Below are 140,803 nucleotides of genomic sequence, written 5' to 3'. Positions count from 1 at the left end.
GCCTCCGCCCGGCGGCGCCTCCTGCGCCGGGCGGGAGCCGCTCGGGCTCTTCCCGCGTTGCTGCCGGCCGCGGGGAGCCCGGCCCGTGCTAGCACCGAGCCCGCCTCGGCGGGGCCAGAGGAGGCCGGCCGGCTCTTCCCTCCTTCCCTCCCTTCCCTCTCACCCCAAAGCGCGTTTCCCGGTTAACGGCCGGGCACCAACCCGGCCGGGATGTGTTTGTTGTTTCACACCTTGTACCGGGCGTTTCTGCGCTGCCTTCGCAAGTCCAACCTAGCCGGACTCCATCAGTTTAAGTAGATGTTGGATCAGGCCCATGGTTTTCAAAAGTGTTTCTTGGCAGTGTTTTATGCAGGAATGTAGCGTTTGGATAATGTAGGGAAGGGATGGCAGAGGACAAGATGAGGCCAAAGAAAGAGTTGTTATATTAAAAAGCAGTTTTGCTGTCATGAAAAGAAATTGCTTCTCTTAGTGTTTGTGATATTTTTATAGATTTTCCTTGATGAAAAAAACATTTAATATATTTGGATGCAAGAAAACGCTTTTTATTTTTTGGGAGAGGAAAGCTATGGCAGGCTTGTTTTTAGTTGTTGTTAATCAAAGCAATAATACAAATTACAGTAGTTTTGAATGTGTAGGTCAGAAATAGGTAACTGCTTTGTTGAAAAGGCCAGTGTCTTATGTCTTTCATTTATGAGGACAGAATTGGACAAAATCCATGTCTGAAATAAGAACACTAACATTTGGCTTTCTAGAAGGTTCTAAAGTCTAAAATGTCTTGCTGAGGCTTAGGAAGCTCTCCCTGCCCTTGCTGGGGATGGGAGCAGAGAGGACCTTTAACAGCAATTGACCAGATAAACTTTTTCATTTAGAGTAGCAGCAACAAAGGTTTGAACACCGTTCAAGTGCTTCTCAGAGCTCTAAATCTTATTAATTCCTGCATGAATGTATGCAAGGGGGAAGCAGAGCCTCTGTAAACCACCAAGTTCATGTGCATATGTTAATAAATAGAAATATGGCTTTGGGAAATTATGGATACGGCAGCGGAGAGCCGTCTGGGGGCCTGGCTGCCGCCCGTCCCGCTTCTGCAGCACCTCCTGGGCCGGCGCGTGCTGCTCCCGCCGGATCCTTGTGTCTCCATTGGGACTAACTGGAAAAATCCCAGTATTAACATTCCACACGCGTATCTCAGCATCTGCCATGCCTTTTAGCAGAGACTCTTTCTAAACAATTTGTTGTCATGTGGCCCTTATTTCTGAAATACATTTCCATCATTAATAATTGTTTAAAATATGGCTATTCCTGAAGACAACTCATCAACTTTGCTTCAATGGTTGCAATAATACAAATATAATAACTATCTGATTGCACTTCTGAAAATGCAGGTATAAGTTCATGTTCTTTGCTCAGTCACAGTTTTTTCAAAGTCTAGTAATTATTTTATCCTTTTTACTTCTTTAAAATGAAATGGCTGCCTTGTGTTTTTACAGATTGATTTGGATACTATTGATGTCAGCAATCTCAATAGGCAGTTTTTATTTCAAAAGAAACATGTTGGAAGATCAAAATCACAGGTGAGAAAAAAATTGAAGTCTTTCTTATTCAGTACTATTATTTCATGGTCAGTGTTAGAAATATGTTAAAACTGTGTTTGTATATGCTCCTGCTTACAATATTTTTGTCTTCTATTAGAAGAGTTGCTAAAGTAAATGTTGGGCTCATGGCTACCCGCTTCTTTCAAATGTATTGAAAGCTCTAATATGCTAATAAACTAGAGCTTTCTTAGCTTAAAAAAAGAAAGAATAAGCACATTTTTGTTCTTTTTTTTTTCTCATTTCTAGGTTGCCAAGGAAAGCGTCTTACAGTTTTATCCAGAAGCTAATATTATAGCTTATCATGATAGCATCATGAAGTATGTTTATTTTTAAGCTCTAATTATGTGTTTTGATTTGCAAATACTGGGTTATTTAAATACTACAATGTAAATGTAAGACTACCATACACCTGGGAGGGAATATGGACTTTGCATGAATTTTCTTATGCTTTGTTAGGGAGCTGAAGTTACTTGTTGTGTCAAATTTCCCCTTTATTAACAACAGTTTATATAGAAGTTTTTACAGTGTAAGGATGCCCAGATATTGGTTATTTAATCAATAATTAAATGAAAATAAAGGGGAATATTGAGTCCATGATCTGTGTTTCTGAGTATCTTTTATATAAATCCCAGACTGCTAAAGCCTAGTTAATGTCATACTAATCCATAGTAAGTTAGTAAAACAAAATCACACAGTTTCTCATTAGCTTTGATAATTTATTTTCTGCTTTTCCCCTTTTTAAGAAAGTCATACTCTTTTAGCACTAAGGCTCAAGGTCTGATGTTGCTGTTTTGCAACGTAAAATGCAACATAAAATGTGAAATTGTCGATATGCTAATATCCCGTGCCTTGTCTTGTAAGTATATAGAGACACAATCAAAATCAATTGAACTGTTGCAGCATAATGAGTTATGAGCAGTGTGATGAGCTGTGGTAATTACAGTGTGAACTTTTTAGCCTCAGCCAATGATTTTTATGATAAGTTATCGACGCTTGTTCAATAGGTTGACTAGGTCAAAACAGTATAATCAGTTTTTCTTTTTTGCCTTTTTTCTTGGTCAAATTAATACAAATTGAAGTAGCTCCTTTTCAGTAGCATAAAATCCATGCTTTTGCACAGCTTTAAAATGTTTAGAAGGCAAATGGAGTAAATGAAGTCTAGCAGGAAACCTACAATATGTGCAATGTATCACTTGAATGTCAATCCGCTTTTGAATGCAGGTAGTTTCAGTTGTGGCCTAATTAACAAATCTCATATGCTATTTTAAATACTGTTTTTCTTTTCTGTAGCCCTGACTATAATGTAGAGTTCTTCCGCCAGTTTACATTGGTTATGAATGCTCTGGATAACAGAGGTGAATTTTTCCCTATACTTTTATATTTGAAATTAAAATACTATTGCTACTTCTGAAATGTCAGTTAAGTGAGATATTAACCTATTAACCTCTAGATATTTTGACTAATACTTGTGTGCGTTGCTATAAACTTTAAAGTCTAGTCAGTGCTTTTACAAAATAAACATTAATTTTGATGTTATCCTTTTATAGGAAGTATTATAAGTACATATATACATTTTCAGTTGAACTTGCTGTATTTAATAGTGTCATTTTATTATGTATTAATTGCAAGATGGGCTAAGTTAAAACGACGTAGTTCTATATATAATGAAGTGAGGCAGATTCCAGATAAATACTTGCATGAGAAGCTAGTTTGAGTCATGTGAAGTCAAATATTTTTCTATTTATTTAAAATTTTCTATTTAATTAAAAAACTATTTTTTAAAAACACTTTCCTTTGCAGCTGCCCGTAACCATGTGAACAGGATGTGTCTGGCTGCTGATGTTCCCCTTATAGAGAGCGGAACCGCAGGCTACCTTGGACAAGTAACAGTTATTAAAAAGGTTAGGTTGTTTTTCACTCTGTCACTTTAAGTTTAAATCACTGGGTATTTTAGGCAGCCAGGTGCTGGGTATTTTGGGATACACTTCTACTTCATCTGATAATAACATATACTATGAGTAGCCTCCACAGTGTGGCAAATAAATATTTTACTTTTCCCCAGGGAGTGACAGAATGTTATGAATGTCATCCTAAACCAACTCAGAAGACCTTTCCAGGCTGCACAATCCGCAATACACCATCAGAGCCCATCCATTGCATTGTGTGGGCTAAGTATTTGTTCAAGTAAGTTGTTTTTTTTAAAGAAAATAGTTACTGTGATTTTTTTTTTTATTGGATGCCTATAGTCTGAGAAACAAAATGAACACTTTTTTTTTCAAATTAATGTGAATTATTGAGAAATCTTTTTGTTGTTTCATCCATGTGTTTGATATAAAGGTAACATGTCTGTTAGTACTGAGGGCTTGTTCTACTATCACAGAAAATGTGGCAGAAAAAATTGGTACAGCAGTCTGGGTTGCTAAGAACTTACTTTATCCTTCACTTATTTCCTGTAAAATTAACACATTTGTAAGTAAGTATTCTATCCACAATTATAAAATTTGCTAAGATTTTACTGAGGGGATATAGGCAATTCATTCAGTACTGCAATATAAATGCAAAGCTAAATGAACTGTTGAATAAGTTATATGAAACTTTTACCTAATTTTTATATGTTTTTTGTGTTGTCAGTATTAAATCTATATGTGGTGAATTTCAATGTGAAGTGGTGCTTTAATAAGAATTCTCAAGTGGATGCACATCAGTTATGGAATATTTTAGTGATTAATTAGATATGATGAAAACCAAGTGCTATGTTTCTATTTTTAATTATCATATAGCCAGCTCTTTGGAGAAGAAGATGCTGATCAAGAAGTCTCGCCTGACAGAGCTGATCCTGAAGCTGCCTGTGAGTGTGATATAAACTGGTAGCTTGCCTAAGTACTTCCGAATTACTAAAGGTTCTATTTCAGAAATAGTGACTTGTGTCCATTCCATTTCTTAAAGTCAAATTTGGACAGTTAAGCTCTCTTTTCTTCTAAGAGGATTCTTCAAGTGCCTGTGCGCTGTCTGAGTTTGGGATGTGTTAACAGTACTTTTCCTTACAGACCTTCTTGTTCAGGTAATTCAGTGCCTGCTTACTAGCACTTAAAATGTAAAACAAATCCAGTGTTTTTTGGATTCCTTGATATGTAGACTGTCAGAGATCTTTAATGTGTGGTTAGTGTGCAAAAATACTTTATAATGGCCACTGGTTTAGTTGTCTGTTTTCAGAACTGTGGTTGTGTGGGGAGCCTGAAAATTAATAAAATGATTTGTTCAGCTGTTGTGAAAACATTTTTACTACAGTGTAATGCAGGTCATTGGCATTTATTAGTTTTGTCAGAGGTAATCTGGGTAGAGCAGCTGTGAGGAACAGTTATATTACTACTAATTATAAAGTTTGGATTAACACATCCAAGTCTAAATTATTTGATTTAGATAAAGAGGCTTTCACTGTATATTCAGAGACTCCTGTTGCATGTAGAGCAACTTTCTTCACTGTGTGCAAAGAAACTTAAAGTGCAAAGGGAGCTGGAAGTGAAAATGAAATATATGGATCTGCATGGAGTGGAGATCCATTATACTTGGATGAGAGGGAGTGAGTGCTTCCTTCTATGCAGCTGGGAATCTTGTCCTTTGAACTGAGGACAGAGAACTAAGTGGTATTTGTAGCGCTCTTCCATTTTTAACTCCTAACTGAGGTATTGCAAGGAAATACAGGGATAATGTGTGAACTCTCTTGGACTGAAATACTTCCATGTTCAGGAAATATGCTAATTTTTAGTTGTGTTTTTGAAGCTGTCATATATCTTTTGTAATGTCAATAACTGTAGTTACTGCAAAAGTGAATAAGTATCTTCTGCTTCTCCTTCTGGATCTTTGATAGGTAAGTAAGTTTGAGAGAGGAAGGTTAGGGGATCCTCTGAGCAGCAGACATCCACCTACCAGTATTTCTGCAGGAAGTTCAGGGTGAAATAACTGAACCTTGCCAGAGTGGCACATAACAAAGTTATAACAATTGTTGCTGGAAGACTTTAAGACAGCAGATACTATGCTACTTTTTTTAAGGAGGTATTCCAGGGAAATCCCAGGAACTGAGCTGTAGGCTGATCTCTGTACTGAGCAGCAGCAGGTTGTAATGTGGGTTACATGCAGTGGGTAGCAGTGGCGTGTTAGGGAAGGGTCAACACAATATTGTGTTACAGCCTGTGAACAGATTCATTCTTATGTGGATGAAATACTTAAGTGGTAATGTAATGTTTGTTAATTCTAGGGCAAATATATGATTGTGGATTTGTGGTTTTGTTTGTTGTTTTTTTAATTAAAATACTTGGTTCACACTCTATTAATAGGGGAACCAGCAGAAGCAGAAGCCAGAGCACGAGCATCCAATGAAGATGGTGAGATTAAACGTGTTTCAACTAAGGAGTGGGCTAAATCAACTGGATATGATCCAGTTAAGCTTTTTACTAAGGTATCATTTTTCCCCCCAATAAATGTCTATATTCAAAGTGTGTGAACTGCTTTAAAGTTAACTCAAAACACATTTTATAAGTTTACTGCTAGCCATTGATTATGCAATTATGTCATTACTTCCACCAGTTTTGCTCGTGCTGATATTAACCACACTTGGCTGTTTTGCGATGTTCAATCTACCTCTGTGTTACTGCTGCAGCAGCTGGTTCCGTATTGTACACAGAAACATTCATTTGAATTATTTTTAATATAAAAAAAAATCAAACTGTGAATCCTGTAGGGTCTTCACTGTGCCTAATCACACCCCAGTCTGAGGTAGAAACAGCTGTCATCCACCTCCAGCATATAATCAGACCTTGGCATAAAGAAATACAAACTGGTTTAGGAGTTTTTCTTCTGAAAAGCTGCCAGAAGGGGGTGAACAGGAAACGAGTATGAGAGTATGAGTATGTATTGATTGGCAGTAATCATTTTCTTTGGAATTGGATTTGTTCATTAACATACAGAGAAGAATAACCCAGGGAGAATATTAAAATAGTTGCAGTGGTGGCTTCAGCAGGCAGATATACCTACTGCTCGGGTTATTGTCCCTTGACATACTTCACTTTTAAAGCAAAAAATCAACAGAGCTGTCTCCCTCGTGTGAAGCAATAACTGTTAGAGGATGGGAAATAAGAACTTTTTTGTAACTTTTCTTCTATGTAGTCTGGTTTATTTATGTGGCTGAAGATAAGAAGCAAAAACTTCAAAGTCTTATTTTCTTTCTTCCCTCTTTTTTTTTTTTTTTTTTTTTTTTTGATATTTCCCAGCTTTTCAAAGATGACATTAGATATCTGCTGACAATGGATAAGCTGTGGAGGAAGAGAAAGCCTCCAGTGCCTCTGGACTGGACTGAGGTCCAAAATCAAGGTAATTGTTCCCCTCACCTTGTATATCTGTAAGTCATACCTCTTGATAGTTAATGCACCTCTATGATAATGAATATTTTTTCACTGTCAAAGTTTGAGGACTGACAATAAATGTATTTACTTGATTGTGATTCCAGCATTTTTTTTTTCATTGGGAGATGCTTTTCCATACACACAAATGTATATACCAAGTTTGACTGAAAATTCACACTTGCTATAAATAGTGCATGTTCAAGCAACTGATGTGAGGATAGCTTTAAACTGCAATTTAAATGTAGATCTGCTGTAAAATATTGGGGCTACTGTTGTTCTAGGGCATTGTTTTTTGGTTTAGTAAACATTTAATTTTACTGAAACAGGAAAGTTTAGCACTTTAATACAACTTTTATCGGATTTCTAAATATTTCTGATCTCAATCTTTTTTTTTTTTTTCCCAAAGAGAAAAGTGTATCTGACCAACAAAATGAGTCCTCAGCAGTCTTGAAAGATCAGCAGGTTCTGGATGTAAAGAGCTATGCACACTTATTTTCCAAGAGTGTTGAAACCCTGAGACTTCACCTAGCTGAGAAGGGTGATGGAGCAGAACTTATATGGGATAAGGTTAGTTCCCCAAATACATAGGAATCACTTATATGCTACATATTTAGAATAAATATTATTTGGCTTGTAAGTTTCATTCCAAAATAGTACTACTTTGAAGAAAAATGGCATCTCATTGAAAACACTTTTTGTGTGTTTTGTATTTTGGTTTATACTAACCAGTATATAAAGTATACTAGTTTATACTTTGTACACTTTGTTTTATTACTCGTTTAATCTAAGGATTAAGTATTGAGGTGTAAGGTAATAACTTAATTCAAAAACTTGTAAAAGCCCAACTTCAGAAATAATCATCAACACAACACTGAAACTGCTTGAAAATATCATTTGATAGAGGCGGTGAATTAACATTGAACTGGATTTAAACATCTCTAAAGAGAGATGTATAAATAATACAGAGATGTGTAATAAGAGATGTATCTCTTTTTAAGATAATTTTAGAAACCATCTGTTGCATTTTTTTTTCCAATATGTAATTGATTTTAAATACTCTCGCATTAACTTCTTGTCAGGATGATCCATCTGCAATGGATTTTGTCACTTCTGCTGCAAATCTCAGGATGCATGTTTTCAGTATGAATATGAAGAGCAGATTTGACATCAAATGTAAGAATAAAATATACCATCACTTTAAATAGAAAGTTATCTAATTTTTCTAGTCTTCATTTACTGTTAAAAATTTGCATACTCTTGCTTATTTTGCAGCAATGGCAGGAAATATTATCCCAGCTATAGCTACTACTAATGCAGTAATAGCTGGTCTGATAGTGCTGGAGGGTTTGAAGATTTTATCAGGAAAAATAGATCAGTGTAGAACGGTAAGTGGGAATAAGATATTTTTATTTTGTTGTTATTCATTGTGTATTTAACAGTCATGCTTAACCTGCTTTGACTAGTGTGCAGTTCTATTCTCTGTCAGTTGTTGTTACCCCAGTAGATCCTGAATGTGCTGGGAAGTTTCAGTTGCAGTGGGAAGAGAAATGGAAATCCCAAGGATCCTGAAGTTCCTTCTCATCTCATGAAAATTGGCTGCTGGGTGGGAGGGAGAGAACCAGACTCTGACCCTGCTTGAAACACGACTGTTCCATGTTACGTGTCTGTTTGGCAATAGCTGCTCAGTGAGCACAGGTGTCATTGTGGGCTGGCCATAACGTGCACTTTCTCCTGCTCAACAGACATGTCAAAGAGGATTAGGGATGAGAACATCCTGTGAGACTAAGAATAAATCTCTAGGAAACCAAGTTTTGTTAGTGTTGTTGCTTAACGAATAACTTGTTTTCTTCTTCCTTCAAGATTTTTCTGAACAAGCAGCCAAATCCCAGAAAGAAGCTGTTGGTCCCTTGTGCTTTGGATCCACCAAATCCTAACTGTTATGTTTGTGCAAGTAAACCAGAAGTGACTGTGAAGCTTAATGTACACAAAGTTACTGTGTTAACGCTCCAAGATAAGGTAAATCTTATTAACTACAGCTTTTATTTTGATTGGAATGTACATGAATAAAGTTGTTTTGTTACATATATTATTCTCTGTACTTTGTTTATTTTTGTTCTGCAATTTTCATTTCTCTTAGCGAAAATAAAGCTAGATTAGTCAGTGCCCTTCTGACTCCTGTGTAAGAATGCTTGTATTTTGTAGTTCTTTGATATTTTAAAGCCTACTCGCATCTAACGACAAAAAGAAAAAGTATTTCAATTTAAAATTGCCACATTATAGGGTTGTAGTAAAAACTGAATTGTAATTTTATACTTTTTTTGGAAGTATCTCTTTTTTCAGTAAATGGTTGAACCTCTAAAAGAGAAATCACAGGGTTTTAAGATGGTTTCTGTGGTAGCTGGAACTGTGACTTCAAATTGCAAAAAGATAATTATTTTGTTTATGAGAATAAAAAAAAAGGTAATTTTATAGATTTTAGTAGATGCTTTAATGAATATGGGTCAGGATAGGGAAACCACCACTATTTAAGTTTTTTTCCTTCATAAGTAGTTTCAAGCAAGATAGTAACAATCATGTTCATCTTCTCAGATAGTGAAAGAAAAATTTGCTATGGTAGCACCAGATGTACAAATAGATGATGGAAAAGGAACTATCCTTATCTCTTCAGAAGAAGGAGAAACAGAAGGTATGCATATTAATGCTTTTAAATAAGAATAAATATAAATTAGAAATAGTATCTAAGTAATGCAGAATGTAATTATAGCATATTTTTAAGTGTACATTCTGTGGAGTAATACTTGAAGAGAACTGGACCTGCATGTATGTAATTGGCTGGAGAATAACTGGTAGTATTGTCTACATGCCTAGAAGTAGTGTAGAGCTTTCCTGTATAAGGGGCTTTCACCTTGAGCATCAGAATTCCTTCGAGAGACAATACTCAGCTTTAGAAGTGCTCCCATTAGCTCCTCCTGTTTGTAAGCCCATTCCTTTTCTTGCTCTTAGATTCTTAAATTGGTTATTTTTAAAATGGACAATGACTGATGCTTGTAGACCCCATTGTAATACAAATATCTTCTCCAGAAAACATTCCTGAATGTAATAATGATGCTAAACATTACTAAATGTAAGGATGCACAAGAAGCAAATAAATCAAACATATAGATTTAAGTCTATGTAGGACTTAAATGTCACTTTTACCTTTAAATATGGGTAGTAAACAGTAATCTTTCTTCACATAAATTTCCGGAGTACTCATTTCATCAAATTTACTTTGGTGTAAAGGATAGTTTTGAATTTTAAAACTAAGTAAAATCTTAATATATAAACCCATTTGTACACAATATTCCACTTTTTTTTTTTTTTTTTTAGCAAATAATCATAGGAAATTATCAGACTTTGGAATTAGAAATGGCACTCGACTACAAGCAGATGATTTCCTCCAGGACTATACACTGTTAATCAATGTGCTTCATAGGTAAGGTTTCTGAAATAATTATGTGTATATTTTAAGTAGTTCTATCTGGAGTTTCCAAAACAGTGTATTAAATTCATGATATAAGTCAAAGATTAAGCTGTTGAAAGTAAATGTTGTATGCAGTGTTTAAGTGCCTTTTACTAGAATAGTAGTTGGAAAGAGTATATTTTATTTTGTTTAGTATGGTGATTGCACAAGGTAAAAATGCAATACAAAACTAAATTTTTGAGGCTGCCAACAAGTGAGAAACTGCAAAAGATTTAAACCAAACAAAGTCCAAAGAACCTTACTAAATAATAGATCACCTGTCTGACTACCTGTGACTAGATGCAACAATGTAAATAGAAATTACTTTAAAATAATTTCCCAGTGTTTTTAGTGATGGATAAGAGGTATACATATTATGTATAATAATTTTAACCCACAATGTTTCCAGGGAGAATAGGAATGTGAAACTGAGGAAGAAAAATAAGCTCACAAAATGATATATTTTATTTTTTTTTATTCCTTCTCCTAAGCATTTTAAGGCATGGCAGTGGGTGAAACTGTTTACAAATAGTCAAAGAATAATTTATGAAGGAGGACTGCGCAGATTGTCCTCATTTTTTTTTCTTTTTTTTTTTTTTTTTTTGTCAGAGTTGTAGGTTGCTTTAATAGTTGGGTGAAATATATTTTTCTGGAAAAAAAAATAGAGTATTTTAAAAATATGATTTTTTCCACAGTGAAGACCTAGAAAAAGATGTAGAATTTGAAGTTGTTGGTGATGCCCCTGAAAAAGTTGGCCCTAAACCTCCAGAACCAACACCCAGGAGCATAACCAATGGTAGCGATGATGGAGCACAACCGTCAACATCAACAGGTAAGTGATAGAAATGAATGAAAACAAATGAAATGCATCTTTCAGTAGTGTAGTCCAATTAAAATGTAAGTTGTCTTTAGTATTAGGACATAATTCTTTGTGCCAATATGAAGTGAAGAAGATCTAAATTATCTCTGTGTGTATATATGTACATGTATATGTATGCATATGTGTGCACACATGTATCATATTGGTATACAAATGTATGTATACACATATGTATTTTAACTACATAAAGGATAGTAAAATATAAATTTAAGATCGTTATAAAAGTTTACAGTAATAAGATTGTTATGAAGGTTTACAGTAATACAACTTGAAATGTTATTATTTATAAGTATCAGTGTTTGCTATTCATGAAAAATACTATCACCTTTCTAATACTGAATTTTTCTTTAAATCTATTTGGAATAGAACATTGATCCAATTTATTAAAATTAGATAAAAACTAATACTAGGAAACAGTATAAAATTAGTTTTTACACTGCATTTTATGTAAAAAGGAATAGAATTGATGAGATTTCTTGCAAGAGCCTATTTGACTATATTTTTCCCTCTTCTATACTCCCCATGCATATCCTTTAGCTCTTTTTATAAATCTGCTTCCCCTTCCACTGATATGCTTCTTCATGTGTGTGTGAGGAAATTTGGCTTCTGGTGCATATGTTAGTAGAAGGGAGTCTGCACTATGATTCTGTGTGTATAAAGGTTCTTTCCTCAGGGACTTCTGCAAGTAGGACACAATTCTTCTGTTTTAGCTGTGCAAAAAACATCTTGATAACTAATGCATTTTCACTTTCACTTCAGTTTAAGAGAGAGAAACATGTGAAAAGCCTATTTTATATACATTTCAGGGAAATTGAAAAGTATTATTGTATTTGAATGACAAAGGATGTGTATAATGAATGCTTCAAGATGTATTTGTTGTATTAGAGAAATCCTTATTTTTGTTTTGTGATATGAAATTTGAGTTGAGGATAAACTATCCCCACAGTATCCATTGGAATTAAAAATATGTATTTTGCAGCTGCAGATCAAGATGATCTATTGATTGTTGATTCTGATGATGAAGGTCCTTCAAGCAACATTGATGAGGATATGGAAAATAAAAGCCGCAAGAGAAAGCTAGAAGATAAAGAATGCGTCAGTACTAAGAGAGTGCGTACAGAGCAGACAGAAGAGCAAGATGAAATTATAGCATTAGACTGAACATGCAAGTGCCCCTTGACAAAATGATTCAGATAATGTCATACAGTAATAGCATGCTACGTTGGGGGTGTGAAAAATGTCAAGAACTAGACTAATTTTAAGACCTTTTTTCCAAGACAATATCAAGCCACTGACTTCAATAATTGGTGTTTGTTCCTGCTTTCATCTTGATAGACTCTTTTAGAAGTTTTTCCATATGGTATATTAAATGTAGTAGAAATATAGTCTATGAAAATTTACACATAAGTATTTGCATAAAAGGTCATGAGGAGAAAAAAAAGCATGTTATTTTTGTGTAAATACCTTTTAGGTATAATTTAATAGGACAAATAAAACTACCCTGGTTTAGTAAAGGGTTAACATCTGATATCCAAATGTATAAGTAACTTTTTTTTTGCTTGAGGAAAAGTATTTTAGTCTAGTCCTAACTGTCTTTCACACCCTGAACTCTAGTAAAAGACAAAATTCACAAAGCAAATTAGTGCCATGTTTGAACAGTGTTCTTAAACTTCAGTTGGCACTATGTACATTACTGTAAAACTGTTAATTTACTCAAGTTTTTCAGCTCGTACTGCCTGGTATGTCAGTGTAAGAAGCAAATTTTTGTGTATTGTTACAGTTTCAGGTTATTTATATTTGATGTTTTGTAAACTCAGATACTACTACTATACTGTACATCTGACGGACCAAATAAATGACATCTGAAATACTTGCTATATTTGCTTGCACAGTCCAAGTTCATGATGATCTATGGGATTTTACAATGTATAGCCTTCAAAAATTACTGTACTATCTCCATTTTTTAAAGCGTAACCTAGCAGTACAGAACTTAAGCTTCACTTGTTTAAGGTGAAAGGGGATTTTTTTAATAAAACTTTTGTGAATGTGTTTTTTTCCTGGACAATCAATTATTGGCCTCTTCAGCTGGAGCACTAACACCACGATGTGGAAAGGTTGTCAACACTTCATGCTTTTAGAGAGAGAAAGCACTTTTTATGTCTTTTATGTACTACACTAAGTGCCTAGAGCATAAGCGTTTATTTTTAGGAACAATATCTTTGCTGCATTTTTGTAAATATGTTGGAAGCTGTTGAAATTGTCAGTGTCAAATCCTAGAATATTCATCCTAACTATTGACACCATGCTAAAATGACTTGCCAACTATGGTGTATCCATGAACCAGACCTTCTATTTAACATGTAAGCAGATACTGAGCAGATGAGATTTATTCTACATCAGTTTACAAAATGCCTGAGTTTTAAACAAAACATTAATAATGGAGAAAGGATTTTTTAGAAAATTCTTTAAATTATATTTCTGCATCTGGTTCTGTCTCAAAGGGCACTTTTTAATTAGTATTAATTTATCCACAAGGTGCAGAATCGTAGGATTCTATAATGCAATTAATGTTCTGTCTCTTCTTTTAGGTCATAATAGTCACATGCAGTGGCTTGTCTGCAGACATAAACCTCCCTCCTGTGAAACTGTAGAGCCTTTTGGGTTAGTTGCTTCTTGGAAACAGTCAGTGAAGACAGGTAAAGATGTAAATGAGAGGAATAAAAATATTTTTGACATTATAGGGAGTTGTTATACTTTTCTCCCTAACCAACTAAAGAACTAGAATTTTATACATCTCGGATAGCACTAAAGTGACAGGTTGAGATAACTGGCGTTTTCTTTTAAGCATTATTAGAAATCAAGCTTTATTGGTTTATAAAGCCAGTTGTCAAATGGCTTGTTAGCTGTGTGATGAAGTTTGTCAGGCCACAGTGAGGAGCAGGTGCCAGGTGCACTGTGTCTAAAATTCCATCTCACTTAGTACCTGACAAAATTTCCTACTTGCACAGGGCTCTTGAATGGAGTCTAGTTCAAGTAAAAGCTTTAATTCTGGTAACTTTATCAAATCAATTTAACTGATGTTGAGAATTGAAGACTTAGAAGCTGAATGGGATATAAGCTGCTTTCAAACAGTTATTCTCATAGTCAAACAGTTATTCTCAATTGTTTCAAACAGGTATTCTACAATAACATGCAGCACCAACAAATTTAGCTGAGAAAAAGATGAGAGTAAGAAGGGAAATTTTTATTCAGTCTTGTTGAATTCTACTTAAATTATCTAGTATTTAGACTATGTCAGTGCAAGATTACAGTTTCTCTGAGAATCTGGTAATACTCTGTAGGGACCATAGACAACCTCACTCTGTAAAACAGAGTCTTTTACAGAGTCTTGACTCTGTGTACAAAGAAAAAAAGAAAAAAAAAAAAAAAATGATGGATTGCAGGACTGCTGAGTAGTAACCAAGCATTGTATCTTGAATGTGAGGGGCCACTGCAGGGCACTGATTAGTTAGATTAGATTTGAGCAGCATAGAATTTAAACTATGTGTCATCTGGTTTGTAGCATGAAAGGTAGCCCAGAATTTAATTACATAAGGCAGTACCTGTTGATGTACTTAGGAAATATAATTGTGCTGCCTTTGTTTCTTTAGGAAATACTTAGATTGATAGAAGTGCTCCAGATCCTTTCTGTAAAAAGTTTTGGAGTGAGACAGTTTTTAATACATCTTCTTTAAATAGGCTTCTTCTATGGAACATACGACGGGGGCTCATTTAAAGTCAGCTCTTTAGTTAAATTCTTACAAAGTTTGGCAATATTGAGTGAATCAGCAAAACGCTAACTACCCCTGTTAAATGAAAAGCTGCTTCTCAAAACTGATGGAAGTATCAGGATCCCTAAGTGCCTACTAGTCACCAATCAATTTACGCTTTCTCTTGTCCTTGAGAGCAGATTATAAATGGAAGCACTTAATAAGCTTTCAAGTAATGAAAATGTATTATCTGTCTTTGTATGCTATTAGTTCGGTATGCCTTTTCTGCACTGAGGCATGGACCACAGCACAGCAGTTAGCTAGAGACAGTGAAGAAATTTGTGAGGACTTTCAAACAAACTTACAGTAAGTAAAAAAAAACTTTCCACAAAAAAACACAACCTATCTGATTCTCAAAACAGACAATCATCTGAGTACAGTACTTGTTCCTTCAAGATGTACTTAAAAACTATTGCAGTCGGGGAAAAGCTGCTGGGGCCATCACATGGCAGCTTTGTATCAGCCTGTTTCTCAAAAAAAAACTGTAACCTGTAGCTAGTTGTGGTACTTGTAGTAGTGCTTTGTGCCGTTTTAATTTTGCCTTATGAAGCCATTTCAGCGCTGAACCGCACGGAGATGTGCATGTTTTCCTAGGCTGTTGGCTCTGACAGCTGGCAAGCAGCTTGATGTGCTGTTTCAAGTCGTGACCTTTACACAAAGACCTCTTGCTAAGCATTTATTAGATCGCAGAAGGTAAAGTAAGGTTGTGTCCAGTTGGTATTTACCATTGATAGTGTCTGTTTTGAGCCTTATCTCTACTACTCCAAAGTTGTAAATCTGGATTAAAACACTGATCACAGCAGTGAACAGCTTGGGCGTACATTGTCTGTCTAACGTTTACAAAGTGGCTGTCATAACAGGAATTTTACAGGGTCTGTCTCTGGCTATATTCGTGCAGCATGATAAATAGCTGCATTTGCAATGAGCTATTATGGGAATAAGAAGAATGTTAAAAATGTTAAATAGTGGTTTATTGCAGATTTAGCATGAGAAATGATCTACTAGCTTATAGAGCACTTTGTCAAAAATATTTTAAATAGTTTTGCCTAGTAGTCAAAAGGTAGCCATTTGAATACAATGTGTTCTTTCTACCAGAAGGTGGTGCCCTAAAACACATTCAGTATTCCAATTTTTTAAAGCTGTGATATCTGAAAATGAATATTTAAAAAGATATATTGGAACAAGGTGAAAGTCTCCAAAATTAAGTAGTGAAGTCTCTGTGATGCTTGAACTCTCATTTGTAGTCCAAAATAATAGGATATAAGAAATACAATTTTTTTTCTTGGTTCAAAACAGACAAAGGAAAAGGAATAACCATTACAAGAAACATTACCAAGAAACTGATCAAATTAAAAATATGAAAACTAGGGCAGTAAAAACATAAATAATCTGAACTCTAGCATATAATTTAATTGTTTTCTCAGTGCTAGAGAGGAAAAGGAGGGAAGATGGAAAAAAAAGTATCCAATTTGATAAGCGAATTGTGAAGTAGCTTCATGATGTTCTAGTCATAACATTGATAACAAAACTGCTGTTAATTGTGCCAGTAAAAACAGGTATAATTTAAAATGCACTACAAGAAGCCAGAAGGATTTTTGTCGTTGCTTTCCACGGGACCAAAGTTGCGCTAGTGAATTATTGTATTTTCAGATTCTCTGCTTTGCTGTTAATGAACTATTTGCAGCTCAGGGAGACAAAATCCCCAGGCAGCCTGTCAATTCTCCCTACAAGCTGGCACGACCAGAGTTTCCTTGAAGGCTCTGGCAATTAGAAGAAACAGGAGTCCGCTGACTGTGAGGCCCAGCCGGCTGATATTCACAGATCAATAACTCCACCTGGCTTTTTTGCTCCCTTTAAGTCTTAGACAAAGGAGTTTATTTAACAGAAGCAGCTGCCTTTCCTTAATATCTGATTTACTGATATAACTTCAAATCAGGCACAAGGATTAACACACCAAATTACAAAATGAATTTCAGCTTTTATAATACTGTCAGGTGGCTCTATGACAGCTATTGAAGAGGAGTTTCCTTTGTGTAAGAAGGAGTTTTTACAATACACGTGCTTTGCTGCTGGTTGTTTAAATGAACTAAATATATTTTAAATACCGTTGAAAGGAAAATATGCAGTATTGTCAAACTGCAATTGGTACTTTTATATATATATATATGTATATGTACATATATATATCAGGAAGGAGAATGATGAGGGTACTTAGAGCAGCAACAGCAGTTTTAACTCTAAACTTCATGTTTGCATAGCCTGGTACATATGGTCCTCTGTGAAAAATGCAGCAGTGCTCAAGTGTGTTACGTACTACCGCAAACATATTTATATTACCCACGTGGGCTACATCTGGGGCTGCAGTGTGGATCAATGTTATGTTCATTATGTGCATGACAAAGTACGATTTACTGGTGAAGAGCTGGTTTGTAGTGTTGCTCTGATGTAGGGCTTAGACAGGAACATTGTGCAGGAACATACGGGCCCTGGGCTGCAGTGGGTTTGTCTGTGCCTTGCTTTGAGGATTTACTTACTGAGCATAAGCTGTCAACAGTAACAGTAAGTGATTCTTAATCATTTGATCCATGTTGCTTACTAAAACGGGCTGTTTCTTCAGATTCCCCAGATTCTCTTGGTCGCCAGCATGTTTTTTTTTTTCCATGAGTTCATCCTAAAGAAAGCAGATGCTTTAACTACTTACGTACCAAGAGGCTTAATGTACAAACTTGCTGCCTAGGCCTGACTGGCAGCTCAGGAGCGTGCTTGGCGGCCGTGCACTTGCATGGGGCTGTGTGGCAGTAACTAGTGCTTGGTGCTGTCTGGGTGAGCATTGCAACACGTTTGCTGGGATGCCTTTGCCGCTGACGCCCACGGCCTGCATCGTGCTGGTCACTCACGAGGAGTACCAGGGCAAGAGGCACTTCCAATGCTTGCAAGCTCAAGATGGAACCTAATCTGTGGAGTGGTAACCTCCACCCCCACAAAGCAACAGCGGGCTTAGGAGACTAGCAAAACTTGAAAGGAGTGTATTAGAAATGTAAAAACAGAGCAGAGCTTGACTTCAGGAGCTGCATTTGCAAACACAGCTCCTTAGCAAAGCACCTCACAGGGGTGAGGTGCCTGTGCGCTGTCTCACCAGTGTGCTTTGCAGGTCTTGTGGGTGTATTCCCAGGTTTGCTTTTTTTTTCTTAGTCTGCTTCCCTGCCCCGCACACAAATAGATTGCCAGTTGATTGCCCTCCACAGCTGGGGACATTCTTAAATACAGAGTTGCTTTTAATGTTTAATTAGGTATGATAAAACGTTCTTGGCAGCGCGGCTGGCACTCCTCCCCTGGCGGGCTGCTGCGCGGCCTCGCTCAGGTAGCTGTGGCCAAGGCTACATCAGCGCAGGTGGCAGCGCGGGCCACCGAGGGGACCCGCGGCCGAGCTGGGACGGCCGCTGAACGTCTCGTCTCGGCGACTGCCTTGGAGGTGTTTTCTGACATTATATACACATCGAAAGGGCGAGCAGCGCTGCGCTTGCCTCAGGACCGCCCGACGGAGCCTTGGGAAGGCAGCACAAACAGCAGCCGCATCTCCCCACTCCCCTTGACCCCGGTGTGGCTCTGGGCACGTTGGCCCCATCAGCGCCGCTCTCTAACGGCCCCCTGGCCGCGGCGGAGCGTGGTCGGGACCCCGCAGCTCAGGCCAGCAGGTGCCGCCCCCCCCCCCGCCCTTCGGCGCCGCGCGCGCCGTTGAGCGGCGGCCGCTCAGGTGAGGCGACCGTTTAACGGTCGCGGGCGGGGCGCCCCCCGCCCCCCCGAGGAAAGTTCCAGCAGGCGGTGGGGGGGAGGGTCCCGACCAGGGTCCCGCGGCGGCCGCTCCCCGCGCTCGCCTCCCCCCTCTCCACGGCGGCCCCGAGAGAAGCCGCGCGGCCGCCGCCGCTCCGCGGATGCTCGCGCTGTCTGCGGGCTCCGCCGCGCCGCCCGCGGGAGGCCGGTCCCCGCCGGAGGCGGCCCGGCCCCGGGAGGCGGGGGCGCGGCGGCGGGGGGCGGCCCGCTGGCGAGCAGCGCCTCGGCCGCCCGCTCCCGGCCTGACTCGGTGAGAATCATTGTTTGGCTCCAGCATTAGCTACATTCCAGCGGGACGCAGCGCCCCGTCTCCTTCCTCGCATTCCTGCCCCACACAAAGGAGTCCCCGCCGCGCCGCTCGTCCGGCCGCCGCGCCCGCCCCGCCGCCGCCCGCCGCCTTCGCCCCCCGCCCGCGGGCGCCGGCCTGGCCGCAGCCCCGGCCCCAGCTCCGGCCCCGGCCTCGGCGCGGGGCGGCGGGCCAGGGGCGGCGGGGGCAGGGAGCCGCCGAGCGCAAATTCCTCCGCGCAGCGCGCCATTGACTGGACCCAGCAACTTATTTAAGGCTGGAAAGTGACACGGGGGCTCCTCGTCTGCGCCCGCCTCGCTGCCGCGATGCCGCCGAGGTGACTGCGCGCTGCGCCGCCGGGGCCGCGAGAGAGCGAGCGAGGGACGGCGCCGTCCCGCCGGGGCCGCGCGGGGAGCGCTGCTTTTTTTGCCCCCTCCCCCCTTTTTTTTTCCCCCTCTTTCCTTTCTCGTTTTACTTTTTCCTGCGGCGGCCGAGCATGGAGCAGTACGAGGAGGACGTGGCCCTGCGCGCCGGGCGGCTGCTGGAGGACCTGTCCCTGTACGAGGCGTGCGCCGAGGGCGCGTTCGGCCGCGCCGCCCGCCGCGAGCCGCCGCCCGCCGAGCCCGAGGAGCCGCCGCGGGCCCGCAGGAGCAACGGCGCTGCGCCGCCCGCCGACGGCAGAGCCTTCGCGGGGCCGCCCTGCTGCGACGAGGGGCTCTGCACGCGCTCCGAGGTGGCGCTGCCCTGCTACAGCGGCTTCGCTGACAAGGGCAAGCGCTACTCGGCCGAGGGCTACCGCTGCAGCGGCGCCTACGAGCCCGGCTACGTGGCCAAGGGCGGCGGGCGGGCGCCCGATGGCAAGTACGGCGCGGCCAGCCCGCGGGGCAGCCTGGCGGCCGCCGCGCCCGCCGCCGAGCACGGCAAGTTCCCCAGCCCGCGCTGCAGCCTGGGCGCCGCCGCGCCGCCCTACGACAAGTTCGGCAGCCCCCGCGGCAGCCTCGCCGTGCCCGGCCAGGACAAGTTCGGCAGCCCTCGCGGCAGCCTAGCGCAGTACGACGGCGCCGCGCTGAGCCCGCGCTCCAGCTACGCCAGCACGGCCAGCGACACGAGCAAGCACTCCAGCCCGCGCGCCAGCCTCACGAGCTACGACGGCGGCAGCAAGCCCAGCAGCAACCGCACGAGCGGCATCAGCATGGGCTACGATCAGCGGCACGCCAGCCCGCGCTCCAGCACGGCCAGCCAGTACTCGGGCACCGCCAGCCCGCGCTCTAGCTACTCGGACTGCAGGTACGGCCCGCCGGGCAGCGCGGACCCGGACGGGGCGGGCGCCGCCGGGCTGCGCCTGGCCAGCCCGCGCTCCAGCGTGTGCGGCGCCGCCGTGGCCAGCCCGCGCTCCAGCATCTCCAGCCAGAGCTCGCGCAGCTCGCGGGGCTCCATGAGCGCCTACCCCGAGCTGCAGCTGCCCTCGCCACGCGCCTCCCTGCTCGCGCCCGGCCTGCAGGACGACGGCGCCGTGCCGGAGCCGGCCGACCTCTACCACGGCACCCGCGGGCAGTCCCCGCCGCGGCCGCAGCAGCACCCGGCGGCGCCGGGCCCCGACGCGGCGCCCCCCTACTCATACAGCCCGACCAAAGGCTCCGCTTCGGCTCCAAAATTCAAGCTTCCCTGCCAGGTGACGCCGTGCCGGGACAGCGGCCCCAGCCAGGCGGAGCGGCGGCTGGAAGCGCTGACGCTGGAGCTGGAGAAGGAGCTGGAGATGCACATGAAGAAGGAGTATTTCGGTGAGTGGCGCTTGCGGGGCACTCAGGGCCGAGCCTGCGCAGGCGCTGAGCGGCCGCGGGAGGCTCCGGCCGTCGGTGGAGCAGCCGCATCGCTGCGGGCCCGACTCCTCGCGGCCTCTGTCAGAGGCCTTTGCGCTGAGAGTCTTCCCCGGTATTTCTCTCTCCTGCCTCGTGCTTGCAGTTCACTAGGACTTGTAGTGGTTAGTCCCCATCCACATGCAATAAGAAACTCGTCTGCAGCAGAGCAGAAGCCATTTGTGTGGGTAGTCAGGTAGTGCTTGCGAACTATAACCTGTCAGAGCCTCTTCAATACCCTCTGGCATTCTCAAGGCTGCAGTGTTTTCCATTGTGTTCTCTGGGTAGCTACAATATTCTAACTTCTGTAGACAAGGTGAACAGGTAAAACAAATTTCAGTGCCTAGTTCAATACAATCTTTGACCTCACTCAGAGTGCTTGTGGGAGCCTTTAACATTTTCTGGCCTGTGGGCCTTGCAGAGTTTCTTGTTTGAGGGAGAGGACACCTCTGCCTGGTCCTTGTGAAGCTGAGCCGGCCTGTTGGGGGAGTCTCCTTAACTTCTTTATTGCTTCTTTGTCAAACAAAAACAAGAGCTTGAAACAAGCAAGCATGTTTTCTAGCCACACTGTTTAGATTAAACTCTCCCCTTTTTATTTTTTTTTTAATTTTATTTTCTTCCCTCCTCTAGTAGATGGCTAAGGACAAGATGCCTGTCTTAGAATCCCTAAGTGTCCAAATGCCATCCTGTTCCTCGTAGGTACTGCAACCTTAAGGGTACATCTGTAGAGAGCTAGGGCAGCAGGAGCGTGGTGGCCTTCAGAAGTGGCTTGTGTCTGCTTATGCTGGGATGTGGATTCTGAGGGCACTTCATAGCAGGAGAGTAAGATGGAAGGAATGGAAGGACAAGGAGACGCAGGGATATGTCAGTCTCCTGCTTGTCCCTACTGTGACTCAGTGGAACAAAATGTGGCCTAGGAGGGGGGGGACAGTTAGGACTCCCAGCCTGTGTGTGCTGGCTGGGTGCTGAGAGGATAGAGGCCTCGCTGGTGGGCTGTGATCTTTGGCTGACACAGGTGTTGCTGAGGATGGAGATGCATGTGAACTTAGTTTATTAAAGGATTGCAGGTCATTTTCAGTTCAGTATTAGTGTTTCCTCTGTGGAAGGGAGGAATTGCAAGGTCCCTCTCTAAACATCGTCCGAGGCAGTTGAGTAAGTACTCTGTAGTACCAGGTAAACGTTTGTTTTTAACTGCATAGATTGTTTTTATAAGCCCTTGTGCCCAAAGGAAGCTGAATCCAATGCCTGCTTAATGCCTGATTCTTATCTACCTTTTGGTTAGTGTGAGCCTGGACAAGAAAGCTGATTGGCACCAGCTGTATCTTCTGCAATGCCTAGCACCTGTTTTGAGGCTGTAGGGAGCTGCAGGAACATAATCAGCTGAAGATGATAACAAATAACCCCTAAGTGTCTGCAGAAGCTGCTTGGGGGTGTTAATTATCGGGTACCAAAGACATGTGTGACTCCTAAATGCCAGGGGGGGTGCAATGAAAGGTGGAGAATCAAGATATATTTAGAGCAAGAAGAGTGAGTTATAACTGCCCTGGGCCCCTGGGAGGGTGCATTGAGGAGGCCTGGGTGTGACTGGGAGCTCCAGGAGGAGCCTTGCAAGGGTGTGTTGTGCATGGCAGTCTTCTGACTCCACTGTTTTATTTTTTAAGGATTTGCCTGTTGTAAGTGTCACTGCCTGCAAGTATATTCTGTGATGACTTGTTGCAACATGCCCTAAGCCTGAGCAGATGTGGTGTGTGTGTCAGATGAGCAGCAGTAGGTGCCTAGAGAGCCAGCGCAGCTGCCCTGGAGGAATTTGTTACTTAGTGGCACAAAGAAGTGCTTCTGTGACTTCCCTGTAGCACTCACAGCCTAGAAAGCTGGGGGGCTGTAGGACAAGAATGATTTCTGCAAATTGCTCATGTTTTAATGAGTCTTGATGAGCTTGGTCCTGAGGTTCTGATTCAAGTCAGCTGCTGAGCTTTGATTATATAAGCCCAGTTTGACTGCAGACAGAAGGGTTAAAGACAAGGAGAATGAGAAGAGAAGGGAGAGAAGTCTGCTTATGAAGCAAATTATTTAGACTGACTTTTCTGAGAGGGTTTTAGCACAGCCTTAATAAAGGAAAGCAAGTCCCAGCCATATGGCCTCGTCCCAACCAAACTGGGATTGTTCATATGGTGTCACTGCTTGGCTGTTGCCTCCCTTGGCACTTACCTGGCATGCTTAGAAGGCAGTTGCGTAGTGTCAGGTTGGAGCTGAGATACTTGCAGTTCCCCTGGAAAACAAAAACGTCGAGCCTAAGAGTCTAACAAAGTGGCATGAGCAGAGCAGATGGTTTAATGCTCCTTAATTAGATGAGAAGAATTGTTTAGTGAGTAAATGCTCATATTGTGACACTGCTAATTTTACCATGCCCACCCCCCACCCCAAACAATCCTGGCTTTGTCTGCTCGGAGGGAGGGCTACTCTACATGGGGCTGTTCCATTATGCTGTCCACAGGCCACTCTATTTTGTCGTATGTCCAAATGCAACTTTGAAAAATTGAACAGTGATTTATTTTGATTTTGAGGTCAAGTGACTAATCAGTCCTCTTTGGAAGAGGAATAACTCTCCTTTGCTTTCATTTTGTTTGCGGGTCTGTGTGTCTGGGTGTTCCCCTAACCACAGTAGTGCTGGCAATCCCTGGCTGCTTTCCCATACTTTGCTATTCCACTTCAGAAGAATTCTCTAATCTGTGGAGAAAAAAAAAGAAAAAAGCCCATGTTGCTGCTGCTGTTGCTGCAATTCTTGCCTTTCCCCTTTGCTTGTGTGGGTTCTCTGAGGAGATGTCCACAGCCTTCTTGGGAGTGAGGGGGGTTGGGCTTTCTGCATGCCACTTCCACTTGGGGAAGTCACCAAAATGCAGGTGACCACAAGCCATTAGAGTGAAGAAGAGGGGAGAAAAGGCATCCTGGATATGGCTTCTGCACTAAGTGAAAACACGAGAGTCCTGCTGCGAGTGCCTGCAGAGAAGGGGCGAGAGCTGCTCCTTCTGCAGTGCTTGCCAAGGAGTGGGAAGCAGGCTGTGTTCTTGCCCTTGGGGGCTGCCCCTAGGTGGGCAGCCTTCCAGAAGGTACCTAGGATCTTTGCTGCCACTCAGGGCCTCATGGCCCTCAGATAGATGGGATAGGTGCAGTAGTCCTCAGTACGTGACCTCAGAGGGGTCTCTGAGGGAGCCAGGGAGTGACAGATGCTGAGAAGCAATTGATTATTAAAAATTGATTATTAAAATATAATTTCATTCACTTTCATGTGTGTTCTCAGCTGGGCCTGCATGTGTGGTGGACTAAGCTGTCCATGTTGAATTTCATGGATGTTTTCAATTGGATGTACATCTTAGAGTGTCAACAAGATGTTTGTGGGTGTCAGAAACTCATCAGCTGAGGCTTTACTCACTTAAATTCTGTGGGCTTTGTGGAGCTCTTCAGTGTGATTTCCAGGTGCTGAAAAAGTCTGAGGCAGAAATGGATTGTTGGTATGCCCATTCAAATCCAAGCAGTGCTTTTGAGACAGCCTATAAACCTCCTGCTTGTTATTTACTTACCAGAGAATGCTGGAGAATGTCATGCTAATGTGGTGGTTGTTGTAGTCCAAGATCTATGTCCTATGGCTCCCCAGCAGCACTGTCAAAATTGAAGGAGTTGAGAAGGGGATGTATGCAGCAGTTACCTGCTTCTGTGCAGCCCCTGGGTGTATTGCCCTTGCCCCTGCCCATGCAGCCCTCATCCAAAGGCGGTTCTTTTCTGCTTCCAGTCAGGGTGCAGGGATACAGTGCAAGAAGTGATTAACTGTCTCACCAGCTTGACCTAAAGAGGAAATGAAAAAGGCATTGTGAAAGCGAGGAGGTGCAAGAGAGGAAATTGTTCTTGTGCAAAGTCTGAAAGGAGAGAAGCAGAGTTTGTGATTTTTCAGACATTAATACATTTGATGACATTAATGTAATGTGCAGTGTTCCTTTTAGTAAGAGTTTTTTCCTCAGCTCTTTTGGGCATCTAGTTTTGCCTTTTGCTGCATACTGCCTTGTCCTTGGTATCTCTCACTTTTTATCTCTGTGTAGAATATGAGTAGTACTTAACCTGGTCTTGTCACAATAATCTGTCAACCTTCTTTGTCTTCCAAAGGTACTTTCATGTGAGACTCTGCCATCCTGAGGAAGACGGGTCCTTTCTCAGTAGCCAGTAAGAGGTCTCAGTAAGCAAAGTAGAGGGTCATTTGATGTCTCAGGATGAGATACAAAGTCAAAATTCTGTTAATTGTAATAAACCGACTAGTAAACATGATTTTTCACTCAAGCAAGTAGCCTTGGGTTTCTAGATATCCTGGATCTTTCCAGAAGGCCACCCACTAGTACAAGCAAATGTTTTTGGAGCACCACCAGGAAACACTGCCAGTAACATCCTGTTGAAAAGTCCTTGGCCTGGTGGGTAGGTGAAGGGAGGAAGTAGACACCTAGACCCATCCAAACTCCTTTGTGTGCTTTATGTACGTAGTCATTCATGCAAATCTGTGTCTTTTGTATTGAGAAATTTTGCTGGCATGACAAGCCTGACTTTTGAGCCCTGGAATGTGCCTGCAAGATCAGTGCTGTATGTTCACGTCTGTCTTGTGAGATCTTGCTCTTGTAGGCGATAGGCGGGGGGCAGGTCACTGGATGTGGGTGCGTGTGTGAGTGCATCAGTGCTATGTGCATGATTGTAGAGCACAGCCCAACAGTGAGCAAAGGGCTACAATAGTGGCAAAAAGTGTGGTGCATGAGAAAGCTTGGAACGTGAAGATAGGAAGGAATAGGAGGGTGTGGGGTGAGAGAGGCAGTGATGCTGATGGAAAAGTGCTGCAAGTCAGCAGAGTGCTGTGGCTGTTGGAACTGAAGTCTTACTGCTGTCACATGGAAATGTGGGAGCGGCCCTGGGTGGTTTCTTCAAATTCCTGCTAGCCATAGGTACATTCCTGACTCTAAATGAAGCTGGAAAGAGCCAGACTGTGCAGTAGAGCAGGGAGAGAGATGCAGGATGTAATAAATATTTTAATTTCAATGTGTGTACTAGTTCTGTAACATGCATTCAAATAAAATGTATTAAATATAAAGTTCAGTGACTATAACAGTCCCAAAAGCCCTTATTATGAGCAGACGCACTTTCCTTCTTTCAGCTGCAGGAAACTTGGCTGTGAATAGAGTAATTATTTGATGGTTTAGCTTTTTTGTTTGTTTGTTTTGTTTTTGTTTTTTTGGTGTCTGTCTTCTCCCACCCTCCATTTCCTGAAAGTAGTATATGTTGTATAATGTTATGATTTTTACCTTTTGTTCTAATTGTGATAAAATTCTGGATGTAAAGCATGATTTGGATGGACTGTGGAGCTGGTATGAGTGTATGTGCTGTCATAATATAGCAAGTTTTATTTTAAGTGTTAGCCTTTTCTGTCACAATATGGTTTGGTACCTGTGCGTGTCTCTGTCTAAACATTACAGTGTCCCTGTCCGCCTTTATTTTATTTTTGCCATGGGCTGATGTAGCCCATGTGTCAAGGGGGAGGAGAGGGACAAACCACACAGTTCCTCAGATCGGAAATAAAGACTGTTTACATTCAAAATGTATGTGGATAAGGAATTTACTTCAGCCTCTTTCAAAGAGTCTGTATCCTTGTGAAAAGGCTGTTGGTTTGTGAGGGTTGAATGCTGCCCATGCCTTAGTTTGCTTTGGTTTGGAGTGTGCTGTGCAACTGGTAATTCCAAAGCCACAGGGCTTCTGTATAAAACACTAAGCAATTCATTAGATCTGTTCATTTTTTAGGATGTAGTCATAAGTTCCAAGGCAGATTTATATTGCATTCCTAAAGTAAGAGCTAGTCTAATTTCCAGCAGTAATACCAGGCTTTTATCTGCCCCCTACCCCCCTCTAAGTCACCCCAGCCAGTTACGCTGTCTGAAGGGTCCAGGAAACATCCTAAGCAATATTCAAAGTGAAAAGCTGTTTATCTGAGTTTAGATTCTATTAGCAGCTGATTGTTTAGCTGCTGTGCTTGTTCCTCCATCAAGATTTATATATGTGAATATCCCATTTTGATGTTAAGTCACACACTAAAAATTCATAGGTGCTAGTGTGTGAAGTAGGAGCGAATCATTTAATGGATTCGATGACGCTCTGTTTGGAAGAGTAGAAGACTGGGTTTTGAAGGCTCACACAATCATCGAATTAGGTCTAGTTACAATGTGATCAAAGTTAACACTTTTTAGTGGAAAGTTTCCCTCAAATTATGTAGCTTATACATTTGAAAGAGTAGTCCTAGTGCCTTTCAGTTGGGATTTCTGTTATGCTCATGTGCTCCTTCTGCTGGTTTTGTGGCAGAAGCAGATACCAATGTACAAGATACCAATGTACAAATGTCTCTTACAGCCATGTGGATATGAATGTTTAGCAAGCCTTCAAAGCAAGAGATTTTGCCAAATACTGAAGTCATTAAAAAAAAAAAAAGACTACCTATGTGCCCTGGGCCGAAAGCTGTGTCAGGAGAGCGCGCGGCAGCCCCGGGGTGCGTGCACAGAGCGGCCCCGCTGGCTGCCCTGCGTGGCAGGCTGGGCACAGAGCTCAGTCCCGCGCGGGGCTTTCACGGCTGGGTAGGGTGGCTGGATTGGCATTCCCCCCGGGGACAGGGCTCCCAGGCTCTGTCCCCCCGGGTCCCCTTGCAAGAGAAGGCTGGGGACTTGCTGGTGAAGGCCAAGTGAAGTTGCTGTTGGAGCCTTTCAAAGTCCGTGTTCTGTCGCAGCGCTTAGTGGGGGGCAGCTCTGCTGCTGGAATTAGTTGTATCCAGAAGTGTTGCTTAATTTGTGGCTGAAGGAACTGAATGTCCCTTAGTGTGATGCGGTGTGTGATTTATACCAAACCTGGACAAAGTGACTCCTGACAGCATGGGGAATATATGATGTAAAGCAAGACTGAAGCAACCAAAGAAAAACAGGAATGTGCATGTTTGATGTCTGCAAGCTTTATTACTAGCTTAGAAATGTTCTTGCTGTTTAATCATTTCAGAGCACTGCATTCAACTGCTTGCGGTGTTCAAGTTCTGACAGGAAATAGGTATCTGCAGCCTGTGTGATGTGGCATCCCTTGGAGAGGCTCCAAGGGTGTGGTCTGCTCCTGCTGAAGCTGGTAGCAGAATTCCTGTTAACTGAGCTGGGAGCAGAACCACTCTACAACTCTTAACCAAATTAGGAGATGTGCTAATTGTTGACCAGTAAATGTCAGTGCTTGGCTGAATTTTTATATGATTTTTTTTAAACACATCTATGTGGATGCTTTTTTTTCCCCCCTACCTTACAAGAGATATTTTTCTGGTGGTATGGGCTTTCTCTTTCTATTAACTTTATTATATTGCTTTAACTATCAGCATGGCCTTGTTTGTTACATGCACTGTGGGACAGAGGAACACAAGAAAATAGCTAAGCAAGATGTATCTCTTCCAGCTGGAGTACTTCACATTGTCTGAAAGTTCATTCCTTGTTTTTGGAACAGTTTTCCTAAATCTCTACTGTCACATTTATGTATTCCAGCAAGCTTTTAAGAAAAAGCCTCTGACTCATTAAGTAAAAAGAAAAAGCTCAGTGCATCAGAGCACAAACATTCATGTAGTGCTCAGCTGAGAACTACTGTTCATATAAAACATGTAGGGACTTACCCAAGCAGACGTGGATGAGGGTTAAAGATTTATTGCTAGGGATACCTACTTCCAAATTTGAGATCCTGGAAAAGCAGGTTTTGGGTGCCTTAGAACCTGTAGGCACTTGGGTTTAAACCTTTTTGTTGCCTATACTCAAGTTAAATTGTGCCCACGTGCAGCTCACCCATTTTGTCTCACATGGCTTAGCTATTTTTCTGTTCCTGGAAAAAAGAGGGCAATGAATTAGTGAAGAAGGGGCTTTCCCTGTGTGATAGTTGTTCACACAGGATAGTTGTCCTGCAGAATATGAGATGTACTTAAGTTACCAAGCTGAAATTCATCTTACAAGCCTTGGAGGACTCTACTGTTAAGCACCTAAATGATCCATATCCAGCAGTGACAAAGCTACTTGAGGTCCTCCAAGGAACCTCTTGCTTCATACAGGTTGAGGAAGACTTTCCTCCATAGCCGAGGAGGGACAGCTCTGTGCTTGAGCTTGGTTCCTCATGCTACCGAGACGATTGGCCCCACTGTCTGGTGCTGCTGCTCCCTGTGTGTGCCTGGGGCAGTTGTGCTCCAGGTATCCCCTAGGATTAGTTTTGGGGAGCTTAGTTCCCTAGCAGAGATACTGTGAAAATCCTCTGGTGCCAAAACATCTATACATCAAAGCTACCTGGATACATTATCCAGGGTCCTGTCTTTATAAGAAAAGTAATATAGAAATGTAAAGGGCTTCTGCTGCTGACTTCCTATGGAAAAGGGTAGTAAAGAGAAGTCAAATAATTTTGAGCAGGGATATGGTCTGGTTGGAATAATAACACAAATAAGATTAGTTGTGTGAGAGAATAAATTCTAATGTCTGACTGCAGGCAGCAGCATTGGAATTAGTTATTTTTTTGTGAGGATTCATTCATGTTTTTGTGAATACTTCGAGAGCTACAGGGAAGGCAGTGTGCAAAGGTAAAGAGTTTTAATACCATATATTACATAAAATGAGTGGATTGAATGAACAATGAAGAATCATTTAGGTTATGCAGGGTCAAGTTTGGATCCATATCATTGTTCTTTTAAATGTTTGGCTGAACAAGATGCCCTTCAGGTCAGAACATACAGTTTTAGAGGATCTGCTGGGGATTCAATCATGTTTTCATGTCCACTGCAACATTTGTTTAATTAGTTAACATTTTTAGTTAAGGCATCACAGAGCTTCTGGAAAGTGAAAACAAGATGTTTTTTCCCTTTTAATGTGTCTGGCTTTAAGCAAAAATAGATTTTTTTAAAGCAAGAGAAAAAAGAATGCAGTTTGACAGTCATGTGGACTTAGATGCTTTTGCATTTGCCTCAGCTCCCTTGGATCATATTTCCTGTGATCCCTGGAGACCCTGTGGCCTATCTCAGGCATGGGAAATATCCTTTAGTTTTGGAGGTCATTGCAAAAATCTCTCTCCTGTGCTGCAAACTCATCCCAAAGCGTACACAGTGGGGAGAATCGGGATCCCATGAGTAAAGCTTACGGGCCAGAAGTTCAGCAGTTCTGTTGGACCCTTAATGTCCTTGGATATTATTCTGCGATGAAAATCCCAGCCTGCAGGGCTTCAGGGAGTCTTGGACGAGGTTAGAGCCTGATGGATCTGCAGGTCAAGTTAATTTACCTGGCTAGGTGACTGGTTTTGAATATCCTAGATTAACCTGCTAGTAGTTGGAGGTCCATTTGTGAGTGGTGGGGCCATGTATGCCTGGGATGTGTGTGTGCAAACCTGTAGCATGCAGGCAAGTTAAAAGCACATCCATGACTTTTAAGGTATTGGGAAAAGGAAAGGAATCATTTTTGTGGAAGGAACACATGCTGCTCTTAGCATGGTGGTGTTTGGTAAGGTAAGTTTTACTATTGTATTATTTCTTTTAAAAAGATCTTTTCACTCGCCTTGCAGTGTAATCAGCATTTGATAAAGAGAAGAAGCAGTAGGTCACATCTCACTTTCATTGTATTCCTGTGACAGCAATACGGTTGCCATCATGTAACAGAGAAAGGCTTGGGCAGACTGAAGTGACCAGATTGGAGCTTTATGTAATGGATGAGGAAGTTTTGCTGAAAAGAGATTTTGGTGGAGAGAAGTTTGTTTTTTACTGTAATACATTAGGTGCTGACCTGACTGAATGGAGGCAACTCTGATGCTAGGACTTGATCTTGTTTCCCTGAAACTGTGGAATGTGCCATTGCCTTCCCCAGCAGTAGAGTGAGATTTTTGCTTTTGTGTTCTGTCTTTGCTTCTGGTTTGAAATTCCTATGAAAGTCCATTTGTTTGGGCCAGGTGTTGAATGTGAGTGAGTGGCTGGAAAAGAATCACTGAGGAGACTGGCTCTGAGTAGTGGGGTAGCAAATGGGCTTCATTCCTCACCTTAGATTCCTCTGCTTGAAAGAACTGTGCTTATTGACCTGGCTATTTGTTATTGGCAGCTTCCTTGCTAGTTTGTCATTGCTATGAATTACAGTGGGATTAGGCCCATGATCTCCATTGACTCTCACCTCTCATTCTTCTTTCCATCTCTGCAAGACTAGATGAGCTCAAAGAGAACATCGGTGTTTCGGAATGAAGAAGCAGAGAGAGCCCTGCAAAATCAGCTGAGGCTCCTCTCCTCACAGAGCTGCTGATGGGACCAGGCAGTGGGAAAGGGCTGTAGTTGGTAAAAATGTTGGTGTGCCTGTGTCTTTAGTGTTTATCTGCATGGTGGCGGTTGCTGAGCTGTTAACCTTTAGTAGCCCAATCCTCAGATGTCGACAGGGGAAATAGGTAATTCCTCAGGGGCGAGGGAAAAATTGTAATGAATGGCTAATACTACTGCAACTTGTCTTTTGCCAAGCAGTTATGTGAAAATTCTCTGTAATTGGTGGATTGCCCATTTTTAATCAAAGCCATGTTTTCCAGATCTAAACAGATGATATAAAACAGAGCTGTACAACAATCAAGTGCATTGGAGTCCAGATTTTGAGCTAGGTTGAGAAATGAACGTGTAATTTTCTGAAGCATAGGTCAGTAGCTGGTATTTTTAGAAAGTATGTTGGCTTGTTCTACCTGTTCTTGGCTTGAGCAGGGCTGACCCTCTGTGCTACAACCCTGTAAATCACTTGCTGTGGAACCGCTCCTGATGTCTTTGCAGTGGAGGAAAAGCCCGCTGGGTCAGGTGGAGGCCTTAATGGCCTGACACAGGGGGAAGGTGGGAAGCAGGAGGTTGTGGGGTGAGAGGGGGGCTCCCATGAAGGGAGTCCTGCCCTCAGTGGGCAGAGTGAGCAGCTGCGAGGGAGCCTTGTAGGCAGCCGGGAGCTCGGGGAGGAACGTGCCCTGCTTTCCTCTGCACCTTCAGAGTTCCTTTCTTCAGTAACTGTAATTACTCAGAGGGCAGTAGCTTCACCCCACTGGCCAGGACAACATCAACTTTCTCTGGCAGGACATCACAAATTGCATTTTCATGTGTGTACATTTTTATTATGCCCAGTCATCAACAGATTTTTTTTAATCCTTGCACCAGCTCTGTATTTTGGCAGATGATATGTGAACTCTGGAGGTTTTTGCAATGGCACTTGAGGGAATTGTAGTTTTTCTCTGAACATTTTGAAGTGTAGGATTCAAACTTCTTGTAAGTAGTGCTAAATGTAAAGTCTCAGATCACATTAAAATGTTGTAAAGGTGAAAAACTAACAATTACATTTTAACAAAGAAAAAGATGGTCACATTAGTCCCACTTAACAAGGATTTTGCTTGGAATTTCACTTAAGTAAATTTCTCTCTCAAAATAAAAATATATACCAGATAGTAACTGATTAAATTTTTATTTGGAAAATGTAGCTCTTATCTGATAAAATCAGACTACCCTCTTTTTTATTATTATTTTGCTGCCTTTTTAGCAGCAAAATAATATTTTTTTCCTAAGACTTTGGAGTTTATCCGATGTGGATTTAAACACTGTTTATAAACAACTAGTGAAAGGCTCTTCATTTCTGCCTGGATTATGAACAGACTTTCTCAGTGTGATTTTTATATTCAGGTATTAAGAGATGGATGCTGCGGCACAGGGTCAGGGAATGCAGCTGTGCTGTGAGGAGTTGTTCAGGCCCAAAGAATTGAGCAGGGCTGCCTGGCAGCAGCATGAGCACCACCTGCAAAATGGATTGATGCTCAATTTGGGAGGAGAAAAAATGAGATCCATGGCACTCGTCAGCTTTGCGTGATCACTGCATGGGGCAGGAGGAAACTAAGACTTGTCCCTTGCTGTAGTTTCTGGCATGAAGATAGGGTGCCCCACTAGCTGAGGCCTGTATATCCCTTGGAGCTTCACAGAGCTCTGCCTTTCCCTAATGTCTTTACTTGCCTCTTTGCAGGAACTTGGCTTCTTGAGATTGCTGGCAGGAAGGGTGCAGCAGCTCGGAGCTGTCTATTTGCAGAGGTGGCTTCAGCAGAGGCTGAACACCCCTGCCTAGTCTGTGGCTATCTCATTAGTTTCTGCAGCCCATGGAAGGAAAAAACATTTTTAAACTCCCAAGTTTAAGGCCTGTCTTTGACTGCTTTGTGAGTACAGCTTCCTTTTAAAAATAATGGGTGTTTTGCTTGATTAAAGACTTGCAGAATTGGGTAACACAGTGATATGTTATTGCAGGGTCAGAGAAAGGTTGTGTCATAACATTTAAGAGGAGTTTATTTTGGTTTTCTGATGGGGTTCTTCATGAAAAAGATGTATTTTGCTTAGAACCTTTCCATTTGCAAACAGCTCAGTCACTAGAGGTGCCTGTACAGAGATTTTTTTAACCCTGGTTTTGTAGGAAAGCTGACAAGCTGCAGAATTGCAGAGGCCGCTCTGCTTGTATCAGCACAGTGCATGGAACTGCCTGATCTGACCTCACCTTTCTTAACTATATTCTGGACCTTCATGTCTAGGGACTCTAAACAAATGGCTATATCCCATCCTTGGAACTTGGAATTCCGTCAGCAGGCACATGACATGTGTAGGCTCTGGGCTATAGCTGAGAGCACAGAACTAAACATAAAGCTTGGTGGGACACAAAAGTCTGTTCATTTATAATATATTCATTTTCAAGTGGATTAGAACTGCAACCAGACTGCAGTGAAATTGGTAGGAGTGTTTCCTTCAGTTTCAGGAAATTTAGACCTGCCTACTGCAATAGTGAGAACCGGGAATCCTGGTGTTACTGTGTGCACTTATTACTGAGATTAGAGCTGTGTGTGTGTTTTGTTTTGTTTTCCCTTTCTTTCTCAAAGAAGGGTAATTACACAGCCAAGTAATAAGCCTTAGTATGTCAAAATGGCCCCCTAAAGGTGAATGTTGCACTTTTGGTGAATTACCAGTTTTTCAGGCCTCATCAAGAATGAGGGGTCAAGTACATGGGAAACCTGGGAAACCTTACCTTAACTATCAACAGTGACATCAGGTAGGATCTCTTCATGCTATTGTGGCTGACTTGGTTCTCAGCACACCTCACTACATCCTGCAGCACTACTGTTTTGAGAGAGAGAGAGGGGAAAAAATTAATTACCAGCTATAAAAGTACTCATTAAGCCCACAAACAAATTGTTTACTGAGTATTTCAGAACACACAGCCTGCAGTTTCTCGCCAGGCAGTTGACTTAAGCAAACAGAGTATAAATTAGAATAAGACTGACTCCACGGTCAATTGTGATTATTTCATAACAAACAGTCTGCTGTTTGCTCTGATGCTGCAGCTCAGGGCCAGGGCACTGACTTTCTGCTGAGCAGAAGACTTGAAGTCAGGCTTCTCTTTTGTGCCGGCTAGAGCGTAGGTGTGAACAGTGCATTGCACTTAACCTTAGAATATTTTATTTCTCTTTAGGATTATTGAAGAGAAACTCCAGGACCAGATCACTGAAAAAAATAATAAGAAATGATGTATTGATTAATATTGTATGGAAGGAAAAGGGAATTTTTGAGAAAGAACCTATGAAATAAACTATTAGTTAGGGGATTTAGTGTTTCCCTTTTGAGGTGAAGATCTTTCTCCTGTCATTAGACACCTGGATCTTAATTATGTCTCTTTCAGTAAAGATAGTTATCTATCAGGTTTTAAACCTACTACTGTGAAAGGAAGCAGGGTTTTCTGTTTAGTTTCAAGACAAGGTGTACATTTTGAAGGCATGAAAGCTAGAGCAAGGAAGCATATTCAGCCTGCATTCATTCTGCTAGAAACCCACATGAGCTATTCCTCTCAGCCTGAGTCTTTCAGATCAGTGAAAGATAAAAAGCTAAGGCTTTCATCAGTGAAAACCAGTCGGAAGCAACCACCTGAACCCATCACTTAGTTTTGCTTGCTTTGCTTTGCTTGCACTTTTTTTTTTCCGCTGTTTTTTTTCCTTCTCTCCCCTCCTATCTCCTGGCTGTATAAGACAGTGAGAGAAGATGTAAAGGTAAATGAAACAGTTGCATTTTGCTTCTGCTGCGGTGATTTAGAGAGTAAGAACTAAAATCCCAGTTGAGTGATTTGCACATTGATCCTGAATGTTCTGATTGAAGGTTAGACTTACAAATGTATTTATGATTGTTGGGAATCTGAAGAGAAATCTCTGTCAAGTTTAAATCTCTAAAAAGGAGTTAGATGAGTATCTGTGTAGTTCTGGCCTTACCTTTTATTTTGGGGTTGATTTAGCATTAGGTAAAACTTCGCTTGAAGACTGAAACTCTCTCCTTAGCAGTACATACACTAGGGCCTGTGGACTGTGTTGCATCCAATCTCAGCACCTTCCTTTATAACAAAGGAGTTATAAAGCAACTAGGAAAGAGCAGAGGGGGCACAGGAGAGGTGTTTTTTTTTTTTTTTTTTTTTTTTTCCAAGGATCGCCTCCTTTGGGCTCAAGACTGGTCCATGTTGGACCATGCAAGAAGTCAAGCAAGAGTAGCAGGAGGCCCATGTGTGTGAATGGGGATTTTCTAATTAAGCTTAGTGGTAAAAAGGAAATGTGCAAGAGATGGAAGTGGAGGCAGGTGACCTTGGGGGAATATAAAAGCACTATCTGAGCATGCAAGGTTGCAGGTAGGAAAGACAAAGCCCACCTGGTGTGGAATCTTTTGAGGGATATGAAGAGGAACAAGAATAACTTGCACAGTTGCTTGAGCAGCAAAGAGAAGAGTAGAAAAAATGCAAGTCCATGGCTGAATGGTGCTGAGGAGCACAAGAAGGGCCAAGGTATAAGTGCTATTTCCACCTTATTTTTTACTGGTAAGGTTTATCTTCAGGAATCTCGGAGCCTTGAAAGCAATAGGGAAAGTCTAGAGCAAGGAAGGTGCTCTCAGTAGAGGAAGATCAAGTTGGGGAACAGTTCTGACAAGCACAAGTGAGTGGATCTGCTGAGATGCCTTTATGAGTGCTGAGGGAGCTGGCAGTTCAAGAAAGGGAAGTGCAGAGTCCTACACATGGGGAGGAGCAGCCCCTGCCTGGGGCAGCCTGCCGCCCAGCCGCCTGGGAGCAGCTTTGCCCGTGGGCAGGTTGCACGTGAGGCGGCGACGGGCGCTTGCAGCGAGGCAGCCCGACGGCCTCTGCGCTGCGGTAGGAAGCGTGTGGCCAGCAGGTCAAAGGAGGTGATTTTCCTTACTGCTAGCACGTGCTTTCAGCACCGGTGACCCCACATCTGGCATGTGGTATCAGTATGTGGTGTTTCTGGAGTCCAGCAAAGGGCAACAAAGATGTTTAAGTCACTGAAGCATCTGAGAAGAGCCCCTTAGGCCTGTGCCTAAGTGAGGGACCCCAGAGCCCCTTGGTGTTCCCAGTTCTGGGTGTGTGTCCTGGATCTCTGTACCAGACCAGGCAGAGCGGGTTGTGCTCTCCTGATTCCTGCTCAGCACAGGTACGTCTGTCACATGGGAGATGCACAACTTTCTAAGCCTCCAAGTGCAGAAATGCAGCCAGAGAACACCAGATGCCCCATGACCTGAGCCTGCCCAGCAGGCACCCAGCGTTCCCAATAGCAGCCTCTGAGCTGCCCATTGCTCAGGTGATCATTTTGAAACTTGAGGCTACTGAACTCCTACCACATAAGTCATTAACAGATGCAAAGTATCATTTATTGCTTGTGTCATGATTAGACTCAAACTACAGTTTTAATATTAGGCAAAGTATTTAGCACTACCACAGCATGAGGTTTTCCATCCATGCTCTGTAAAGATGAACAGCACAAATGAGGTAGAAAAGGTTATCGCTGTCACTTGTATTTTGCCGAGTATTTTAATTAAAACCAGATAGAGGAAAATTATTCACAGTTTCCAGTTTTTGGTGACTTCACCTGCCGTTGAAAATTGCGTCAAGACATAATATTCAGGGGATGATGTAAAATGGAATGAATGCTCCTTTTAACTGTTGTGAATAAAAGCTTCTCATATCAATTAAATGTTGACTTTATAATTACTGGAGGAATTCTTGTTTCTGTTTTTTAGCTATTCCTTTAAGACATAAATTTTAACTAATATTTCACCATGTTAGGTAATCTTTCCAAACCAAAGGCAGGTTTGGATGATAAATTACGTGAAATCACATTTATTTGAAGATGATGTTTATGGTAACTAACACAGTGGAAAATTACCTTCCTAGCCCTCCAGTCTTTTCTGTCTATTCACGCTCTCCCCAGTTTTATAGTTTTTGAGAATTTCTTGTGGCTTGCAGAAGGATTTCCAATGAATAATCTTCCCAGCCATTTACTCCATGATGGTCTAGGAGTATTTTTGAACACCTTGCTATGAATTTAGCTGCATCTTTTTTTCCTATCTGGTGACTGAGTGGAGCTGATGAATTCCTCACTGAAATAAGAGCTACCTGGGAAAGAGTATGGTCAGAAGGAGTTAGGACTGGAAGAGGAGAGATTCTCACCACTTGTTTACCAGTTCAACTTGCCTGGCATGTACCTCTAACAGAAATGGCAAGCACATTTCAGAATCCAGCTTAAAAAGAGGACCCTTTGGCTGTCTGGGCATGGAGACAGCGAGCAGGAAGGATGTGGCGAGCGCCAGCTGCTTGTCTGGAAAGGAGCCCGCCGCGATGTGCGGCTGGGGCTCAGCGCTGAGCGCGACTTGGCAGCCTCCAGTGTCTGTTTGTGAAGGCGAAGGATTCATTAGTCATTAAGGCTGTCAGTTGCAGCTACACAAAGTGATAGTCTCTAAAGATAAATCCTTTTTCTCCTTAAGCAAATAGGCTTCAACATTAGCCAGCAAGACCTAAGTCTATTTCCCTGTTTGTTTCTCTGTGCCAGCTCATCGCAAGACACGTGTTCCTTAACAGGAGTAACTTAGCACTTGGGACAAGTGATTTCAGGTTTTCTGTAGAGGTTATGGGCCGAGGGTTTGGCTGCAGGTGCAATAGGTAGGTTGTAAAAGTAGCAGATGATGCCAAAATCCCATTATACTTGGGGTATTCCTTTTGGTAGGTCCTTTCTGAGATGACTCGGTGAGCAATGGCTCACAGGTCTTGAGGGGTTTTATTTCCCCTGTCCCATTTTTGTGGAGGTGCCAAACCCTCTAACATCAGTCAGTCCCTGCACATATAAAAGGCTGGCAGCAGAAAGCAGGTGTATTTCTTGGCATTCAGGCTTCTAACTCTGGGTGCCAATTTATCACAAGCCAGGAAACGGTTGGTGGCTAAGTGGATATGCAGGTGAACAGAGACCACACAACCTTAAGTATTGCAGCCTTGTCTATTTGCCACTGTTTTTATTGGTGAAAACAGACTCTACTTTTTCTCACTTTGTAGTGTTTCTGCTCCCGTTTTGCATCAATGTGAGTTGGAACTGAGGACAAACCGGGGCAAAAGGATGATCCTGATCTATTTGTGCATTCTTAAGTCCTTCAGCAATACTAATTGGATGTAGATCAAATACATATTCACATTTCTGATCAATTTGTCAGACAATGTACTAGGGAACTTGTGCCAGTGCAGGAGGACAGACAGTACCTGATCCAACAATAATCAAAGCAGCTCGGGCAGATGGTAGCTGATCTCACAGGAATCCTGCCAATGCAAAGTTAACGTCAGTTCTTCAAGTTGTTTGTCATCTTTTTAATATGGTAGTAAGAGTTGTAAAGCTGGATTTATTCTGTCACTGGAGCGTGGCCTTATCTACTGCACTACAGCTGCCAGTCAGTGAAAGGGTCACTGTTGAAGGAAAAGAGGTCTTAGACCCCTTTTTCTAAGGGTCTCAAGAGAGCTATCTGGCCACAGCTGCCTTGGAGAGCGAGTCAATGGAGATGAAAATTGAGCTCGGGTATTTTCACAACTGTGCAGAGCTCAGAGTTGTCCACCAAATATGACAACAACACAAAGCAACCACTGCTTGTCTGTCTGCCTTTCAGAACAGTCAAACACCCAGGGCTATCTGGATCTGTAGGGGCCTTGTTATGCCGTGGCAGTTAGCTGTGAGTTAAAGTCTTTCTGTCTGTTTGTCCTTCTATACATAGGAAGGAAATGATCCTGCATATATAGCGTTTAGCATTACTGTTTCCTGAGGAGGGCCTGGGCAAGATTGGAATATCCTGTTTACATATTGTTAGTGCTATATTTGACTAACTGTCCTGAGAGTTTTAATCTTTCTGGATCGGGACAAACTTTTCTTATTGTGTGTGAGTTTCTGTCCTACTGAAAGAGAGAAGTTTAACTCTTTTTACTAGAGCCAAGTGCCTCGCTGGTTTGGTCCTACCACTGTAGAGAAGATTGAGCTTCTCACCGTAGTGGACAGTTGATGTCTTTCATGAGCTGAAGGGCAGAGAAACCTTTGGCAAATGGCTTTGTGAACTTGTCCTTCTTTCAGGATATCCTTAAAGGAAGATGTATTCATTCTCCTGTTCTGAAAACATCCTTGAATCACTTTACTCACTGTGACTCAACCTGCTTAGAGCATTCAAGTGACAGGATTTTTTAGGGCATTTCCAGCTTCCTTTAAGTGAATAGTTCAGTCTTTCTAAATAGCTTGGTATATACTACCTGCACACTTTCATTTAGACAAGTCTATTTATATTTCCATAAATAATACAGAACCTCTTAATTAGCGAGCCAGTAACAGTGGCACCTTTGCGGAGTAGGTGTTAGCAGTACTGGTCTGTTGTAGATCTGTGTTGCTTGGGTAGCACTTGTGGAAGGATCTGCTGAATTCATGCCCAACTGTGGTTACGTCATGTCATGCCTTTTTCAGAATGTCATGGTCCTCTGGAAATAGCCCGTTATCTAAGAAAACAGGAAAGTGCACCTGGAAACTTTTAGACTAGACTCCCTGTTCAGTCATGAACCCATTTTAAGTACATCAAGTAAGGGAGCTGTAATATACGATCTTTTTCGTCCATATATTAGGTGGTGACTCATAGATTCAATGTCAGAAGAATGTAATGAAAAGTTCCTCCATCTTGACATATGTAGCTGACATTTTTAGATCTGACATGCCCTTTAATTCAAGGTGTTTAGGCTGCATTGTTAGTGCTTTCAATATTGGTCTCTGTTGCACAGATTTTCATATATGTATGTGAATTGGTTCTGTCTTTTTTCCTTTTATCTCAGTGTTTTCTGTGAATACTTTGCACAGGAATCAGTAGCTCTCATTTTCTGTATAAAGGAACCAAGACAAAGAAATTATTAAACAGGTTGTTAAAGATAACTAAGGAAGTCAGAATTGGAAAAAGGAACTAGTCTAGTAGAGGTCCTGGCTAGCATAAATATTCTGCTATAAAGCTGTAACAATGCAAAGGAAAGGTGATGAAAATATGAGCTTAAGATAATTTATTATTTACTAATAACATTGTTTCGATATGTTCACAGAAAAAAAAAACATAACAGATCCATATTTTGACCTTTATGCCAGCCTAAATCTAAAGTAGTGGCATGGACAGCTGTCTCAACTCTGGGTTCAGATGTTTTCTAGTTGGTGCAAGCAGCCAAATGAACTTGTATAAATTAAAGAATTAGTGTAATTACAGTATCAGTGCTAATTAACGTGTGAGTGCATTTGCAATCTGAAGCTTTTGGTGAAATTCCTTCTGTCATCGGTGAACTCTCATTTTCTTCTGTTACCTTTTGTATTGGAGTACACATTGTAAAGAACTATTCTAGAAATGACCACCCTTCCACAACTAGGCTGAACTATCTGTGTGTTCTTGGCAAATGAACCAAGCTGTTAAGCAGTTTAAATTGAAAGGTCTGCATGATCTGCTGGCAGATTTGAGGGGGCAACCTTGGGGGTATTAGAGGTTGGGGCCCCTGGTCAGAGGGTGGTGGCAAAAAACAGGAGGGAGATGACAAAGGGTACGCCCCTAGTCAGCATCAAGGGAGCTGTAAGGTGTTCACAGCCTTAGTGAGACATCCAAGCGCCAGGAGCAGAGTGTGAGGAGGATGAGGAAGGAGTTTTATTCTCATGTAACTTTCTCTCTAAGAATGATTGATTTCCAGTGATGTTCTCCTTTATCCTGAGCTATACAGGCCTCCTTGCTTTGATAATCTCAAAAATGCCAAAGTGATTTTAGAAGTAGGAAAAGGACTTTCCTCTGTTGTACCCCCTCTTTCATAGTTCCCTCTCCTCCCATTCATAGTTGTAGTTGTCAGTGCGGACACAGCAGTCGAGCTCTGAATCATAGGCAAAACAACTCAAAGTATCACAGATGATAGAGGAGCTCACAAGAACTACTTGGTCTTCTCAGTTTATTGTCATGGTGGCAAAAGAATTTTTTCTAAAAGCTACATGAGAGGTGTGAATCATCCCGTAACTGCTATGCACTAGATCAAGAAGTAGAAAAGTGAATATCCGTGAACAAAGCATCAGTGTAACTGAAACATCGCATAGAACAGCGGGCCTGTGATGCTCCTTGTGCAGGGGTTCAGATATCAGCCCAGAAGGCAGCTCTGCAGAGGCTGCGGCCGAGGCAGAGAACGCTGCCTACATAGTGTCAGTAATTTCATGGTTCAATGCAGTAATTTCACATACTGTATTGAAGCAATAGGCATTTGCTGCACTAGCTTCAGGCTTTCACTTGTATCATTGCATGGATCTCCTTTAACAAAAACCTTCCAGTTTCCAACAGCTGCTAATCAGAACTGATACCGTCTCCCATGACATCATCTACTCTGCTGTGTTGACCTATAGCTGTCACGGTTTAATGCACCAGCCTGGATGTTCTCTGGGCTTGTAGCTGCTAAAATGAAGGGTCAGGGAGGGTGATGTTTCAGAGACAGCCTTGTAGCTTTCAAAGCTCTCAACCATCATCGTTACTGTATCTACATTTGAAACCATGGAAAGGTTCCAACAAAGCAGAGCACCCCTTGTATTTAACAAAGCAAGTTAGAATAAGCTAAGGACGAGCCTTGCTGATCTGCTGGTTAGACCGATTCCCTCATGAATGTAAAGTTCAACTCCTGTGTCCTGATAAGAAAAGCTCTTCCTGGAACTAGTCCCAGCAACTCTCTTCATGGCCATGACCTCTCCCAGCAGCTTTGTCGACACAAGTCTCAGCCTTGTTAAGCAATACGCTGAGTGGAAGCGTTCAAAACGTTTCCAGAAGCTGGAGTTAGAACACAGAGCTGGCTTAGGCTTCTGGGCAATGGGAAGTGAATGCAAATTCATCCCCAACTTCAGTTTTCTCATAAAATTCTGCACACACACCTCTCCTGTAAACTAGTTAAGTAAAATCTCCTGTAAGAGGCAGGAATAGTACTAGTGGGGAGCCTTTCAAGTTAGTCCACAAATATCTCCAAGGTTTATGTAGCTTATTGCTGGGATGTTTACCCTCTTTCCGTCATGAAAAAGGCATTGGTAGGGGCAATCTCGATAAATTTTAGTAATGACTGTAAAAAGTTTACTCATAGCTCAGTGCAGTGGTGATGCCTCTGCATTTACTCCACCTCTTGAGAAAATCTTTTAAAGGTAGTAGTAATATCCTTTTTAAAGCACAGAGGCGGGGATTCATCTGTGCCCTGGGTTAGCTCTTAATTCTAGCTGTGCCCTAACAACAGGGCACGATTGTTTCCTACTGCACCAGCACACAGCTGTTACCCGAGGGAGATGTGGTGTGACGGTAGGACAGTAAAGCTGTGGCTCATGTTTGGTGTGCAGCATGCTGTCGAACTGGAGTGAGGTAACCAGATTCGCCTTGTCCTTCATACAACTACTTCTTGTTGCAGAGATCATATTGTTGCCTTGTATTTGTGCTAAGCTATTGACTTCAGGTTAAGTGAAGGTGGCACCAGGCTTGGGCTGCTTCATGTCTGTCAGAGGATGACCAAAATACTTCTGCTAGCCCTTGAAATGCCTTGCTGAGAGCAGGGTGCTGGCACTGTCCTAGCACATGTGCCATTTAACCTACTGCCTTTGTAGGTCTGAGGTACTCAGAGCAGTCAGTACAAAGTACTACTCTGCAGCCTGCATCTGCATGGTCAAAAGAGTATTGGGAAGGCTTGCCAAGGTAAAGAACAATCTGTAGTTGGATGCTGAGGTCCCCATGTGAACTTCTTCTAACACATAGGCTGCTCTAGGACAAATTGAGCAAAAATCATATAGCTTTAATGTCTTTCCTAGGTTTTTGTTGGTACCTTGGCTTGCTATACTGTATTTCCTTTTGTCTCTTGAGTCTGGATAAAAATTATTGAATACATGAAAAATATTGGTTGAGCTGATAACAATTTGGTGCTGTTTTTCCCACTGCTTAAATCAGCATCTTGACAATGCTACTCAGTGGTGTATGTATATATTGTCTGTTTACAAGCTCTCTTTGAGACCAACAGCCTGAATCTTCACTGCTGCTGGGGCCACTTTGCACCACTCTCAGTAGGGAGCAGCCCAAAGACGAGAGCTAAATACTCAATGATACTTGTTTCCTGAGGGAGGGCTGCAGAAGAAGGCTGTGCACCTGCTTACCTCTTAGTGGGGCTGTGAGAAAAGACAACTACTTCAGTAAATTAGACTAAATCCTTTGCTTCTGCAAAGGATTGGTGAGGCTAGAACCTAATGGACCTCATTCTGTTTCACTTAGCTGTCAAGAAACTGCTGTACCTGCAGAAGATGCTGTCAAGATATCAATAAGCTATCTTGAATTGAGGTGTTGGGAGAGGCAAAGTATTGTATAAAGACTGGAAAAGTCTTGGAGTGAGTTGTCATAAATGAGACATGGTTTCTCTGTAACAGAACATTCTTCATAGGCAATTTAACAAGAATTGGAATTAAATCTGGAAAAAAAAAAAAAAAAAAAGGCAATGTAGCTGCTATGCCAAAGCTTTCACAAGCTCGCGGTGTGCAGCCTGCGCTCTGACTGTAGGCAGTGCTTTTTCTAGGCAGTTATGAGCTCACACTATACTTGCACCACAGCTGTATGTATGCTTTCCAAAATACACTTCTGAAATTATATATATGCCTTTTTAGAATGCTAATTATCTGTGTGGTCATTCATTCCTGGAGTTAATGACCAGTCTTTTAGAGAAAATAAGTTAACAAACTGACAGCTGCTCATAATGAATCACTTGCTGGAGAGCCCTGTGCAACTGTAACATCCACAGTAAATCCTTCTTTTGCTTCTGGTAGTCCAGTGAAGTGATGGGCAAAGAAATCAGGCAGTAACTTCTGCTGAAGTATTAGATTTGTTCATGAGACTTGATAGAGAAAAATGTCAGAAAATCCTAGGCTGTGGATTTCTGCTATCCTTGGAGTGAACTGAACAGAAATGGGAAAATGTGGCTCGTTTGATGTAACCTCCCAGTTCAGCTATCAATAGTCATCAGTCCTGCATGCACAGATGGCATGGAAAGATGGGCAAAAAGGGGTGCTGATAGCTGGGGAACTCTAAAAGGACTCTCTTCTAGCTCTACTACCAAAATAAATTGAAATACCAAGGCTTTGGGCTAAAGTAACAGACTGCTCATTCCAAAAGTGAATACTGTGTTCAGGCATTGTATGGGCAACCCGTCTGCTCTCAGAGCCACAAGGGACCATGGCTGCTTTGGATCTCATAGCATGTAATGAGGCAGAAAGCAGCTTTATAGGTTGTTCTTGTTGTACTGACAGTGATTCTGCTGGGAGCTGCTGTGGCACGAGCTGGCTGAGCTGGCTGCATTTTCAGATCAGAATGTCCGCAGTAATCAGTAACTATCTTTCATCAACAATTAACCATTAACTCATGGCAAATATCAGGACTTTTTTTTTCATAACCTTTGGTTACAAACAAATAAATAGACATAACATTTCAGGAACCTTGAATAAGGTAACAAATATTCTGAAATTCCAATTTCTTCTATCAGAACTTGTCTAATGACCAACATTTTCTGAATATTTTGTTTGCAGTGAACTGTTGGAAATACCTGGTATCTAGCTGGTAACACAGTTTAACTTGGGACATTGATGACGTTAAAGTGAGAATATCACGTTTAAACTGATCAAACTACACAGCACATAGAGATGACTGTATGAATACTGGTGCATATTGTTTTCAGAAATGAGTTCTAGAATATATCTTGAACACTTGCAGGCCAGAGAGGTTTGTGGGTGTCGTGTTGTCTACAGCTGTTTTCTCATTGAAAGTCCAAGCAAAATCTCAGCAGTATTACTGAATATTGCTTTTTTTGTCAGCTTTACCAACGTCCTTACAATTACCTGTCAGAAACAAATAGCATTTCTTTCTCTATGGTGTGGCAGTTAATCATAATTCACATACTAGGAATGTAAAATCAAACTAGGATGAAAAATCAAACAAAAACAAACTGAGACATGAAATATTTAGCTTGCTTTCTTCTGCTTATAAATTTTCTGCCAGTTATAATATGCTGATTTTCCTCAAAGCAGTTGTATTTTCTGTGCATTTTTCTATATGTACTCTGGAAGGCCTGTAGTACTCTGGAAGACCTGATTTTGTAGTTATTGGGTTTCTGTTTTCTCAATGTATTAAGAGTTTTGTTGGTACTAACAATTAGTGCTAAGCCGTTTGTAGTAACAGGATTCAAACAGCACGTAAGTAGCTTCATTACAGGGTTGAGACTTAGTGGCCGGGAGCTGTTTTTAGGGGTTGCAGGAGATTCTAACGTTCTGCTTCTTTCTTCCTTCTAGGTATCTGTATAAAATGTGGAAAAGGGGTGTATGGAGCGAGCCAGGCTTGCCAAGCAATGGGCAATCTCTATCACACCAACTGCTTCACGTGCTGCTCTTGTGGTAAGTGAGATCTACCACAGCCTGGTTAAGTGACTTCCTTCTGTAACATATATATTCCTTTAGCATCTAGTGGGCAGGGTGAGACTTCATTTTGCTGTTTTCCTAAGGCAAAATTCCCATGTGAGGCTCCAGCCTCAGAAGTTACTTTTTATTTGCCATCTGTAAGTGTTCAATGGTGTTTTCTTAAGCAACAGTCCAGAAAAGTAGTATTTGGTTGTTTTAAGGGCTGTATTGTCAAAATGGCTTCAACTTGGCCTGTATAAGCACTGCATATTTAAATTCACTTACATTTATGGAACTGTAGTAGTATTTGGTTGTTTTAAGGGCTGTATTGTCAAAATGGCTTCAACTTGGCCTTTATAAGCACTGCATATTTAAATTCACTTACGTTTATGGAACTGTAATGTACATTTATCATTTTTACAGAAAAACTATAAAATTTTTGCAGTCAGAAGCACTTTCTATGCACACATGCAAGTCCAGTCCTGCAAATATGTTTGACATTTCTGTGTACACATAGTGGTCAAAAATTGTTTATGTTTGGATATGATAAGAACAAGTAGAAACTGCAAGTCAAAACATCTTAAAGAATTGCAATATCTTATTTTTGTAGAGGAAAACTGTGTAGGTAAATCACTGGCATTTGCTTGCTGCTCTTGGGACCTGCTTCAATTTCTGTTTTAAATCTGATGTGTGTAAAAGTGATGTATTCTCTGTGTGATTTGGGAGAAATCATGGCTTTGCCAGGGAAAACATTGGGCTTGGAAAATTCAAGGCAGGACTTTAGGAAATGTTTTCAGTAAGTTAGACATTTAGAACTGAAGTTGGAAACCTAGGTGTCCTGCCTGTAAATTCGGAGGGTTCACAAATTCCCACCAAATTGAAGGCAACTATCAAAGCTTATTTTCAGAAGTCATATAACTTTTATTGATATGCATGTGGATTTAGGTTCCTAATATATGAAAATACTGGCCTAGATGTTGAGAATCTTGCTGTGATAAACACACACAGTGAAAGGTTTACCCTCAGCAGAATTTGCTGAGGCTGTATTGTTTATAAAAGGGATTAAATAAAGATTAGAAAAAGAGTAAAAGATTATTGATGGAGAACCAGGTAACTTTCTAATGAAAAGCCCATTGTAAAATTCACTTGTGAGAGAAATGGATTTTTTTTCTCTTGAGGTTTGTACACATAGATAAATATTGGGTGAAAGAAACCTACAACCTGAATATAGAATTAATAACCATTATAAATCACTCTGAACCATTATCAGGCTCTAGAATAAACTTGTCTCAAATCTTATGGGGACATTATCATGACTGTGCTCAAATCTGATGATGAATGAGCAGCATTTTCTTGGCTGCCAGAACAAATGAAATGCTCCAGCATCCTGGTTAGCAGGGGATTACAGATTATGATATCGGATAGTATCTATCCACTCATTGCCAACATTTAACCCTGGCTAATTGCATGGGTGAATTACAGCTTCCTCTGTGGGGACTGATTTATTTTTTTTAGTCAGGATGCAGGTTTGTTACCACAAAGGTCTGTATACTGGTCACTCTGCTCCTCAGAAGAATGTATAATGGCCTAGAAATGTATTTTAACAGCAAAATATGATTCCAACTTAGTTATTCACAAGCACGACAAGCTTTTCAGACTGCGCCAATGACTTGTGTGGCCAGTGTGCGTTTAGCAGGAGGTCACTACAGGCATGTTCTTTCAAAACGTGTCCTTGCCCCACCTCATGGTGCTAGTGGAATTTCATTGCATTACTGTCATGCTGGAAAGCCCAGCTGTCTTCTGTTAGCAGGTTTTACAAGCAAAATGCCCTTGGATTTCCTTCTGTCTGCAATCTCTGATACAATCCTGTTAAAAGGAAGTCAGTTGTGTGTAACCCAGGAAGGCCTGCAGTCTTTCTTATGTTAGGCACTGAAAAGGTGAATTGCAGAACATCTTGTGCAAGCAACTGAACACAAACTTCTCACCGTACTTTGGTTTATGAATAGGCAGTTAATTTTATCTTCAGTGTGGCACTGGTTAGAAGTATACCAGAATGTTGCACTCTAGTTTTGATTCAAAACAATGAGGAAAAGCTGGAGAGAGTACAAAATAAGTTAAGCAGGTGACTAAAAGCTGGAGAAAAGCTTATCATAAACCCAATGTATTTTGGGTGTCAGAAGAAAGAGGATGAGAGAGGTCTTCACTAAGAGCTCAAACACTTTTGCCCGGAAATAGATTAGAAATAGATTGCCAGAAATGCGTTAGAAAGTGGTGTTTTATGTACTAGAGACAAACAAGAGATCTGTTCTAGAGGCTGAAACTACACAATTCATATGGGGAATGAAAGTCAATTTGCACACAGTGAGGATAAATAACTATAGGAACAAACTAGCAAGAGAAGTGGTGGATTCTCCATTCCTCCTTGTTTTAAAGTTATGACCAAAGGTCTCTTTGGAAGATGTCTTAATCTGAGCCAAACTTCTGGATTTAGTACATAGGGCATTCACAGATTCACCTGTGTTAGGCGCGAGGTCACATCTTAGCGGTACGTGGACGTGACACCCTGAATCTTTGGCAGGAGAGTAGAGAAGTGCATTGGTGCCTTGGCCTAAAGCAGTTCTTATGCACTGGCTGCATCTACTTAGAAACCTAAAATAAAGTAATAAGAAAAGTTTATCCTTCTTTCCACCACCCCTCTTTGAATAATAAGAATGATCCAAGCTCTTCTCCAGCAGATATCAGTCTCAATTTCAGTATAACAGATGTAGGAAGCAAATGGCAGTAATGAAAGAAGAAAACTCGGTACCTGGAGACATTAGTTTTAGGTAAGTGCCCAATATTTAGCTAGCTACAGTTGTATCTATAAATCAAGCATTTGGGAAATACTGTGGTTTGGAGATCACTCAGACTGAAATGCAGTGATGAAAAATAGTCTCCTAGGGCTGCATTTCAGTACTTGGTAGCGAGCGTTTTCAACTCGTCAAAGTACAACTATGCAGAAAAATGGGAAGAGAGCCGCAGGAGGAAATGCCCCTCAAGAAAGAATCTTCTCTTAAGCACTTGAAGCTTCACTTAGGTTTCAGTGCTCAGTACAGTCTTATTGGGTGCTGTGGTTGAAAAGCTGCTGTCTGGTGAAATGACGTTTTTGGCCTTTTGGTGGACATACCAGCACTTTTCCCAGTGCTGTCCTTCTTGATACTTGTTAAAGTATGTCAGAAGATTGCTGGAGAGGTTTATGTTTTTGTACTTAGGAGGAAAACTAAAATACACGTATAATGAGAGTCTCCGTGAGGACTGTATCCTTGCTAGCATGAAAGTGTGAGAACTTAAGGACAGATCCTTGGAGCTGTTTTGCAGTGTTAACAGTTATTTGAAAGTGTAACTACAAGAAGATAAGGAAATATTTCAGGGATATAGTAAATAAATAGGAAAGAAATGATGACATCTATCTCCCTTGGGCATCTTGTTAAGATGGTAACTCTGTTCGTTGTCTTCGTAATTACCAAGAGCTTTTGGGTAAACCTTGGCACTGTATTGGTTCAGAATTGTAGCAGATCTTCTCAGAACAAGAATTCAGAGGGGATGAGACGGATGGAAGGGAAATGACCCAGCAGACAGAGATATTTTGTATTAAAATATAATTTCTGGCACTTTAGTGACCTCAGTGATGGGGTCATCACCTCTAAGTGCAGGTGACGGGCTGCAGGAACTAATGGAATCTCTGATACTTGTTACAGAAAGTAATTTACCAAGTTTCAGAAGGCAGGATGGTGCTCAAACCATAATGCCATTCACAATATATTTTCAGGATGAAATTTTACTCCAGTCACAGTCACGATGACTGCAGGAACTGCAATAAGATAAATCTTTATAATGAGGAATACCAATTTTTGTATTTATGTTACTTTGAAGATGGCAATAGATGTGCAGAAAATGAGCTTTCCAGAACAAGGTGTTTTGCATGTCTGGGCTCTCCAACTGAGATGCATTTTGCCATAAACCTGGGACACGTTCTGCCCTTTTACATGAAGGCAAATATTTGAGCACTCCATTTGCCTTTAATCTGCACTTTAGCCACTGGGTTTCAGCACAGGAAATCACTGCAGGATCAATCCAAAGCTTACAGCAAACTGCATAATCCCAAAGGTATGCAGCTCATTTCTTGCCTCATAGCTATTGATGAGAACGAATCCTCATGGATTTTGGCAGTGCAGTTTCACGTACGGGTCAGCTTGCCAAGGTGTCGCAGTTCAGTTGATTCCTGCCAGTGCTGCTGCTCCCTCAGAGCACTGGTGAACGGAACTGTAGGTTTAGACGTAGCCTCCCTTTACATTCCCATAGGATCTAGTAGGACCTGTTCTCCTGACTGAAGCCATGGAGTGCTGCTGTGCATAGATGTCTATTAATAGGCAATATGGTCATGTCCCTGCCAGTATGGAGAAGTTTCTTGTGTCACTTTTGCATATGTGTTCCCTGGGTTGAACTGTTGTTTGCTCTTGGTGGTAGTGCGGCACAGAATGTCTTCAGGAAACTGTGTCCCTTTAGAGTATATTTATCAGCAATTGGTGAGTTTTTAAAATACCTAAATTCCCAGTGGAAAGTTCATTTTTAATTCATATTTGTTCTGTCCCCACAGCATATTTATAGGATTAGTATGAGTCACACTGCATCCAAATGGCACATTGCCAGTACTTGCCCCTTAGCCTTAAAGTAAATTCCATGGGAATGTGACATTTATGTAGAATAAAACAAAATTTAGTATAAAATTTGAGTTCTGTATTGTATGTCCACGTATAGCATTAGCATTGGCAATCACAGTGATATGTGTGTTTAACTTTTAACTCTTCAGTGCCTAGTTCCTGAGTGTTAGGTGACTTGTTGCAGCTTCAGCCTCTGACTGTTCATCTGACAACCAGTGTTTTATGCAAACTGCTCTGAGCACCAGGGAGATGCAGTGCGAACATTTAAGGGCAAGGAGCTAAACAGCATTGCTTTGAGGGGCATGTTGAAGTGGAAGTCTATTGGGTAGCTGATGTCCTTGTGCACTTTCCAACCACATGCCGTCAGTCCAGAGCAGCCTGGAATTTGGGGATTTTTGCTCCCAAATCCTGCCAGAGCCCTTGGCTAATTAATACCTGGTGCTTAGGGCAGGCGGGCGGGTGATTCAGTGCTGTGCGTGGGGGAAATTTTCATCCTGATTGCATGGCCTGAGGCCCCATGCAGCGCTCCCAGCCCTGAGCTTCCCTAAGGAACGTGGCTGTTCATGTCCACAGAGCTGCCTCCGCGGCCACCTCAGCGCCTGCCGCCTTCCAGCTGTAACTGGAGCTGCAGTGAAGCCCAGCACTCTGAGGCAGTTACTTGGAGGTATTACTCACTGGAGAAGGCAAGCGCTTTGGAGATGGGCAAGTGCAGTTAGGAAAAGGGACAGAAGGATTTACAAAGCAGTAATCTTTTGAGGGTGAATATGCTAAATGGCTGCTGTTTATGCAGGCTTGTAATTGAGATAACTTGCAGTGTTGCTACAGGAGTGCTGAATTTTATCCGAGTTATTCAGCTTTGTGGGGCTAAGTTACAGCCCGTGCTTATCTCCGTGTGTTCAGCTTTAACACCTATCAAGATACGTGGCTATAAGCAGTTTCAGGTATTTTTGTAACTGAAATCCTAGATTTACCTGTTAATGCAAAACTCACTGTAAGGACAGTGCTCACTTGAAAAAGAGGCATTAATACTGTAAAGGTGACAACTGCTCTCAGATAGTTTTGGTTCACTTTGTACAAGGTTCTGAATCCATGAATAAGTGTCAGCAAAGGAATGTAATCTTGTTTCCTGGTAATTAAAAGTCAAACTTGGATATCAGGTCTACTAAAGCCCCAAGTACCTTAGTGTGCCTCTGTTGGTGTACAAATGTTTACTTCATCTTGATCCACTGTTAATTTGATAATATTTCAGGTTAGGGAAAAATGTAAAAGGATGGGGAAAGAGTAATGAGAAATGCTTGAGTGCGACTGACACAAATGTTCCCCCAAATCTCCTTCATATAGAATTTAGCATATATATATATAAAGTTCATATAAATATATATAAATAAAGTTCATATAAATATATCTTTAGGATACATTTGTCAGTCTGTTCTCTGATTGTATTGCTTTTTTTTTTTTTTTTTTTGTGGTAGCAAAGTCCTAGTCCAGCTGTTCTTGACTTCAGATAAACAGACCAGTCCATTGGTTGTATCTCTTTTTAAAGATGATACTGCTAGACCTTGTCACGAAAGGTTTTCAAGTCTGTGATAGCTTTAAATCTTGTTCAAAAATAGAACAGGGCCCGTTCTTAAGGGTGACTCATCTTCCCTTCATAAGTCAGGGCCCAGGACTAGACCAGACATGCATCTCAGGTGCTCAAAAATAACCATGTGCTTGAAGTTGTTTGGTTAGGGCTGTTACTATTCAGTGCTTCTCATTTTTTGAGGTCTTAGCAACTAGCGTTCATAGCTCTGAAGGCAGAGCCCTGGGGAGCGGTGTAGGTGAGAGGTAGCTGGCCAAGAGAGAAGTGGAAAACATTCCCATGCTCTATTTTTGATTATCAGAAGGCATATGATGAAAAGCTGGCTGGTGGTTTCACTTTGTTTTGCTGAAAGGTATTAATTGTCTTCTGCTGTTAATTATTCTAGCATTAAATGCTTTTGATAGTTATTTTAATTGGTGAGGGTTGCTTGGCAACTAATGATGGAAACTTTTCTCTTGGTTGATTGACTGACCCATAGATGTATTCCTCCCACAACGTTTCTGCTCATAATGTGGAACCAATCACTGACAGTAGCTATGATCCTTTCAGGGGATGGAAAACATATAAAGTACAAAAATATATTCTTCTTAACAGGGTTTGGGCCTCTAATAATAATTATTATTGTTATTAATTATTATTATTATTTCTAAGAACTCTGGTAAATACCAGAAAGAACATAATCATTTCCTTGCATAATTTTGTGTTTGGAATGCCATCTATTGTTTAGCGTAATAAGCTTTGCTAAAATCTCACTGTTTCCTTATCAGCATTTATTATCTGAAGGTCTTAATTCTCTTATTTTGAAACCCACATGTCTCATAGTTTTTCTTTCTTTCCCTTCTGCTCTCTCATACTCTTTCTTCCACTCCCTCTCCTCATTTAAATGTTTTCTTGGAACACATCTCAGTTTCTCCAAGAGAAAAGATTGCCTTGTGCTGCAGTTGAATGCATCTCCCCAAGGGGAAGAAATCCAGATAATCCAGAGTAGAATGCAGGCAAGTCACTTAACATTATCAGCAGATGTTTGTTTCGTATTTCCAGATTCTGCAATTTCAAGTTTTACCTAAAAACAAAGAAAAAAAGTGGTCAGAGAAGAAGAAAACATGTTAAATTAGTTCATTTTATTTTGTTTTTTTGCTACCTGTCATTTTGAATGATCTAGGTTGGTACTATATGTCCCTATGTATTTTTCAGATGGTTAGTGCAAGCTTGAGTGATGTCCATGGTACTTTGCTCATTTGAGAATCAGTCCTCAGAAGGTCTCAGCTCCCTGAAAACATCTCTAATTTAATATACATCATTGTTCCCTCAACAATAAATCAGCTTTGTCTTCACGTATACCAGTTAATCAGTGCTGTCCTTCACCACTTCAACACTCAGTAAATCAGTTCTTCCTTCCATAACCAATTAACCATTTCTCTCCTGATGACTATCCCAGCAAATTTGGTCCTTGCATACACGTCCATGTATGCAAACATTTCCATGCTAATGTGTTTGGCCTCCCCTCTCAAGTTATTTCTGTTGAATATTTCCTTATCATCTGAATCTCTGGCTTTCCTCTCTTTGCTATTTCCCTTTGGATATGTGGATATTATCTCACCGTTATTGCTCTGGAATGCCCCAAAGTGATTTTATTTTTTTCCTGTTTTCCTACTGTATTGAAGAGATTAGACTTCAGTTAATCTTAGACTTAAGTTTGTCTCAGATGTGACTTCTGTGGAGACCACTTTTCCATCTCCATTGATTTGTTCTCTGTCTTTTCTCTGCCTGTGCATGCTCTGGCTTTGCCACTGCGTGGACATTTTTTTTTGTTGTTCTTAATTTCAATTGAAAACTAGAAGCTTATTCAGTAAAGATTGTAAACTAGTTTTTTTTCTCCAGACTAGAACTAGCTTGTCCCCTTGACCTTGACACTGTTTGAACCTACAATGGTAATGGAGGCTTTTTGGTGTTCTGTCTTTGAGGCTTCTTTCTGGCAGAGAGGGTATTAGGAAGCTTCATAGAAATTTGTAGCTGGAAGAATTAGCAGATTGGTGGTTAAGAAGGGGTAGACCAGCCTGGTGAGTCAGGAGGCCATAGCTGCCTTTCCAAGTCTGCTCCAGACTTGCTGTGCAATCTTGGATGAATCTCTGTATATCTGCCTTTGCCCATGCCAGAATAAGTCTTCTCACCTGGTTGTTGCTTTGCTGTTTTCATTACTATTTTGAAAGGAACTTTGAGATTCTAGGATGGAAGTGCTAGAGTGTTCATTAATTATTGTAATATAATAAATAGATGCATTAGCTGGAGGGGATATTTGTAGTATCTGCCATGCAAGCCATACAGCTGCTGCAGCATGCTACTGATAATAATTACTTGCTCAAATAATGTGTATATATACAGTTTGTGAAGGGCCATTTTGGGGATTATATGTCATTAAGTACACAGTCTAATGTAAGACTGTAAAAGACTATTTTCCCAGCACCACTCCCCAGAGCTCTTAGTGCCTGGGCCACATGAATAACATTCCCATTCCTCTGTCCAAGCTGAACGTTGTGTTTTTAATTTATTTTAAGTATCCAAGGAATGCTGTCTCCAGTATTCAGAGGACTGTAAATCGGATGTGAGACACGAATGCACCAGAGAAGCTTATCAGAGAAACGGGCTTGGCGCGAGGCCTACATAAACAACCATAAATTTTTCTCATTTAAATGACGGGCCTCTGGAGGATTGGCCAGTTATAGCTGCAGTGGGCTGGCCTTGAGCACCAATGAAAGTGCTTCAGCTGACCCCTGGTATTTGACATGAGCTGAATGTTCTGCTTGCTTGTAAACTTGCCGTTATGAAACGACCAACTTGGTTCTGGTAAACTGACTTCTGGAGGTCATGCTCCAGAGTTACTTACCAGCAAGAGATATTGTCGCTCATCTTTTGACTTCTTGGAAAATTTTCACTTGGTTATAACCCAGTTAGAGAAGAATCTTTTGCTCCTGCCATTCTTCTGTCTCTCTCCCTCAAAACACAGCACAGGAAGAAACTCAGTAAATCTGATCTTAGCCAGAAAGTCATGTGTCCCCCCCACTATAAATCCATAAATATCTCATTTCCTGAAAATCCTGCCTTTGACCAGAACTTCTACTGGGACTTCTTAGATTTATCAGCACTAGTGGCCAAACTCAGTTTCAGTTACTTCCAAACTGTTCTTGGCTTTGTGGGGAAGAGCATCAGCTCTTAACTCAGCATGAGGAGCCTGAGCTGATCACGCTGCCATTACTGGCTTTATGGCATGATTGGCTCTACATGAGCCTGTTCCCTGTACTTGTATGAAAAGTAGGTAATTTTGCGATATAATTGTCTGATTTTGATTATGCCAGAAGATGTATTTTGTGGTTTTACTGAGTAGCTCCCAGTACTTTACTACAGGGAAGCCCCTGTCTAAGTGCCTTGTTTTGAACTGACATGAAATAAGAAATTCTGCTTGCAAACTCAGTCCCAATTAGGTACATTAAATGCCTACTAAAAACAAACCTGAAGCAGAAACCTGAAGCTGGCCTCCTTCATGGCCAGCTTCTGGTCGGTGTTTGGTACCCCTGCATTTATGAGATCGTTGACTCCATTTGGCAGCTAGCAGGGTGAATATCCGTGTGTGGCAGCCAAGAGATACCGCAGTACGTGCTGTAGATCCGTGTGGGTCTGGAAGCTACCCCCTTGCGTCCCTGTGCTCAGCAGCACAAGCACCCAGGGGCTTCGTGGTGAACGGTGCTGAGCGTCTGCCTGGTCTTCGGCCTCTTCTCCCTCTGCCCACAGCTGTTGAGTGCTCAAGGGGCAGGGCCATTTCTTCAAGTGCTGCAAGAGCACTATCCCCCAACACCATTTTTGATGGCAGTCAGGCCTGGAATGTTTTCCAACCGTAACATTCATGTTCCTTTTGCAATTAAGCACTGTCTGTCCTGAACACTAAAATGCCTAAGAGCGTTCTGGTTTCTCTGCACCTCAGCTGGACACAAAAAGCAGTGCTAAGTGTCATGTTTAGGTTGCCTTTGAATTTAGCTTGTGTGTGATGTGACTAGGGAGGCTTTGAAGCCTATGGGAGGCAGCAAACTGTGCTGAAACGTGCCAAGTGGTTCTCTGCTGTGTGATTTTACAAGCTTCCTTGTTCCCTTATGCTGCCTTGGATAAATGATTTTGGGAGAGCAACATGTGAGGGGGAGGTTGTAGATGGTCATGTCCTCCAAGATGGGACTCAAATCCTGTGGTAGACTCAGTTGTTCATGCGGTTACTGGGGTCTTGTGAAATCATTCCCTGTGTCCCCTGTGAGATCTACTCTGCACTGTGGTGCGAGCAGCAGGCTCAGGCCAGCAAGCTTTAAGTTCCATAAATACTTTCCTTTCCCACTGCCCATATATCACATGAAGTAAAAACGACACAGAGGCTCCAGAACTGGACATCCTAGGACAGGTTTCCTCTCTGGCTTCTTTACACTCTATCCTACTCGGTTCTGTCATCACAAGCTCTTTTCATCTTTACACAAGAAAATCCTCTCCTCTTCAAGGCCTCCTATAACCTCAGCCTCACCTACAAATCTGGTGCAACTGCCCCGTCCTCTGTGACTCAGCTGGCAGGTCCCCAGCCCTGTCCTGCCCTCCGCTCGCTGCTCCCTTGGCCGCACTCCGTGCCTGGAGCCTGTGTGTTTCCCTCCTCCTGATGCTCCCAGGGACTCCACCTACCCTTTGCCTCCATAGGTCTTGCTCCTGCTGCTCCTCTCTCTCTTGTCTTTTCTTTACCTGATACTGTCCGGATTTAACTCTTGTTTGCTACGTTCCATGTGAGCATGTTTGGAATAACAATAATTGAATGGCATAATGAGCCAGGCAACAAATAGGCAAAGAAGTAGATGGGAGAAACTTCTGAAATATCTCCTGTGCAAAGAAATAAGATGACTGGTTACTGTGATTCTGAAGTGCCCTACGCACATGCAGAATGAAGCCAATACTAGGAGACCTGTCAGATAGTTTAATTGTACCTGTGCAGAGTAGGAGGTGCCTGATTTAGTATGTATTTAAAAACAGGAATGAATTTTTCAGTGTCTTGCAATGATTTTTCATTACTGATAGCTATGGTCATCTATCAATGTATTTTAAAGCACAAGAATTTCATGTTCCTAGTATTAAATTGGATGTGGTCTTATGACTTCAGCCGCTTAATTCCGCTGGCTACCTAGGTATCCTTTGCTGTCACTCTTCCAAGTGAATTCCCTGCAAAATTCTCCCTGGAAATGATTCCGATAATTTATTTGAGAAAGTGCATGGATTACTGACCTTAGGAAGCACAACAGTGTAAATTCAAACTGATGGAAACAATTTGCTGGATCAGTGTTTTCAGCCCAGCAGTTTTCTAGAAGAGAAAAGAAGAAAATAGCTGAAAGAACACACAACCGGCAAGGTCTTGGTTTGTATTTCAATGAGTTACATAAAATATAAGCATTTATACACTTGAGGAGATGAGCATAGATGAGTGCAAACTCAAAAGAAGACACATAGGTAAGAACCGGAGATCCTGTTTCCAAGTCTTGTCTTTCAGTGAGGAAAAGATAATGGTATTATGTTTTGGTAAAATATAAAGTATTTTTTTTTTATTACTCTTAAATTCTAGGATCAAATCAGTCCTGGCTTGACCACTGTTCTTTCCCAGGCCATGCGGCATGGGGTGGGCTCAAGCAGAGCAGTCAGTGGCTATTGTTTTGGGAACTGCAGTGCACAGATAATAGTGGTGGGAAGTTCATGTTAAATACAGAGGTGGCTTGGCATAAAATCTTGGGCAGCTTTCAGTTCCGTATGTGCAGAGGTGAAAGTTGCCTGGTATCAGTGAAATTCATGTAGCTGAATCTAACCAGTTTTGAATTATGAGATTCATGGCCATAGCAGCTAATGCATTTGATGTTTGTGGTTTGCTGTATAGCTACTTTTTCAAGTTGTTTTTCCATCTAGCCAAAAGTATTTGGCTTGTGAACAGGATATATGAAAAGCGAAAACTGGGAAACTTAAAAGAAGGAGTAACCAACTTTGAGGCAGGCATGGCTGAAGGCAGAGGTTGTCACTGTCTTAGTCACCACTGGCTCTAGTGGGGAGCTGATGTCTCATGCTGGGTAGGGAAGAGAGGAAGGAAGTGGATTTAGTGGAAAATTGATTGCATCTACTTGGGTTCCATCCAGCTGAATCCTGAGTTAAGTACATTCATCCTGAACTAATCGTTGGAGAGAATTGGCCAAAATCTCACATACTTCTTAAAAGGAAAGCTAAGCATTAAAGGAACAATATCCTCATTGTACTGGAGTGCCAAGAGGAGTGAATGTGCTATCAGGAGTCCTACCTTTTCAGCGCTTTGTTTTGGAAGTTGCTAGTGCCTTTAGTTCTAATATGACCTTGTCCAAAAAGGTGGAGGAAGCTGATAGGTCTGTCAAGTCCAACTTTATTTCAGTATTTCAGTAAAATCATATTTCTCAGATGTATTTTAGCAAATGCAAAACACATACAAATATCACCCAAAACATACCTGAGATCGTAGGTTAGGCTTTGCTCAAAATTGCTTCAGGTCATTTATGAATGAAGCTGTTTATATTGATGCTAGGTTGCTCTTCTCCTTGATAACAGCATATTTTGCATGTGTGTAGGCAAATATAGAAACTTCTCTGAGATTTAAATAAACTCAGAGGTGTGAATGGGTACACTTTAAAAAAGCAATCAGAAATTAGCCACATATTCTTCTGACTGGCAATATCCACTAGAAAATAATTAAACCTGTTGATTCTGGAGTTTGTAGGTAGAACCCCTTTCCACATGCTGCTTCTGCTGTTGCATAAGTAAGTCACCAACTCCAGGTACTGTGCATCTCAACAGTCATCGTGTTTTTACTGCTCAGATTCATTTTGAGAAAAGGAGAGTTGAGTGCTGTGAGCTTGATCTCATGAACAGATGGGTGCCATTGATGGTGGCTGCTGAACGTTTTTTGGCTGGAATTCAAATCAGGCCTTGCTGCTGTGCTTAGGTTCGTCACCAGCAGCCTTTGAAGCTGTTGGCAGTGAGGAGCTGACGCATGTGATGCTACTGTGAGGAGGAGAGTAAGCTGTTCTTGTGCAAATCTATTCTTGTTTTTCTGAAACAACTTAGAAGATGGTTTAGGGAAATTGCTCATCTCCCTTGAGGCTCTCTCACATGTTTTCACAGGATTGGGCTGTGTCCACTCCTTTTGTTCAGCATACCTCTATATGTAAAGTATAGGAGAGAAAGGGATGCTGCAGCTCACGGCTTACAGAGGGCTGCCTTGTTTCGCTATACCAGCTCCTGACAGGCAGATCTGTGGTGTGTGCCCGACAGAGCCCAGCGGAACTACGATTTTTAGTTGGGGCTGAACTTCAATGAGAAATGGATGATCGCTTGGAAGAAAGAATTGGTAGCAGTGGTGAGGGATCTGCATTGCCCTCAGCGAAGAGTGGAACTAACTTCTGCTGGTCAAGTTTGTCAGATTGTTTGCTGGATTCAAGCCCCACTCTGTGTGCTCAGGTAGCAACAGGGATGGAATGTCTCTGTTTTCCTTTAGTTTTATGCAAAGATCCGTGTTTTTTCTTGTGGATGTATTCCTACAGACACTATCTGCCATGTAGCTTGTGCCATGTAACAGTTCTCTCTTCATGAAGGCTGCTCATTAACTTCAGGTAGTGCAGAGCTTGGTGGCTTGCTCCTGTCTCCTGTAGACAAATCACATGTGGACTTTCTGAGTTAGGGACTGTCAGTTCTATTGACACGTGTCCAGTTCTCTGTCATACAACAAAGACCTAACGGAGGTTTCAAAGAGCTACTAGAAAAATAACCAAACAAAGAGCCGGGCCTCGTTCGAGGCCTTGACATTTCGGTCCTTGGTTACAGGACCAACTCTTGCCTCGCACGGCTGTGATGGCTGCGGAGATGGCCTCGTTCTGCAGGAGGCGGCAGCTGCGTGAGGGTTTGCATCAAACACAAGGGAACACTTCCTGCAGTGGGGAATTGAACTGAAGAATGCATTGCTGTAGGGATGGTGTGGAGGCCAAAAGTATCAATGAGCTCTTAGAGGAACTGGACAAATTAGAGACAGGTTGGACCAGCAAGGCTATTAAACATAATGGTTCTGATGTAAGTGACAGTGCAGGATTCTTGAGATCACTTCGCCCTATGCAAGCCCTGCTTCTAATGCTCTTTCCCATTAAGCTTTCACTCTTGACCACAGTTGGAGATAGGATGCTTTTAGTACCATTATGGTTGTTTTTACTGAAGCTTGAATAAAAAACGCCATTCACATATACACATTAGCACTTTTTTGGGGGAAACTTGCGTCCTGTAGTGCTGGGAATGCTTGGATTGGAACACACTATAATTTCATGGTGGATATATTTAATCATTGACTGGACTGATGCTCGGTTCCCATGGCAGTTTGATAGGACAACTGCTCTCTTAAGTCCAGGTTGGAGGAGTGGAGTCCTTTGCTGGTGACAAGGATCTGTGCTGGGGCCATGAAAACTTCCCACAGGGGAAGCTGCCTGGAGGAATGAGCTGCGGCCTCTTCCCGTGGCCGAGCGCTGGGGAGGCCGCTCGTGGCTGCTACCCACTGCTCCTGCTCCTTGCTGCCTTTTGCATTTGCCCACAGAAGGAAATCTTCACTGAACTTCTTTGGGAGCTTTATTCTGTGTTTTCCAGTATATACTGGAAAAGTGTATATACTGTTATATCTACTGCTGTTGTAGCTGAAAAGTATATACTGTCAGCATATCTGCTTGCTAGCTTATAAAGAAATACATTTTAAGATACTTGTTAATATATGTAGGCCTATAAATAGCTACTAGATCAGTGTAGGCTCTTGCATTTCTGTGTCAAACGTGTGCTTGGCTTATGTTTTACAAACTCCTTTTCAACATCAGTTTTTCTGTCAGAGCTCTGTGGAAATAATTTATGCCTTAACCCTTGAATTGACGGATGGTATGAGATGGAATAAATATGTAAGTGAGAGAGAAAGGAAACATCTGCCCAATTTTGCCTTCTGTAAATTATATGGAAACTTGAAAGTATCTGCAAAGTTTATAATATGGTTTGCACAGGAAAGCTTTTCCTGTGTACTGAGGGTCAGAGATCTCCTCGTCTCCGCAGCATTAAGTAACCTTTTGGTTAAATAACCTGACTGGAGAGTAGAAGGAGAGAGAAAGGAGGAGAGAATTCCACACTAGAGTAAACATGGCACGGAGATTATGGATACCCTGCCAAGAAAGGTGGGGGTTTCCAGCAAGGTAACAAAAGATTAGAGCTAGCTATCTGCATAATCTGTCTGGAGAGGAGCAGCTGAAGCTGCACGGCAGGGTTGGGCAGCAGTGCAGCCTCCCTGCAGCCTCCCCGTGCCCCGGCCAGCCGCGTTCTGCAGCCGTGCGCGCAGAGCCGGGCAGGGCAGCGCGGCCGTTCCCTGCCCCGCTGCCGGGGCACAGGCTTCCCGGCAGCAACGGCCCGACTCGCTTCTGCACAGAAAGGTGTTTTTTCAGTGCGAGAGCTAACAGGCAGTGCAGCTTTCGGGAGAAGCTGATGAAGCTTTGTATTTTGCCAGCAGGGCAGCTTAAGGTAAACTGCACAGGAAAGTCTAAAGTTTACCTTGAGCTACAAACATGTCACAATGATGAAGTGCCTTGTTTTCACCTGGATTTTACTGCTAGCACAGAGCAAAGATGGACATTTTCTCTGGTGAAGATGATACCTTTGGGCGAGTTTACCATTTGTGTAAATTGTCCTGAATTTAGAGATGCTGTGGGGATTTACCCCAGCTGCAAGTTCATCTTCATGCATCTCTGCTGTGCAGGGGGAGGCGTAGGGCACCACCGTTCAGATGTGACAGCAACTTGCACCCTGTTTCGCCGCTGGAAAGGTTGCTCGGAGCAGAGAGCAGTGCCCAGTCTGATGAGCAGCCCATAGGGGGAACTGAATAATTGTATTAAACATGGGTGCACTTATGTGAAGGCCTTAAGGAGAGCTGGGCAAACAATAATCAGAAAGAAAAATGGTTATCTGCCATCTGCCTCGCTAGGAACAATCAACTTGAGGTAGAGATTGAAAATTAACTCTGATTTTGTAGCCACAATTAAATTTTTTTTTTTTTTGGACATACATATATATTTTGGTATAGGAGCTTAAACTCTGGAGGAATTTTAAATTAACATTTTTTTAAAAAATTAAATTGTTATACTTCCCATGCATCAGTGTATTTTCAAAATATCCTAATCCATTAAAACTGTTAATTAATACCGTAATATTTCTGCCTATTTGATGATAATATCTGATTAGAATTTGTTCATGAACTTTGAATACGCTTTCCTGAAAGAATCCATGTAAAGAGAGAAAACAATACACATCCTGTACTCCACCTTCATAGGCCTCTAGCATGCGATGCCACCTTTTGTTTGCAAGAGTTTAAATTTCAAATAAAATCCCAGCATTCTTTTGAAAAAAGGAAAGGGCCTCTCCCCTGCTTAGATTGTCAAATCCCAGACTAGGCCGGAATTGAATAGGCCAAGTCAGTGACCTCAGGCAGAAAGAATGTTGGTTATTTACGTAGGGCTTCTGCTATTTTAGCAGCAAACCTTTTCTTCTGAAAGGACAATGTATACTGTTTTGTGTTTATGGCCAAGTAAAAAGCTTGTACATTTGAGATTTGCATCGTAATAGCCTCGTAACTCAATATACAGCATCCTCAAAAATCTTTGCAGGACTCTGTTTTTGTCTTAGCCAATGCAGGTCTTTTAAAGGCTTTTACAAATCTCTAAAAATCATGCTACAGATTCAGCTGCTTATACTTTTTTTTTTAAATCTGTGTTTTGGTCTTCTTTTTTTAAAACTGAAATTACACGTGGTTCTTTATTAGCTATCAGGCCAGTGCTCAAAATATTTTGATGCATCTCAAACCAAGCTGTGCCTGCAGCTTGAAACCAGAAAAATGTGTGAACGTGTGTGTGCAATTCACACACCGCACGTTTCTCCTGCAAGAATGAAAGATCTTTACAAGCATTCCGGCCTGCTGGATGAGCCCGCGATTCCAAATGGTTTTTAAAGTGTGCCTTTCTCAATAGATCGTAACCATGAGGAGCTATTGTGCGAGTAAAGCACACATTTAGGATCCAATCCTGCATTCCTTAAAGTCAATGGGAGTCTGAGCGTGAAAGGAATGCAGGATTGGGTCCTGAAGCAGGGGAGTAAAACTGTGTGCCAGATTGCTTTGAAAAGAAGAATACAGCACATCCACAGTAGCCACTTTTAGTGTTTCAGATTTCAAACGGCTGAAGTCTGTGAAAAGTGGCTTCTGCCAACAGGCAGTATCATCTATTCAAAGGAATTTGGCATTGATATTTTTTTCTATCTTAAACACCCTGAAAGCCCAAGAAATTCACCCCTCCTTCACAAAGCCCCAGCAATGGCGCATTGTGAGGAGGGGACGAGCAGCGGCCGTGGGGGATGGAGCCCCCCCAGCAGCCCTGGGGCGCCCCGTGGGGCTCCGCTCCCCGGGCTGCTCCCTGCGCACAGGGCTCGGCTCCGCACTGCCCAGGGCTGCCGCGGCCCCTGCGGGCTCTGCGGGAGCTGGGGCACAAAGCCCTAATCCGCAGTCCCTGCGGGTGCAGCGAGGGAGACCGTGCAGAAGCGCTGGGCTGAGCCGGCTGCAGGGAGAGGGAGCCACCACATGCGGGCAAAGGAGAAATGATCATAAGTAAATGAGTCGCCCTGGCAGCTTTTGTTGTCTTCTGGCACTTCTCTAAGCGCTGCGCAGGCAAGTGCTGTCTGCGCAGTGAAAGCAAATCCATCTCCCAGATGGAATCCAGCATCAGTTTTATCCTGAGGTAACTGGATTGACGAGGTGACAGGAATGAGTTCATGTTTTCAATTATTTATTTTCAGTGATTTTCAATGATTTATTCCACATTTGCAAAACTTGTTATTTTTCTTGAAATATCAGATCCTGAAATCATCTAAGGACTTGAATTTTATCTTCCCTATTTCAGAAGCCAGCAATATTCTAGCCCCAGGGTTTGCAGAGGACAGGACAGGTCGGGTGTTATTAGCAGGCAGAGGGGGGCAGCTTGTGCTTTCGAGGAGCATCCGGGTGCTCTTGGCCGTCAGGAGCACCTTGCCCAGGCAGCGAGGCTGTGGCAGGGACGCTGCCCTGGCTCGTCCCAGCTTCTGCTGAGCCTGAGTCACGGCGCGTCCGCCCTGATGGCGCTTGTGCCGAGTGTTGGGGCAGACAATACCCAGGGATCCTCCTTCCTTAGTAGGGCGGCTGCAAAATGTTTGAGCAAATGTTGTGTGTTAATTGTACATGTACGTTCACATGTCACTGTAGTCTGGACTGCTTGGGAGGCTGTCACTTGGGACACTATCGTAAGACCAGTAATGACGCTGTCGCATCAGGCATTGCAAAGACGGCATCTGAAGCTGTTAACAAGCAATTAGGTCCATGTTTGACATTGCTTAATAAAACAGATATGCAGAGTTCATCAGGCAGTCAGGCATGAAAAGCCAGGGGCTGCTGTCTGCAGAAAGCTGTGTGAGTCATGAACCAAAACTTCCAAAAGGCAGAAATTCTTTACTGAATGTCCCACTTAGCGTTAGATTTGTAAAAATCATAAAATAAAGCATAAAAGGAAGAAAAGGGGAAGAAATGCTAACCACAAAAGCTAATTTTTTTTCTGTCTGCACTTCAGGAGCAGCTGTTAGAAAGTATGCCAGGGTTGCATTTGTGCTCCTCTGGAAGGAGAGGGGGACTCTTGTGGGTGCACTTTCCAAGGTGCTGCCCCAACATCATCTGTTCCCCTTGACCTAGTGCTGAGAGGGGGGCAGCGCTGGGCAGCCCAAGGAGGTTCCAGACTGGAATGCTGTGCTCATCCCCATGTCCTCTGTGGAGGCGAAGGGAAGGGAGGGAGGCCCTTTTGGAGAAGCCCCTGCAGAGCGGAGGTCTCCACTGTGTGCTCAGACCTACCCGGGTCTGTCTCCAAAGGACAGGAATGGCAGGTACTCGGATGCGGTTCTGTGCTGACAACTTTGGCAGTTCCAGCCTCAGTGAGATCTGCTGTAACAAAGGAAGCTGCCCTATCCTCAGGAGCGATACCCACAGCTGAGCGCTTCGCTTGCGTTTCATACAGGGATCTTTTAATTACCTTTTCTGTGTAAAATACCCACCTCTTGTTATACACAGCTGTAGCATTTGAAATAAAAGGATATTATTAGTCATCTTTTGCTTTGTTCCTAACTGTCTAATACTAAAACTTTCCTACGTGAAGTTGTGAGAAGAGGAAGAAACCTGAAGTACCGTGATGGAGATCTCAACGCTGGGGCAGCCAGGGCAGTGCCAGGTGCTGGCGGGGTGAGGCTGAGCGCCTGGTGGGGCCCTTGTACCCGAGGGCAGCTCGTGCGAGCAGCGCCAGACGCTGCAGGCTTCTCGCACGACCTTGCTTACTCTACGGTACCAGTAAATCATGAGTATTACCCAACAGTTGCATGTTTTTAATCATCAAAGTATTTTTAATCATCAAAGTACTTAAAATATCGTATTAATGCCTGGCACTTTTAAACTTCAGAGTGCCCTGCGAACGGTGATTGGGCTGTGGCTGCGAGGCGCTGCTGTCTCCTGCCTCGTGAGGGAGGGCGTCAGTGTGTGCGCACCAGTGGTGAGAGGCGCTCCCTGGGTGTCCCCAGCGAGGGCTGGCTCCTGGGAAACCCACGGCCCCAGGCGAAACCCCATCTCCGGCAGCAGCAGCAGCCGGGTCCTCTTCCGGAAGGACCCTGAAAGTGCTTTGGCTGCAGAGAAGGAGGACGTTTTGGTTACTGTTTTGGAGCACCTCCTTGAGATAATAAAAGCTGCTCTGATTCACATTTTGTTCCGTGAGGCCTGGAGCAGCTTTTGAAACAGCACTGGAAAAAAATTTTAGCCCTTCTTGGCTTCCTGGCTGGCTTCTTTTCACCACGCACTGAAGTTTTGTGGAGACTGGAGAGAATAACTGTGGACAGCCTGTGTCAACTGTGGGTCATTCTCCTTTAGCAAGGCAAATTCTCGACTTGCCACTGGCCATCAGACATCATTGCTAAAGCCATGCTGTTCTGCTGCTCCTCACTTGTGCTTTGCTGCACGTGGGATGTAGATCTGCAGGAAATATCATTAGGCATGTTTTAAATACTGAACAATCACACACTGGATAAAATTATTTTATAAAGCAAACAAAAGTTCCGAAAAGTCTGGTTTCCTTAAGATGTTTATCTTGTTTGTGACTTGTAGTCTGTATGGGACTGACGGTGACAGGTTATGGCCGTATGGAAGAGGCTGCTGCTCCTCTGGTCCAGCCATTCCCGCACCCAAGGGAACGAAGGGCCCATGCACCGCGTTGCGCCCTGGCGGTCACACTGCCCGGGAGCCCTGGGAACGCGGCCCAACACCGGCTGCACAGCCGGCCTCTCCATCCCCTTGCGGCCCCGTGTCGGTGCTGACCTTGGGAGAGGCTGGGCACCCGCGGAGCTTGCTGCTCTGTGGTGGTACCTAGCAGAATTTTCTGGAGGGCAAACAGAATATATGTATTTCCTGTTATTTATAAAACTCAGTATGTAGAAACCAGTGTAGTGTAGTTCATGCTGTTTGTGTGATAACTTGCTGTTTCTTGTTTATTACATTATCCTTGAATGCAATTCCTCTGAGGTAAAAGGTTTGTCAATCTTATAAATTATTGTTGATAATGGTAATTATTATGCAAGTAAGCAGCTTACTTGCTTTATGAATTTGGGCAAGTCACATTTTCTTGAATGTATTATGGGGCAAATGGTGTTTTTCCTAGGTTTTAAAAGGTGTTCCCCTTTAAGTGCAATAAGAAACTGTGGCTTTTCTACCACATTGGCTATAAAAGGGAGGTTGGTTGCCTCACCTGGCAGTGGGTTTGTAGAGGCTGATCAGCAAACAGGGGCTCATGGTCCGTGCGGTGTCTGAGCTAGGGCCTGCACTTTCACTGCACTTGAGTGAGTTGACGTTGTTTCATGTTTTAGGGCAACTGGGTGCCCATCACATGTTTGCTGACAGAAACATCTCTTTGCGAGCAGGTCCAGAGCACCATTTGGCCTTATTTACTTTGGGTCATAGTTTCTCACTCCTTCCTGACTATGGAAAAATCAGACCTGATTGACTTCTCTAATGGGTGCTTTGTAACAGGAACAGAGTTTGGGGCATTTTCTTCATCATGAGCACTACCAGGCTCTCCCGTAAGCACTGAGATACAGTGCAGGATCTGTGCACCTCCATGCAGTCCCTTGGGCGAAGCTGCTCTCTGCCCTGGCCTAAGGCATCCTCTTCCTGCAGGAATCCTTCCAGGGCCAGAGTTCAGGACTTCTCCCTAATCATCTCTGCTGCGCTTAGCCATAATGGGGGTGTGGGAGAGTGAGGGCTACAGAGTCACCCTCTGAAATGAGCAGGCAGGTTTTCTGCACTGAGCGAGCCGGTCCCTGTGAGTAATTAGGAAACGCTGCATCAGCAGCGCGGGGAAGACCGGAGAGCTCTCGGCCGGGGTGCGGCCGTGTTCTTTCCACCATCTCAAACCGAAGCATGTGGCCTTGCTGACTCTTGCGGAACCAGCGCGCCCTTTAAAAAGCCATTCTTGGCTCTTTTCTTTCTCTGCCTGCTTCTTTTTACGTTATTTTATTATTCACTCGTTTATTTCCATTGGAGCACCAATTGCACACCCAGCCACACAGAAGACAGTGTTGTGTTTTGAGGCAGTTTCCTCTCCTGGCCGCCGCCGTTGCCTCTTGCGCCTTCGCAGCACAGCCCAAACTCGGGGTGTTTGGAGGACAGCAAGGCCGCCCGGCCACACGAACCCCAAGCGGGACTTCCCTCCGGAACCCTTCCTGCTACCCTCATTGCAGTGGCTGCACCACTTGGGAACAAACCTGCAGCAGCATCTGCACTGGTGGTGCTGCACTATGTCTGCTCCAAGTTAAGTTGTGAACGAGTCCTCCAAAGAATCAGAGTGTGAAGGTCATTTTGAAGCAAATTTATAGCTCTGTAAAGGGCTCTGTTCAGAGTCGTGAGCCTAAAGATTTATAAGTAAGGCAGGCCAGGCAACGGCTTGCTCACCATGTTCGCAGAGGGAAGGATATAAAGAAATTTACTGCTTCCCTGACAACTGCAGTTAGATATTAAGAATAGGACCCTGTACTCTTGCTAGAAGTGTAGTTAAGAACCAGGGCAGACTATTAAGGGAGGTCATGGATATCTTCCATTGGAGAGTTTTAAGAACTGCTTGGATAAATAATAGGGAAGATCTAGAGTTAGTTGCTCCTGTCTCTTAAGAGAGGCCTCATGTCCTCCTAGCAGCTGTTCCAGCCCTGTGTCTTGTTTCTGTGATTGCCTTTCATGTAGAACTGGTCCATCCAGTGAGTCTCTGAGAGAAGATTCATATTCTTCTCAATGCATTGCCTGGGGTAACAGGATCGTGGTCCCCAAGCAGAGCTACCAGGCAGTAAGAAAGACAAACAATAACTGACTCCACCTACCAGCAATATGGAGACAGCAGCCTGTGAGATCTAAAGTCCAAGAATGTGCGCACAAAAGAAGCATTTCCCTCGACCACGACAGTAAAACCGCCAGACAACCACATACAGCATGTGATTTCCCAAAAGTGTCAGCCCAAATCCCAACTTCTTTGTGTCACACACTGTTTCCCAGGATCAGATCGCAGTGGCAATGTGTAGAAGACACTTTTTAGTATTGAAAATTAATAATATTTTCCTCAACATTGTTTATGGAAACCATGGAGAGCCACTCCGCTCTGCCAGCTGCTGGGAGCTCACCAGCCCTGTGACTTAAACTCTCAGCAAGGACAGGCAATGTCTATGGGGGAGGTTCTCATTCCTGGGACGCTAGGAAGTCCAAGCTTGTTCTGTGGAGTAGATGTTTCAGCACTGAATTGGAAGAGGCTGCCTGGGGTCCGGTAGGAAGTCCTTGTCCTGCGCCCGTCCCTGTGGTGCTGCTGTTGCTGTGCTTTGCTGATGGCAACTTAGACGTTGCCGTTGGCTGTTAGGTCATCTCCTTACCAGAGTTGCCAATGGTTTGATGAGAACACCCAAATATTTGGAAACTTTGGCCAGAGAGGAGCCTGGCTGGAAAGGAGCTGAACTGGGCTGAGTCCAGTTACTCTTCCCCCTCGCTGGTTTTATGCTCACAATGTCACTGCCTCCAATGGACCTGCTCCGATGTAGAGAGAGATGCTTCTGATTGTTTGTATATAAAGAACTGTTGGATTTGGTATTCTTGGAATTCCTTTTGTTGACACTTTTTGTTGAGGCTTTCTGGAGTCTTGTGTATCAACTGTACAGAGCACCATCAATTGCTGATGACCACATGCATAGTAAACACAAGCTCAGCCAGTTCCAATGCAATAGCAAATGTTCACACTTGAAAATGCAGTCTCTTGTTTTCAGTACTGTTGGGTGCTTCCTTGTCCTCGTTGCTACAGATCTAGCTGTTGTAGCATTGGTTAATGTATTAACATTTTGAAAGGAGACAGTTACATTAGTATGCTGGTATTTCAGGCTTGTTGCCCTTCAGAGCCAAATACACTGGGTATCTCAAGTAAAGAAAAGAAAACTTTCAATTTACAAATGAGCTTTTCCACCAAAATAACTATCGGAGGGTGGGGCGAGTAGGTTTTAAATTTACCAGGAAGTGGAATCATCTGGGTTCTGTAACCCAGAGACAGAATCACTGGAGACCAGAGATTCTCACCCAGGTATCTGGATGGACAGTCCAGTGAGAAAATGGGCTAGGGCACAGCAGACAGACTTTTGACTTTTTGTCCTGAATGCCTAGGCTTGGGAACAGTACAAAATTCTGACACTAAAATATTTTAACAGGGAGAAGACTACGAGGAAAAGCATTCTACAATGTCAATGGTAAAGTCTACTGTGAAGAAGACTTCCTAGTAAGTAAGATTTCAGGCATTTTTTAAAAATGTTTTTAAACCAAATTGTTATTTTATATTGGGTTGTTTGCTTTGAGAGACGATTCAGTCTTCTGGGGGCTACCTTTGCCTATGTTGGAATTGCAGATAATTTTACCATGAACTCTCTGAGGATAGGATCAGGCCCATGATTTGAATTCATGGCTATGAAACCATGTACATAACTGTCTGTAAGCCATCACAAAGTGTAAATTATGAGCACAAACACTGGAGCCGCTTGGGCTTTGGACTTGAACTGCAGCCACGAAGCGTCGCGTGCCGGGCTAGCGCCCAGAGCAGTGCTGCTACTGGGGAAGAGCGATCACAGCGCGCGGGAGACGTTTTCCCCTGGAGCACGTCACCTCCACGGGCCGTGTTGCTTTGCTACAGGCACAGTTTTAACCATTGCTCTGCGGAGCTGCACTGTTATTACCTAAAAACTGTTAGTCATGGAGGAGCAAGTAATTTTCTCTCTACATAGCCAGAGCTTTTGTAAATGCTGTGCTTTAACAGAGCCTGATTCATGAGAAGAAAAATGAAGCGTATTGCTGAGCTGCGTAGTTCCAAAAATACAGTATTTGTGCAATTAAGGGTGAGGATTGTGCAGGACTTGGAGAGAGATTTGATAACTGGCAGACCATCTATAATTACTAAGATTAAGAGGACAATGTGAATGGGAATTGAAATCGGAGAGGAATTAGCTTATAGAATGAACTGCAGAGTCAATGTGTTGAAATCACAGCACCTTTATTTAACATTAATATAACATTAATTTAGAAGCCTGGGTCTTCAAGACTTACTTTCCATTTCTAAAGAGTATATTGCCATCTTTTTTTTCTTTTTTGCAAAGGAATTCCTCAAAATATATCCCACAACAAAAAAGTTATTGGCACTTCAGAGTGTGGAAATGTATTTCTCATCAACACTATCCTTAAAATCCTGGAAATTACTAAAATGTAAGCTGTATTTGCCTTTATGTGTTATATCTTTGCTCTCAGCCTCACACAGCTGGGGTCTGTTTGCAAGAGCGAGCTGCAACAACCGACCTTATCTGGTCTGTATAACTGCTGGGCACCTCCTGCAGAGCGGGGCCTGCCCTCCTTGGCTCAAGGGCCCCTTTCAGGCTTCAGCACAGAGTCGGTGTCAGTTTTTTTTAAAGTACTTTTGATTTGTGCACAAAAGGTGTTACAGCAAAGTTGATGTTATCTTTCGTTATGAGCAATTTCCACTGCACGGCCATAAAGCTATCCAGAGCACAGATACACCCTGCAAAATCTTTGGCAATAGCTGCAAGGTACATTCTTCTAACAAATAGTTTTCCCACATGTTTGCTCTTATTGAGGACGCAGATTATCTTTCTCTGAATCAGAAGGTTTATTTTGCTCATTCTTTCCAGGGAAGAGGTACTAGAAGTTTTTAGACCTTCTGATGGAATTGTAGTAGGGAAAAGATGCCAAATGGAACTGCCTTGGTCGTCCTTGCGAGAGTGGTGCCAATCTTCTTGTGTGCAGGGTGCTAGTGAAAGCGTTAGGCCTGATAAACCCTCAGCACATGACAAGGATATGACAGCCTCCCAAGTCCAACCCTGCTCAGCTGTAAATTCTGTCAGTGCTTAAATCTAGATAATCTTGACTGGATGTAGTGAATAATCAGATTAAAAACACAAAAATGGCACTTCCCCTCCTGCCGAAGCGTGGTGCAGAGTTGTCTGATCTCTGCAATTTTTAGTAAAGATACTTCAGTATCAAGATTGGATATTACTGAATGGAAACAGTAAAAACCACAACAACTAATCAATAATTTACTTTGGTTCTAGGGAAGTTACTGTCTTCCATGCCACTTTAAGGTAGCGAGGCGAGCGGTATGAAACTTTTGCCTTGGCCCTGTTACGATTTCATGAAAGGAAATAAAACAAATGACAGTTTAATGCTTCCCTGAAAGCTCTTAGGACACAGATGGGTAACTAGCCATAACAGGGACACTGTTCCTGGTGAAGTGAGCAAAACTGAATTGCCTTACTGTATAATAAATAATCCCAGTCAGATGGTCTTGTTCCATTTTGTTGATAAATTGCTGCAAAATCACGGGCGAAGGAAAAATTGCTCAGTAACTTTAATCTGTCTTTCTTTTTCAATGCTTAAATATCATGTAAAGAAATTTAAAAGAAATTTGTTTTTCCTGGAAAAAAAAAAGATTTAAAATTTTTCACCACAGCAACTTGAATCTTAGCTCTGTTCTCTTTTTTTTTTCCCCCCCTTCTTTTTGCTAGGTTTTTTCCTTTTTCTCTTGAGGTAATGACCATTATTGAGTGGGGGTCCAGTAGGGGTTAAGAAATTAGAGAATTTCCCTCTAGGGAGGAGATGAGAGGGAAAATGAGCCTCATGTGACAGATGTTAGTTGCTGTGAGTAGGACCCGAGGAAGATCTGTCATTCTCACCATAAATCCTGAAAGGAAAATGCTCTAAAACCTTCATTTTGCTCAGGCTGACTGTGAAGAGAGACGTAACATGAGTATCCTAGAGACTCTGGGTGTCCCTCGCATGTCCCTGCCCGTGTCATGGCTCCACTCGCCCCACACAGCAGTGCCGACCCTTCCACGCCTGCTGCTGCCCCGCGGAGCTTCCCTCTCTCTGACCATCGCTTGGGGTTTCTCCTGCCCTGCAGCGGTGCGGGGCACTTGCTCAGGTGCCCCCTCTCCTTGCTGCAGGCATCATCCCTTGCTCTGCAGCTGGGCGCTACAGCGCACAGACTGGTTACAGAGAACATGCAGGGCCCCAGCTCCTGGGTATTAATGAAGGAACATTCAGTGACTGTCGGTTCGTGGGAGCAGGGCTTGTATTTTCATATCCTGGAGCACAAAATACAGTGAGACCCTTACCCTAATTTGGGCCCCTAGGCATGGCGGTAATGTAAATATTAATAATGATGAGGCTGTTTTCAGTTTGTGCACATGCTGTTTTCTGAGTCTAGTGGTGCAGGAAAAGGCCCTTGCCTAGGAAGGGAGGCTGAGCTCTAGGAAGACTGTTTTTATTTGTATAATTGAAGCTAGTGTCAGCTGGCGTCAGAGGTTGGATTTTCCGTCTCAGGAAGTGTAAGTGCTTGCAGCTCTCGCCTGGGACGTGAGCTCTGGGATTGTGTGTTAGTCAAGGCCCATTGCAGTTGCAGGAGATGCTCTCAGAAAAAAGAGTCTCCAGCTGAAAAGGTAAATTGTTAAAGCTGTAGCCTGTCCCTTTCATATCTAAGGGTAATCACATAACAAATACAGTTTTAGATAATTGTGAGAATGCTGTGTTTAGAAGATTTGCAATTTAAACTCCTGTTGCAGTCATTGAACAGACAGACATAGGTCTTTATTGTTAGTTTAACAGAGTAATGGAATGAAAGCTGAGAAGGGAATTTGTCACAATATTCCTGATACACAGCAGCCAAATGAATCTGTGAGCATATGAAGCCTCTGGCCATCACTCCAGGTTAGGAAAGAAGATGCTTTCAGGCTGCAGAGCACTGGTGCCACTAAGGAAACATGGACAGATTCAAAGCACATGCAGCCCGAAGAAGGCACACTGCTCTGCTCTCCAGGGCTGTCGGCAAAGGCCGATGGATAATGGTGTCAGCCACGAGCGGGGCAGGAAGGTGCGCGCTGCACCTTGAGCGTGGGTCTCATGCAGCCCTTCCCTGTCCTCCCCTGTCTCCCTCTTAAAGCAGCTCCATGTACTGTTATACCTAACACAGGTGGAGTGTGCCCATGTCCCTGGTTTCAACTGTGAAGTAAGGCTAATTTGTTGGGATATTCTGATTTGAAGTGTTGCACCAAGCCCACACTTAAAATATAAATTTTATCATCTTCATGGATGCTAAAATCTATTGGCCTGTGGTATATTTCACTTTGGACTTGAACCTTAACCACCATAAGGAGTGTGCAGAGCTGGCAGTTTGGATTCAGCTCTTAATTAGAACACCTTAGTAGTGCTGTTCCCTATATCAAGAAGTTACATGTCCACTGAAGCTGGGGGCACAACTCCCATTACCTGGGAGACTTTGTGGGGGCTGGGAGGGGGGATTTTCTCCCAGGAATTTATCCCAGAGAGAGGAGAGATGTTTAAAGCAAGGTACATGTAAGAACTTTGGCATCACGGCTGAGAAAGGTCATGTTGAGCACTGGCAAACTTTGCACACATAGCAAGCTGCAGGTCTGCTAATTGAAAAAAAATGTTGATTTGAAATAAGAGACTAACAAAAAAAAACCTCAAGCCTATAAAAGAACAATACATAGACAGTTAATACCATAAATGAGGTTAGTGGAATGTAGTAGAAATGTGAAAGGTCTGAATTCAGTAAGAGGAGCTCAGCATTTCTGCAGTTGGGTTAGGATTGTTAGATGGTTCCCAGGAATCGCTCTCCAGAACAAGACAGAATAGACAAGCAAACCAAAAGTCTTTGGGGTTTAGTTTGTTTTTTTCTGAGATCTGTCACTGTGGGCTAACTTGCAGTTATCCTTTACTTTACATTTGCTACTGGAATGTTTTGAGGGGTGTGCTGCAATTGGTTTTATGCCAGGTAGTTGTTTCCCTTATTTCCTTTTGAGATGCTGATTCAGAAAGTCAGATTATTTTTTCTATACTGAAAAGTAAGTTAAAATAACTGAAGCACACTTAAAAAGGTAGCTAAAGCTCTTTCTAATTACCTTTAACTCCAGCCAAATACTTGTAAGCAGACAACACTATTTCTTTTTCTATGGGAGACTTAGGGGAAAAAAAATTGTGATCAAGTGGTGTGTTTCCACTTCTATAGTAAATGTTAGTACTAGTTGCTGTGCGTTTTGAATTGAAATCTTTCAGCAACTGTTTTGAATAAAATCCAGATTTTTTTTCAGGAAGATGAGTTCTAACAGCTTCTTTCACAGTGTATATAATAGATGGTAGCAATGAATAACCCCCAGCAAGACTACAGTGTTGTGCACTATACAGTGCTGTGCACTATAAAGTGCTGTACAGTGCGGGTGAAGTTAATAGAGTGTGCGCTGTCTAATGCAGAGCTGAGTTACATCCATTCCTTATTTTTTTTTCTTGATCATATCACTGCAAAGCTTCCACAGCAGTTTACCTAAGAAGATCAAGTAAGAAAATCTTTTTTTTTTTTGCTTTCAATTGGTGAAACAGAAAATGTGTTTGGCAGATGCTGACACATGGATCTCTCTAGGCTCCCCAGAAAGCATGCAAGTATATGGTTATTACCTCCTTAGAGGCTATAAAATGCCTGAATTTGAAGGCAAAATTAGCTGCCAGCAGAATTCCTAGTTTTCATCAGTTTTTGTACGTGGCCTAATCAACTGTTACCTTTGTGCAGGACGTCAAGTCCCTCCTTGCCCTACCTATGCCCTGCAAACATAGAGTGGGACGCCGGGAGAAGCGAAGCTGCTGCGCTAGGGTTTCCCCTGAGTCGTGTTGCCCCACTGGCCACAAGACAAAGCAAAGCAACAGGACAAATTAAAGGATTTCAGGGGAGATGAAGAATAGAGTTTGGGACTATTTTGCTTTAGTTTAATCTGCCATGAGGCTCCCATATCTTGAAGCCTGAGGTGGCCCCATTTTGTTCAATATATTTTAATTACTGCATTTAAATGTGTGTGTAAAAAACAAAGCAACAAGAACTCATCTGCATGAAACCAAATTTCTTAACGTGAACTCTTAACGTGATCCCATGAATTTCTTACATTGTTGTGTCCCATGTACTAAGGGTCCCATGCAGAGAGCAAACAATACAGCAGTGAGAAGACAGATGCTCTGCTAATGGGAAACCAAGGAGGAGAGAGTCTGTGAGGGATTACAGGCAGCCTGGGGTCGGAATACATTATTAGTGCAGCACCCAATCCAGAAATTGGTTTTCAGAATTAAATGTCTGAAGCCTTTTGGCAAGAACTCCTGATCATCTCTCTTAAGAGCCTTCAAAGCACGGAGGAGCGGGAATCTCAATTCCAAGCTGAACCGCCGCATTCAGGGACTCTGCAGTGCTCTAACAGTAGCTGTGCTTATTACAGCTTCGTGCCCTTGTGCAGCAGCCACAGCCTCACCTACTGAAATGCGTAGCCCCCTCGGCCTGTTTGCATAAACCTGCAGCAGGTTTCACACATCCCATCAAAGAAGCAAGTGGTTTGAATGAGATTCCAGGGCCTGTTTCCAGGAGGAGGGTTTTGTTTGGTTGCGTGCAGAGCAGCAGGGAGGCGCAGCGGCCTCTCCTTGGGCACGGCCAGGCATGTGAGGGCGCAGGAGCAACGCGTCTTTGCAGAGATCCGACGTTGCCTAAGGTGGAGACTTGGGGTCCTGAAGCCTTCGTCAGGCCTGCTGCTTTCTGAATGTTTGTGCTTTTGAAAGTGGTGATGAGAACATCAAACTTTAAATGATCCTGGGTAGACAACCAAGATTGGTTAAAGGATTGAGGGCAGACAGGAGAAATTGTTTCTCATAGTAGCCAGTGGGATTATCCTCCGTGCATAATTTGTTCATTATATGCTCAAAATTCATTGTTAATTTCCTTTGGATTTATTGCGCATTTGACAGAAGAGTTCATAAACCCAAAGATTATCACAGGAGGATGCTAACAGGCCCAAATATTCAGGACAGAGGGAGACTTGTTTTCTTCTCCCATTGAAACAAAGACTTCTGGAGAGAGTCACTTGGGATTTTTTGCCTGTTTGATAATCAAAAGTATAGTAGACAGCTAACAAAAGAAAAATTCATGCAGCCAAGCCTTGTACTTTATTTCTACTCTTCTCTTCTAATGTAATTAACATATTTCTCAAGGCTTATTCAGCTTCTCAGAATCTTACATTATATAGATATCATTGGGGAGCTTGATTATGAAGGTCTTGATTCTTGCAGGTTGACTTTTTATTACGCTGAGAGAGAGATAAGGACAAGTAAATATATGGGAGAAAGCATTTTTGAACAAACTAAGGAATAGGGAAAATAATATCAGTTTTGCAATATTCATCTGCCTTCTTTGTGTGTTGGTAACTGTCATCTTATTTCTAACTCATATAAGTGAGAGTAAAGGCTATTGTTTTATTTCAAGCTTTGATTTTCAAAACTGTCCTTTTCTAAAAGCTTTTCAAAATTTTTATATAAGCGTAATCAGAATCTATAAATGAATATTTATTAATGTTAAAAATTGTAGTCCTTATTTGTTATGGTTACATATGGTCTGTAGCCTCATGAAAATTTCTGCCTAGTTTGAGATTGGCCTGCATTTACATTTTCTTACTGGTCTGCCTGCTAAATAGTTGTTTGGTTTTATTTGTTTCTTAATGGCACCCACAAGGACCTTATAAAGTCGGACCAGAAGTAAACCTGGTTTTACTTATGCCCTCATTGACAGTGTACATATAAAATAATGTAACTCTGGTTTGGCTTCTGCACGGGGATCCTACCTGTCAACCCAAGTTATTTCACTGTTTGCCTCAATCTGGTTTTCGGGTTTCTAGGCTGCGGCACAGGCTGTTACGCCCCAAACTTGTCTTCCTCTTCTAACTATGTCAGTAAAGGAAGGGGTGACAAGTGCAGAACAAACCCGCTTCCCTGGAGCTCACTCAGTTTGCAGGCTCGGGGCTCTGGTCCCTCTGCGCCCCGGTCATTACGGCGGCTTTGGGGGTGCTGGCAGTTCATCGCGCAGCCCTTCTGCCTTGTCTGCTGTCTGCAGCAACTGGCACCTCTGTCTCGCTGCACACACAAGATTTGTGAAGCTTAATATTTTAATCAAGTGATTCAAAGACAGAGGTTACCCATTTTAATTAGCATTTTAAAACTTTGTTTGTAAGCTCTGCTTTTAAAATTGAAAACTTAGCACAACAACCAAGTCTGAATTCTCCAGTAACAGAAGCAAACACAGCAAAGCTTAAGTTCACAGGTGAAACATAAAAATGTGAAGAAAGACATTTATTCGTTACCTATAAGCAGCAGTGACCACAGGGCTACCGTCATGTAGAAAAGCGGTGCTGCTGAGATCCGAGACTAGAATTCAGACAGATATAAAGGGTGAGGAGAGCCTAATCCAAATGTCAGCTCTTACTGAATCAGACAGTTTCACATTTGGCCAAATCAACGCTGTGATCAGAAAAGAGAACAGTGCAGTGGTAAATGAGAGTTCCCTGAGCCCATAAAATATTTTATCACTGTAGACTTGGTGCCATTTTATAAAATCTTCTTAACTACGTAATCCAGCTCTGGATGTGTTTGACAAATAACAATTCTCTTGTTAAGAACAAATCATGGTTTTAATTTAATAGGGTTAGTCATAAAGAGTGATTTTTTTTTGTCAGCAAAACTCTTCTTTCTGACAAGCAGTGTAATTTATGACAATCTAGTTAGCAATAAATGACATTAATCTGACCACTAAGCCATTCTTTTCTTGGGGAATAATGTTCTTTCTAATCAATAACTGGGTAAATGCGCCTTTGCATTCCTTATCAAATGACAGCCAGATGGTACTGGTAAATTCATTCCAGCAGGATTTTGGAATTAGCTAGGTTTGTACTATTGTTAATCCTCTGCTGTCTGCTCTGCTAGGACCTGCCCACCTGTTTCCAGTAACCCCAGAGTTCACAACCTTGGGAAATAGTCTAGCCAGATGGTTACTCAGATATAGTGCTGCCAAGAAGCATCCCAAGTAGAGAGGGGCCTTTTTTTTCCTGCCTCAGTAAGATGAAGAAAAAGCAAATACTTGGACACGAGTGCTGCTACCTGAAAGTGGGGAGATGTTTTTATGTCTAGACTTGCATGCTAGCTCCATTACACAGTTTAGGATAATACTTTGCTGAATACTTTGCTGAAACAGCCAGCTAAAATAGTCTGTCCACCTCTGTAGTTGTTCCTGAACACTCTAGACTGTTACAGTTTTATAAGACTGAGATGTATTCTTTAGTGGGTAGCAAGCAGGGAGCTGTGCCAGCTGCAGTAGCATCATTTACTGACTAGCAGATACATAAAGGTATCTTAGACCCTTCTCTTCATAATCGCTTTTGTTGCATAGCAACAATAATTTGCCCTCCAACCTATTGATCTGAAATAACATATAATCCCCTCACACCGATAAAAAGGAAAACATATGGCAGCTTTCGGCTGTGAACCAGTAGCTTTTGAAGTGAGGGGATAGTTAATCCCCACTAAATCAAGGGGGCAATGGCACAAGGCGTGCGCTCTGTAGGCTGAAGCTGCAAGGATGCATTAGATGCTCTGAGCCAGTTAACCTGGGCTCTGGCAGCAGTCCGGTTACCTCTGGCCTCCCGTTCTATGTCTTTTCTCTTAGGTGACCACAGTACTTTTCAGATGAGCTTTGCTATGACTTTAATTGCTGAAATTAAACATGGCTGTGCAGTCCTATGCAAATACCCAGGCACCCCTTCCCTCTGGCAGGAAAGAATGCATGCACAGCAATTAGATTATAGGGGACTGTAATGCGTAAGGGTAAAGTTCAGCCACTGCAAATACCAGTTTCAAAATTAAATAGCTGGAGTTCCTCAGGCCAGTGCTACCCTGTAGGGTAGTTGTCTGGTAGGTCAGTCATCTGACCTGATAACCCTGATGGTGTCTTTTTTTTCTAATGTGTCTCTAAACCTGAGGTTGAAAAGGACTTTGATAGCTGAAACAGGACCTGCTTTAGGAACCCAAATTTGCAGTTGAGATGTAAAACACTCGGGGAACTCAGAGCTTTGGTGGCAAGTGAACAGAGGCAGCTCCCTGCAGACGTGTCCCTGCCACCGAGCGCGGGAGGGCCCTGCGGGCAGCCCTGTCCCTGAGCTGGGAGGCTCCCTGCCTCCCTGCCGCCCTGAGCACACGCTCCCGGTCAGCTCTTACCTCTCTGGGGTGCATCACTCTGGCCTACCATGCAGAAGGAGCCTCAGCTCCTAAAACTGGACTTTCAGAATCACAAGGCAATTAAGTCCTGGCTCCTGGATTTTTGTCTTCCAAAACTATTGTATTGTTACTATAATATACACTATAGGCTGAAAAATAGCACAGTGTTTATGTCAGAGCTATCTTCTATGGCTAGAGAGGTGGCTTACTAATAATTCTTTCCTTTCTGTCATTTGAACAGTATTCAGGTTTTCAGCAAACAGCAGACAAGTGCTTTGTTTGTGGACACCTCATAATGGAAATGGTAAGAGACCTAAATTCCTCAGCGTTGGCTGTATTTCTTTTGATGTATTTCAGATAGTGCCCTTTGGCATATTGTGCTTTTCCTCTGACTGTTATTGTGTCTCCCATACTGTCAAGAGAAATTTTTAAATTCAGGAAGTGTCATAAATAAGCTAAAAAGTTGTATTGCTATCAGATAGGTTAGGTTGGGCTTTCCTCCCTGCTACAATGATGGGAGGCTGCTGTTCTGCAATGTCAGGTTTTCCTATCAATAAAAGATAGCCAACTATAAATTTTAATACCAAGGAGGACAAAATGCAGAACAGCTTCATAGCAGAACATGGTAAAGAAAAAGAAGAGGCTGTAAGACAATGAAATAGTGAGAGCTGTAGCCAAGGGAGCCGGGACAGACTGTTGAGAGGGTCATGTCCTCATAGCCCTGAGTTTGTTGCCAGCTCTGTGACTTGCTTTATTTACCTTCTGCCGCTTGCTCCACCTCTATATTTTTTCTTTCGCATCTGTTAAAATGCACTACAGCCACTGTCATTTGCATGCAGCCAGGAGATAGTTACTTTTATTATAAAAAATAAAGGCTGTTGGTTGGACCAGGTAGTTCTGACATCATCTCACTGGTGAAAGTATGATGAATTTAGACTGGGCTTTCTAAGCAGAAAATCCTAAACAAAACAAAGTAGACTGCACACTGAGGAAGTGCAGATCATGATATATGTACTATTATCATAATATATTGAGGTTTTCCTCTTGCTATAAAACATGTTTCAGCATCAGCATGCCTAATAGAAGTAGCTATTGAGTTGTGAACATGGAGGTTCAGTAGAAGCTGGAACAGAGACTTAACTAATGAGGATTGTGGCTCATATCCTGGCACCACTGGTGGACAAGTATATTGTTCGTTTTAGCCCAAGAGCGAAATTCTGGAGTTGTGTCATGCTGGGAGGGGAGGGTTTCTGACTGGCGTGCTTTGAGACTGCCCTTAATTGCGGGATCCCAGGCAAGGGTCCATGGTAGCTGAGTGCTGTAGTACAGTAGCTGCAAGTTTGGCAGGTGCTCACTGCCTTTCTCCCATCACTAAGTGCACTGCAGCACAAGGAAATAGCCCTGGCAGCGCTAGGAATTAAGCGCTGTTATTTGGCTAATTCCTTCCCTTTCCTTCCTGGGAGCAAGCAGCTGAGCGCTGCGCGTGCCCTGCAGCGGCACCGGCGCACGGCTGGGGAGCAGAGCCGCAACGTGGCGGCCCGACGCTGCTCAGCGGCCCCTCGGGCACCTGAACGGGCAGCTGCTCCGTGCTCACTGCTGCAGAGCTTGAGCTGGTGCGGCCTGGATAGAAACATGCCCAGAGAAGAGGATTTTTTTTTTTCCTAAAGAAGCCATTTTTAATATATTGGCCCTGTAGAACTAAGACTTGGGTTTTTAGCTTGTTTTTTCACATTCTCTCTCTTTACTGAAAGTCTTTTTATAAAACTACGGAAACAATAATTTATTGGTTTTAGAAGGGCCCCTGCTGATAGATTTGCAGAGTGATAATTTCATCCTAAGTGCATTTCTCACCTGCCTAATAAGTGCATTATTAAGAATCGGATGCAGCTGGGGGGGATTCGCATGTAGTTGTGCATCTGCTCATTTTATTTTTTGCCTCCTAAGATATTACAGGCCCTTGGAAAGTCGTACCATCCTGGCTGCTTCCGCTGCGTGGTATGCAACGAATGTTTGGATGGAGTCCCCTTCACTGTAGATGTGGAGAACAATATTTACTGTGTCAAAGACTATCACACGTAAGTACACAGGTCTATTGCATATTTTGAAAAAAGGTAATTAGATTACTGTTACAAGCCTTGCAGTAGTTTAAAAAGTGTCTGTTTGTTTGATGTCCTCTTTGTTCTAGAGTCCCCCAGAGCTTTGTGTATTTATAAGGCTTTGTGTACTTAAGCTATATTAAAGATCATTTTGTTGGTCCAGAGTGACATAGATGTGCCCAGTGAGGCTGCAAATCAAACTGTGTCAAAGTGGGTACTTCTATGGTCGTTGCTTCTCTACTTAATTTGCTAATTAAACCAGGCTAATTCTGCAAGTGATGGTAGGCTCTGCCGGCTGCTTCCAAAGGCCAGGCTCCGGCACTGTGTTGTACGTGGTACGTTAACCTGGACAGGACAGCAGACACGTAATTAGTAGCTAGTGTCAGAATGATTTTAGCCTCACTTGGCAACACATTTTTGAGGTTTAAATGATTATTGTTGGGCTCTTTTCTGCTCCCTCTCAAAGCCCCTGTGAATTAGCTTCTGTCAACCAATAACACAGCTTATGCAGTGAGAGTAAATCACTCTGCACTCAGCCCTACTGGTTTAATGGACCACGTGGCAAGAGCACAGTGAATGGTGGCCCAGTAATTGTCATAAAACATAGCTGTGGGTAAGCCCAGTTGATTTATTTGGTTTAATAAGTATATCCTAGCCAGTATCACCCTCTCTTGTATTTCTTCTTGACTGACGACAGTCCCTAAGCCAGGAGCTGCTTTCAGAGAGTCCATGGTAGACTATAAATGGCTTTATGAATAAAGGAAAGTAAAAGAAATGACATATGCCTAGAGAAGTCAGGAAGGCCTAAGCAATAAAAACGTGTGGTAGATCAGATTCTCTTCCAGATCTCATTTTCCTCAAATTTCAGTAAAATTTTAGAGATATTTCAAAATGTCTGGTTCTCTACATTTTGCTAAAAAGAAGACATGTCCCCCTCCCCTTTTTTTTAAGAAACTTTGATTGTGATTTGAACACTTTCTTCTTGCATCATAGGGTTTTTGCACCAAAATGTGCTTCCTGTAACCAGCCAATTCTACCAGCACAGGTATGTGTTAACATGCACTCAGTAGCTCCCTCCTCTTCCTCTTGCTTTGTACAGAGCCAGAGGGGGCATTGCATGGCATGCACCCTCCACCACTGCATATCATGCTCCATTTGTCATTATTAATTCTTTTAAATGGCCAGGTCTCAACTGCATTAAAAACTTCTGAAGTGTCTACCCTGCTAAAGGGGAGTGAGGTGAAAAGCGCTAAATTTCACTGGGTTTTGTGTTTAACAAAGCTCCTTTTCTGAGTGTAGCTGTCCTAATGCTGACTCATCTGATAGTTCCCGGGACAGTCTCCACCTCCCTTCCCATGGAGATTTCATAGGTTGGTTCGTGACTAGTACTGCAGGTGCTAACTTGTCCACAGCTTCACTCAGACATAGTATATGTCATATCTGAACTGGAAACAGTGCAAGGAAAAAAAATAATGAGCTCTGTCTTGAGAGCAGCTCACAAAAGGAGTCTGCAAGGTTACAAGAAGGGTATGGGCTGCTGTGCAGGGCCTGGGGCTCGGCCAGGAATTACACAACCCCACTGCCCCCCCAGTGCTGAGGCTTTGGCATGTACACACAGTGGCCTGCCAGGCTGGTATGTAAATCCCTGTGGGGTGCGTGTGTGCATGTGCAAGAGAGCTGTGCACCAGGATACAGTCCTGGAAAGATCAGGCAAGGATGTCTATAAGGGGAAGTTACCCAATCAGCAGGTCATAGTTCTTTGCTGATAATTTATTCAAATCCTGCGTGCCTTTGAAAAATAATTGGATTTCAAGAGAAATTTATTTTGGCTACGCTTCCTAAAGGTGCTCAACAACCCAGATAGGGGAGATATCCAATTGCTGCTGCACTGAAAACAGTGGTACGGTGTTATGTGCTGTGGGGACAAGACCCTGAGCTGTCACAGAGCTCCTCTACACAGGGAGAGGAGTTTCTGCAGGGAAAGAGCCTCCCAAAGCCACAGGTTGGGCACTAAAAGAATATTGACAAACACAACTCAGAAGCCCAGTCTCACACGCTGTGCTTTCCAAACAGGGCTCTGAGGAGACCATCCGAGTGGTGTCGATGGACAAAGACTACCACGTAGAGTGTTACCACTGCGAGGTGAGTGTTGAGCGTCCGCGCCCTGGAGCACCTGGCAGCTTTGCAGAGGGTGTGAGCAACGGCCCTGCTGCACGAGGCAGGGTGAACGCAGCAGCGACCTGGTAGCCAAGCTGCAAGTGGTGCTGTCATCTCCACTAGCATGAAATTAGTTTCTTTATTTTCAGTAAACTGATTTCAAAAGCTGACTGCAGGACACTTAAATATTTATGGAGGCAGAGACACCAAGCTGTGGAATACGTTTGTTTCAAAGGGAGAAGGGCTGAGTTCAGTCTTAGCTCTGTGTCAGGCAAACAATCTCTTTAATTTGGGATCAACCACAAAATTCCCCTTTACTATTGGCTTGTCTGATGCAAGATGAACCTATTGCCATCCAGTTGCCAGTGTGACTTTTGCTAGCTCCAGAAGCAAAAATGAAGCAAACCTCCTTCCATGCACAAGAGGATTTTATAAAGAGAGTTTTTAAATGAGGAAGAAAAGAACAAAATTTAGGGCATCTTGAAATGTGTATGAACCTAAATGTGAGGAAGAGTCAGTCCAGTCAGCTATCTCTTTCAAATGGAGACCGCTGATACTTCATAATTTCCTGTTAATTTTTAAGATAGTTTGGCAGAGAAAATCTAAGCATTTTTAGGAGCTAGCTGTGCTTCCCTCCTCCTTTCCCCATCTATTGCTTTGTGCAAGCTTCATCTAAGATGACAGCTCCCTCCCCTTCCCTCTGAGCCTATCGACTTTATATTAGAATGTCCCAATGGGGGTTTATTTCCAGTTCTATTTCGTTATTCAGCTCCCCATTCTCCTTCCAGTTTGAGGCAAATCAAGCTGCCTCCACAGCTGCCCAGATAGGGAAGTCATTACTGCATTACATACAGAAATTAAGAGGTTAGCCTTGTATTAAGAGGGGGTAGATTGCTGCCTAACAGACTCAAATTAGGCTCTCAAATTGTACACACTGAGATATGGATATTTCCAAATCCTGCTAGTTAAAGTTAGTGCCACTATTTTAGGTATTCAAATAGACACTTTACAAAGGTCCAATCTCTAGGAAAACTTAACCATCATCAACTGCTAGCCATGCAAAGCAAGGAATCATTATGGAAGCTTTGCTGCTTTTCCATTTTTTCTCTTTCTTGCATTACTACTTAACTTCTATTTTGAAGCTCAAGTCAGATTGCAAGTTAATGCTTGGTCTGCTTTTGTCTACTTTGCATCAGCCTTTGCTAGATAGAGACTAGAATAGGATTCAGTGAAAATAAATGCTTGACCCAGGCCAAGGTAATGCTATAGACTGTCCTGTTAGATTTCAGTGATGACAGTTTGCTTAATACTCTTAGACAGTCAATGTCCATCTACCACAAACACTTAAGGTTGCTGCCTTTACAGGTATCAAGGGAAGCTCTCAGGATCATGCAAGACAGTTCAGCACTGTTAGGACTTACCTGAATCACTCACTCATCTAGGATGTCTGTTTTTCTTCTAGGATTGTGGTTTGCAGCTCAATGATGAAGAAGGTCATCGTTGTTACCCATTAGAGGGCCACTTGCTCTGCCACAGCTGTCACATTAGGCGCCTTAATATTAAATTGCCATCACATCCACCTCCAAGCTACCCAATGCATGTCACAGAACTCTGAAGGACGTTTTCCATTTACCATAAGCCCTGTAAAAGAGAAGACATCTAAATATTACTTTCACATTCCCTTAAAGATGAGATGCGTGTAATAACCATCTAAACCAGCTATTTATTTTTTAAATCAAAGGTGAGGGGTCCTTTCTGATCTTGTACATATGCATTCTTCTATCTAGACATTTTCACCAAGACACTTTCTACTTGAACAAATAATGCACCACTAAGCTGTAACTGTAAATGGCAGCATTTCTAGGAACGCTGTTACAAAGGGCTGTTCTGCGCTCCCTATTCACTTCCCTTCAATGGAGGTTTTGCCCAGGTAAGCAGTGTAGAATTATTACCCAAAAGTTAGCACCTTATCATATCGCAGCAAGCACGATAAGATAAATGCTAGCATTTTAGCTAGTTTCACTGCATTCTGGTCTTAGAGAATACAGTCTCATGTTTTTTTAAAATTTAAGATTCCCAGAGGTAGTAAATAGTAAATTAGTAGTTTTAGCAATGACAATTTTCAGCGTGAGTTAAATAGCAGTATTTTATGAAGACGCTTCAGGCCAACTTTCCATCCTGCTTGGTTCCACAGTCATCCAAAGACTATAGCTTGTTAAAGAAATATGGCAGGTATCTCAATATAGAAACTACATAATAGAAGAACATACCCCTTTGAAGAGCTAAAAGATTGGTACATGGAGGGTTGTAACAGCTGAAGAAAGTTACAGACCTCTGTTATTACCTGTCATGTATAAGAGTAACCATGGTTTCAAAACACATTCATATTGCCTTGATGATTTGGCACTTACTAAAAAAAAAATCATTTTTAAAATCTATTCTTTTGTTAATAGGGTTAACAGCCCCTTTGGCTATGCAAAGTTTCACTTGTCTTTATGCTACTCGTTTTATACAAGACTTCATTTGTTACCAACCACTTTACAATTGTATGTTGAAACATTATAAAAAGAGGGGCAGTGGTTTTGTATTATCCTTGCAGCTTTGTGTTCTAGATGTGCTTTTGAACTGATTACAGTGATTGTCTTCATTTGAAAACAAAGTACAGTTTAGCAGAAATAATAATTTAGAAAGTCAGACAATTGAAACATTGGTATTTTATAACAAGTATTAGATGTACATAGAATGTACACACGTTCCTATTTTGCATAAGCTTTTACAGTAACCTCAGAGCTCTGGGGAAATATATGTCTTCCATATAGGAAGTTAGATGAATCTTTTTTATGGTTTGTTTTCTACCATGTGTTGATGATTTACATGCAAATCACACATCTGTATGTTTAAAAAAATTCCTTGCATTCTCATGAGAATTGATCCAACCTTCCTGAATTTATATTTTAAATAAATCCATCATTGCTGTCTTTAACTGTATTCAAAATCACAATAAAATAAAATTCTTCTGCTCTAGAGGAAGTGGAAATACAAGACCAGATTCTCAGCATGTGGAAATGGAGACACTTCCACGCCAGCTCACAACAAGTCGAGAATCTGAGGAATCAGTTCTGAAATGATCACGTGTTAAACTCAACACACAGACTGATGAAATGACTTGACGTATTTGGCAAGGCCATTGCCACTTAGTTCCTGTGTTCTATTGATTTTTTGAAAGCCATTTCTGGTGCTGTTGAAAAGTGCAAAGGACATCCAAAAGACACTAATTCTTAAATGGAATAATTAACTCCCTTAACGGAACTGTCTGGTAGTCCTTTTTTGGGGAGGTAAAGGGAGGGACTGGAAAAAATCCTGTTAAATATTTTTTTTTCTCTTAGGAAGAAACAAAGGGTATATTTTCCTGAACTTTTGCCAAACTTCTTTTGGCCTAGATTCACCCGTCCTACTGAGTGCTCCTTGGCAAGTCACATGCCCCTTTAAGCAGTCAATTTAGTAATTAATATGTACCAGTTTATAATTAATATATTTAAGACCCATGTTTTGAAGGAGTTACAGTGCAACTAGTGTCCTGCTGCTGCAGTGCAGCCTAGGAGGCCTGGCCTGCAGAAGGGTGAGCGCTGGGAGCCTGGCAAACATCTGTGCGCAGGCGCTGGGCCCACCTCAAAGGAGGCTCAAAGTGCACGTGAGCCTCACATGCCCCAGCTGCAGATTCCAACACGGGAAAAAGTTGCCTTGAACTGCATTATATAGATAGGTCCAATTCCTTGTGGTTATTACATAAAAAAATACCAAATGGAATGTGTCAGAGCTGCAAGATAAACTTTTAGCACCATTTATAGTGTAATACTTTTTGATTTAAGGAAGCTGCTTTGGACATTTAGCTTTGAGGCATTTTTGTGTGCTTGTCTTTACAATGTGTTTTACGGAAGCCAATTCAAAAAAAAAGGAATGTTAAAAGACACAGATAGGGTTTGAGTCTGCTCCTCTGAGCAATTCATCCCATAACAGATTTGATATTGAAAAGTGCTTTGCTCAACCAGCAATGGGAGCAAAACCTGTGGAGTCACAGAAGCCAGAGGTGAGACATTTACTGTGGGTGGCTTTCAGAGCACCCCCTGTCACTCTCCTTCAGCCAGTCACCCATTAATTTGTCTGTCTTCCTTATAATTCTACTCAGTTCAAATGTGTCAAGTATCATCACAAGAAACTATCTAAAGCTCCATACAGAATAAGCAATGTGCTTAAAAACAGAAAGCAGCAGTTTTTCTCCCAGTATTTTTCCAGACAGGTGCATTCTGTTACTGTACAATAAAATACAGCTTTGTTTTTCCAGCCTCTAATAGGAAATCTGGTGCTTGAGTAAAATTTGTCAGTTTTTGATCAAGGAACAGAAAAAAATAAACTAATAATGGTGTGCTGTACTGTGTAGTGTTAGGGGCAGTTTCTGTACGTTTTACCTCCTGTCTGGAGAATTATGTAAATGAGAAAGCTTCTTTTAGTGGTTTCCTTAGGGCGTATTCTTACATTAAATCAGTTCAACACTATCACAGACTTTCTAGAATTCATTTTATGATGTGATTAGTCGGCAGAAGCCTTGTCTATGTCCTGAAGTTTCGAATATTTCCATAAATTTACTACAGTAACAACTTAGTCTCACTTGTACAGGAATACACCCTGCCACCATGGTAAGGCAGCCTTAAACACCCCACAGGACGTAGCTGTTCAAGGAGATGCACAGTCCCTAGTGCACTGCAGGACGAGTTCCAAAGCAAGGACCAAAATAATAATTTGTAAACAAAAGACCAACACATTCAGATAATTGAGCATTCAAAAAGGGGTTGTTTGGGTTTCTTTTCCTTTCATTTGTGCAGAGGTTGTGTGTGTGTGTGTTGTAAGGTGGTGCTTCAGAAGGAAAGCGTGGCTAGAGGAGCTCTTTAAGACCAGAAATTCCAGAGTAGTTAAGTAAACCAAAGCTCTAAAGGAGAGAAAAGCTGCTTTCTTGTGTTTCAAGAAAAGTTGAAAAGTTTGTGATTCATCCTGTAACTAATGCCGTAACTAGAGTATATAATTTGACTTAAATTAAGTTTTCATTTGAGAAATATTTTCATTTTCTTTAAAAGAATATAGTTTTCTTCCAAGAACTTGGACCAACATTGATTTCTATTTTGTAGTAAATATATAAATTCCCAGTTTGTATATCATGTAACTAAGTTTACATGCTGCAAATATACATTAGTTTAACTATTTTTGTATATATATATATATATATACACTTGTAAAACCTTTCAATGTGCTTCTGTCATTTAGTCTTCAGAATTACTTGTGGGTTTTTTGTGTTTCAGTGTTTGATTCCTTTGATTGTTGAAGAAAAAAAATGGGAAATGTAGATTTATTTATCTAAAGAAGAAGCTACTTGCTATCATCCTAAGTTATTTAATATTAAAGTCAGAAGTTTCACTTAACCTTAGATGCTATAATCTGCTTTTTTTCCAATAAAGACATTTTGTAGTTATGTTTGATTTTGTAATTTGTTGTATACAAGTAAATATTTTTATCAAGGTGGGCACTAAAGCATTTTCAGGAGACCCTTGTATTGCCTACAGACGTGCCTAACTGACATTAATTGACTGCAGCTGCATGCATGAAACATTTTGGTCCTCCAGTGCAAGTGTTACTAATTAAGTTCTAAATTATGCCCACAACTAATGTTTTACAGCTGCACTTAGAAAAGAATTTAGCCACTCTGGCAATTTTTAATTAAGCTTTAACCATTCTCGCTAATTCACACCTAGGACAATCAGTATTGAGGAACACTTCCTTTTTAAGACTCCCGTTACTTCTTGTAGTTTTCCAGAAGAGAATTGCCTGAGCTATATATCTGCGTGCGCAGGGTTTAACACAAAGACCTCAGTTTGGGGAAGCTTCTCACATTTCTTCCGAAGTCACAGTAATTACAGAACCACTAAGTAACAGCAGCCAGAGTTCTGACAGAATAAGAGAAGATGCTTTTTAAAGAAGAAAAAAGATACATATTTTACCTTTTTGAAGCTCTTTCCCTCTTTCATGCATCCAGCTTCATGGCACATCTGAGCATATGGAAGCCTGATCACATTTACCTCCAGACAAGTGGTCCTGCAAGAGCAGCTCTGTCAGGTAAAAGGTTCATCCAGTGTCTTTCCTCCAACACTGATGCCTAGGGAAGAGTTTAAGAAAAAGTTTATTTCTGGCTCTTAGTTATTCTTTTTTTTTTTTTTCCCATACGCAGGTCAATGGCTCCATCCCTACAGCTGCCATTCCCAGAAGTTCCCAAGCTGACACTTTCATGCACTTCCTCCCTCTCCTCCAAAGGTGTCTGCTACAGCTAAACCACTGGCACTTTGCAAAGGTTGGAGAGCAGGCCCCATTTGGAAATGAAGCTGGCTCGTGTCTATCACACAGTGGCTATTTTGGCCAGTTCCTCTGTTGTGACTTCTCTTGCCTGGTTAGAATAGAAAGAGTTGTGAATGCTGCAACTGCCTTAGGAACATAGTCTCCAGTACTGTACTTTAAAACAGATGTAGCCCAGTTCCACAAAGTCTTCAAATGCTTCAAAATGCTATTTTTTTCAGTCCCCTATTTTTTTTACTTCGTTCAAATGAGTAATTCATGTCTGCCTTAGGAGGGAAAAAAAAAAAAAAAAAAAAAAAGAGCTCAAGTGACCCCTGCTTAGGAAGGGGCCACAGCTCATTTGTCCCAGTAGCAGCTCCCAACCCTCCCCTCCAAAAAAAAAAGCTCACATATATTAACTTATTGTGTACATTACATATAACATTCTAAACTTACACAATAAATAAAAAACAAATCTACTTTTAGCTATGTGAGCTGAAGGGTTACTGTGCATAAAGAGCTCATTTTAGGCAGAAACAAGACACATAGTCCCTGGTGAAGGATTACAATGTATTTTTGAAGTACCCCAATATTACTCTATGGAGACAGAAACTACTACTTGCACATAGATAGGGATGTTTCACCACACTTAAGTGTCTGGAAGTGTACGTTATTCCTACTGCCTCACAAGCTAAAGGTTGGGTACTAAATACGGCACCTCAGCAGTGAGGAGCCCCTCCTGGTTGGTGCTTCAGCCAGTGCCCAAGGACACGCTCTCAGCCACGCAGTGCAGCAGGCAGAGACATGGCCTGGCACGGCCGCTGCAGGGCACCACGCAGCCGACCTGTGGCACGCTGGCCTGGGCCTGGCCCCTGCGCTGCTTCTGGCCTCCAGCCCTGCAGCCGCTACCTGTCACCGCTGCACCAAAGCGCAGGCCAAAAGCACAGGGCAAGATGCAGCATCCAAGAGCCTTCCTGTTGGTTGCTCAGGTGAAAGTGCTGTGTGTTGAGCTAAAATCAAGGCGAGCTGCCACCGGAGGGGCCACAGAGTAGGCCCTGTGCCTGCCAGCCTTGTGCTTGCTGCCAAGCACACCAGCTCTGAAGGACATGGGAATGGCACCAGCAGGAGTTTTCCAGTGGAAATATCAAAGTTATTTCAAAACAGATGCCCCTGAGGAGCATACGCAGCCCTTGCAAGTGCCTCCCCCCGCAGCACAAGGCCAGTTCCCAGCGTGCACTGACCCGGCAGGCGCGGCGCGGCCGTGGGAGGCCGCCAGCAGCACTGTGCATGTCCCCATGCCAGGCAGGTCCACCACCTTGGCCGCGCCACTCGCCAGTGGCTCCTGCACCAGCAGTGCCCACAATGGGGCTGCCCTGCTCGTTCCTGCAGCTGCAGAGCACCTGGGGGCTCAGCTGGCTGTGCGGGAGCTGCTCCAGGTTTCCACCGTGTGACTCTCATTTTTTTCTGTCGTGGAAGCTTCTGGAAGGTACTAAAAATAAATCTGTTTGGGTTTTTAGCCTAATCTAAATACATTTGTGTTGTCTTTCAGGATGGCACTGCCCCCTTGTCCCTACTTGCCAACAGATTTTTCAGCCATTAAGAATGTTCTGCATGCACAGAAATATCTCGGGTTATTTTTCCCATAATCAAAAGAAAACAAATCCCAGAGCAGGCCTGGCAGGCTGCTTCCGGCCAGCCCCACTGCCCCTGGAGACCCATTGCCTTTTGCTGCTGACTTGCCCTGCAGAGGGCAAGCAAGACAGTTTGCTTTTGATACAAAATTAGACACTATTTTCCCTTCCGAAAAACAAACTCTTAGCCAACTACTTTTAAACATATTCCACCTAATGTAGATGTAGGTGAGCAGCTTGGATTGTATAAAGTAGTATTTATGTTCTTACTCCCCCTCCTTGCCCGCCATCACATTAATTTGAGGCATTCCCAGCTAACACAGCAGGCTCACATCGTGCTGCAACACTGCAGACACAGCTCAAACCAGAGTGAGGGCACCAGGAACCCTCTCCTGCTGCTGCTTGTTTCACATGCTTCCCCACAGGCCCCTGCTGACTGTAAGGTCGCTCTTTAGGAAGAGCTGTTATCTACCACCATATCCTCCTTTATCTCCTTAACACCCTCACTTCACTAAATGAACTTTCCAGTTAGGAATGGCAGCACACTATGGATACCATGTGTAGCCATCTATCTGGTCTCAAAATCTTACTTCTGAAGGCAAAAAGCTAATTTTCTATTGCAAAGATGACATTCCTGCAGGCCTACAACTAAAAGGTTACAAATAAACACCACCAAATCTTTCAGTACTGCCAAAATCACAGTCTAATGTAATGGCAGTTCCACCATAGGAAATATTCCTTACTGAAGTCTAGCACAGAAAGTCATTTAAAAAAAAAAAAGCAGCTCCTAGCAGTAGCCCACCTGCAGTGGATTTGCTTTGCTAAGTATAAATGAAGAAGATTCACAACCAATTCACACCAGTTTACTCAATTTAGCGTTCCCCACCCAGTATAGATAATACTGGTGAGAGAATCACTAGCCGTGCGTGTTGATTAACGCTTCTGAAATGCTTTGCACTCTGTGTGATGGAGCATTTAGTGACAGACCACAGAGCGGCACCTCTAGCCTCGGGTCTGCGAGGCCAGATGAGTCATCGTGGCCTCTCTTTTCCACGTCTGATCAAGTGTGCAAAACCCTGGGTACAAACACTCATGCACGTTACTGTTATTTCCTGGAGATATTCATTCAAGAGCACTCAGAGAGAGCAGGCATGAAATAAGGCTCTCAAAGAGACATCGCTTAAGCATTTGGGCAGCAAGTTATAGAAAATGTTTGGGGCTCAAAACCAACCTTTCACCATATACCTAGGGTACCCCACACAACAGAGACCTAATTTATTCCTGAGGACCCTTTACATCCTACTAACTTTTCATTTTACTCAACTCTGCTAATTCATTAGATGTCATGTCCCACCTTCAGCATTTACAGCAACGGTGAGCAGGCCAAGATCTCATCCTCAGGTAGACTTCTTCCTTTAAAAAGGAGAATATCATTGCATTGGATGTGCAGCCACTGGAAAAGGGTATTTTGTGCCATTATATTTTCTCAGGGCAGAGCTGCACAAACTTCAGAGAGCTCCAGAGAAGTGGGAAGCAGCTTTGTTCGCTATAAAATATTCAGGTGAAGCTCATTTCAAGGATCTAGGCTGCAAACAGCTCCTTCACTGCAAAGAAACAACCAGAGTGCACCATGGAGCTTCACCAGTCACATCCTCATGGGGTTTTACAAACGCAGAGCTCCTATGCTAGGACTTGATATCCCCCTTGAAGGTGAACCCAGTTCTCAAGTGGCTCTATGCTGCAAGCAGGATGGACTGGAGGCCCAACTGGGTGCCACTCCACAGACCACGGTGTCTGCAGCCACTGATCGACGTTAAGAACCAACAAAATTTGTTGGTTTCCTAACACTAAAAGAGGAGAGTCATATTGAGAAAAGTCTGGGGAAAAGCAGCACCTTTTCTGCTTTGAGAATGGCCTGTTCCTTAACTTTCTTTCCGAACTTCATACAGACTGCCGCAGTCCTCCCTACAGCCACCTAGTGCTGAAAAAAAAAAAAAGTCTCTGCTTTTGTGACCATCGTCTGCAGTGCTGTAAGTATGTGTACTTCAGGCTAAGAGTCTGACTAGAAGGAACACAGGGCAAGACTCGGCAAAAGTCAAGACTGTGCCCGTCCTGTGCCCAGGTACAGGTAGCAACAAGTCAGAGCAAACCAGCTGATCAGCTCTGCTCCACATGGGACTTCTTTCATTAATCTGAATTTACTGAGGGAAAACCACAAGACAATACAAAAGACACAGCTATGGGGGGGTTCCTTAGAGACCACCACCATCAGTCCATCTCCTTTGTACTGCTGGGCTAGGCTAAGTGGAGTCGGTCTGCTTGTTGTTAAGGTGCCCCAGCTGCTCGTCCCACCACTGGCCCACCCAGCCCGTCTTCTCCCAGCACAGAGCCATCAAGGTTGCTTCAGGCAAAGCCTTTTCATTTCTCAGCAGTTTCCTGCTGCCCAGGACCCGGGTCTGCTACCCTCACCCCTAATCAGGGTCACAAGGCAGGAGGGGGACACACTCCCACAGGTCGAACCTCTGGCTCCCTGTGCTGCCGACAGCAATGGGCACCATGTGGGGAGGCAGATTAGGGAACCAGTCTGGGGTAAAACTAATCTAGCAGGGAAGAGATGAAAAAGGAGACGAAAAAAAACAAGATGGTCATTACCCTAGCCCGCCAGGGCTGCCCAAAAACAGCCAATAGGAGCGTGCGGCACAACCCGTGATGACTCATCAGGGCATAATCCTGGTTAAAAGCACATTAGCTACCCAGTATCTCTGCTCAAGGCCATTATTTTTCCCAGCCTTGCCTGGGAGGCTGCAACATCAGCCATGCTCAGGAAGGTGCGCACTCTGGGTGTCTGCTTGGAATAACTAACTTCATTGCTTTTTTCCCCTTAACATCTGAAAATATTCTGCCATCCAGTTAACTAAAAAGGTCTTAGAAGGATCTTGTTTCTTGTTCTCTTGCTTATAAGGGAAACTTGAAACAAATTAAAATCATTCTGGTCGTGTACTAAAGGTCAGCGTTGTGGGGAAAGATGACTTGCCTGGAATTCAGTCAGGAAGTTTAACACAAATAATCCAGCTACAAGTTCTGTGAGAACAAGTTCCAGTTGGGGGGGGTGGGAAGAAAGCACTGTTAGAACTATTTTCAGTACTGAATCTCTCCTTTCCAAGCATTTTTTTTTCCATCGATAAACCTAGAGGCTTTTAGAGCTGCCATGTGCTATTTTTACCTTCCTCACCACCAGGCCTTTAGCAGGACACCGGAGCACAAATGAACAAGGGGAAGAAACAAAAGGTAGTGCTGGAAATTGCCATGAATTTGTCCAGAGGACCTCACCATTCCTTGTAAAGCACTAGGCTGCATCCATCTTCTTTTAGCCAAATATTCGTGTCATTAAAAAGGGAGAATAGATTACAAATCCAACAATTGATTTCAAATAAAAAAGTAAATCTTCACTATAAAAGGAACACCATACAGGTGTACAAATGAATTATGTGTCTCTAAAACAACACTAGCCTCTCTGAAACCACATCATTAATCATGTTTGGAAGTGTTCATGACTTAGAAAAAGCCTAGGGAGACTTTAAGACATCCTGCTAGAAACAGGTATCAGAATTACTAAAGAACAACAGACAGCCCAACTTCATGTTCTTTCTGGCCTTACAGAGATGTCTTCAGAAAGAATTAAGAGGAAAGCACATATTTTTAGACTGTGTGCATAAATATATATGCACAGAGACATAATGGTTCAGAAGATCTTTTCTGAAAAACTTCATCTCAGAGGAAGCTGAGGGCCCCAGTTCTTCACTCCTTTGCATGTGTGGTAAGCGCCAAAGGCAGCAGTGCTGCCTCCAAGCGCAGAGCCGAGTGTAGCTCCGGCTGCCCGCATGGTCAGGACAGACTCTGCAGCTTCACACATAGACCTGGCCCCTTCCCACCACAGCCCGAGGGCCTCAAATGTATCTCGGATCATAGAGCATTAACATCCACCTGAACACGGCTGCTCACATCAAACAAGTAGCAACAAGGACTAGACAAGCACCAAAGCTTGGTGTTACATCTTCCTGTAACAGTCAGATAATATGGTGAGTCCACAGTGCCACAGTCAGCCATCGAACAGTTCTGCTACATTAAACACAATTGTGAATCAAGAAGTGTGTAAAAGAACTTCCGTGCATTCCCAGAGCTGCCACACTATAACAATAATAAATTATTTTTGAAAATCCTCTGTTATGTTTCAGATTCAACTCAGATATAGAAGTTGAAGTTAACAGGACAACCTACTAGATACTATAAAAAACGAAACAGAAAAACACTACATTTTTCATAGATAAAAATAAATAACTTTTAGGAAAAGCTATTATGGCCTGCCTTTTACATGAAACAATACACTTTGTAAAGTGTGGGGGTTTTTTTAAGCACAATTCAACACTTAACCTTTCAAAAGACATTTCTACCATGTTACCTGAACATTCAATTTTAGCTAATAAAGTGACCCAAGATCGTGACTTGCTGCTGCCCTCTTTATTCCAGTATCCAGGGACTGGTGAAAACCTAAGAGCCCCAGAAATCCTTTTCCCACTTGGTGACTCAATCTGTTATTTGAGTATTTTTCCCCTCCCTCTACAGAAATAACCTGGAGAGTTACTCTTCATTCAGGAGAAAACAAATAACCCAACGAGCTGTCCCACGCTCTGCTACCAAGGGTGCTCGAAACTAGGACGTTTGGACATGGCTTTTCCCGTCGGACTTGTGAAGCACCAGCACGAGGGTGACGTCTCCCACCCCTCTTCCCATCCGCCTCTGCGAGGCAGGTGTGGATCTGAGTGCAGGTCACAAAATGGATTCATATGCAACCAATTTGTAAACTCGCCAGCAGCGAGAGAGCTCCTGGCTGCCAAAAATCTGTGCCTTGCAACCTTGCTCAATGTTGTCTGTGTTTACAGAAACGGTTTCACTTCATTTGGTCCCTCAAGATAAAGAATCAGAAGCATTTCAGAGCCATACTAGACATTATAGTGTGTAAATGAAAATGTCAGTACCAATCTCCTCATTCCAACTGCTAAGACAGAGATAGCACAAGTGTTCTCCCAGAGGAATTACAGCCTTTTCCTGATGTATTTTAGAGAGTTATTTCAGGGGGGAAAGCTCAAATCTTCATTTCCTAGATATGGTTACACATTAAGCATAACAGCAAACAATCAAGTCTTAAATAGGAGACACATTTTAAAATGTTTTTGGAAAGTTAGTACTCTTGAACTACATTCATGAAAAAAATCTTGCAATTGTAAATGAGACTCTGTTTGGGAGCAGGAGAACTGTCAGGAGACTTGCAGCCTTTCCCTGATCCATTAGGCAGCTGTGGCAAATCCAGCATCTCTCCACCTCCACATTTGCCATTTGTAACTTGTCACAGCTAAAACACAGTCCCAGGGAAGAGCAGAGTGATGTAAAACAAGCAGGGGCCTGCAGTAATATTCGAACACTTTGACTGGGATTCCCTTCCTATTTGTCAAACCCTCTTTGCTCACCAAACCAGAGTGAAGGCTCCCTGTAAGACCAGCAGCGTTTGGGATACTTGGTGCCATTATCTTCCTCTCATTCTTGTTGTCTCCAGTTAAACAACATGACAGCAGTGACACAGAGCAGCTGCCCCAGGGGGGTTACACACACGCTCCTCGGAGAGCCTGCTCCATGAAACACCCTGCTCAATGCCACATTACCCTGCATGCCACTCAGGGCTTCTAAAAGCCTCAAGAGCAGCAGTGGCAGAAAGCAAGGAGGAAGGAGCAAACCTCCTACCTCCACATCACTGTTAGTTTTTAGGGTTTATTTTGCCATCTTGGAGAACTAAAATAGATCCAAAGGTTTGTTTTTCCATCCTTCCCCGAAATTACTGTCAACATCTTTTTGTGGTGATGGAACGCTTCATACAGGTTGCGCAGAATTAAAAAAAAAAGGGGGGAGGGGGAGGAAACAAGACACATTTCATCCCTCCACATTCTTTTTCGTTGTAGCCTAAAGCTCTGCAATGATACAAGGGAGTGGAAAGGAATTCACGTGTATATAACCATAGAATGCTTGAAAATGTAACCAGCAAAATACTGACTGCATATTCGAGAAGCCAGTAACACAACAAAGATTTCACATGCAAATTGAGACTTCACATGAGGCCGCAAGACCTGCAAGGATTCGTGGTTGGGAGCCTGCCCACTTTATTTTTTCAAATTTTGTTGTTGTTGTTACCACTTGTCCACACACTCCTAGGCCAAAGAAATAGCTTTACACAAGCCACAGGCACGTTCTGCAAGAGAGAGACGGACCAAGATGGCATGTGTCGTGTGCCCAATGCCGAATGAAAGCGGTATCTCTTCCAGCACATTTGGCACTTCTCCGGAAGGGTAATCCCTGGAATAGTGCCCATGTCACCTTTCTGCTAAGAGAGTGCCAAAGACTGAGAACCAGACCTGCCAGGATTTCAGCTGCTTTTCCAGAAGGTTCGTGGCTGACAGTTGTCACTGTTTGTGCATTACAGGGGTCCCCCCAATCTGTAATCTCTCTCCCGTGGAGATTTGCATGTCATCCTTCCTGAGGGCACGCGGGGAGTGTTGCAGCCTGCCTCACCGGCTAGGGCAGTACTGATGAATCTCCATCAAGGAGAACCACTCCATCCATATACAATTGGTGCCATCAAGATCATGGGACTACTTCCTACACTAGCCCTGCAAGTATGAGGTGCGGCTTACTCTCTTTGATAGCAATTTACAAAATAGCAAAAGTTTACATGCTCCACTGTGACTTTTCAGAGACTGGACATTCTGGTAATGTGCAAGAACAAGGCCAGGTATATCCTGGAGGAAAGTTCCATGCGCATCTGCCACCTGGCTGTTCCTAGGAGTGTAGCATATGTACAGACTGTATGTGCATAACCCAGTTTATCACATAGTAATTGCTGGCATTCCTTTATCGTGAGATAACTCAATACCCATCATAACAAACTGCCCACGATGAAAGCATCACTTGGGGTACATTTGTAAGCAGGTAAATCTTTTTCAATTGGAAGCTAATTTCAGCTACATGAATAGTGTCTCCTGGGAGAAGCTATGCCTTTGTATTTTCCACTGTAAAAACAAAGATTACTGAAATCCAGATAGCAATAAAGCCACTAAGCCTATAGACTACCCAGTTAATATTAAAAGTACATCTTTAATGAACAAAGCAGCACACAGGTAGACAGTGTGTTGCTTTCTTCAGGGATGTTAATAGGTGCATAAAAGGGTGTAAAATCAAGACATAGCAATGAAAGCTGCACAAAGATTTCTTCCTGATCCTTGTAGTTATTGTATGCAGATCTTCTGAAGTCCTCGCTAAGCTCATTGTGCTCAGCATAAACCTGTGAAAATCCTTTAGGCTGCACTCTCTATCTCAATACCCTTTAGTCACATAGCATCCCATTTCTTTCTGCACTAGCTTTCAAGGGGCTCCCACACTGACCACCTTGCACTTGGTGGAGCAGAAAACATTTTGGATCAGAATGGTGGTCAAGATGAACCTTGACTTCCTGAGCTGTGGCCTTGGGCAGTAACAGGACCACAGACTTGCTGAGAATCTACCCAGGTAACTAAAGAAAATAATGGTGCTATCATCATCAGAGCACTGACTCTCTTTCATATATCATCATTTATAATTATTTTATAATTCATCATAAGATTCTGAATAGCCTAACAGCCTACAATCGCGAGCACATAATTAAATGGGAAAGAGAATTTATGGACAATATTTACATACAGTAACCTAAAACACACTGCTGTGCTGCAAGTGAGCATATGGAAATAATATTCTGAAATAAAGAAGTAACACCAACTTTTAGGAATTAAACTATTTATTATATGAAGAGTAGCAAAGCTCTTTCTCTTATGGAAGGGCCTCACCATGTTGCAGGACATGTTGACAAGATCTGTATACATTCTGAAAAGATTTCTTTGCAATTTTATAATGGCTACAAACTAGCCGAAAGCAAACCTTGGAGCTGAAGAGAATCAACAGATGGACAGAAATTGAGAGCCACATTTTGAAACTTAAGCCTCTCCTAGTCTCTACAGAATAAATTTCCAAAATTGAGATTTTCAGAATGAATAAGGCTCGAAGTGCAAAGAGACATTTGTTTCCAAAACTTTTAGTATATACAATGGATATTTTTGAACAGACTTCAAAGTTTTGAAGGGAGACACGGTGTCACTGAGAAGAGTGTTTTCCCATCAGATGAATTTGTTCATTTGCACAGCTCTATCTGAAATACAAGTGCAAGTCTAATACTTTCCATTTCTGTTCCTGGTTCCTCTCACTGTCTTTCTTTGAGTAATTTGCTTAATCCTCAGGAACCCATCTATGGAGCTGAAATAGCAAGCTCTGTTCCCAGTAGTACCACAAGAAACAAATTGTTGATGTCTGTGAGCTGTTTTGGCTTTGTGGTGATGGACACCAGAGAAAGATTCAGAAACAAATGTATGGGAGAAAAAAAAAACAACAAAAATATTATGAATGTGTAAATGTATAATATTTGGTACTTCTATAAACCCAACTTTGTATAACAGAGAACTTGTCATTAGTAAACATAACTAAAGGACAACCGCTGAACAAACTGGACTAAAACACAAGCTGTTCGTGTTTTTTTCTTTACAGAATTCAAGCAAAACAAGTGTACTTTCCAGGACAGTATTGACAACACTTGGAGACAACTGAGAGCATGTTTTGCACTAGACATTTCTTCCCTCCTAAGAGCATAGATGAGATTAAAAGAAACAAGCCAGTCAAACTGACATAAGGGCTGTACTTCAGGAAGCTGATAAACTTTGCATGAAGATTAATGACAGTCAAGATCTCCATCCCCATTAGTGAAGAGCTGCTAAGCCTCATACATCATGTGAAAATCACACATTTAATATTAGGGAAGAGGGATTTCTGGTTCAAGTCAATGCAAAGAGAATATGCTGAGCAAACGCTCAAAGCGAGACTCATGAGAGGCTGAACCACTCAACAAGTCCTGGACCTGGGTTTGCTGTTGACAGCAACAGATTCCCGCTCCCTGGAGAGAGCAGTGCCTCGCAGAAGTCAAATGATATCAAAATAACCTGCAAGCTGATTCACACTAATGAAAAGTATACCTTCCCACCTAAAATCCTAACCAGGATTTGAAAGCCGACCAATAAGCAAATCAAATAAAAAAGCTAATAGTAAAAGTACTTCTGGGACAACTTTATGGAGAACCATATCTGCAAACTATTTGTATATAACAAAGGTTTACTATCAAAGCAACATGATAGCTTCCATAACTCATAGTTATCCAGAGTGCTGGCTGTGCTGGGTGGGAGAGTGTGGAAGGGTGAGGATAAAGACAGACATTGTGTGAGCTTTCAGCTATAACTGGATGGTAGCAGACTACTTCAAACGCCAGTGAAGAAAAGGACACTTGCATGTACCCTACAGTGTTGATGAACAACTGGACCTAAATCTGCTTCCTTATGCAAAGAGATACTTGACTATGCAAATCAGCACTTGTACAAACAGATTTGTATGTGTACAAGCATATCTCCAACAAAGCTGCTCATTTTTTAACCCAGTTCTGCTTCCATTCAAACCTATGGCAAAATACCTTTTGTTTTGAGAGGAAGCCAAGAAGAGAAACTCGAGCTCTGAGACGCTCATTTGTGAAGTTCTTAGTCTTTTTTTTCTTGCTTTTTTAAATAAGACTTATGTATGGCACTATCTCAAGTGCCATAATTGGAACTTTAAGTCTGTTCCAATTGCTGAATGATCTTAAAGGAAATCACTTCTATAGCATTTCCTCAACGCAAGTTCATTAAGGTTTTCACAAGAAGTTATTTTTTGTAGAATGTGGCTAGTTCTACATTGCTTAGGCACCCAAAGACCCCAGAAATTTTGTGTACAGCTTCATAAGCAAGGATGTTCTTTTGTGATTGGGAATTCACTCACATTTTCATTCCAGAGGACAGACTATTATCATTTAACTGTAAGAAATATCAGATATACTACTTCTTTAAACAGTTTGTTAGAGTTGTGTTGTCAAACATACTGAAGTCCCGTAAGATAATATCTACTTATACATCACTTCTAGCTTTGCATTATCTACACACACTGATACTAACTTGCTTCTTTCTTTTCTTACACAATAATTTTTCTTTAACTTTGCAATCAACCAACATGCTCTACTGGTGACTGAGCAGCGTCCAGGAAAAGCGATCCAGAAAACGAAACAATGCAGTAGGTCTCCCATGGCTACTCCCGTTATTAAAAGGTTAGTTCAAGTCTGTAGGCAGTGAAATCATAGCACCATTATCATTGCCTTGGGGGAGCAATAATTCTGGGTGGTCTGTAACATTACAACTCTTGGCGTCCGAGATAGTATGACAACATTGTCAAGAAGAGCCCATCTAGGAGTGTAACTAGGCCAAGGCTTTTGACCTCACAGATAAATAGGTTTTGTTGAAAGCGGTTCTATTATTTTTCAGATTAGCTAGCACTTGCACTTGGTTCATTTTCTGTTTTGAGGGTGGAAGGGGCTTGAGATTTCCAATAAATGTTTATCCAGCTGCAGTAGCTTGATTCTTAAAGTATAACTGTCAACATCTCCCTCACACAAAACTAATTTTGTAAACAATCCTAATAATTCCTCCTCACTGTCGTTCATTTATTTGTGCATTCCTGGATGAACAGCTACAGTACTTTATACAAGGAGAGCAATGCTGGCAAATCAAGTGTCAACTATGGTGGAAAAAAAATGTCATACTAACCCAAAGGCTCCCAGAACAGATTGTTCAATGCTAATTTTAAATCTTAAAAAAAAAAAAAGTCTGTGCCCATTTGACATTTTTTCAAAATTTTTAAACAACCAGGAGTACTGCTTCTTTTTTAAAATGGTTGATTGAACTCATGTGCCCTTGTGTAGAGCTTTCAAGCATTTATTTTTTTAATTATGTAAACAGAACTGCACTTTACAGACATTTTTTCTACCACCATAACTCATAAAACAAAATGTATTTCTTTATCTCATTTGCCCACAGTTTGTTTTTCCCTACATACAGTGTCCCTGAGCAAAGGACCAGTAAGTCCATTTAAGAAGAATATCCACTTAACTCTTCTTGATTATGAATGAGCTGAATGCTACTTTTTTTTTTTCTTTTTTATTTCACTTAAAAAAAGAAAAAAACAATTCTGGAGGACATAGTCCACCATCACTGGCGACATTTCATTTCAGCCACAGCAAAAAGAGCTTTCTAACAGTTATGTATGTTTTACCAAAGGCCTTGGAAATATTTATGCACAGGCTGAACCAGGAACAGCTTTGATGAAATTAATGAGCCTAATGAACTGCCAAGACTAGTCATGCACATAAACATTCATAGCACTAGGGACTTATTGCCTCAAAATTATGGAGACAATTTTCTCTAAATGTAACCCTCTTTAAGATCTTGTAGAGATGTTAAATAGTTCTCTGAGCAGCAAAGTATTATGTTTATAGATTTTATATCTCAAGATTCAAGTCCTCAGAGGATTCTCTAATGAACGCAACTTTCCCCCTCAGAAAGAGTCAACAAAGTTCTTTGCAAATTTCCCACATCCCTTCAAGAACAAAGCATCTTTGAGGTCTGTGCCTCTCTCAAATTTAGGTAAAAGTTGACCCAAAGATTCCAATGTTATAGGGTGACTGATACAGCAATGTCAAAAAGCTCATTTCTGGCAAGAATTCTTCAGGAAAAGAGCTAATAACAATCAAGTCTAAAACAAACTGCAATAAGCTTGTTGAATACAGAGTTGCAAAAGACATGTCTAGTTTGTATATATTGAATTGGCAGATTACATGTTAAAACAAAAGCATAAGCACAGGCAGTCAGTTCAAACTTAATTCTCTGCTTCCTATCTTTGGTTTTAATTCTCAGCTTTGAAACAGCTTCAGTATTACTTTTTAAATGCAAAGATTTAACTATGCATTTCCTCACTCTTGCTTAGCTTGCCAGCAATGGAAATGAATGCCATATACAAACACCACAATTTAGGTATTGTTCCGGAGCGTACATTCATACCAACATCTAAATGAAGAGCCCTGTTGAATATCAGGATATTCTTAGTTCCCAGTAGTAGGTGAAATCCTTAAATATTTCCCCTCATTTGTCGTATCATCATAGCCTACACTCTTCTATATTTTCTACAGAGAAAACACTGCAAATTTTCTCTAGAAAAATGCTTATATTGGTCCAGCAGCCAAGCATGCTTCTACTGCTACGAAGAGTCATAGGGCTTTCACATGGCTTCTTACACCTTCTCCTGTCATGGATCTGCCAAAATCTCGAGGCTGTGAGAGGTTCTCTAGGCTGTTATTCCTCAGACCTGCCATGAACTAAAACTGCACAGTCTAACAGTGCATAAGGTGTTCACACAGATGCTAGAACTAGGAAACACCACTAGTGACAGCCTAATTTCTCCTCTCTCTGTTGTAAATTAATAAGGACCTATTGTGCACCACACCATGAATGCCATCTTGAAAAATGTCATCTTGATTCCCTAGATATGACATGGACAGCTCAGGACTTGGAAAGAAGTCTCTTTGAAGGTTATTAAATCCCTTTTCATGGGCTGTCCTTCAGCATTCAGTGATATTAATGGTGGAACACAATATGAAAGAGATTTAGCTCAACCTACCAGGTAATATTACTCATGTATGCACAGCCCTAACAAGGACAGCACGCATGGCAGAGGTCAGTTCTCACCCATATCTTGCCCTGTGATCTGACCCCATTTCTATTTGCTGAAGGGGAAGCCCCACAGAGCAGCTACTGAAGGGCTTCACAAGCAAGGAAAGGATGATACAGAGGTTGCTGCTTCTCAATGCTAAGTCCTACAGAAAAGAAGCTAAAGCCAGGCCCTTTTCCCCAACATTCAAAACTGGACCAGCCTTTCTGCCAAGAAGTATTTTAATGTCTTTTTCCCTGAATCTCCTTTTTGTAATACAAATAGGAAAAGGAATCAAATTGAACTCCACTGTGTAAAGCTCTCAGATGATTATGCCCTGTTGGGTCTTCATATTCTGTTGGTCAGTCCTTATTTCCTGCCAATATTTGTCACTAGTCACCTGGTAAAACTCAATGAGAATGCATCATTTAAGTCATATTCATAAGACTTGATCAATGATGCTTACAATGCTGTCTTTCATTGTGCTTTATTAATGCAACACAACACAAACAGCTTTGTAAAAAGGTATTTAGAAATGCACAAAGCCTTGAAAGGCAACTTATGCACATCATCGTTTTGCAGAGCCATTTTGGCAAGTATTAGATGCCTTTTTTAGAGCTTGTTCCCCCACATATCTCCTTCAGCAGGAATATCTTCAAAGAATTCCATCAAGTCAGCGAGCCGTGACCTTCATTTCCTGACACTGTTGTCAGGCAGCCGTAATCAAGCTGGGCTTTTCTAAGTAGTCTTCCATTTGATCTCTGGAAAAATGATTTCTAGGACTTTCCCTCCAACAGATGTCACTCTAGGTGGGCCAGGGTGTGCTGGTGCTTTCCCGGGCGGTGAGAACAAAGCCATCTGCTCTCCCAGGAGCCTTGTAGAGGTGAACCACCCCGTCAGAAGCCCCAGCTGTCCTCCCACACGTCCCTGCTCCTGGACACGGCTGCGTAGAGCCCCGTGACACCCAGCGAGGAACTGCTCAGCCGCTGTGCCACGTGTCGGGGAGCAGACGGCTGTGCCCAACAGGCTCACGAATGTGGCAGGACAGCAGCAGCCCAATAAAACCCCACAAGCTCTGCTGCATGTCCTGGTCTGCATCCTATTTGTGACTGCTTATTTAAAAAGAAATAAATAAAACCATCCTAAGTGACACCTGGGCATCAGGTAATTCTCATTCTCCAGCCCTCCTGCTTTCTTAGTCAAGCAAGTATTCATAAGATAAATCTAAAATAAGGATTGGAAGTCTTATTTAGAAAAAGAACTCTTCCCACTTTCCAAAAATAAAACATACAAAAGCAAGTGCTGAAAATACCTTTACTGTGTTTATTAATGCAGCTGCATAAAATTTTATTTCTAAATAAAATCTTGATGTCTTTTCAGTATGGAATAAAAAATATATTTTTTTTCCAAGATGAATGAAAAGGAAACTCTGGTTAAGTTTGGGGTTTTTAGTCTCCTATTACTTTTTTTTTCTTTTAAGATGCAATGTTATCAGTACACCATAATATACCACCTAATGAAGTTATTTTTAAAATACTGAGGTCAAATATCATTTTTTGAAATTTTCTTGAAATTTAAATAATTTGTCTACAAAAGTGTTTAACTCCTGTTCAGGTAGAAATGAGAATAATTTTATTCAAAAAGGGTTTATTTACATTTTCATTAATTCTTATTTAAAATAGTTACGAAATATGTTGCATTAGAACAGAACCTGATATGATCTCAGTAGGAATTCCTCCTGTGAAGTAGTATAAGTAACAAGAATAAAGAAATTCCTCAAAAGTAAAGTATTTTAAACAATGCAAAAGTTATTTATTTTCTCAGAAATTAAAATTCTTACAGAATTCAAAACTTTTTTTTTGTATTCATAAATAAACATGAGAAATAAATCCCATGTTGATAATAAGTTGGTACTGTCAAAGATGGAGAAGGGTACCTTAACATCATCCATTTTTAAGAGAATTCTTATCTATCTGCAGATGAATCCCCCACTTTTGGTTATATGTTACGTTTGAGTTTTGATTTTTTTTTTTTTTAAGCAACCAAGTTGATTTTCCCCACTCTACATCACTAGGAGACTTCTTTAGGGTCTACAATGTTTTTGCTCTCTGTAACAAGCCACTGATACGAAACAGTTCATTCTCTCTCCCATCAGGCCCAAAGGTCTCCCCTTTGCTTACACAGCCCTACACGACAAGGTAGCTAAAAAATCCCACCATTTTCTTTGGTAAATGAAGAACCACCAGAGCTAATACCAGACCCAGTTGCCTCTGGCTCCTTAAGTAACTGGACACCCTTTCACCAGATGACTCTGGGTGAGTTCCACTTATCCCAGCGCAAGGCTGGAAGTAACCTGGATGCTCAGGGAGAGCACTGACCTTGCCTTATCTCAACTTTGTTCCATGCCAGGTGCATGGCAAAGCTGACTGGAAAGTTTGCCAGGCAGTAGCTGTTCAGCCTGATCATGGAACTCAGCACTTTGCTGGGCAACAGGCAGATTGGAACAACTATATATTAAGGCATGAAACAGATGAGATTTTGTTCACTTGCTTAACGTGAAGTTTCAAATTAGTCTCGAGTCTGGGCTTCTTAAGAAAGGATGAAAAATATTTAGGTGCCATTAGCTATTTTCCCTGCATTGTTCTGCCTGTGGAAAACTGAACAAAGAATAAAAGGATAAAGACAAAAAGAGGAGCCAGTGTAAAGTACCATTATAGATATTATTATAGATATTGTTTTACATAAATTCTTAGCAAGCAGTTTCACTGTAACCCTCCCACTATACTAAGAAGTATATACTTGCCTTATAACAAAGAAAAGCTATGTGGCTATGTTTATTCCTGGAAGAAAACAAAGAAAAAGAAAAGAAAGCTTCTCTTGTCCTAGTAAGTTTTGCCCTTATATCTTCCCTTGCCTTTATTTTCATTATAATCTTTGTCTCCCTGCCATGCTCGAGATTTCTTTTTAATCTTTCAATTACTCCCCAATACCCATTGTCCCAGCTCTCTACACTTCTGCTTTACATGCAACCCATGTCCTGCAAGCATATGAGGAGGCCAAATACCAGGCATCTTGGCACAAGCTAGTACTTTACACCTATTCACAAAGGGAAAACATTCTTTTTTTTTTTTTTTTTTAAGAGGGAAAAAAAAAAAAGGAAGGGGGAGCACAGCTCCGCTGAGTACTCATAGCAAAGGCATGAAGTAATGTTTACTCTCACCCTTTCTAAAACATGTCTGGTCCTTTAATAATGACCAGTCAAAGCTGAAAATGAAGAACAACCTCCAATATAGTGAACCTCCTACTATTACTGTGAGTATTGAAGCAATTTCCTGAGACCCCATAACTGTCTCCATCACAAGAGCTGCCATACACAGGCACAACAAGAGGGTCCCTGCCCCAACGTGCTCTGTGCTTCCCAGGCAATGCTGTGGCTCATGGATATGCATGGATCCTGACCCTGCTTCAGCCCACACTTCCCTCGCAGCCTCCAAACTTCCCCTAGCAAGGTGCAGCGCAGGAGGGGACGAGTTCCCAGGCCCCCTTGCAGCTCTGTGCAGGGCTCCTGCCCAGCCTGGAGAGCAGCACAGAGGCATCCAGGAGGCTCACACCTAGTCTGGAATTTAGATCCAGGACCAAACTCTGCCTGGGCCAGCCAGGAGGACAGAGCAAAGCATAAAACATGAGCCATCTTCCAAAAGTGAGACGTGGAAAAATATTAGAAAAGGTTGGGGACCCTACCCAAGAGCTGGTAGAAGGGGTTGGCCAGGCCACATGCAGACACTTCAAAAGAAAAAGTACAATAGAGGCCGTCTCTGTTTCTCCAAAAGTGGCATCTCTGGAAACCTACAGCTTCCTATGATGTCTTGAGATCAAATTAGTGCCCTTCTCAGCAGCAATTTCCTACTGCTGCCTCCCTACAAGACAGCAAACAGCACTTCTCTTCAGGTCCACAGGGACAAATCTAACTTCACTGCAGGAAAAAAAAGCAGCATTACAGCTCCTAGTCCCCAGGGTAACATGAGAAGGCTTTTAACATGGAAATAATGAGAACATCAGAGTGCACAGGGTGAATTAGCATTCAGGTGCTATTTGATTTTAAAGGGAATCCAAGGACATTATCTAGCAAGGGTCAAATCTCCAAAACCCACCCCATTTAATCAAGTCAGCTACAGAGCCCTGGCTATTTGCAAGGGTGCAAACATGCTGGTTAAATCTTTGCTCTGAAAGCAGCTCATCGATTTCCACCTTTGCTGTAAAGTTTTGATACTGCTGCATCTCTGTGGGTGATGCGTTTCAATGCACCTCTGTACACTTAGGTGGAACAAAGGAAGTGAGGTGAATGCAAACATTGTGGAAAGGGTTGGGATTTTTTTCTCTTTGCCTTGGAAGAGACACAAATAGCTGAAGGCTGGAGGTCACTTGAGCCCCCCAGCAAGTCTTTGTAATAATAGACAGCAATCTCTAGGTCTGCAGGTGATAAGCTATCATTTTTCAGAAATATTTTGTATACCTCCTGCTGGGCTTTTCTGGCATTCAAGGGACAGATCAATATTTGGTATTTTCACTGTGCTTGAGGTGCTATTGCTCTTTGTATTTCAAAACACAGTAACTGTTCAGATGTTTATAAAGGTAGTCAAGGCAGCTTCAGGAGGAATGTGAAGCAGAAAGAAACTAAAATATATTAAACCAAGTAAGAAGTCTTCAAACTCAGATTATTCCAAAAGGCTTTACCAAATCAAAGGAACAATCTAACATTTTTCAGGCAATACATGTAGCAATTGTCAACCAACCACAGCTAGAAGCAATTCTTTCTCTTAATGAAACCATTTCTAAAAATTAGAGCACTCAAGCAAAGCCAAAAAGAGATAATAAAGAAGCTTCTGTGTGACTTCAGACAGCACTATCAGAATGATATTTTTATTAAACAAACAACCTTTTCTCCCCACCCCCCAAAGCCCACTGTATTAGAGAGGCTTATATATCTCTCCTGCTACAGCTAACAGACACTGAGAAACTGCCTTATTTTGGAATGAGCAAGAGCTAAGCCAGGTTATGTACCTGCATGAACAGGTATATTTACATAAGAGAAAAGCCACCCTTTCCTGGAAGAACAGAATCTCAATATAATTACCAATTTTATATATATATATATATGTGTGTGTGTGTGTGTGTATTTATATATATTAAAAAAAAAAAAGTTGCTAGCTTAACTGTTTCCCCTCCAAAATTGCCTGAAGAGATTTCAAAAATTAACAAAAATTTCATTTTTCATTCATTAACAAAAAGGTTCATTTGCAGGAATACAAGGAAAGGGAACAAAGAGGAAAGAGTGCACATTATCTGCACTCTTCTCTTGAGCTCTCACTTTCTCGTTGTTTTCCTTTCTAAACCCTTATTTCTGCAGAGCTATGCTAGAAGAATCATATTTAACCTTTTTTCGGTATCATGTGCCAATGAAACAGCAGGTTAACCTAAATCTCCATGGTCAGATGCCTTACATTAAATTCTCTTGCTATTGGCAAAAGCATCTATGTTTTCCTAATGTAAAGTCAAAAGCTATGTTGCTGACATAAAAAGAACTAAAAGCAATACAGACAAGAGGTTCTGCACATCCCAGCCAGTCACTGAACCATGTTGCACTGTCTGGGCTTTTTACAGACAACAGTCACACTAAAATGTTTTGTTTCTCTACCAATGTGTAGTCTCCACAGCAATAGCACTACCACCTTGTCAGTCTTCAGGCAGCACTCAGCCTTGAAGGTTGACATGGCACCAGTAATAATCTGGAATAATGTCTGGTCTCTTCTTTGCAGTAGCTTACCTTGTTTTAGAGCATCTTAATAATATTATATATGAAATAAATATATAGAATATAGCCTATATTATTATGTTATAATCAAAACTCTGCTCCCAGTATAGCAACTGTTTTTTCTGTATAGCAAACCATTGAACAGTCCAGAACTAACTCCTCTCAGTCCATGCAGTCTGGAGCTATACTATGCGGCACAGGCCTCTCTAGTGGAAAATGGTATCTTGTCTCTTAAGAACTATTGTGTGTTAGTGAGGAGATGCACAACACAGTGTTGCATCCCCTTTGCTTATTCTACTGGTGCAAAGTCTGAAAAAACATCGGGGTTCTGATATCCCTAATTAAAGAATGAAAGCTAAAAGTGGGAGAATATTCAGAGAATATCATGGGATGATATCAAGATATACGACACAGACTGTGATACTCATAGGGGCTGGTCTATTTCATTTAGTCAACTCTGATTTGACTAGTTTTAATAGCTAGGAGATTCAGTGACTATCTGTAGGCTGGACTTGTTGCTCCGTAGTTGCAATGTATTTCTGCTGCCAAAAGAGACTATAAGAAGGTGCATACATATATTTTTCCCTTTGATGTACAACTTGGCTTTTTAATACTAGTAGTAGAAAAGGGAACAATCATGGCTTTCCCCTGAAATAGCAAAGATTAGGTATGCTTTGTTAAATCTCTCTGGTGCACAGGGATAGGCAAGATCAGGAAAAGCTCTCTATCCAGATCAAATTGTTAAGAAATATGACAGTTAATTGTTTTTTTCTTCATGCATAGTGCAGTGCATAGTTTGCTATCCAGGTAATCTGGGAATGTCACTTAACAAGTTCCATGTTAATGCAAGGATCTAAGAGAATGATGAAGCTGTTTCAGTGGGACATGACAGTTTGTGGCTTTTGATCTTCTACATAAGATTAATAGTTTCAAGTTTGTTTCAGGGTGTGTTTGGAAACTGTTTTGCAAAAGCATGTGGAGTGGGTGTTCTGAAGACCATTCTGGACTTTCCAGACATAACTATGACATGGTGGCAGTAAGCAAGTCTTGATGAAAAAATGATTCCACATTCACTGTGATAGCAAGTCCTCTGGGGGTTTTGGGCAGGCTTTTTCATTTCTACCCTGCCAGGTCAGAGCTCCTTCACAGTGGAGAGTGGGGTCAGCTAATGCTAGTAAAGCTCGTGAAGGTGGTATATGTTGGATAATGAAAATACAGAATTTGATTCTCACAAAAGGAGTTCCCTTTGCAGCACTGTGAGAAACAAAGAAATCCAGTTTTGACTAGTTAATTGAGCAAACATTCCATCCTGCCCTAAAATATGCTTGCTATGCTTTTTCAGATTTTTTTTTTTTTTTGGAAGTGTATCACCCCTTAGCATGTTCATGCCTCCACCAGTCTGAAGAACAACTGCCTGTTCCAAACCACCACCCCTTCTCCCCCTGGGCTCACCTGCTGCTCCCCCATTCCTGTCAGGTTGGATTTCTTTAGAGAGTGCATTATTTGCAGCAAATCACTTCATGTAGTACAAAAGGGAAGACTTTTATATTCACCACCACAACCAGATTGGTTGCTCTGTCTACTCCCCAACCAAGCTTTCTGCAGTGTTTACTGCTTGTTGCCAGTCCTGACTTTGCTCACCTGCCTCTTCCAGAAGCACTTCCTTGGGGAGCTTTTCCACAGGGAGCCACTGCAACTATATCAGACCTGCCATTCGCCTTCTATAAAAAAATGCCAGTCCCTCCCATTACCTTCAAAAAGCCTCAATAATTTTCCTTCATCTGTGCTCTGATTTCTTCCTCTCTTCTTGCTGTGCTGTTCCTATTCCACACCAGCTTCCTTCATTTATTTCCCTTACTCCCCCGGTGTGTTTCCCCTATGGCACCCAGGCCTGCATTCCTGGCCCCCTCCCCGCAGCAGTGGATGCCAAGAGACATTCCAGGACGCGGCCCACAGAGCTGGGGTCTCTCTATTTTCTGTACTGTACTCTTGATGTGTTTTCAGCCTGATGCAAAGCTCATTCAACCAACAGAAGGTTCCTTTGACTTTAATGGATTTCAAATGAAGATTTTAGAGTATGTCTCCACAGCAGCACAGAAATAACGGCTGTGTTGTGTAGGGATACCCATGCCAGATTTAAACTAATTAGCCTGGATCCCAAAAAGCATCTAAGTATGGAAGCAGAGAGCTCAATACTGGATAATTTATCCTAATGAGACTGTAAGCTTGTCAGAGAAGAAAGCCTATGTTTGCTTTAATCTATTTCTAATTTAACATCATATGTACATTGCCTTTTAAGAGCCATCTACTACTTTTTATTATCAAACAAGCATATGTAAAGATAATCTCTCTTTTCACAGAAAGGCAGCTCTACAGAATAATTATCTAAAATATTAAATGCTTTGTGGTCTCTCACTTGCCCTTCTGCACACTAAAAATAAAGAAATCTAAGAGTTACCTGAGACCATGTTACAAGAAGCATTTTACAAAAAGTCACGAAATACAGGGCACAAATGAAAATATGTGATTTATCCATTTGCTTATTAGGAAAAGAAAAGCAACAAATGTTTTGTTCCACAGTACACACTGGGGAAGCTATACCTTCCCTTGTAAATAATGTTAGTATTAGTTAATCCTTCAAAACATACCAAAAGTAGACACAGGACTCTCCAGTCTGAAGACCATACAAGAAAGTCACTGATGCTCATTCTGTCAAGACTCTCTGGAACAGCCCTCACTTCTGAGAACCTGACTTCTTGCAAAGTTTTGCATGCAGCAGCCACCATCGAGGTCAAAGCTGTCTACCCCCACCCTCTTGCAGACCAGTCCACTTGGCATTAGCCTGAACATGGATTTGGAGGTCTAACTAAGGGCTTCCAGTTTTGAAAGTCTTGATCTGAGTTTGCTCAGTAAGTGCTCGTTAAACAGAATACCATGTTTTCAGCCGACATGCCTCAATTCCTGAAAGCAAATCAGAAAAGAAAGGCTTAGCATTAAAGGAATGCATCTTCCTTACAAGACACTGGTAGGCCTAAGATTGGCAGCTATTGCTGCAAAAGGCTGATTTACTCTGAAATAACATGGTGTAGTCAAAGGTACACAAGTATCTGCACTGGCACAAGCGGCAAAACTTTGGGCTTACATTGCCTTGTTCAATTTTTCTATCCAAAACCTTCTGGTGCATTCCCAAAACTGCTTCCTTTGCTTCAATGCAAAGTGAAGAGGAAGCTCTAAATACAGCATATTCCTGAGTTCTCCATTAGCTAAAGGAAGAGAAAGTAAAGCCTCTAGCCAGGCTATAAACAAGTTCCTTCTCGTCCCCAAAACAAGTGAAGTAAAGCCTGTAAGCAACTGCTAGTTAAAACAGAGTCCTTTGCAATTACTCCGTTTCCTCAACCTTAGGCCTGGTAACAAGTTTCCAGCAGTTCTGGAGTTCCTGCTTCTTTCCAGACTAAGCCACTCTAAGTGGGAAGAAGCAAACCATAGGAAAAGCAGAAGAAAGGGTGTGTCAAAGAAATTCCTGCTGAAAAGCAAACCTTCCTTCAAACCTGCATTTCTCCATTCTCAGCAGCCCACAGCAGACAACCTTCCCCCCAGAGCAAGAGCATTGCCAGCCTGGGATAGTGGTTGTGACACACCGGTCAGTGGGATTTCATGGACGCTGGTAGCGCCCCATCCCCTCAGCCTGTCCACACAGCATTCCCTAGGAGTTCGTGTGTGATGGGAGTGCAGGGCTGCGGGAGGGAGACACAAGCTGCAGAGCTACTCAGCTTCTGTCTCCCCCTGCACCTCCTACTTGGGACTTAAATGGAACAGAGGGGTTTGTCGTGGTTTTTCATATCAGAATGAATTTAATGCTAATACCAGATGCAGTAACATAAAATGAAATAAAATATCTTTTTTTTTTATATATATATATTGAAAATAGTGGTTTTTTTTTTCTGGAGAAAACTGTTCAACAGTTTCAGCAAGCTCACACTAGAGAATGGCATCACGTATTTTCTCAGAGCTGTATAAATCTTCATAAAATTAAAACTGTTGCATCAAAAATCCCAGTTCTGTACATAAAAGTAATTTTCAAAATACAGAAATATGTCAAAAAGATAAAATAATTTTCCTATAATCCTGAATCATTCTTAAAAGCTTTAATAAAGTCAGCGACTATCTCCATAATTAGCTTATTGGATGAACTACCTCATTTTACTTCTAAAGGAAAGAAGGTTTAAGAATGCTAAAATATGTAACTGATTTGCTTACAATTTTTTTTCAGCCACACAAGCATAAGGTATCATCAGATCAGTTTAAACTAGCAGATAGCAACTACAGTAAATATAACTAAAAACAGAGCTAACAATACAGATAAAGTGCATAACTGAATATATTTTTCATTAGTATTTTTGAAAAAGAAGGAAATAGATCTTCAACAAAGAGATGAACTGTATTTATTTGAGTGAAAATGCAGTTAACTGGCTAGTGGTCAAGGCAAAGCCTGATACAGATCAAAGAGATCCTGACAGACCAATTTGTTACTCCAAGAGAATCCTCCTAGCAAGCACTAGCCCCAAGTGTGCTATTGATCAGCCCAGTCAAACCATTACACCTACAGAGATGCATTTACACCCGTGGGCTCCACACCAATCAAAGACTGATCTTTGTGGGTGAGATGGCCGTATCAAGAACATGAAAGCCAAGTTTTAAAGTTGTCATTGCTGGTGTTCCTGCTGCAATGACAGACTTGGTAAAATTACATTAAACGGCAGAGCTTGACAAGAAATCTAATTGTGAAGGAAATACATTGCATACATTCAATAGTTTGGTTATGCAGAAAAGAAAGTCTTAGAAACAGGGAATATGAATTATCTCCGCTGACAACATGCAAACAGTTATATCTGTTGTCCTTGGAAAGCCATCACTTATACTAGTGACATTACTGTGCTGCTTTCAGTAATTGTATTATGAACTGTATCCACACTTGAAAGGAGATAAACACCTGGTTCTGCAAGAGAAAAGACAAGGTGATGAAAGCAGCAATCACACAGCAAGCCTCCCAACCTGCTTCAAACTGTGAGGAAAAAGTAAAGAACAACCAATTCCTCTGAAAAATGTACACGCAACGGGAGCCCTCTGCCTACTCCTTGCAATCTTGCTCATTAGCTGGAATTCTCTCAGCCTCTACACACTCGCCATAACCTTAATTTTCACATGACACGATAGGACTATTTGGCTGCTTGATGTTTGAATTATTACTGATAGGCTGGAGCGCCCCGTTGCCGCTGGCCGGGCGCCTCTCCACAGCGAGGCACGACACCTGCAGATGGAGCCGCCGGCTGCACGCGCGCGCTCCCTCCCCAGCAGTGCTGCGCTCCAGCAACGCGGGGACAAGCTCCAGGGCTGCCTGGGGCTTCCTTTCCCATGCCAGCCCCTCAGCCTTCCTTCTCATCCTCCGTATTCCTCCGATGGGTATAGAAAGAAAGAACAAAAGATACAAAACGGTACATGACTTCTAATGCCTGGAAAGATGGAATTGATTTTTTTCTTAATTATTTTCCCAAAATTCCAGCTAAAAATAATCACACCTGGACACTGTGATTCACCATCAAACAAATGCTTCATCATAAAAGTTGCTACACTTCAGTTAATATAACACGTTTGAGATTCTTTCCACAAAGTGCCTTCAGTGACAAATTCACTTTCAAAATGAAGCTCATAACCAGTCATTCTTTTGGGGCTTTTTTTTTTTTCGCCGTAACTTGGATTAAAACTTACCATTTACTATGACTGAGATTTTCTGAAACAACTATAGATGTGGTGTTCTTTGTACCTGGTCATTGCTCAACAACTGCAGAAGCCAGCCCAAAATATACATACCAAACACTACAGACAGGCATACCACAAGATCAGGCATTTCTAGATACTGCTTTAAGGCACTGCCACAAACCCCATGGTACACATTAAGCTTTACTAAGTCCTGCTTTACTTCAAAAACCTAGACTCTCAGATCAAAAGTTTCTCATTAATTACTGCTCCAAACTTACATAATTTACTACTACTTTGTTTTACACGTCAACGGAATGGAATGAGGAAGCTTGGAACAGCAGAAGGGAGCCCCTCTGCTGCTGGGAGAGGATTCCACAACCAGCATTACCACCTAGTGGACAGAGATGCTCCTCTCTTTTACACTCCATATTCTAACACATCTCTTTGTTCATATATTAATCAATTATTAAATTGTCATATCTGTGCTAGCATCTTAAATAGCTGTTCTTAGCACTCTGCCACTGAAGCCTCATATCCACTGAAGCACAAAAATACACACACACTCACCACAGTTTCAGGCATTGCTTTGGGTAAGTCAGACTTCCCAAAATGGTTTGTTCTCAGCTTGAGGTTCCCTGTCATTTTTCAGTCCTCTTTTAATGCTTTCTACTTTAGATTAAAGTTCTTCACGTTTCAGAACTCTGAAACATCCCAAGCTATCCTTCAAGACTCTTTGTTTTATAAGTACATTAAGGCCCTATTAACATACTTTGGTTCAAAAGGAAATAAGTGTCCCGTTAAATTTAAAATCACACGCAACCTAAAGACGCTAACAGCCCAACGTCAAGCATCCAGGATCAGACTGCAAAGCTATTTAGGTACTCATGCTGCTTTAGGATCCGACATACCTTGCAGACTAAAGCTGATTTATGATTCCCTCAGGGAATGCTGTGTTTCATCACTGAATTTTCTGTTACCATAACACTTTGTCAACATCCTCACTCCCCCTTTGCATCTCTCCTGAATGGTTAATCTGCATTTGGGAAAGTCCATTAAAGGTCGGTCTTTCCTTCCATTTCCTTTCATTTTGTTTGACTGTTTTCAGTACCTTGAATTTCTGTAACATACCAGTCCTATCAGACTGTAGGTTTATTGCATGGTATATATTACACAAATTTAACTAAATCAATTTACAACCCTAGAGTTCCCTATTTTGGATATACCTTATTTTCTCCTGCACTTCTGTGATTCAGTGTTCTCATGACTTAAGCAGGGTTTAGACATTTCTGTCCAATAGTGAAATCTTCAGACTCCTTATTTGTCTGCAATACTCATCAATACCCATTTCTCAAATCAGTACTTGCCTTTTTCCAGTGACTATACTTGCTATAAAAGGACAGTTCTATGAAATATTTGAAAACTAAGGGCAAATTTAGTGCTATGGCTGGGCAGATCAATGCCAGGAAGTGCTCTAACATTTCTAAATCTGAAAGGCTACAGAAGTATGTAAGTGCATATTTCCCATTTGAAGCCACCCTTAGCACAAGAGTCAACAAGGCCGAAGAGTTATGGAGATAGACCTCCCTGCATATGCTGCTACGACGGCCACGCAGAAGCAGTCTGAGCATTTGAGGAGCCTTCATTTTTTTTGCCTTCTGAATGCTGCATATTTCTGACTTAGAAATAATTTTAACTGGAGCCCACTGAGTATGAGAAACAGCAAACTGGCAGCTCAGGAAGTTCCATGAAATGTGGTCATAAACAGGAAAATGAGACTGTATGTTCTGAATCAAATCAGGTTATCTTCTTTCCATATGCCATTCTCAGCTGTTAGCTTAATAGCACTGTACTCCCAGGATCATCTCTCCTGAAACTGTATCGCAACTGTATCATGAAGTGGGCTCCAGAATAACAGCCCTTTGGACAATTTGCCACACAGCTTTAATCAGGAACCCATGATATGGCATGTGCCCAAGCAGCAAAGGAGGGTGCAGTATGTGAAATTTTGGCTTACAGTCACATGCGCTAAGAGAGAGAAGTTCTGTTCAGCAACTGCACAGGCAGTGAAACACTTTTTGCTACTTGTGCATATTAGTCAAACTCAGAGCTGCTGCTAACATCCCTTTGAGGCTCACAAACTTTATTTGCTTTTCCAAATGCAAACTAACCTGCTCTTCCCCCTTGCCTTTTTCCTTTATTAAGCTTAGTCACCTTTATTTTGCTTTTGTTCTGCAGAGTGATTGCTCTTTTATATAAATGACTGCAAGCCAAAAATAAATTACTATTAAAATATATTTCTCTAAATATTTATATGAAGAATGATTATTATCTGTATTGTAGTAATAAGCAGGGCACTTTCTATGCCCCAAAACACTATTTTCTTTTAGCATGCTTGGATGAAAAAGGCTCTCACTGCTTGCACCATGTCTGGTGATGCATCTGAACACTGAAATGCCACACTGCATTGGGCAGCAGACAACCCCAGTGCAGAAGGAGGCACTGTGTGTGTATGTATGTAGAGCTCAAAGCTAATGCTATTAGCCCTTTTGTTTCTGGAGATAAATACGGGCCCAGAAACAACAGCTTTCACCTTTGCCTGAAATGGTGCTTTCAAGTTTCTTGCTGAAGGAGGCAAAATCACACAGAACTCCCACACTTTTGTCTCACCTGTGAAGATATACGGCGTATCAAGTTCTGTGCAACTATAAAATTGTACATTGTGGAGTAAAAAAAGACAGCATAATTTTCAATGCCTGTCTCTAAAGAAGGAGCCTCTCTTTTAGCTCCATCACACACAAGGTTGATTTCTTACCAGAAGGGTGTTTTATAAAGCACCTCACATTTGATACAGTGCACTGAAGATCCGTATGAGTCCTCAACAACCTACATGCTAAAGGTCCCAAGGAGGTCAGTAAGCTGCAGAATAGAGCACCCATTCTGCTGGTGGGAGCACCTCTAATCCTATAGGGAAACCAACTCTATGCAATTACCAGGTCTCTGCCAGCAAAACTGTATCCAAACTCAAGGGGATGCATCAATTTCTGTGTACTGGTTTTACCAGTGATATCACTTACAATCACAGAAGGTTTTAGTATGAGAAGTATAGAGTCTAGCGTAAAGAAAGCATATTTCCTTGTTAGACAGCAGGCTCCTTTTAATTTCCTTAAATTCAGTGAAATGACACAGGGAATGACTGAGGTATAGTGCTTCTAATAATGAATATTCCTACAGCTGAATGCCCTTGCAGGCCAAATAATTACCTCCATGCCCTGCTGGTATGTTCCAAATTTTATTTTTATTTCAAAATCAAAGCTAAATAACTAGAAAAATCATGTGGCTGAGCCAAACTGCGACTTTATGGGGTTTAATTTTTGAGATTAAAGCAAAGTACAAAGACACACCCAGTCAGCAATGTCTGGAGACAATAAGATGTAAAGCAACCCTCCCTCTGACCTCACATTAACACAGAAATCACCCTACAGCATGCAAGTGTCAGCCAACAACGGCACCTACTTATTTCCTGTCAGCTTGTCCCTTTGATCTAACCTGATCCTTCTTCACTTTATTAAAAACGTTCTAATCTTTTGTCTTTGATCTCCCTGTAGGATTCTTCAAAGAGCTTCAAATTAGCAAACATGCAAACAACAAAAAAAATGTACTCTGTATCTGTATCTGCATGAAACAATGATGTGGGGAGCTGTTTCCTTCCTCAACACACAAGTTTAATGAAGGGCAGCATTTTAAAGCCAAAAGATGCCATAGTTATCTGTTGTTTATTGGCATTAGGGTGGATGACAGAGTCCAAGCTTTTTTACTGGGGGGTGGTTTGCTCTGAAGGTGTAACAAGGCAGCCCAGCAGGGGTAGCAAAAAAGCCATGTGCATACTTCATTCAGCAGGCCAGATGAAAGGATTATGTCACATTCAAGAGCAACAAAGAGCTCTGTTTAAGTTTGTACCAGCCTGGAACTGTGGGGCAGCCGTTAAAGACCACCAAGGTTTTAAATAAAACCGGGCACTTTTAAGTTTCCTCTAGATTTCCTTGTGGTAAATCCACCCAATATGAAGAGAATGTCAGTAGCTCCCGGAAGGAGGAGCTCTGAGGGTTATAAGAGGAAAAATTAGGCTTAACACATATATATATATTTATATATATGCACACCTATTTAACATATACTACAAATATGACCTTTTTTTATAATTAAGTTAGGAATATAATCTTGTGGTTTTGTTCTAGCTTACGTTCTATTCATTAGTATAAATAACTATGACAAAATGTTTTAGGAAGGAAGGAAGTTGCTCTAGGACTCCTTATAGCAAAATCAAATAGCTAGTATCATTCCATCCTCAAAAGTAACACACGCTCCAAATAAAATTAGTTTCTTTTATTGTTAAATACTGCTACCTCCAAAAAAGAGAGCTATGAAACCACATTAGAGACACTCTATAGGCTGCATTTCAAGTGCCTCACGTAAGTGTCTGCTGTGTAGCATACAGACTTGGCTTTAACACATCCTCTGTGCTATTTATACAAGTATACTCGTAGCTGGGCACTGCAATGGTCCAAACAATCTTTGCAAAACAATCCAGAGCATCAGGGTGCCCTCACAGTTACAGTGTATAACTCAGGGCCCAAAGTGAAGTCTGCTGAAGTCAATGAACTGTCTGACAAAAAGGCTTTCTCAGTAAGTTATCAATCCAATAGAAATAAAACAGAAATCCTATATCAATTCAATAGAAATAAAATACCGGTTGGCTAGCAGCACTTATACCATGTGCCCTGCTCCTAGGGTTTGGACAGGTGGAGCTGCCATGCCTGTTCTTCTCCTTCATAATCACCCTGAAATATATTATGTCAACAGGTACCAGGTATATATTCTGAGAATTAAACATGGCTTAGACAAGAGATTAGTAATATTCTTCTAACTCAAAATGATGCAAATTATGTTAAAAGCCTACTGAAGACCAAAACTTCATGTGGATATTTAAAGAGTGCTATGGAGAACTCAGGAAAGCCTCTTGAAGATGTCCAGTACTGTCTCTTTGTAATGCTAGTTCTCTACAGGAGTTCGCAAAACATTACTGTTTGATCACAGACTATCCAGGCTACACCAACAGCCCTTTCCTTGTCTATGTTAATAATATAACTGATATGGAGAATAAAGCAAATATTAAGAGAACCTATTAAAACAATGTAACAGACTAAAAAAAGCAAAATAATACAGAAAAATCATCTTTATAGTTAAAATGATGTTATGGCTATAAACATGTTTCTTGAAGAGACTGGAGAGAGAGTCTTTAAGTAAGAATTTCCACTGGCATAGCATGGTACTTCAGTTAATGCAGGAGTCCTCACATAAAATTTAAGAGTAATAATTGCAAATTGAAATCTTTATGAAAAAAATAAGTCACACCCAAGGCTGAACTTACCAGAGTAATGAACCGCTTAGACATTGGTTACCACTCTACCAACTAGAGTAGTAGTTTTGCTTAGTCCAGGACCGTGCAGAAATATTTAACAAAGAACTATCAGGATTGTTATCCAAGGCTTTTTACAGTGCATGATCACTCAAGTCTATCTGACAAGCACCTCATCTGAGGGACCTTGTTACCAGACATTGTCCCTTCACTGGCTGTTGTTAATGACAAAGGGCAGAGTGCAGATTCCCCAGGCCTGCCGCATACTTCAGTGTGCCCTTGATGCACTTGCCTGGACAACTTCTTAGCAGCTCTTATGTCCAGCTCTTACCTCAGCTGAATCCACCATGCAACCTACTTCCAAACACTGAAAGCATTATTCATTTCCCAATTCTTTACATTTCTTCCTGCCTGAGGCAGTCCAATTCAGCAGGGATTGAATAGACAGCCAGCAGTAGGCGTCATTTCTCCACATGGGACTTGTCAGTTCACAAGTCTGGGCTCAAAATATTTCCTTTGTTTTACATAAACCTCAAAACATAAAATTTAGAGGAGTACCAAGAACAGTGTCTACTTGTAAAACCACCAAGTGTCATCTAGATGCTCTTGAATCTCACAATGCAAATATAAACACTTTTGGGATGTGACACTAAATTCCAAGTACCTTCAGCAGGTATTGGAATATTTTTTTTTCTAAAGCACCTCCAAATTTCTTATTTTTTTTCTGCCAGAAAACCCAAGATGGGGAAGAATATAGAAAATAAAAATTGAAGACATATATAACATAGAAAGGAAAAATCTGGGCATTACCAATCCCCCATAAATGCTTAGCTTTGGTTAGAGTGGACAGTTGGGACTATTTTTTATCTGCTCTATTTTGACAATTCCTATTTATCAGAACACCAATCAAAACTAGGAAACCTCCCTTCAAGAGGGAAGAGCAATGGAGTGGTTAGCACCCATGTATGATCAAGATAGTAGCCAAAAAAAAAAAAAAAAAAAATTACTATGTCATTCTTATTAATCCAAGTTGCTTAATACTTAATCAACTCTATGAAAGCCAAACTTACTTATTTCTGACATTCATATCCACAAAATATTGTTTTTCACATAGCCTGCAAGCCATCTCTTTCATCTGCATAAATGGTAACAAGCTATGCTGTCAATATCTACTGAAAATTCACCAGAACAAATTTTCGCTAAGCTATGATATACTGTACTTACCTACCTAACAGCTTTCACTCCAACATCCATTCCCTTTCTATTAAAAAAAAAAAAAAAAAAAGCTAAGCAGAATACTTCCAAGAACATGTAAATTTAAACACTAGTATCTCCAAGTTCTTCTTAACAAAGTAAACGAACAAGGTAAATAACCTTCTTTACATTTAAATGTTTTTTACAGACTCATGGTTCAGCTGTTTAAGCCCTGAGACTGCCCAAGTGCTTTTTGCTCTCCCAAAACAGCAATAGACTCAGTTCAAGTAGTCACCGTGGCCTGGGAGGCTTTGCTCAGTACATCCTCCTTTAAGCATTCTGTGCTCAAGTGATTAAAATCATTAAGGCTGCAGGAACTCTGTACTTCCTCCCAGAGAGTTTGAAAATTAAAACAACCCCATCAGATCACTGGAAATTATGCCAAAGGGGATTACTTATTGGTTATTCACACCAAATTCTCTTTAAACAAAAGAGCTGGAAGAAGCCTTCACTGTAATCTTGTAAGCCTTTTTTGGATCAAATTACAATGCAAACATATTCCTCCTTTAATCTCATACACACAGCCTCTATTAAGTACATGTCCAGTGGGAATACAAGATGAATTTCTCATTAGTTCCTTTAAGAACATTCTCCCTTTAGTTAACCAATCTCCTTCTCAAAATCTTTAAAAATGCATCCACAGATGAATTTCGACTTTAAAAAGCTGTTAAGATAAATGACCATCTCATGATGCATTTTTATATATGTATAAGATCATCAAGGTAGCTACTTACAGTGAGCGAGGCATCCGCATACTGTATTTTCCTCAGAGACCTTCCGGAACATCATGTCTTGTGGCTAACACACTGGGCTGAGGATCAGAAGATCTTGTCCCAGCTCATTCACAGTCCGACAAGTTTCTGCTGACTTGGGCATGTTCCTTCCTTTCTGTGTACCTCTTGTACAAAATGTATACAAGAGAAAGCCTCTCCTTTCTCACACTTTCTGTTTTGCTGGAATTCTACAGTCTCCTGGACAAAGACTGTTTCTGTGTTTCTTAGCGTGGCAGGATCTACGAGCTCTCATTTGTTCCTGTAACATAAATAATGATAATGTTCTCCAGCTTCACAGGGGAACTTGGTCATGCCTTAAAATGTCTCCTGAAGAGAAGTTCAGACTTCGACTACAATGTTAACTATGAAGAAACCTCTGCCAGTTTTGGTTTGTGTAGGAGTTGGCTGGCTTCAAGTGATACAGAAGATTTAAAATTTATCCACTAGAGCTGAAAATCATAGTCCATAAGTATTTTATTCAAGGGGACATAGGTCAAGGCTGAAGAACAGCGATGCTGGGTGAGTCTCAGAGCTATCCAGGCCTCCCCTTCCCTCTCAGCATGGCTACAAGCACACACCTGGGCAGCAGCCCTTGATCATCACCTCTTGTCACTAAAACTGAATTCCCGCATCATCCGTGGTTCTTGTGCATTTAATGATCCTCCATGGATTCCTTGCCAGCACTTTGTTCGGTTGCTTCAGCTCCTACCGATATCAGCGCCCATGAGAAACGACACAAGCACAGACAAGTCCCACAAGGCTCCTGCATAAGGAATGTGCCAAGCTTTTGGCTTGCTGCTTTCTGCCTGCCTCCAGCTCCCTCCATACAAAGCCCCCTAATTCATGTAGATGGCGCTCCCTTCTGACGGCTTCCAGCCATGCTGCTGCCAGACCTTCCTTCTCCTCCTGCAGCTGGGCCCCTCCAGGTTCAAGTCCCAGCATGTCCGGTGATGCTCCTGTTCCCACTCCGCCCAGGGCACGGTGCAGCAATCTGGATCCCAGTTGCCTGAGCAGCTTCACATCCAGCAGCTGCAAGCTCCTCTGTGGGAGAGGCTTCCAGACAAGCGCTTGTAAACGTGGAAGTGGGAGGTTTATGAGTGCACAGGCTGCAACAGACACTTGTGCCGCTGTGTGGTTGCACCCCCACAACTGCCTCGCACTCCAGCCCTCCCGGCCAGCGGTCACCCGTTCGTCCCCCACAGGGAGCACCTCCTGCTGCAGCGCTGCTGTCTCCCACCAGCCACGGCCACAGGCGCTGCAGCTGCCACGTGTGAGGCGACCGCAGCACTACAGGGCCGATGAGCTGCCCCACCTGGCCCCAGCTGCCCAGCTCCACACAGGTGCGTGTAGGGAACCCTCCCCTACCGACACCACAGCGCAGGCGCGAGGCCCCGCGCCGCAACGGCCGCCCGCGCGCTGCACTAACGGCCTTAACGGCCCCAACGGCCGCCCGCGCGCCGGCCCCGCCCCCCGCGCGCCACCAGGGGGCGCCCTGCAGCTCCGCCGGGGCAGCCGCGCGCGCGAGGCGCCCTCTGCGCTAGCGCGGATCGTTACCGGGACCGACCGCTCGTTGTTAAATTACCTGTGCTAATAAGCGGTTGGTGGGGTATTTCTAGAAAGCTAAAGCACCAACAGGAGCCCAGAGCCCTCAAGAGCTTCCACCATTAAGAGGGGAGGCTTTCATGGTGACCCTTAGCTTAACCCACTACTCTTAACCCATGCTCAGGAACCATTTCATTACACTGAAACCTTGCTTGCCTTTAAAATAATAAAATGTCCTGCTCATCAGGAGCAGCAATAGTACATATTTATCTTAAGGAAAGAGGGCTCTTTCTGGAAAGAATAATTGATTCTGAATTTCAATTTCAGAATTGAAATTGAATCAATTTCAATTGATTCTGAAATCAATTTTAAAATAACTTTTTCAGAAGTTTCTAGGGTTTGTACTTTACAGGAGACACACAAGTTAAATGTGAAACTAGGGCAGAGGCAAGGCCTGGGGTTAGTTCTTTGCCACCTAGCTCACAACAAGCACCTACCTCCAATGACAGCAGGAATGTAATGCTTTACTGGCTCCATAAGTGAATTAAACAAAAATCTCATATTAAAATGTTATGCCTCCCTCTAGTGGGTTCTTTTGTGAGGAAAAGTGTTCTAATAAAGCTTATCAGAAAAATCTATCATCTAAACACTATACATTAATACTTAAGTTGACTTAACTCTTCCATACAGCCATGTTGTCAGGCATTCTCCATAATGCTGGATATATTCCAGACACCACATATGCCACCATGTGTCATATCACTAAGATGAAATTAAGTGGCAGCATAGTAAATATGTGTGCTGCAGACACTTAAATGTACATCAAGAGCTTCTTGAGAGCTGCATTTGTCACAAGTTCATTGTATTAGAATCGGAGTTGCGTTGCATCACTTGTAACATAGAGAAAGTGTATTAAAGGTTTTATGGAACAGCAGCCACAGCATGGGCACAAAGGGTTAACACTACTAGAGAATGATATAGGATAGAAACAACTTGCTTATAAATATTGCTAAACTGATCTCTATTCAAGTTTGTTATAAATATGATGCTGACTTAAGCAAGTTGAAACCATCTCTTAAACACACAAAGAAAATAAGGTATTTCTTCTGCAAGTAACAACAAGCTTCAGGTTCATGTAAAGTTCCTGAAAACTGTCTGGGAAAAAAAAAATCTGTACAGGAATTTGTTCCCTTTTGGAGAGATATTTGGGTAGCTTCTCCATAGCTTATGAAGAAATCAATACACATCATCTGCCTCTATTCATAAACTTTACTTTTCACAGTACCACTGAAAAAAAATGTGTCTTTATCAAACACATAATATCATGTGATTTGAACACTTGACAATGTGGGTTATTTGATTCTTTCAATACATTCCAGTTTTTCAGGCTTATAGCAGAACCAGTCCAAAAAGACAATGACATGCCAGAGAAGTTAGTTTACTTTGCTTCAGAGGATCTTGTACACAATCAGTGAGGGAAAGGTTATTAAGACTGCACTTGAAAGTGAATAACTTTTACTCCTCCATCACATCTTTTATTTCCTAATATCAGTATGTGATCACCTTTAAGGAAATTGAGGAATAAGAAGTGAGGAACGTACCAGCTGCACTTTATGAATTAACAACCACAAAAATAGAAAGCAACTATACAAACTCTGGGTTTCACAAAACTAGTTTTCATTTGCAACACTTGACGCAACAAGATTAACTGCAACAAGTGAAGAAGCTACTTCTGTAAAGTGCTATTTTTGTTAAAAGTGGCTAAAAAAAAGCATAACTACAACATAGATTTGAGTATTCGGTGGTTAGATTGTCGGTGTCCTCCAAGTCTTTCAGGCTCTGTGTTTTTTGATGAAATTAATGAGCCCATTTGTTGAGCTATCATGAGATGTCACTGGAGCATCCGACTCCAGCTCTGGCTCAATTTTCTTGGCAAGCTGCTTTCCAAGTTCAACTCTGCATTTATATAAGTCAGAAAAAAAACAAAAACAACATTAGTGTTAGCAGCCTCAGATATTTATATTAACCACTAATGTTAAAGATAGGTGCTAGTAAAAAAGCAACTTCACAGTGAACAGCCTGAATTGATTTCTTCTTTAGAATTTACTGGTACAATTAAATTACATAAATGTTATTTAACTCAGTGCCATTCAGCTTGCTGATGTTCATTGTTTAACATGACATCACTCAGAACACTGATTTATAGCATCAAGCGAATAAAGAGCTAAGCTTGAGGCCTGAAAGTTTTCCCCATCTTTTTAAAGGTTTTCTAGAAGTTACACCTAAGAACAGGGTAAGAACATCCAAGGTTCCAACAGCTGCAGGAAACCAACCAGACTAGCTCTCTAAAACATTGCCTGCGCCCCCATTCCATACTTATTTTTGGATTCCATTATGGATTTTGATGTGCAGCAGTTGTAGCTGTACTACTTATCCATACACCCCTCCAGATATCAAAAAAACATACCTGTTTTCAGGCAGTCTTTTTAGAAAGGCAGTTTAGTGTAAACTGCTATTCTAGGCCTGTAAAGCAGGCTTACTCTTCCAAGCAACTTCTCATAGCATAAACAAAGTTTCATCTGACAACGTGTCAGCTAGTCTGCTAGTCCCTGCCTCCTGCATAAGCTTTCACACAGGACGTTGTACAGTTAATATTACTATTACAAACAATATCGTGATTAACTCCCCAAACTAGCCTGCATTGGACCTAGGGCTGTTACATGTAAAGGTATCTACAAGGAATGCTCCTCTAACTCCAGCACCCCAAAGGCATCCAGTCTTTCACTTGATAGATGCCACTTAGGCTGCTTATTAAATATTTCTAAAGATGTGAGGTAGCTTATTTGCTTTTCTACAAGGATTACTTCTCCAAGAACATATTTCTAAAGATGTGAGGTAGCTCATTTGCTTTTCTACAAGGATTACTTCTCCAAGAACATATTTGGCTTGTTTGACGATTCCCCCCACATCTACTACTGCTTTTTACAGCCTTTTTCTTTTTTTTTTTTCCAAATCTAATATAGAATAATATATTCTAGATATAAAATAGAATATATATTCTATTACATATTATATAAAATAGAACATAAAATCTAATGTAAAAAATAAAGTTTTTAAAAGATGTATCTCTGTTAAGCCACACTAATATGCAGGACCTCATTGCCCAGAAAATGTGCTTTAGATTTAAAATTATCCTGTGATCTTTTGGCTTTAATTATACAACCTATTCTTTCTCATTGTCCTTAGTTTGTCTAAGAGTGGCCCTATTGGTGCCACAGTTCATAACTATACAAGAAACAGATCAAGACTACTTACCCCCACTGGTCATAGCTGTTAATATCCCAGATGATTCCTTGAACAAATATCTTATGCTCATACATGGCTACAAGCAGAAAAAAATATTTGTCAATAAACTTCATCAGAAAGCCTCAATTAGCACTCACACTTAAGGAACCTATCTACTTACCAATGATGGCTCCCAGAGTGAATGGGTTGAGTTTTGTAAACATAATGGAATTGGTTGGACGATTTCCCTCAAAGACCTTTTGAAATAGAAGTTATATTTTAATACAGCACTTTTAAAAACTTCCATCAGAAGCATACTGTTATTTTATTTATTTTACAGTCCACGTTGTTGTTAGCCTTTTCTATTTTTCATTAACACAACTAACGCAGTTTCAACTATAAAACTATAAATACAGGAGAATGTAACAATTACTACAACCACAACAGTAGGGTGTTATCTCCCAAAGCCAGTATTGTTACTGTATGCCATGGGAAGCAGTAGTAAAATATAAATCAAGAGGAAATGATGAGCCAGCTCCACATTTATGAAGTGCCTTAAAAGGCTTCCGGATCAACACACTCATAACAGGCATCCCAGACCTGGCAGAATCCACAATGTGACATTCACTGCTGCCAAGACAGTGGCGGTTCACAGCCACGGGAGGGCACTGTCCCATTAGCAACTGCCACCAGCCAGTCAGTGCATCAACACGAGAGCCTCACTACTGCACAAAACTGGCAAATGCCAGGGCCTGGTTACCTTATGGGGAAGGAGCTTCTCCAGAGCATCTCCACTCAGTCCTGCAGCTTGCAGCTCCTTACGAGCTTCGTCAGGAGTCTTTCCCTTCATGAGGGCCTCAGTCTGAGCAAGGAAGTTGGCCAGAAGGATCTAGGGGACAGAGAGAGGGAGACAGAAAATGTTGACTCAAGTTACTGCTTCTTTAGCTGGAACATGGTATCTAGTGTTTGAAGCAAGATTGAGACCTAGTCTGGAGCAACAGTCTTGCTTTCAACACCATCACTGTAAAATGCAGACTAGTTTGAACCTAATAACATCCCCAACTGCTACATTAGAGTGCTGAGAGACTTGATTACTACTTTTATAGCATGTGCCAAAACCAAACAGAATTGCTATAGGGAATCCTTTCCTGCTGACAGCAAAGCTTGCAGTGAAGACAAAGAAGCCAGGATTTCACATGCTCCCTTCACCCACTAGTGTCTACACTTCTAATCCATGCCACGTCACAGACATGGAGCACTAGCTGCTTTTCCCCAAGGATTACTTGAAGTTAGCCAGTTAAGAGGCATAAAAAACTTAACAGCAAACCACATACCAACCTCTACCAATAAGGGCAGAACTTTCCCATTTCATGTTCCTTGCCTAATGTTAGTTTGCAATTTGTTCCGTGGTTGTCCTATCAGTTACAAAGATAACACAGTTACAGTATCTACATACAGCTGAGTAGAAGATTTTCTTCTCCTCTTTAACAAACTTCATCTTGGTGTTTACTTGACAGAAAAATTGCTAACATGCAACTTAAACAAAACTGATAATCTGAAATTTTTATAAGAGTAAAGCTTAAGTGAGGAAGTCATGCTTTTTCTGAAGTCTCAGATAGTAGAGCTGGGCACATTTCCACCTACAGAAATTTAAGTATTTTTTTTCCCCACCCTGTGACATGACATTCACTGAAAATCCTTAATTTATATATACTTTAATGAAATGAACTGGCTAAGGAGTTCCATGCATAAATCTCACCTTAGCTATGCTGGTAATTTCTTTAAATTTTGTCGTAGAATTTCACTATTTACACAACAGCATTTTTAATAAACTGAGAACTTGCCTCTTACTCTGCAAGATTAGTTACGCTCCTTGCTTTCCTACAGAGATTTTTTTTTTCCAGATGTCTAATTGGCTTACTGCGGCTGGGAAGAGTTGAGCAACAGGCCAGTCTGCCTCAAGAATTCTGGCTACAGTCTCTCCAGGAACAAAAACACCTCTGGGTGTGCAATTACAGTTTACAGATCATTTCCAAGACAGTCTATTGTGAATGTTCACAGAGCCTGTAGGTACAGTTTCAAGGGTACATTTAGAAAACTGGCACACTGCACTACTGGATAAGCTTCAAAGCCTTCAGAAACAAGAAAGTATGGATGTCCTAATAATGAACACTTTTTACCTTGTGATGCAAACCATTTCTTATTGGATGCTGGGTCTGGACTGGGATCAGAAAGTCACAAGGAACCATGCGAGTTCCTACAAGAAAAGTCTTGTTAGTTCTGCAATAGAGTAGAACTTGAACAGTCCCAGAAAGTTTTCAATTCTCATCCCACTAAGTTTTTGGAAGTTTCTAGTATTGAAAGATGTAATGCCAGATAAAACTCTGACCTTTAAATCACTGCCACTTCTACCAGCTGTCTAGCTGTTCAAAATTTAATTCCAAAACAAACCATCCAGTAGTTTTAGTCTACCTTGGTGGATGAGTTGGTAAAATGCGTGCTGTCCATTAGTGCCAGGCTCTCCCCAAACAATAGGGCCAGTACTGTAGTCCACACGAGACCCTTTCTTGGTAATGTATTTGCCATTAGATTCCATGTCACCCTAAAAGGAGGAAAAGGACTGTATTTTTTGTTTTTAAAATAACTTTTTCTACTTGTTTGTGAAAAAACACACAATTTATCAGTACAAACTGCCATACAGGCTCGAACTAAGTGCTGCACATTTATAGAAGTTTCATAAATATCAATGATGTAGCTACTTCACTTATGGACACTAAGACAACTGAAGCCTGAAGAAGTTGAAGTACTCTGTAAATTATTTGGGAAAATAAACTGACAGCTGTCTATCCTAGGTACCAATCTTCCTCAGATCCTTATTAAAATGAGTTTAAGCGATGGCAGCTTTAACCTAGCAGCATGCATTCAGGCTAAAGAACCAGGACAGAAGTCCCTGTACATATTCACTTCTTAAAAACTTCCATTCTGTCTGAGCCTTACCTGCTGGAAGTAGGCAGCAAAGCGGTGCATATATTGGTCATAGGGCAGAAGGGCATGGGTCTCACATCCATAGCAGTTTATATACCAGATGCCCAGCATTGCCAAAATAACAGGCAAGTTCTTCTCCAGTGGAGCTTTGTGGAAGTGATTATCCTTTTTAATAACAGAAAGGAAAGAAAAATTGCTTTTGATAAGGCAACTGTTCTCTAACCCAGATTTTACATCCATTTTTATTACTGCTTTGATCTAGCAGGAGCTCTTCAAACAATCATTTTAGAGGCCATGAGGATAGCAAGGGGACACAATTTTTGGTTGGTTTCTGAACAATGTTGACAGGAACAAATTTTAGACAGATATTGCATCCACTCACCATCCAGTGGGCTCCTGCAAGCAGGCTCTCAAAGTTGTCGTAACCTATCAATGGAAAATGCTGGTTTTACTATTACAGCTTATATATGATTTCTCTGTAGTCCTAGAATAGTTTAGTTCTTATCCATAAAAAGGCTGTCAACCAGTAATTGAACTTAAAGTTGCATTTCTACTTTTTGACTTCTCAGTCCATCCTATTTGCTCAATATATTCAGTTAAAAGTAGAACTTTTTACTGGACTTCCAGAGTTTGAGTGCAACTTCATGAAACAAACTTGAAAAGCTTTCTCCAAAATCTTACTTCAGACAAAAACTGCAACTAGGATGAAAAGAGAGGCCTCAAAATCAGGATGTGCATTAAAAACTACAATTTTCAGCTACACTGAAATACTCTGTTACTTCAGACACTCCAGACGCATCGGGGGAGACCTTCCACAAACCTTACAGAGCAGAGCTTACGCAACAGGGACACCTTAAACTACGATTACCTAAATAGAAACAGATAATAGCAAAGAGAGTAAAAGGAAAAAAAATCTGTTCCTAAAAATTCACACAATTTTGTCTTGTAATTAGTGTATTTAAATCATCAGTCATTCTCAGTAATGAGTACTTGAACTATCACTACCCTTCCTTGCAAAACCAGGAATCCTGGCTCATATAGGAAAAAAGAAAAAAAAAAAAAGACAGGGCAGTGTTGAAATGACTGACAATTATCTATGAACAAGCAGCAGAGACTGGCATATCACCAAATCTATCTGAAGACAGAGATGACCAGCTTATTGCAGACAGAATACTACTACCTAACAAAAGTTTATTTTACTATTCACAGAGGGCTTTACGCACACATCACAGCTCCTATTCACATCATTCAAAAAACTACAACCCATGTTTTGCTTTTAACTTCAGCCTAATAAAACTAACTTTCAATTCCAAAATAAATGGTGTCACACTTTCAGATTTTAAATGCCCCAAAATAATAAGGGAACAAAGGCATTTTGCTGAACAGTCCAATCACCAAGAAACAGCTGCCCTTAGAGCTGCAAGCTAAGAACACAACATTCAGTGTGTTCTCTACCTGTGCTTCAGATCTGCGTCAGAGATCCCAGTGAGGCCCCATAATGCAAGTAATACAAGTAGATGTGTAGCAAACTAGGAAGATCCTGTAAATTGATCCTCAATCAATTGCTGATACAGTTAGGGTACCTATAGCATCATAGACTAGGGAAAAATACTGAGGGGGAAAAAAAGAAAGGAATAGGAAACAGAGCTCTTAGTGCTACACAGTTCTTAAGTGGAATTTAAGACTTTGGATTTGATGGTATATGTATGTGCAGAAACTAGATGGATGACTATTTTAAAAAAAAAAGAAGTTTATGAATGCCAGGTCTAATTTTTAAAACTGCTGATGTGGCCTTACATAAACCAGGCACTTTTGCTATGCAGGGGACTGGGGAAGTTTAATTAACCATTTGTACATGAGTACCTTCCAAAACTACACAGTGCAAGTGTAGAAGCTGTTTCACTATAGATGGATATTTGTGCAAAAACAAACTTCTCAGAAAAGAGGATGGGTAAAATAACATCTCTGCCACCACCTGGAACCACAATCCAATACTGTTAACATGTTGCATGATTATATTGCTAAAGCAAACAAATTAACTCTTGGCTTTGGTATATCACATGAATACCTACCAATATGCAGGGCAATGGAGAGACCAATGGCTGACCACAAAGAGTAGCGGCCACCAACCCACTGAAAAGAGAGATTGGTTTACACAGGGGGAAGGTAAAGTTTCAAATTTGCACTTAGTCAAACCGTTAATAAAAGCATCATTTTTACAGCAACAAGAATATTTTTATTGGCAATAAATCACTATACTGTATACAGCATGGTCAAAGGTATCTATACCTTACCATGGCACCCTAATTATTCATTTTGAGCATTTTCAAGTTATCCAGCTCTTCTGGAAGCTTTAGTTTATAATATTTGTTGGAGCAGTTACCCTGAAAACTAATCTGACTCACTCAAGAGCTGATTTACTTACTGATTTACTGATTAATCCAAATTAAAGCCTGCTTCACCGAGATTAGAACATTGCCTAGGGAGAGGTAATGTTCTAGATCATTTCTAAACAGCAGCTTTAAAGACTAGTTTTTCAGGCACATGATCATGAGATATAAACCAAACTGTTTCTGAATATTTAAGTATAATAAACACCAAAATTAAGAGCACTACACCATTAAGTACCTGCTATGAAATATCATATTAGACTCCTGTTATTCTGATGTCTGACCTTTACAGACCTGGATTATATACGGTAGACCCCAACAGTCAAATGTCACAGCTTATAATAACTACTTACACCAACAGCAATAAGCTAAGACTTCTATCTCCTGTTACCCAGCAACTGATTAAACAGCCAAGAACACAGAAGGCTCCTCTTCAGACCTTGAAGAGCAGGATTTTAATGGAATGGCCAAGAGGCAAGACTTTGTTCTGCCTACCTGACATGTTTGCAGCTTGCCTTTAGTCATGATTCTTCAAAATAGACATTACAGCTACTAACTTTTAGTTCTTTTTGGCACTGATATCTATTTAAGATTTTCTAAAGCAAATTATCCTAACAGTTGATATCTACCACACAACTTTAAATATTTACTTACATCCCAAAACTCAAACATGTTCTCTGGGTCAATTCCAAAGTCTTTAACTTTAGGCTAGAGTGAAAAAAAGAAGTGGGTAAGAAGATCGTAAGTAAAGTCAAAGTTCTTAAAAACCTTAATATATAGCAACTAAAAAGTTTCCGGTGGGGTATGCATTTACCATACAATTTCTTAATTATATCCTTCTGTTCAAAAACATATAGCACCCATCAGAAAATAAAACATCCCTTTTTTCTCACAGATTAGTCTAACATTGTTCAGTAGTATCAGAATGGAAAATTCAATATAATTATGAAAACTGACTGGAAAGTGTGCAAGTGGCAAATATATTTAGGAGTTAAACTGATATTCATTGTACATTGAGAGTCAAAAGGAAAAAATCTTTATAACAAGGACCTCACCTGAAAGCTTCAATTACTGCAGAATCTAATTGCTACAGCATCCAACTCATTTTATACAAATGCAACCACCACATGAGGGTATGTGGTGGTTGCATGTGTTCACATGCAACAAATTAACCACACAAGCTACTTGCTTCATCTTCAGCATGTATCTGAAGAGTTCTAGGATAGTATTATTTGCATACAGAATGACCACCTTCACAAGCACACTTAAGCAGTAAGAGGTGCCCTTCCTTAATAACAACACAGTAAGAGATCTTGACTCCAGATTTATAAAGCTCTACAAAGAAATAAAAAGTAGAAATCTATAACTGAGCTACCAGACTTGCTAGAGGTCATGACTTTTGAAGTGTTTCTAATTATTTCCAGTAGAAGCATGCATTATTTCAAGAGGAAGGGTAATACCTGGTATTCAGATAATCTGCCTCAAAAGACATGCTTCCTTAGTGGATTCTAAAATGAGGCCATCTTAGAAATAAGTACAGAGAAGGGGAAGAGTTTATACAGAATTGTATATACTTACTCCATTGGTAGACAAGGCAACAAAATGCTTGGCCACAGCAGAAGGCTGAGTAAAACAAAACAAGCTGTTAGATCTAGAACATTTGTTACAATTTTTAATTTCCAATCATAAAGCTGATTTGCTACCACTTACATTTAAACAAAACACTGTTGACTATCATCAGTTTTTACATTTATCAACTTGCTTACTCACATTCAAAGATTTGACAGCACGTCTGTCTAAAGACAGTATTCTGACACTATTCTTAGGGCTTCCCTCTGGAAACATTCACTACTTAAAACAGTAGGCTGCCCTAAGATAAGGGTACTTTATCAGCCTGCAACACCACTAACACTTCGGAGCAGGCCAAGTTTGTCGTACATGTGCTATAATCAAAAGGGTCAAAAAGTCAGAACTACAGAATACCTACTCTTGGTACATACTGATAAATCTCAAGCTACAGATTTAAACTTTCGTCTTTGAGCTTTTGGTGAACCGAGAGCTATTTGTAACAGTACTGCAAGGGAGAATTTCAAAGCCAAGTTTTTAAATCAAACTGTTCTGATGGAAACAGGTTAAAATACATCTTAACTACCTAAGCAGTATCTGCCCTTTTCCCTTTTAAGGGTTAGAAGTGGCGGGGAATGAGCCAAATACAAGGCTTCTACTCACAGACATTTGCTATAGAAATGTTGGTATATCATGGAAACAATACCTTTGTTTCCAGCTCTCAAAAATTTGCTAAGAATTTCAAGCTGATACCATGAAGACATCATATTCTTGGCTTTCCCTGTCAGTGGTCTCACATTTGCACTACATTATGAGCCATCTCTAAGGCAGATGCTACAACATAGTACTTTAAGGGGAGGATTCATGAGAACAACCCATAACATCTACCCGTAACAAAAACCTTCCATGATTTTATCAGTTAGTTCAAACACAGTAAGCTGTCACTTTAATCACTGTGCACTGAAGTGCTGTATACAGAATTTGCTGAGCTATACAGCTTCATGCTCAGGCAGCTACTGGCTCTGCTCCAAAGCATGCTTACACAGACCAGGGAGAGGCTGTCCAAGAGAAAGCTATTACATTTTGTTATGTAACCTAACATGGTTATATTAGACTTACATCTTTAGCAGCATGTAGGAACCACTCTTTGGCTGTTTCTGCATTGGTGATAGTTTCTTGGGTGGTGAAAGTCTGCACATCAGAAAACAAGGCATTATGAAAAACACTACGTGTTGATGTTAATGTTGAAAATCTAAGACAAATTTTGTTTGCTAAAGCATCAGCTCGAATTGTTCCAGCTAATTAGAATAGATATTCATAATAAAGACCTGCTGTCAGATTCCTGGATAAATAAGTTTGTCAAGAGTATAAAGACTAATCTTTCTAGGGTTATCTTAAACTAGCATTTATCTGGAGTTACAGTAACTATGCATTTCTTAACTTCCCTCTCCTTCCTTCCTTCCCCCAAACGGATATGCAAAACCTTGAGATAAAAAGTTTCTTTACTCTTTCATTAAAATGAAATTTTTCTTCTCAATTAAAAGGGAGACAATTGAGTATGGAAATAGGATAGTCTAGTTGGATTGTCCTCTCATTATTTACTTCCTGGTTTTGCACATTTGAACACTAATTTTTGCTGAGAATTTTGTCATAACTTTATTTTGCTGACTACAGAAAACATTTTCCTGCTTCATCAAGTGTGCAAAGAAGGTCAGTCACGCAGTTCTGTTAAGATCATCTACAACCATTCTGATTTACTCAACCATCAAAATTCAGCTTTAGGGGTGAACATCATATTCATCCTACTCCCATCCATCTCCAGAATTCTTTCATTATGAAACAGAGGTCTGCTATGGAACACTGAAAAAAATACTATTCATCTTCTTCCAAATATACCAAATTACCTAACAACAGTTTGACTAATGGAAATTGAAGTGTCACTTTTGCAATTTGGCAATATTTTGAGCCTTTGAACCGTGAGGCTTGAACTCAATTATTCACAAACTGACACTAATGGTCATTCTCAAAGTTTCCTTCTTATTCTATAAGTTGATGGGCTACAGTACTGCCAAGATGAAATAATGAGCACTACAATAGAGCATGGCCAGCATTATACATGTTCATTTGTTGCAGACTGGCTTCAGCAGCAGAACAGCTCTACTGTGCTTTAGAAATGAAGGGAACCCAAGTTACATAACTATAAAGTTTGTCTTCATCAGATTCCTCTGATAAGACAGAAACCAGTATTCCTCAAAAAGTAAGAAAATAGATAGCAGCTGGCAATTATGTTCACAAAGTAAATTACTCACAGCTTCAATTAAAAAAGTGAAGGTATGAAGTCTGTACCCAGATATAAATATTGTCCTAAAATACCAGCGGAATCTTTGCCCATTTGCAAATAGAGGCTTAGCATTTATAGTTACCTAGAAACTTAGTATTTAAGTTTCTTAAGTCAGAGAGTGGGGAAAGGGTGCAGAAATAACATATTTCATTATTGTCCTCTCAGAGGGAAGATTTCCAAGCTAAGTATGATTCGCTCAAAAGGTACAATTTATTAATGAGTGAAGCCTAAATCATTAATGCAAATCTGTGTTTGCAGTAACACTACACTGAATTGGTTAGTACTGTACTTCACAACATGGAAGATAAAGGATCAAAAATAACCTTAAGGAAAGGCTTTGAATTTGAAGAACTATGTACGATCCCAGATTCCACACAGAAAAATAGAGTAAAAGAAACACTTGTGAATAGAACTTAAACCTGTATTGACTGAGAACACACCCAAGATAAAGAAAACTGCTGATGGATATTACTTATTTAAGCCACTTTCAGTGATTGATTTCTTGATACCTAAACCTTTTCCAGTAGTGGCCCATGAACCTGTATTGCAAGTTTAGGCTGAATCACAACTGGGCTGCATAGGAATAGTCCACACTAGAAGCTGCTGATACAGATCTTCCTGTAGAAGAATCTCTATTCTGACTTAATCCTTTGCAGTTTAATTCGTGCACTGGCATTTATATCTAGACGCACCTTCGACGCAATGATGAAGAGCGTAGTCTCAGGGTGAAGCTCAGCCAGAGTTTTGGCTATGTGAGTACCATCGATGTTGGATACAAACCAAACACGAGGGCCTCCCTTGGAATATGGTTTCAGGGCTTCAGTTACCATCAGAGGGCCCTGGAGAAAAGCAACATAATTAAGTTTTAACATTTTCATTGCAGGAATAGTCATACTCGTAAGATGTGAGAGAGATGGAAATGAGGAGCTTACCAAATCAGAGCCACCAATCCCAACATTGACCACATCGGTTATTGCCTTTCCAGTGTAGCCTTTCCATTCACCACTACGGACTCTCTATGACAAAAAACACTGCTGTAAATATTTCAATTATGTTAAGTTTACAATGATTCTACCCCTCAAAGCAGGTTGTGTTTTCAGCCACTGTTGTAAAGAGTTTTCCAAGAAGACTTCTAAATAAACCTATACTCACAGCTACCTTCTGAACTATGCATTTGATTAAGCAACAAAAAATGCTCAGGAAGTGTTAGAAATTGAATGCACATCTTTGAAAGAACAAACTGAAAGATCAGACTAGCCTTTCTGTGTACCACTACAGCATTTACAACAGATAGGAGTATTAAAGGCAAGAGAAACCAAGCTGAAAATGAAGAAAACACCCTCATGAAGAAATGTTTGAACTTGAAAGTTTTCCTTAGGCATCTTCAGCTAGAAGCAACTTTGCTAGCTGAATTCAAAAACTTTAAAATAGGAATGAGCCATAGAAAGATAATTTCTGTGCAAACCATACACAAACTTCTTATTGCCCATGTTTTGTGTTAAAATATTCATTTTAGGTTTTACTTCAACAGAAGGTGTAACATATTTCTACTCTATTCTCATTGTTTTAACAGTTACTGAGAGTTCTGAAACAAAATTACAATAAAATATCAAAATGTTGTATTGAATTTTGTTCAGCATGTGCAACCTGTGTGCTAAACATGTTCCAGCCACAAAATGAGACTAGCAAGTATCAGTCTATACCACACACCTGTTCCCCAAATCTAAAGCCATTTATTTTCTTCAAAGATGAATACATTCGTTATGCTGATAGTAGCTCTCCCTCCTGAGAGATCTGCTTTAAGTTAAAGCTCTCCCCTCCAACTCCCCAAAATGAAGAGTGTACACCAGTACTGCTGTCTGTAGATGAAGTTGTTATAGTTCTAAAGTCCCATCCGCCTCTAACTTTAGAGAGAATCGACTAAATTAAGTGTCTTTGTATTAATCTCTCTAGAAGTGTTTAGTGTGATTCTAATTCTGCAGAGAAGCCAGAGCTGCACAGAAAGCAATATTTAAGCTCTAATGACTAAAGCAGTCTTATCTAGGAAAGGCTTCCTATTTTCGCTTCCAAAATTTTAGTCTTTCTTACTGAGAGAAACTCTAGGGGGGAAAGAATATTCAATTTCTGTGCCCAGTCAACTCTACTGTCCAAAGAAATTGCCAAGTTCAGAAAGAGTTATTGTCAATTATTGTGGTTTTAGCACTTATCCACTGGGAACTGGATAAAATTCAGACTCCTTTTGGATACATTAGCAGTCTTGAATTGGTAGTAACTGTGACCACTGCCATCTGGATAAGATCCATAACAGCAAGCAAGCAAAACCAATTCCTCACAGCCACGTTTAAAGCACATTTGAACTGTCTGGGGAGCTTTTACTTTCTCACACATACAAACTTGACTCCTTTTTAAGTATATTCTATATATGAAACGACTGGTTTCAAGTTCTCCCATGATATATTTCTCCACCCACCTGTCAGATTTCTACACTTTGAAGAATATATACAGAAGCAAAAATCAATTACTGAGAT

At 41.7% G+C, this 140,803-nt stretch overlaps 3 protein-coding genes across 4 annotated transcripts in view; 2 read left to right on the top strand and 1 right to left on the bottom strand.

The window, feature by feature from the left end:
• Window positions 1–1,463: 1,463 nt before the first annotated feature.
• On the top strand, window positions 1,464–13,324 carry UBA2 (ubiquitin like modifier activating enzyme 2; the record flags this gene model as incomplete). Its single annotated transcript, XM_026036485.1, has 16 exons — window positions 1,464–1,571; window positions 1,839–1,909; window positions 2,883–2,947; window positions 3,393–3,493; window positions 3,655–3,776; window positions 4,373–4,440; window positions 5,927–6,048; window positions 6,860–6,959; window positions 7,398–7,558; window positions 8,071–8,164; window positions 8,264–8,376; window positions 8,852–9,007; window positions 9,581–9,677; window positions 10,361–10,466; window positions 11,189–11,325; window positions 12,353–13,324. Coding segments are annotated over 16 exons (1,803 nt in total), but the record flags the coding sequence as incomplete, so codon positions are not given.
• Window positions 13,325–19,771: 6,447 nt separating this feature from the next.
• On the top strand, window positions 19,772–89,538 carry WTIP (WT1 interacting protein). Of its 2 annotated transcripts, XR_003248906.1 has the most exons (9): window positions 19,772–21,080; window positions 45,915–46,016; window positions 70,221–70,288; window positions 80,396–80,458; window positions 82,099–82,229; window positions 83,244–83,295; window positions 84,324–84,392; window positions 85,870–86,337; window positions 87,433–89,538. XR_003248906.1 is itself a non-coding variant. In XM_026036516.1 (8 exons), the coding sequence occupies exons 1-8, from the start codon at window positions 19,796–19,798 to the stop codon at window positions 86,020–86,022; spliced, it is 1,923 nt and encodes a 640-aa protein (XP_025892301.1). In that variant the 5' UTR covers window positions 19,772–19,795; the 3' UTR covers window positions 86,023–86,890. The 2 variants fall into 2 exon arrangements, 1 of the variants encoding a protein (XP_025892301.1); XM_026036516.1 differs by lacking the exon at window positions 87,433–89,538 and having other exon boundaries at window positions 85,870–86,890.
• A 37,460-nt stretch (window positions 89,539–126,998) lies between these two features.
• GPI (glucose-6-phosphate isomerase) overlaps window positions 126,999–140,803 on the bottom strand; it is a 17,178-nt gene continuing 3,373 nt past the window's right edge. The window contains exons 4-17 of the mRNA XM_026036484.1: window positions 139,208–139,291; window positions 138,968–139,114; window positions 137,054–137,125; window positions 135,947–135,991; window positions 135,023–135,076; window positions 134,051–134,111; window positions 132,361–132,404; window positions 131,991–132,143; window positions 131,466–131,595; window positions 131,174–131,250; window positions 129,754–129,882; window positions 129,175–129,250; window positions 129,024–129,090; window positions 126,999–127,664 (exon numbers count right to left, since the gene is read on the bottom strand). Of these exons, the coding sequence (XP_025892269.1) occupies window positions 127,541–127,664; window positions 129,024–129,090; window positions 129,175–129,250; window positions 129,754–129,882; window positions 131,174–131,250; window positions 131,466–131,595; window positions 131,991–132,143; window positions 132,361–132,404; window positions 134,051–134,111; window positions 135,023–135,076; window positions 135,947–135,991; window positions 137,054–137,125; window positions 138,968–139,114; window positions 139,208–139,291 (1,263 nt within the window). The 3' untranslated portion in view covers window positions 126,999–127,540. The remainder of the gene's footprint in view (window positions 127,665–129,023; window positions 129,091–129,174; window positions 129,251–129,753; window positions 129,883–131,173; window positions 131,251–131,465; window positions 131,596–131,990; window positions 132,144–132,360; window positions 132,405–134,050; window positions 134,112–135,022; window positions 135,077–135,946; window positions 135,992–137,053; window positions 137,126–138,967; window positions 139,115–139,207; window positions 139,292–140,803) is intronic.

This window comes from Nothoprocta perdicaria, unplaced genomic scaffold (assembly GCF_003342845.1).
Source record: "Nothoprocta perdicaria isolate Ctin4 unplaced genomic scaffold, notPer1 scaffold_18, whole genome shotgun sequence".
NCBI classification, from domain to species: Eukaryota; Metazoa; Chordata; class Aves; order Tinamiformes; family Tinamidae; genus Nothoprocta; species Nothoprocta perdicaria.
Note: the sequence above shows the minus strand (reverse complement) of the source record. Positions and strands in the feature narration are given on the sequence as shown.

What these genes read in the sequence shown, in the direction of transcription:
- WTIP (XM_026036516.1), top strand. Translation starts at nt 19,796, where the DNA reads ATGGAGCAGTACGAGGAGGACGTGGCCCTGCGCGCCGGGCGGCTGCTG. An exon ending in TGTGTCAAAGACTATCACAC is followed by an intron (nt 82,230 to 83,243) that starts GTAAGTACACAG and finishes CTTGCATCATAG; the next exon opens with GGTTTTTGCACCAAAATGTG. An exon ending in TAGAGTGTTACCACTGCGAG is followed by an intron (nt 84,393 to 85,869) that starts GTGAGTGTTGAG and finishes TTTTTCTTCTAG; the next exon opens with GATTGTGGTTTGCAGCTCAA.